This window comes from Aethalodelphis obliquidens, unplaced genomic scaffold (genome assembly GCF_003676395.1).
Source record: "Aethalodelphis obliquidens isolate GAN/ISIS:26980383/991018 unplaced genomic scaffold, ASM367639v1 scaffold1, whole genome shotgun sequence".
NCBI classification, from domain to species: domain Eukaryota; kingdom Metazoa; phylum Chordata; class Mammalia; order Artiodactyla; family Delphinidae; genus Aethalodelphis; species Aethalodelphis obliquidens.
In genome coordinates, this window is record NW_020837945.1 from 93,587,586 (window position 1) to 93,731,764 (window position 144,179).

Genomic DNA, 144,179 nt, shown 5'->3' on the forward strand with positions numbered 1-144,179 from the left:
TAAGAGAGTATAATGTCACAATTGGCAAGATCAAGGATGAGCTTCAAACCATAATCAGTAGAGGGATTATGAAAATTAGGCACATACATTATAAATGTAGTAATTCACAAACTAATTTTCTTCAGCATAGCATGTAGTGGCTTTGACCTTAATCAAATATTTAACACTGAATTTAGATCATATTGATAAGGATGTTGCTGAAAATAATTCTTAGTACATCACAGCACTGAACTCATCATCTTACCCTCAAACCTGCTTTGCATTCAATATTTCTTATGTCAGTTGATGACATTACTCAAACCAGAAACTTTGAAGTCATTTATTAACTCCATCCTATCTCTCCCCTTTCAAGAATCCAGTTAGGAAACTCCATAAATTTAACTTCTGAATGAGTTTCTCTCACTTTCACTATCCATCATTACTCAGTTGTCTAGATCAGACAGTCCCTTTTCTGACCACTTCTTCTTGGCCTCTGTTGTCAACTTGTCCTCTTCCTTCTCCTAATCAGTAAATGTCAAGGCCCTCAGGCCTGCCTTTCTTCCTTGCACTTCCCAAGCTCTTAGCTTCTCTCTCTTCCACTGTCAGGGCTTCAGTTATAGGATGAAGACTCCCACACTTACGTCTCTAGCTTGGACCTCTCCCATGAGCTCCTGACTTGTTTGTCTAGGAGTCTACTCAATATCTCTTCTTGGATGTTCCATAGAAACCTTAAACCCAAATACTCCCCAGTGAATTTGTCATTTTCCCTCAAATCTTTTACTCTTCCACCATTCTTTATCCAGTTGCTTCAACAAGAAATCTGGGAAATCACCTTTTCCCTCCCTCTCCAAGTCCTTCTGATTCTACCTCTTAGATCTCTTCGGACTCTTCAACCCCTTTACCAACACTTCATACAAGTCTGAACTAAAATAGCATCATCTTTCTCGGACACCTTGGAAGCAACACACTGCCAGCAGCTTCCCCTGCTCTCCTCCAGACCGCATACCCTCTCCATTGTCACTAGATCTAACATAAATCATCCAGTGCCTTCCCACTGCCTAGGGGATAATGTTCAGACTCCTTGGCACAACCCACCAGGCCCTGCATCTCATGACCTCTGCCTAACTCTTCAGGTTAATCTCTCCACCTTCCTGCATTTGATGCCCGAGAAGTATCTGAACTGCTTGCAGCTCATACCACATTTCAGGACTTTTGTGTGTGCTCTCCTCTCTGCTTGGGATGATCTTACCTAATATCCACCTGCACACTCCTGTCCAACCTGCCCAATCGCTCAGTCATCACCTTTCTTGTAGGTCTTCTTACTCCTCACTCTTCTAGAACAGATCTACTCATGATTTCCTCCTCTCTATAGCTCTGGAATTTGTATATTTCAAATAATAAAAAGTTTATCTGACTTTCTCTCTGACTAGAGTGGACATTGTTTTGTGGGAAAGGGACCATTTTTATCACGACAGCACCTACCACAGTGCTTTGTAGACAGCGGAACTCAGTAAGTGTTTGCTGAACTAAAGTTCTGCTTGTCCTTAGATGAAGAAGCCCACTTCACATGGCGTAGTATATGGCATTTTGGGTAAATTATTTCAAGTAATAAAAGTAAAAATTCTGTTAAGCGATGATATTACTATATCATATAATTAGGAGATCTTAATAAAAATGAATTTAAGATATTCTATATAAATAGAAACATCAATTGCCTAAACATCAAATCACACATTATTTCCTTAGAAGCAGAGCATTTTATTGACTCTTCTCCTTTTATCACCCTTCACAATCTGTGAGTATGTCCTGTCTCCCCTATCTTTAAAATGTATTCTAAATCTGCCCCTTCTCTCTGTCCCACTGTTAGCTCTGCCCATCCAGGCCACCATCATCTCTGATCTGGATGACTGAAAAAGCCTCCTGTTCTCTACACTGCAGCTGGAGTGCTTCTTTTCAAATACAGATCAAATTCTCTTGCTCCCCTGCTGCAAGGTCTTCAATGGCTTCCCATGCCACCTCCTTATCATGACCCACACAGTCCTAGACGATCCACCCTTCTGCATCCATGCTACTTCTCTGACTGTGCCTGCTCTACTGTCCCTTGCACATGACCCCTACCTCTCCAGCACTCTCTCTGTTCCCTGACCTCGTAACACCTCAGGGCCTCTGCACTTGTTCCCCACCCTCTAGATTTCTGCATGGCTGTCTCCTTAGTCATTCAGCTGTCAGCTCAAATGGCATCTCCTTAAAGAAGTCCCCTTCATCACCCAGTTTAAAGCAGCAACCAGCCACAAGGTATCACACTACCCTGTTCTATTTTCTTCCCAATTCTAACCACTCGGCAGCAGAGTTGAGCAGTAAAGCACATGAGCACAAGGGCCAGATTCCATGGGCTCAAATCCCAGCTATACTTCCCACTACCTAGATGACTTGGGGCAAGCACTTCATCTTTCAGTGCCTCTGTTTTCAGAATAAGAAGAGCACATACTTCATAGGAATTGTTGTGAAGACTAAATGAGTTAATGCATTCAAAGTGTTAACCACAGAACCTGGCTTGTGGTTAGCATTCCATGCCTGTTAATTGTTATCATTTATCTATTGTTTGGCTCTCCTTTCTCTACTTTCCTTACTCTCACCCCACAACTATCATCACTACCAAGCACGCAAAATCAAAAAGAGCAGAGACCTTACTGCCTTGCCCCCACTCCTTTATTTCCTAGTGTGGACCAGGTATATTTGTGGAATGAATGAAGTATTAGAAACAAGTGATGAAGCTGTTTAAATTTATCTCAGATTGGTTTCATTTTATAAAGACTCTCAGATCTACAGAAGAAGCACTGAGAATCATAGTGGTTTCTTTGTTTTTTCTTGGTTTCTATCTCTTAGTGCACTGCTGAAGGGAAGCTACAGAGCACTGAGAGGCAGGAGTTAATGCATTCAAAGTGTTAACCACAGAACCTGGTTTGTAAGTTCTATCACTTACAAACTAGAAGACTATGAACAAGCTGCTCTGGGCCTCAAAAGACTCATCTATAAACCAAGCGTGTAACTACTGGCTGAAGATGGAAGGATGGGTCAGGTGTGAGGTTGTTGTTTGTTTGTTTTGTCATCAGCTCTAAGATCTATGATTTTATGAATATAATCAAAATCCAGGAAGAAAATATTAAAGTCTACAAGGTAAAACTTTGAATTATTTTACAGATTACCTGAAAGAAAATTATGTGAATCAATCCAGTTGTCAATTCGGTTGGTAGCTCTGGGATTGTTTGTAATCACCCGTAGAGATTAGCTTCTAACTTTATGCATATACATTCACTCACAAACTTATACATCTCTTTCTGTGTAGACTTATATGCTTAACTAGTAACTGCAAAGAAAGATAAAATGATGATCTCAAACTTGAATGCTTGAAACATCATTGAAGTGTACCCTTCATATAAATGTTTTATTCCAAACTTTGAATAGGAAGCCAACTTTCTCCCAAGAATCTCATTTTCAGTCCCAAATTTATGATTATTTCATTGCTTTGGATTAGGTTAAATTTAAATTACTATATTAAGTTGCAAAAGTATATGTACCAGGTGTTTTAAGGCCTCGATCAATAAGTTTGGAGTTATTCTCTAACCACCTCCTTAAAACAGTTCTTCCAATTTTTTTCTTCTGGATCTCTGGTTGTAATTCTGCTAGTGAAGTTTCTCTCTCTCTCTCTCTCTCTCATTCTATATCCCCTCCCCTCTCCCCATCTTTAATAGGAAATCTGGATTCAAATGCTTTTTCTGCTACCAGCAACCCACTTGAAAGAATTTTTTTCACGTGGTGTTTCCCTGTTTATTTATATTGGTATAGACTCCTAGATATTTATTTTATTCAATGGTTTGTAATCCATTATTATTTATTTTGATGCTAAAATTATTCCAGCTTTAGCCATGGGAGACCCTTCAAGCTGCCACCTGTGTCCTTTTGACCAGTTCCCATCATTTTTTAGCACTTCCTTATCTTACAGAACAACAGGTTCATCCTATACTTTACCTGTCCCAGCCCTATAATCAGGCTTTTCTCCACGGTGCCATGGCAAAGGGTCATGGTTCCTTTTATTGGAGAATGAGATCTGGAAACCAAGATTTGGGTGCTAGATGTACTACTGGCTTAGCACTGCTTGAGCTATAAGAATTTGTTACTTTCTCTTACCACATAACAGCTAGAATTTACATTCCATTGCAAATCTGGCTGAAGACAGTGGATTTTTATCATTATCATCTTGTTATCTTTCTCACATCGGACTCCATTTTGAGTCAGACTGGCCCACGTAGTTTGGACAGACAGAAACTCATCACACCGAAACTATTCCGGGCGTGTTTTCGTTTGGGAACCTTCAGGAGGGAGCCTTTGGTCACAAAGGTGCAATACACACCTGTGTCCTCCGGAGTGCGCTGTTCTGCGCCCAGCACAGCCCCAGAGCTTTCTCAGACCTGAAGCTTCTGCAACACTTTGCAAGGACACAGTGGAGGGGGCACGTCAGCGCTCCGACTTCCTCCTGACGCCGCCTCTGATTGGCTCCTGGACATGTAAGAAACCGGTGAATGAGCTGCTGGCCCTTGCAGAAACTTGCTTGAGGTCTTTGGTGGCATTATCCTTTCCTCCTCGTCAACCCGGCAGGCCAGCCGATCCGGGGGAGGATGAGGTCGTCGTGTGTCCTGCTTACCGCCGTGGTGGCGCTGGCCGCCTATTACATCTACATCCCCCTGCCAAGCTCCGTGTCCGACCCCTGGAAGCTGATGCTGCTGGACGCCACTTTCCGGAGCGCACAGCAAGTGGTGAGACGTAGCCCAGTGCCGATTCTCTCTCCCTTCTCTTAAGCAATGTTTAAAGAGGGAAACAGAATTTCCGGACCTTGTCCCACGAGAATACAAATTTTTCTAACGCAATGATGCGATCGCTTTTTAAGGTGGTTCAGACTGACATTTTCAGGGTGTCGCATTCTCCTCTTTGCTAGCAGAGGGTTAGGTCTATGTGTGTCTCTTCTTCTGTGTTGGTAATGGAGAAGGTGAAGTTCTTGAATAGAATTTGACGACTGTTTAATCCTTCGTCTTTCCTAAATGTCCCCCTCTTTCTTGGTTGGCAGCGCCAGAAACGGATCTTCCAGCCTTTTATAAACCACCCCTCCTCCATTTTTGTTCTCCTATAGAGGGCGGCAGAGAGTGAGTTAAATGTTTTAGGAAGGCTCTGGGAAAAACGGGTTCTGGTTCCTGGGAGTGCAGCCACCTTAAAAGCAGACTCGGGCGCGGGTGACCTCCCAATGTCCCCGACAGTGGAGCCCCCCATTCCCGGGGGCAGCAGGCTGGGCTCCTCCAAGTACTTGGGGAACAGCACAGATCTCGCATTTCATGGGTGGCACTCATCAGCTCAGCCAAGAAAAGAGGCCAGGAGACCTGGCTGGCTGGAGAGGCAGTGGCAGCCGGTGTGTGCATGATGCATTTCTCTCCGGCCTGCCCTGCAGAATTTAGTTTGTCTTTAACTGTCGCGGAGGTAACCTTTGCCTGAGCCAGGATACCCTGGCTTACCCTGGCAGGGTGACAGTTCTCTCTACTGTGTCACGGGTGTGTATTTCTTTAACCCCGTAGACAGGAAAATGTAACTTTCTGGTTTATTCTATGTAAGAGGCATTATTTTCAGTGCCAGACAATCTAAAATCTAAGCTACAATCTGTAGTCAAGGCTGAGCCCTATGACTGAACAGTATTTCTAAGCATCCTGCTCTATCTAAACTCCTAACCCTCCTCCAAAACCGAGTCTCCTCCCTTCCCCCAACCTTGAGCTTTAATCTCGGGTTATTCTGGTAAACTCCTTTCAAGAATGACAACTAGAGGGAAAAAAAAAAAACCCATGATTTTCCTAGAGGGTCGATGTTCCTTTTCCCTGTCCATTCTAATTGTGTGTAGGATTACATAGTCTCTGAAGCTTTGTCCTATCAAAAAGTCTCTTGGGCTTCCCTGGTGGCGCAGTGGTTGAGAGTCCGCCTGACGATGCAGGGGACGCGGGTTCGTGCCCCGGTCCGGGAAGATCCCACATGCCGCGGAGCGCCTGGGCCCGTGAGCCATGGCCGCTGAGCCTGCGCGTCCAGAGCCTGTGCTCTGCAACGGGAGAGGCCACAGCAGTGAGAGACCCGCGTACCGCAAAAAAAAAAAAAAAAGAGTCCCTTAACTAGGGTATTGTAGCACATTCCTACGACTTTGCTTTTCTTGAATCCAGCATCGTTCTCCACCCCTAAGTCCCCTACTGTCTCTTAGGTATGATCCATTGAGGCTATAGAGCCTCTTCCTTCCCTCCTGCTTACTACAGTGTTGACGTGGTGCAAGAATTACCTTTCCCTTCTCTAGCATTGGCTCCAAGAAAGGCAATTTTTGTACAGGAAGCCCCACAATCACTCTCTTCCTCCAGAAATTATGTAGCTGGGGAGCAAAACCCTTCAAAGATTCTCGGGTACAATGGTATTTACCTGGGTGGCTTAAATGACCCTCTACAATAAAAAGAATAATGACTAATAATAATAAGAAAAACAGGAAAAAAAAAAAAGTCAAACTACTATGGTGGCCACAGAAATTATTCTTCCTTTTCTGGTCACCAAGGAAATCTTCCCTATCATAAGTAATTTGGGAAAAGCCAGGTTTGGAAAAAAGCTTTTCTTCCCCAACGAAGCAGCCAACCCATTAAGGCCTTTGGATCATACAGTCCTCTGCAGAGTATGCTCTCAGCTGGTGTTTGGGAATGATAATGTTTGTAATGCCAGGTCACAGAGATAGATAAGGTAACAGAGTGTCCTTACTTGACACTGTGGCCGGAGGTGGGTTAGCACAGAAGTGGCTCTCATCACTTGTCTTCTGAATTGTAAAGTATCAGAAAGATCATTCAGACCACAAGGAAGCATATTCTACCCAGGAAAGCAATTTACCAATATCACTTCAAATTGTCCTGGGGAAAAGGAAACATGGCTTGACACTTGGTAGTAAATAGAATATGACTGTTAAAGTTAAGAGTCCTGCTTCCCTGAATCCCACCTCAGCCAGGCCACTTGCTGGCTTGAGGCCAGCCCATTTACTAACCTTCTCTGACCCTCAGCTTTCCTTGTAAAATAGGGCTAATAGCTACTTTGTAAGAGTGCTCTAATGTATTTAAATGGCTAGAACTGGTTGTAGTTATTCTTCTAAGAGTTGTCCCAAAGGGCCACTATGGGTTGTGGGGAAAATCTGTGGTACTGCCCAACTTTGTTGAAACAATAAAGCAAATGCAACCTGGAAGCAGTTTACCTCCTGGAATGAAACCTGGAATGCTGTCACTAAATCGCATGGCATAACATTTGTTACCCAAATCATTTTAGTCTGAGTTGATTAGCTTAACTACAAAGTCTATCAATACTTCAAAGATGAGGCTTGGCCTACTTCCTAACACAGCAGGCACCTGCCTAGCCTCAAGAAATGTGACTGCTCAGGACTTCCCTGGTGGTCCAGTGGTTAAGACTCTGCCCTTCCACTGCAGGGGGTGCGGGTTCGGTCCCTGGTCTGGGAACTAAGATGCCACGCGGCCAAGAAAGTGAATGCTACTCTTATCCTGTTGTCATTGGCAAATGATTCACCCCTAGCTGCCCCTTCTAATCTCCTTTATCTTCTGCAGATGAGTCAGATTATTGAGATTATGTTCCTTGTACTTTTTCTTCCTTGGCATCCTCCAGTATTACGTAAGAAAAAACTACTTAGGATCTTTCTTAAGTCATCTCAAACACAGATGCTACATTAGAGTCACCTAGGGAGACTTCAGAAATCCTAAAGCCCAAGTCACACAGTATACCAAATTTATTCAGAATCTTTGGGAGATGAGTCCCAGGCAGCAGTATTTTTAACAGTTCCCAAGGTGATTTCAACGTGCAGCAAAATTGAGAACCACTGCCCTGTAAGTTAAATAAATGCATTGCTGATGTAGATAATATATTTTTGTTAAACTGCTCGAGTTATATTTCACACATGTGGCTGGAAATGAGCCCCTTAACATTAGCATGGATTAGTTTATCAGATTTGTTGGTTGATACTTTGGCTCTAAGAGGCTAAGGGGATAAAATACTAGCTAGGCAACTTTCAGTGTTATAGCAAAGCCATTGTAAGACTTGAGCAGTGGAAAAGCACAAACAAAAATAGATCTGGAAAGGACAGTGGAGAGAGGTTTAGATGAAGATCGGGCAGCAGGAGACTAGAAGAACAAAAGAAGGGAGTTTGGGGGAGGTTCTGAAGACATTTCAAAATGCTGTGCAAGCAAAGATTTTTTTAAAAATGGTAATCCCAGTACAGGTAGAGATATTGAGAAGTATACACTGCTGGAGAAAATGTAAATTTTAACAACTGTTTTGAGGGCAGTTTGGCAATATCCATCAGAAACTGTAGAAGCATTTATTCTTTGACCCAGAAATCCCTCTGGATGAATTTATTTTAAGTAATTATGCATATAGTCAAAGCTGTAGCTATAAAGATAGAAACATTTCACAGGTGGTAAAAAAATCTTTTTAAACTAGTCCAAAAGCACTGCCACTTATGAGAAATATGAGGGAGCATTTAGCAACCTTTCTCTTCTTTTTTCTGCAGTTATTTAAAAGAATTTAAGAACAATAAGAGATTAAGTAAATATGGTAAACCCATATTTTGGAAACTATGCAGTAAAAAAATTTAAGTTGTAAAAATAAAGTTTAATGGTCTACAAATGATTTGTACTGGGTGTTAAGTGGGAAAATGCTACAAAACAGCATATATGCTGTAATCCCATTTAAAATACCTATTTATCAAAACATACAGTTTTATATATCTATATATAGATGTATAGAAAGAGCTAAAGGATATAATTTATAATATAGTGTTTTTTTTCTGGGCCATAAGATTATATCTTCAGTTTTCCTATCTGTATAGTCTAGTTTTTCTACAATGAACATGGAATAAGAAATTAATTTAAAACTTTTTTATAGGAGGTTTTCTACTTCTAAAGCAGAATTGATGTGCAATGCATATCAATGTGATTAATATTTTAGTAATTGTTCTATGAAGAAAATAGATTTCTTTCTTTCTTTTTTTTTTTGGCTGTGCTGCATGGCTTGTGGGATCTTAGTTCCCTGACCAGGAACTGAACCCCGGCCAAGGCAGTGAAAGCACCGAGTCCTAACCACTGGACTGCCAAGGAATTCCCAAAAATATTGGGGAAAAGTTCCTTTGGTTTTTACGTAAAAATAAAAGACACATTTTTCATTTTCACCAAGAACTTTATTGAACAATGTATTCACTATTTTGTTCCACTACCTTCTGTCATTTTTCAGGCAACTTCATAATTCCATCTTCCCAAAACTTTTTATTTTTTTTGAGCAAAGAACTGTTCCAGGTGCCTTTTACAGTCTTCCAGGGAATTTTCCATTAAGAGAATTTTGGGGCTTCCCTGGTTGGGCAGTGGTTAAAATCCGCCTGTCAATGCAGGGGACACAGGTACGAGCCCTGGTCCGGGAAGATCCCACATGCTGCAGAGCAACTTAGCCCGTGAGCCACAGCTACTGAGCCTGCATGCCACAACTACTGAAGCCCGAGCACCTAGAGCCCATGCTTCGCAACAAGAGAAGCCACCGCAATGAGAAGCCCACACACCACAATGAAGAATAGCCCCTGCTTGCCACAACTAGAGAAAGCCTGCACGCAGCAACGAAGACCCAATGCAGTCAAAAATAAATAAATAAAAGATAAATTTATTAAAAAAAAAGAATTGTGTAAAGACCAAAAGAAATGAAAATCCGAAGGTATAATGTCTGGTGAATATGGGGGATGAATCTGAACTTCCCAGCCAAGCTGTAACAGTTTTTGCCTGGTCATCAAAGAAACATACAGTCTTGCTTTATCCTGATGGAAGATTATGTGTTTTCTGTTGACTAATTCTGGATGCTTTTCGTCCAGTGCTGCTTTCAGTTGGTCTAATTGGGAGCAGTACTTGTTGGAATTAATTGTTTGGTTTTCTGGAAGGAGCTCATAATAGAGGACTCCCTTCCAATCCCACCATATACACAACATCACCTTCTTTGGATGAAGACCAGCCTTTGATGTGGTTGGAGGTGGTTCATTTCGCTTGCCCCACGATCTCTTCCATCCCACATTATTGTACAGTATCCACTTTTCATCGCCCGTCACAATTTGTTTTAAAAATGAAACGTTTTCGTTAGGTTTAAGCAGAGAATTGCACGCAGAAATATGGTCAAGAAGGTTCTTTTTCACTTAACTTATGTGGAACCCAAACATCAAAGCAATTAACAAAACCAAGCTGGTGCAAATAATTTTCAGTGCTTGATTTGGATATTTTGAGTATGTCGGCTGTCTCCCATGTGGTATAACATTGATTGTTTTCAATTAATGTCTCGACTTGATTGTTATCGACTTCAACTGGTCTACCTAACCGTGGAGCATCATCCAGTGAGAAATCTCCACCACGAAACTTTGAAAACCACTTTTGACATGTTTGATCAGTCACAGCACCTTCTCCATACACTGCACAGATCTTTTTTTGTGTTTCAGTTGCATATTTACCTTTCTTGAAATAATAAAGCATAATATGCTGAAAGTGTAGCTTTTCTTCTTCCATCTTCAATATTAAAATGAAAATTCACCAATTTTGATAAGTTTTTTAAAAATGCACGCTGATATGACAGCTGTCACAATACAATCTAACAAAATTGTTTCGAGTGAAGTTAAAGACAACTTAGCGCTACTAGAGCCATCTTATGGAAAAACTGAACTAAAGAACCTTTTGGCCAACCCTATATATACATTGCTTTAAAAAACACATCCTGGATCCTTTGACAGCTATCACGATAGCAGGCTTCACGCTCAGTCACTTGGATGTAACACAGATTGAAAGCTTACTGTTTGAGTCTGACTTACAAGAAATTGCAGTCTAGTACGATGAGAAGCCATGTTAATATACAGCTATTAAAAAGGCAAGGGACTTCCCTAGTAGTCCAGTGGTTAATAGCCCACCTTCCAATGCAGGGGACTCGGGTTTGATCCCTGGTTGGGGATCTAAGATCCCACATGCTGTGGGGCAACTAAGCTCGTGTGCTGCAACTACTGAGCCCACCCCTCAACTAGAGAGCCTGTGTGCCACAAGCTACAGAGCCCATGCGCTCTGGAGCCCTTGCACCACAACTAGAGAGAAGTCTGCGTGCTGCAACGAAAGATCCTGCGTGTTGCAATGAAGATCCCGTGAACCGCAACTAAGACTCAACACAACCAAAATAAATAAATAAATAAAATAAAATGTAAAAAAAGCAAGAGCTGACAAGTTTTTCAGAAGCTCATAGGAGGGAGTGGTTATGTACAGTTCAGAGGGGTGATAAAGATGGTGACTAAAGGTAATAATGGTATCTCAAAAGAATTCAGAGCCAGAGTGTGGCTTGTCTTACCTCGATCATTTCCTAGCTTTCTAGTTCTTACCCTACGTATCTTTTTGATGACATAATATAAAAGAGAGATTATTGAACCTGGTGTTTCTGCTGACTTTATTTATTTCTTATAAATGGCAGTGCTTTTGGACTAGTTGAGCAAGGTTTTTCATCCCGTAAAATATCTCCAAACTTGTTGAAATCTAATGTGACCTCACCTGAATTCTCTGTGCATGTGCCTTTGGACTGTGTGGGTATGGTTTAAATGACAGCTCAGCTGGATGCCATGCAGAATTCCAACTTGGTAACCTTTTTCATAACCATTCATGAACTGGAATGTTTACTACTGTCACGTAAATTTAACTTTAAATTAGAGATTTCACTAAGCACAATTTTTAGCTGATTTAATGGGATTTTCTTTAAACACCTGGCAGCAGAATGGCTTTAAGAATAGCTTAAGGGCACAGTATTTAATCAGCATTAGTTCTGACAGGTGCTCAATGTGAGTTGTTCTCGGTAGACAGTACCTGCCAGTGAATCCAATCAAATATCAAGGTCAGATTGAATCAGCTACAAGTGTGTAAGACAATACCTAATTTATAATTCTCCTTTTTATTTTTCCCAGAACTCTACAAATATGGCCCTGAGCACAGAAATGCCATCATTATTACTTTATTTTAATGGGACATCCTATTTCTAACATGTGGCTTGAGCTTGATATGAAAACATTTCTCTGAGGTGTGAAAGTGTAATAATTGTTCTTAAACATTCTATTAATGTACAGTTACTTCTTTTAAATTAGTGAGCATATTTTTACTTTTACTGCCAAGTGAAACTATATGGGAACTATCACTTATTTTCTTCTTCATTTATATTTATAAAGAATTAAGACATATAATTAAATTTCCAAGTGGCAAACCTAGCTATATTCCCTACCTAATCTGTCTTATTATGAAATTTTAACAATCTATCTTTCAGTGTTTCCAAAATGAAATTTAAATCCTACTTTAATATCCTATCCTTAACAAAATTAAAATTCAGAAGTCATCATTAATTCAATGAATATTAACTGAACCCTAATGCTAGGAGTTGGTGAAACAGAATAAGACACACACCTAATCTGGAGAAGTTTACAGTCTAGTGACGGGAGACAAACCTACTGACAGTTACAGATTGTGCACTTGACTGATAGAGGAAGAGTTATGATGGAGGCATTTGGGGGTTGCTATAGGAGCCTTAAAAAGGACAGCTAATATTAACCTGGGCATTAGGAACAGATGTCTCCCTTTCACATTGATTTCTACTGTGAATTATCAAGGTTGAGCATTTATGGTAAAAATAACATCTATTAAGGATATAACTCAGCATTTACTCTGTGCCGGATACTGTGCTATGTGCTTTACATGCAATTCATTTAATCCATGCTATAATTCTATGAGATGGATGTTCTTATTTTCCTTATCTTACAAGGGAGGAAACTGAACTGTAAAGAAAAGTAACTTGCTCATGATAACAAAGCTTTAAGAGGTGGAGTCACGATATAACTCAAGCCTGTCTTACTGTGAGTTCAAGAGTTCAACCATTGTTGACTTTCCGTAAGAGCTAGCTGAGTGGAAGAGTTGGGGAAGAGAAGAGGGAGAGAAAGGAGAGTGAAAAAGGCATTCCAGCCAAAGCGATTGTTCCAATGGGAGAGGATGGTACAAGCTAAGTCTCTAAAAGTGGTTCAGAGTGGCTGGAGCATAAAACTCCGAAGTCAGAGAGATAAGGTAGGAAGGAAGCACAGGCCAGGTAATGAAGGGCTCTGTGGGCCAAGAAAGGAGCCACTGAAAAAGATTTTTAGTAGGGAAATCACATGCTCAGATCTGTGTTTGAGAACAGTCTTTCTCAGTGGCAGTATAGACACTAGAGTTTAAGAAACCAAATGAGGGCAAAAGACCACTTGGAAGCAATTATCCAGGTAAGAGGGGAGGACATGAACTAATAAAATGGGACTGGTTTGGAGTGAGGCTGACCAGAGTTGCTGATGGAGGGGGCGTGGGAGGCTAATATGGAGTGAAGGAGAGAAAGGAGTCAAAGATGACTCTTGGGACAGACTCTGGAGTAAATGGGTGAATGGTGATGATGACCCTGATTAGGAAAAGGAGCATATCTAAGGGTGAAGGTAATAGAGTTTGGCACCTTGCTTTGAAGTGTCCATGGGACTGGTTTAAGGATAGCTGTTCATAAATAGTTTGCATATACAAGACCAGAGCTTGGGAGTGAGAGGGAGAGAGACAGCTGGGCTAGAGACATGGATTTGGCAGAGGGCAGTGAAGGGGTGGTGGTGGGAGTGGTGGGAATGAATGTGTGTGGGGTGAGAGGAGGATTGGTGATCCTACCAAGGAAACCCTAGAGGCTCACCAGTAAGAGGAGGAGGGGGCTAACCCTATTAGAAATGAGACCCTAAAGAACATAATTGGGCTTCCCTGGTGGCGCAGTGGTTGGGAGTCTGCCTGCCGATGCAGGGGACACGGGTTCGTGCCCCGGTCCGGGAAGATCCCACATGCCGCGGGGCGGCTGGGCCCGTGAGCCATGGCCGCTGAGCCTGCGCGTCTGGAGCCTGTGCTTCGCAACGGGAGAGGCCACAGCAGGGAGAGGCCCGCGTACCGCAAAAACAAAAAAACAACAACAAAAAAACCCCATAATTTTTTGTTATACCTTATATGTATATAGCACTCCAGGTTTTACAAAGGGTTTCCCTTACATTATCTCATTTTATTTTTACAGTGAATAACTGGCTGGCATTAGTTATTTCCATTTGTCAAGTGAGGAAACAGGTTCAGGAAGGGTCGATGATATCCCCAAGGTCACATGATTAGTTATAGTGGCAAAACAGAACTAGAATAAAAATTCCTAGACTCTTAATTTCACGTTCTCACTGCTGGGCCTGGGTGACCTGAAAACAAAGTCCTCCATGATGGATTTGCCCATTTTTGTCCCTGGTGCTTGCTCTCTGACAGGCCCCTCATGGCTGTGGCCATGCACTTGGGAACGCTCATGATAACTTTATCACAACTACACTGTATCTTGACTATTTTTTGAGCTCCTACCATTAAATTAATCTACACTGGTGTTTCCCAGTCTTTTTTCATGTCAGAGACTTGATGACTTTTGTATGCCAGGAAAAAGTGGAGGAAATACCAGGGGAATCTATAAGGGCTTGAATGACAGAATTCACAAGATTCAGAAAGCAAATTATACAAATGGCTCTCAAAGAGAATACCAACTCTGATAAATTTTGAATAGTTATAAAAAATGGTTTTAAGTTTTTACCTCTGTAAAACACCTAACCATCAATCTCTTATAGCCCATCTGTAACCCGTTAGCAGCCTACCTGTTGGGAAGCTCTCTTCCTTACAGTTTGTAACTATTTAAATACACGTTTATTATTACTGCTATTAAACACAAAGATATAGTCCCCGAGTTACATATACCTAGGTAGCCACATAATTTATTGTCCAAACCATGACATTTTTGAGAGTGATAGGGGCTGCTGTTAGTAATCATGCCAAGACAACCGTCTTAAACCAGAACTATTCCCAGACAAATCTGGACATATGCTCAGCCTGCATTTATGTGACTTGCATTGATCAGCATAATCAACGCAAAGTTATGGAGTGATTCCTGTGCTCCCTGTTCTGCCCAGATTTGACTGTTAACCCTCCAGGGAACCAGCTCCCATCCATCACCCCCAGGCGGAATTCCTGTTCCCTAGGATAATGGCCAAATAAAAGTACTAAGTTCCTTAGCTGGCACTTAGGGTCTGCTCCAACCTGGTACCACGCTGCTGAATTTAGCCTCACAGTGTTCCCATGATAATCCTGGCAGTTTTCCTCCTGTTGTCACCTCTGCCTCACATGCCCTCCCACCCTCTTACTTTAGCCAACATCCCACGTGTCTTTCAACACCTACTCAAAAATCATTTCTTTTGGAAACTTCCTCTTTTTCCCCAATCAACCCTAATTGTCTCTCCATTATACTCTCTTAGCATTTCATTTTTCTTTTATGGCCCTTGTATGTTTCTTTCCTAATGTTGGTATTTCTTTATGTACAAGCTTCCCACCAAATCATAAGCTTTCTCACCTATCATAGACATAACTTTTCTCTTACTATTTTAGGGCTTTTGTTTTTTGGGTTTTTGAGAGGGGAGGCTTGAAGATCATTCATGATAGAGGAAATAGGAATTCATAGTTCTGCTTTCTTTCAATCCTCTGTGTTACTCCATTCGCCCCAAAGGGCAGACCTGGTGCTTTCTTGTGCTTCTGACTCTGAATTTATCCCCAAATGGCTTTTTGTTGTCCTTTGCAACTTTTTTTTTTTTGCGAGCCTTGCTGTTTTCTGGGTTTCTAACTTCCTCATAATGTTTTTGTAGATTTATGGTTGTTTTTGAATTTGTAATGAATCATGTGTTTCTAGCTAAACATTAGTTATCATTACAGGCCATCTCCTTAAAAGATCACTAGCAAATTCCCACATTCATTTGGTATCATTCTACTTTTCTCTTTTCCTCCAGAATGGATAATTGATGAATGCCCCCTGAGAAATTAATTTGACCAACACTCTTCTGTGCTTCCTGTACCATAATATTTTCTCTGCCCTAGGTACCTTTTCCTTGACCATTCTAAAGTCTACTTTTCTAAAATGCAAGCTGTTTATTTCACTATTCCTACTTTATGCCATTTTGTGGCATAGTTCTTCCCTGTTAGAAGCAAGTCCAGAGCAGCAATAATCCCTGCTTCCTTGACTTTCTTAGCAAGACAAATCAATTTTGCTTTTAAAAGATGATCTGCTTTTAATAGAATAAGATTACTGGCAGATATCTGCATAATAATGGATCCATTTATTGAATAATAAACACAGCCACCTTGTGAAATAGCAGTTAATGCCCTCACTTAACGAGAAGGGAAACAGAAGCTCAGTAAGGTTGGGTAACTGGTTCACAAACACATGACTGCCTGGGAGGCTGGCCGTGAACCAGGCCTGCTGGACTCCACAGCCCTTTCAACTGTATTCCACAGCTTCCTGTTATGACTGTTCAGTCTCCCTTCCTCTCCTTGTCACTTGCCCACTCCATTCTAAAATCTTTTGTGTAATCCACATTGAACAAGCATCACGAAGGCAAGGAGTGTGTTATGTAATACTTACAAATTTTAGTCCTGGAGGGTTTTAATATATGTTACACATTGAAAAGTGTTCCATGATTAAATAAGACTAGGAAATGCTAAGTTAAAGAAATCAGGATTTCTTTTTTAACTGTGAAACATTTCAGAATTCCTACCATACTAACATGTATTTTGAATTTTAAAGACAGAATATTTAGTGAGTCCCATATTTAATTGACTATAGATCCTTATTTGAACCTCATGATACTGATGGTATATTTGCTAAATTTGGGGGTCCAGTTTCATAGTGTTTAAGAGCATGGATTTTGGGGTTAAGAAGACCTGTGCTCAAATCCAGGCTTGAGCTATACTAGCTGTGTGACCTTGAAGAGTTTATTTAACCTATGCGTGTTTCCTGATCTAGTAAGTGGTCATGATACTTAGCCCATAAAGTTATGGTGAAGATTGCATGTGATAATGTGTACAGAGCTTTATCGTTTGTCATCATCATCACACAGTAGTTAATACGTAAAACACTTGGAACAGTACCTGTCACATAAGAAATATATTTGGTCCAAGTCTGATTTTTGGCAATTGTCTACAGTATACTCCAATAGTAATATGCAGTTTTTTTATTTTTAACTTTCACCATCATTCTTGCTCTCAGGTTTGTGGATTTCTATACAGCTGTAGATCTTTTGCACCTGGACTGCTGTTGGCTATGGCTACTGGGCTTAAATCGTGACTTTAGCACTTACTAGTCGTGAGACTAATTGGGCAAGTTACTTAAACTCTCTAAGCTTTAGTTTCCTTATCTATAAAAGTGGGATAATGACAGTGTCTCCCTCAAGGCTTGTTATGTGGATTAAATGTGATTGTGTATATAAAATTCTTAGCACAGTGACTGGTATACAGCAAGAACTAAAAACCTCTTCCTGCAGTTAAAATTTTGGAGTCCATGGGCTTAGTTTGCTGATGTTCTAACTGGATATATGAGTCATCGTCATCATAGCTAACTCATACGGTCTAACCATTTCACATATATATTAATTCAATCTTTATAACAGCCCTGTGAGGTAAGTACTATTATTCCTATATTAGAAATGAAGAAACTGAGGCACAGAGGGGTTAAGTAACTTGCCCAGATCATACTCCCGGAGCCAGAACGCTAATTCAAGCAGTCTGGCTTTGAAGTTAGTGCTCTAAAAGCTGAAGAAATTGAATGTCTTTTAGACTGTCATTGTCTTATGTCAAAGATCTTCATCAGACTCTGCCAAGGTATCAATTCATTTTAGAATAATATGTGTCACCTGAAAAGAGTTCTTTAGACTTTAGGTACCTAAGGTACAGTTGGTGACATGACATTTTGTTATATAAATTAAAGTGCTTTACTTGAATTCTGCCCTGATGGTGAGCTGTGTGCCACAATGTGAAGGTAGTAAAGAAGCACTTTACTTAAGGGTTGATGCTTTCCTAAACAAAGGGCTTTGGATTTGCTCAAATGATTGCCATCTGTTGGGCCCAGAGATCTGGCCTATAACCTTGGAAAATATGACATTTACCTCTAAGGACACTAAAGGCAGGTGTCTTCAGCTGACCACCATAATAGAAGAAATTCACCATGGCCTCTATCACCTGTTTAATTGAGCAATCATTAATTGCTGGGCAGTGAGGTTATAGCAATTCACAAAACAAGTAGCACTTGGCCTTCCTAGAGCTACAACACTGAGCCAAAAATATGTGGCAAATAATTATATAATGGAAAATCCAGGAAATATGGCGAAATTTGTTGGCAGGTCACTGGTAACTGAAATCCCCTAAAGACATGAAAGTCCCCTAAGGAAGCAGTGTTGAATAAGAGAATAGTTTTAGAGTTGAGGAGAAGAGGCGGAGCCAGCAGAGGAGATAGAGCAATCAGAGAACAAAGGAAAACTGGGGAAACAAGAGTGTCAAACAGGGCTTCCCTGGTGGCGCAGTGGTTGAGAAGCTGCCTGCTAATGCAAGGGGACACGGGTTCGAGCCCTGGTCTGGGAGGATCCCACATGCCGCGGAGCAACTAGGCCTGTGAGCCACAACTACTGAGCCTGCGCGTCTGGAGCTTGTGCTCTGCAACAAGAGAGGCCGCGATAGTGGGAGGCCCACGCACCACGATAAAGAGTGGCCCCCACTTGCCACAACTAGAGAAAGCCCGCTCACAGAAACGAAGACCCAACACAGCAAAAATAAATAAATTAATTAATAAACTCCTACCCCCAACATCTTCTTAAAGAAAAAAAAAAGAGTGTCAAAGAAACCAAAAACGACCGAAGAGCTCCACTAGGAGGAGTGGTCATCTGTGTCGAATTCTCCTGAGAAGTGAGGAATCTGAGGATGGAATCAAGCCCATCAGCTCTGCATCCTGACCTCTCAGTGGAAGAGGCACAAGATGTGCTTCCAGGCAACAGTGGCTTTTACATTTCAGTGTCTCAACCTGTAGCCTCTTCATTGGAATGGTTTCAAGGATGTCTGTCAAAACTAATGTTTGACTTTGGCAATGTTGTTATTGAGCTATCACTTATGACAGGAGATAGCCAGAATATCCTTTATAACTTGTGATTAAAAAACCTGAGATGGAAGTTACCGATGGATATTACTGAGGTACTAAATTGGTTTATCTATAAATATACATGATAATTATATAACTACTTAGTACATTAAAGAAGTAAATATATATTTAAAAATAAAAATGTATATTTAAAAAATAAAAAACAAGGGGAAAGAAAAAGTCAGAAACACCCCTTCCCTAAATAACTATGTCTAAATTTGTGTTGGTTGGTTCATCTATGTGGAAACATATTTTAAAATCTAGACTCTTACAGGCTAAGTAGCTTTTCCTGTCTGCTTCCCAATGAGGTTCACATCAGATGAATATTAAACTTGCTTCCTTGCAGGTTGATGCCTATTAATCCTATAGTTAGCAGTGTACCATTTAAATGCATGTGCTATACTTTTGTCAAGGATAGTGGGCCAGTATTTTACAGGACGCACAGTGTGCCAGATTCAGGGCTTACTGGCCCCCTACTGACCCAAACCACTAACTTCTCAGCCTTATTGCCTCACATAGCTAATCCAAATGGCACCGTCCTGCAACTTAAATGAAGATATATCTTGGATGAAAAGAAGAACATTGTTAGGGGTTATGTCTACAGAAGGAACCTGTTTGGAAGAGATTTTCAGTTACTCTAAAAACAGTAACATGATTTCCTGACTCCATAAAAGCGTATTTTGGGGCAAATCATAGAATTTAAACTGCTTAAAAAGTTGGACTTTCATTTAGGTGTTGTCAGTGATTAAATGTCTTCTGCTCTTATGTCCCCCACCCTCCTTTTTTGTTTTTGTTTTGTTTCATTTCCATTTTCAGATTTCAGAGAGTGGCAAGCAACCATGGGTAGCATTTTTAAAGTTCTATACACCTGTGATCCTTAAAGTTGCTGCACTACAGATTGGTTCCTGTGGTTTTTAGTGCATGTGGGAGAGCCAGGTTTCCTTAGGGTCTTTTTGTAATTATTGAGATTATGCTTAACGTATAGTGTTATGCTGTTTCACCTCTTTCTCTTTCTGTTCATGGAGGAAAATGGTGCATTGTTCATTCTCTAAAGTGCCGACATACTTTCAGCAATTTATTGAAAGGTGTCAGACACTGCAGAGACATTGAGGTGCTCACACTCTATTGTGTTTGGAAAAGCCAAGGAGACACTTCCAACAAAACCTACTAAGTGCTGTGGTTCGTGGTACGTAGTGGGTGCTGTGGGAACCCAGCAGAAGAAGCTTCTGTGTGTCTGGGGAACTCAGGCAGAGGATCCCAGAGGAAGTGCTGGCTCAGCTGAGTCTGGAAGGATGAGAAGAAAGACATCACACAGGTGTTGAAGGAAGGGCATTGCAGGAAGAGAACAGCAGGTGCATATCCCTGAGGTGGGACAGCATGACACATACAGGGAGTTATTTCTATTGCATTTCTGAAAGGTATAAAATGTTTGAAGGAGATCTTTGCATAACTGGGCCATGGGTGGAACTAGTCTCAGTCTTGTGTTGTTAAGCTTAATACATTTCACTGTTTTAATTATGGTAACTTTAAGTAAGCTAATATGATTATGAAAACACACAACCAATATATGATTCTTCAAGAATAAGTACTACTTGGTAAAATAAGCTTGAATCTACTTATTAAAAATATTCTCTGTTATAAACCAGTAGAATAGCATTAAATTCTGGTGCCCAAATACATTTTTTAAAAATTAATTTATTTTTGGCTGTGTTGGGTCTTTGTTGCTGTGCACGAGCTTTCTTTAGTTGCAGCGAGCGGGGGCCACTCTTGGTTGCGGTCCGAGGGCTTCTCATTGTAGTGGCTTCTCTTGTTGCAGAGCAAGGGTTCTAGGTGCACGGGCTTCAGTAGTTGTGGCACTTGGGCTCAGTAGTTGTGGCTTGTGGGCTCTAGAGCTCAGGCTCAGTAGTTGTGGCGCTTAGTTGCTCTGTGGCATGTGGGATCTTCCCAGGCCAGGGCTCGAACCCGTGTCCCTTGCATTGGCAGGCAGATTCTTAACCACTGCACCACCAGGGAGCCCCCAAATACATAATTTGATTGGAAATAAATTATCTTTCTACTGTTGTTTGGTTTTAGTAGCTTTTTGTCTTAGACTGACTTAACAAAATTGTTTTTCTTGTTGTGTTTCTACTGTGCTGCTTCAGAAAGTCTTTCTTTGTTTAAAGTTTGAAACAGACATTGCAATTGTTGGCAGCTGTGGTGCCTTAAGTGAGACAAAAACTTCTTGCCTGTTCATCAGAGGAGTTAGGTGTCTGGTTAGAGACCTCTTGTTTTAACCACCCAGTCTAGTTTCTGTCTCACCCCTATTTTCCTCTCTCACTCTACCCTGACTTTTCCCTCCATGGAACAAACTGCTATTGGTGATTGTTTCTTTAATTACTCCTAAGTAATTTGTCTCTCTAAGTAATCCTGTCTCCCCTGCTAGGTTGGAAGCTCTGTGAGGGGAAGGAGCAGGTCTGTGGGCTTCGCTCCTCCTAAAAGTACCTGGCAGAAAGTAAACGCTCGCATAATTGCGGAGTGAATCGATGATGAGTGATTCAACATCCCTGGACAGCTTCCACAATAACGAGGGTTGGTGATAACAACCGGCCATAAAGCTTTCCCTGTACATCCTACTTCTCAAATAAGGCATCATCATCAGTAGGACCAAACAGCAAAACGTATTTGCTTTTACCCTGGATTCCTGTTTCCTTTCCTTGAAGAGCCCAAGTAGGAAATGATAAGGGGTAAGCTGCCTGCTTTTTCTCAGAAAGCAGGAACTTAGAAGCAACAGTGAAAGAAAGCATAGTCAACAATATAAGCCATTCATTCAGCAATTATACTGAGCACTAATTATGTACCAGGCAGTGTGATAGACCAAGCAGAACAAAGGTGAAGGAGATAGCTCTAGAAATTCATAATGACAACACAGCAAGTATCAAAAATAGGAACTTGAACCAAGTCCTAGAGAGCACTGAGGCAGGAGCAACCGTCTGAGGAGTGAGTTGGACAGGGTGTCACAGAGGAGGGTGCATTTGAGATGGACACTGAAGGAGGAACTGAATTTGGTCAAGCGGGAGAAATTCCATTAGCAAATGGAGCCCTGCAGTGCAGCCTTCTGTTATCTTTGAGGAAAGTAAGTACTTCATGGGCAAGACAGACAAGGTTTATAGGCAAAGGTGTGTACAGGGAAGTAGTGTGTAGGAGTATGAATAGGTATAGGGTGTGTTTGAGCAGTAGGTGGATGTCAGACAGTGGAGAGTGTTCTTTAAGTTCTATAATCTCTGGCTATCACAGCCACTTAAAATTTTTTCCCATAGAAGCATATTTCCTTTAGTAAATTAGAGGACTGGATTATTTTATATACTATAACAGGTACATAATTATGCTATAGAAAATTTAGAAAATAGAAAAATTCACCTACTCTAACTGTAACACAGCCACCATTTGCTTTTTGTTATATTTCCTTTCAGTCTCTCTTTTTGTGTATATGTTGTCTTTTGGTAGATGCTGTCATATTATACAACTTTATGCACAACTTAATTTACTTGTCATTATACCAGAAGGATATACCACATTATTACTGCATAGCATTCCTTTCTCTTTGTAATGGACATATCAAAGAGCAGGTACCATTTTTAACATAACTATTTCCCTATTACCAGAAACTTAGACTGTTTAGTTTCTTGCTATTATAAGTAATGTTATAGTGAACATATTTGTGTCTATAATCTTTTTTGCTTTTAGGATTTTTCCTCAAGAGATTCCCCCAAGTTAGAACTACTAGATCAAAGAGTATAAATATTTTTGCAGGTCCTCCTTCTTATTTCCAAGTTATTTTCCTATTTATATGATTAATAGCAATGTGAGAAAATGCCAGTTGTGCCATATTCTTTCCAGTGTGAACTGCTGTAATTGATTTTTTAAAAAACTTGTTAATTTAATAGCTTGCATGGATACCTTCTTTAATTGTAATTTCTTTGAAAACAGTTGACATTAGAATTTTTGTTCATTCCTTCAATGACTATTTATTGCATATGTATTTTGTATTAGCTCTACTCTAGGGAAAAAGTGGTAAACAAGTGTAATTCCTGCTCTCACACTATATATTCTTACATTTAAAGAAAGTTTCATTTAAAAAAAAAATACTTGAGAGGTAAAATATTTTTTAAAAACTCATACAGCTGGTAAGCGACTAAGAAGGAATTTTAACCTAGTCTCTTATTTCAATCCCTTGGTCTTTCCAATCTGCTACGCTACCCTTCAAAGGGAAATATAGTGACTTGTTAGTAGAGTGCCTGTTCCTCCAGGTATCTTCCTCTAAGCTTTAATCTAATGATGATGCCATCGCTAATACTCAGAACTTGTCTAAAATATATATTTTTTAAATTTTATTTTTATTTATTTATTTTTGGCTGCGTTGGGTCTTTGTTGCTGCATGTGGGCTTTCTCTAGTTGCAGCAAGTGGGGGCTACTCTTCGTTGCAGTGCGGGGGCTTCTCATTGCGGTGGCTTCTCTTGTGGAGCATGGGCTCTGGGCGTGCGGGCTCTAGAGTGCAGACTCAGTAGTTGTGGCACATGGGCTTAGTTGCTCTGCGACATGTGGAATCATCCCGGACCAGGGCTCGAACCCATGTCCCCTGCATTGGCAGGTGGATTGTCAACCACTGTGCCACCAGGGAAGCCCTAAAATGTTTTTTAAGAAATTTCATTCCAAGCCATTTCTTGTGGTGCATGTCAACGTCATTCTCATTACTTTATAATCTCATCTTCTTTATGAACGAAATGTGATCCTCAGCTTCATCACACACCTTGTTATCTAGAGGAACTTTGGCTTTTCCAGAAATCAAATCCAACTTCAGGGAAAGAGGATTTGTCCCCATTAAGGGTATACAGAGGAGTGAACCAAGGTCTCTGAAAGCAGTTATAAAAAAATACTTTAGTCAGTATTCTTAGTCAGTTGGATCACACATGTGAACTCCCTACTTCTTTGCAAGGGTTAACATTTACATGCTATGGAAGCTGCTTTCGTGTTTGGTTTGTGTGAGGACTGTCAGCTTCCACTCCTGCTGGAGTTATAGGGCCCTGCATGTCCAGAGCACCTGTGGGTTATTACCAAGTGTTTAACACGTCTGTCAACTTCAAGGAAAAGGGCCAGTGACCCTTAGCACAGTACTGGGCACCTATCATTGTAACACCCAGTTTTAAATAGCCCACTTCCTGGTATCCTTGGGGTGGAGGGGAGAAGAAGGACGTAGCATTTAGGCAGCTTGGACCTTCTTTCATACTCATATCATATGTCATATCATATTATAGTCTCTTTAACATATTTTCCTTTTATCTTCTTACTCTAACCCAGCTAATTGTCTCAGAAGAATTAGTCTTTACCCCCCATTTCTTTTGTGATCTCTCAAGAATGACCATAATTACCTCTAACAAGACTATAGTCAAATCAAGGAAAAGGAAATCTGTGTGGTTTTAAAGGAAAATAATTTTTTTTTATTAAAGTATAGTTGATTTACAACACTGTATTAGTTTCAGGTATACAACAAAGTGATTCAGTTATATATCTACTATATATTTTTTTCAGATTATTTTCCATTATAAGTTATTACAAGAAATTGAATATAGTTCCTTGTGTTATATAGTAAATCCTTGTTGCTTATCTATTTTACATATAGTAGTTTGTATCTGTTAATCCCATATTCCTATTTTATCCTTCCCCCCGCCCTTTCCCCTTTGGTAACCGTAAGTTTGTTTGCTATGTCTGTGAGTCTGTTTCTGTTTTGTATATACCTTCATTTGTGTTATTTTTTAGATTCCATATATAAGTGATATCATATATTTGTCTGACTTACTTCACTTAGTATGATAATCTCTACGTCCCTCCATGTTGCTGCAAATGGCAATATTTCATTCTTTTTTATGGCTGAGTAATATTCCATTGTACGTATGTATTACATCTTCTTAAACCAATCATCTGTTGATGGGCACTTGGGTTGTCTCCATGTCTTAGCTATTATAAACAGTGCTGCTATGAACATTGGGGTGCATGTATCTTTTTGAATTAGAGTTTTTGTCTTTTCTGGATATATGCCCAGGAGTGGGACTAGTGGGATCTCAATTCCCTGACTGGGGATTGAACCTGGGGTACGGCAGTGAAAGCCCAGAATCCTAACTGCTAGGCCACTAGGGAACTCCCTATTTTTAGTTTTTTAAGGAACCTCCATACTGTTGTCCATAGTGGCTGCACCAATTTACATTCCCACCAACAGTGTAAGAGGATTCCCTTTTCTCCACACCCTCTCCAGCATTTATTATTTGTAGACATTTTGGTGATAGCCATTCTGACTTGTGTGAGGTGATACCTCATTGTGGTTTTGATTTACATTTCTCTAATAATTAATGACATTGAGCATCTTTTCATGTGCCTGTTGGCAATCTGTATGTCTTCTCTGGAGAAATGTCTATTCAGTTCTTCTGCCCATTTTTTTGATTGGGTTGGGTTTTTTTTGATATTGAGTTGTATAAATGCTTTGTATATTTTAGATATTAACCCCTTGTTGGTTGCATCATTTGCAAATAATTTCTCCCATTCTGTAGGTTGTCTTATTGATGGTTTCCTCTGTTGTGCAAAAGCGTGTAAGTTTGATTAGGTCCCATTTGTTTCTTGTTTGCTTTTATTTCTTTTTCCTTGGGAGACTCATCTAAGAAAATATTGCTATGATTTATGTCTGAGAATATTTTGTCTATGTTCTCTTCTAGGAGTTTTATGGTGTCATGCCTTATATTCTTGCCTTCTTTGTCATAGATTAACTGACTGTAGGTGTGTGGGTTTATTTCTGGGCTCTCTATTCTGTTCCATTGATCTATATGTCTGTTTTTGTGCCAATATCATGCTGGTTTTTGTTTTTTGTTTTTTTTGTGGTACGTGGGCCTCTCACTGTTGTGACCTCTCCCGTTGTGGAGCACAGGCTCCAGACGCGCAAGCTCAGCAGCCATGGCTCACGGGCCCAGCCACTCCGTGGCATGTGCAATCTTCCCAGACCGGGGCATGAACCCATGTCCCCTGCATTGGCAGGCGGACTCTCAACCACTGCGCCACCAGGGAAACCCCACCATGCTGTTTTGATTACTGTAGCTTTGTAATATTGTCTGAAGTCTGGGAGGGTTGTGCCTCCAGCTTCATTCTTTTACCTCAGGATTGCTTTGGCAATTCTGGGTCTTTTGTGGTTCCATATAAATTTTAGGATTATTTGTTCTAGTTCTGTGAAAAATGTCATGGGTATTTTGATAAGGATCACACTTAATCTGTAGGTTGCTTTGGATAGTATGGACATTTTAACAACTTTAATTCTTCCAACGTAAGAGCATGAGATACCTTTAAGGGAAAATCATTTTTAAAAAGAAACAAGTGCATCAACCTGTGCAGTCCTTGGGAGGACCCATAACTCCCATTCAGAGTCTCTATAATCCCCATTGCCATCACCTTCTAATTAAACTGCTTCTATGCATCACTGTAATTTACAATGTAAGATGAAAACAAAAAAAGCCAAATATTTCTAATTTTATGCCTTAGTTTTGTTATTATTGTCCAGGTTTGGGGATAGAGCACTGTCAATTACACACATTGTCTGTCTAAAAAAGTGATCTGACTTTCTCAAACAGCAAGCGTGAGAGCTACAGATTGACATGCAGATATTATTTTTGGTCCACACTGCTTATTAAACATTTAAAAATTCATTGCCAACATCTAAAATTCAAAATATCTCACACAATAATCTGGACTTCCTATTTTTTGAAAAATCAGATCATCTGACAGCACTGGGCCAGACTTTCCACATCACAGAATCACCTGGGGAGCCCCACAGCTTCTTCCTTATTCAGGGCATTGTTTTTCCAGTTTGCTGCAAGCCTCCCCACTCCCTGATGTTTACACCTGTTTTACTCATTTGCATGAACAGCCCTGGCCCCTGAAGGCATGAGTTTATGACCTATGTTCTACAATTAACACTCATTTAATGTTTCATATAATTAACAAGTATGTTTCATTTTGCACAAGTGTTCCAAAAGGTTCCTATGCTTGAATGGTTCAGAATCTATTTGGGGAAACACGACATAATTGCATAGCCAATAAAGTCATAACAAGAGCATAAACCTAGAGATATCAGGACTCAGTAAATACATGGGTAATTTTCAAATGGGCAGTGGAGTTAACAAGGGCTGTAAACTCCAAGATTGACTGGAATGACCTTGGGAGGGTTAAGATCAAAGCTGTACCTTAAAGAGTGGGTCAGAATAGCATTGCAGGGAGGCTAGGGGAAGGGGATGGGGGGAAGAAAAGAATAAAATATGTACAAAAGCAAGTTGATAAGAATGAGCATTTGGGGGAACTATAAGCAGGCCTGTGAGTTTAGTTGGATAAAGGAGCTGTTTAGCAGAGTATGGGCTGCCCCTCATCAGTGAATACTATCTGGCATCCATCCTTTAATTCTTCCCATCGTTATCTATTCACTTTACAGTTGTTCTGGAAATGCCCACACCAAAGGCAGCAAGCAATTTGTGCAAACACTTGGCCCACCACTGGGCCATGCAAAGCATGTTATCCACTCTCTTAAAACTCCTTCTTTGTGTTACTGCTTCCTAGCTCTCCCTCCCTCAAGAAAATATGGAGAGGAGACCTTGATTCCTGGCCTAGTAAGGTCTCTAGAATCAACTAGGAAAACTTGGAGAAAATGAAAAGGAAGCACAGAGAGGAAGGAAGGGCAGTTTGACATGCACCAGCAAATTTTTGGAGAGGCCCACGTTCACCTAACTCTTACCTAGAGACTAAGGCCCCCATCTGGAGAGTCTTACCCTCAAATTGCCTCCATGACATTTTGCTCAGGACTTGTACCTCTAATTCCCTAGAAACCCCAGAGAAAGATCCTTACGATGGCTTTGCGTGCCTGTGTCCCAGTGTTTAGTGTTGCACAAAAGTTGTATAACTGAGTAAACCCAGCCCAGTCCTATGTTGAATGGATGTAGGATCAAGCTGAAATAATATGATCAAGCATCCACCCTTCTCATCTCCCCTCACAGGCATACACTACATGAACATTTGTAGTCCATCCCGGGACAAAGGGTTGGATCTTGAGTGTGCTGAAGACCAGAAAGAATTGGATCCAGCAGAGGGGAAATAATACTTAAAGAGTAGGCCCTGGCCTGAGACTCAGAGCTGGATTGGAACCCTGGCTCTGGCCCCAAAATAGAGTAGGACCCTGGTCAGTCATTCAAATGCAGATTCAGTTTTGATTGTAAAACAAGGGGGGTGGACTAGGCAAGGCCTTCCCCAATCAGTTTTAAGGGAATTTAATAGGTGGAAAAGATGAATGACTCAGCAGAGTTAAATAAATTTCTCGTTTTCTTTTGGGATTGTCAGTGTCTTTAAAAACCTGATGTGCACTGTGAATCTCTGAGATAAGAATTGATATGCAGCATATCCTAAGCTTAGTTGATCACACGATCACAGAACCCTTCACTCTTTGTCCTCTGTGAAATCATCACCTCAGAACTGCTGCTCCATAGAACTCAGTTTGGGAAAATGTGCTCTGTAGTTTTCCTTTCCGATCTCACATGCTAATATTCTAAGTATGTAAAGAGGCAACAAAGGCCTAGAAAGCCAGAGGTATCAAAGAGAGCTGAAGAATCATGTCTTTGGACAGTTCTGTAAAGATTGCAGATGGTGAGGATTTAGGAGGATGCTGTTGAAACAGGGATGCTCTAGCTGTAGTTCTGGGAGGCAGATGGAATGGTAAAGTGGGAGGGTGGAATTAAAACAACAAAAATAAGTGTAGAGTTAAGCAATTTTGCTAAGAAGGGGAAGCAAAAAAAAAGGTTAGGGTCTCAGAAACTTTGAGGTAAATTGAAACTTTTTTCCGTAGAGATGTAGTCAAAGAACCTGGGACTAGGACTCTGTTGACCTGAGTTGTGGTCCAAACACGTCAGTAACTGGATGATTTGGAACTTGTCACCCCACCTCTCTGTGCATCAGTTTCCTCAGTTTTCAAAGAAGACAGTCTATATGCATAGGCCCTTAATATGTTAAAATTATATGACTTTATTGGCATCTAGTTTAAGTTAGTAAGGATTGAGTCCTTCAGAAAGGGATTTGGCGAGAAAGATGTATGAGTAAATGAGAGCAGAGACCTAGATTAGAGAGAATTAGGTCAACAGAGGCCCTTTACAAGTTCCACAGGGATGAATCTTTAATGGTACTCTGTGAAACAGTGTGTTCCAAGTCCTGGCACTTCTCTGCAGCATTGCACATAGACTAGATGGTATCTGTTCAGTTGGCTTTTTAATGTTAATGTGGTTTAATTTCCCAGCTAAACCCACCAGACATTTGAACTAGATGAGTTGTCATTAACTCTGCTGAAGAATTGATTTACTTGATTAACTTTCACCCTGATTTATTGAGTTGGCCAAAAAGTTCGTTCGGGGTTTTCCGTAAGTTACGGAAAACCCCGAACGAACTTTTTGGCCAACCCAATATGTTTTTTCTGTTAGTAGAGTTTCTGGATAATGACAGTTTAGTGAGCCATTGCCAATTTTCATTGTTTGTAGTCTTGTGACGTTTTCTACATTTGATTTTCTTGGGTATTTGCTAAGGTAAATTTAGTTTTAGTAATTTCATAATTATGAGACATGATAATGTATATCTTGGTAAATAGTTTAGGTATATGAGAAGTACCACTGTATTTCTTTTTCAAGCATTAAACACATACTTCTAAGTGTGGTTATGGACACCCATTTGTTCCACAAGTGTTTGTTGCACGTGTACTGAATGCCACGCAATGTACTAGAGATGAAGCAGTGCACAAATGCATTGTTATTATCCTTACAACCTGTGTTGACAGGTATCTAGCTTCAAAGAACTGTTGCCTATGCAAACATTCACTCCCTAATTCATTTTTATTTAATGATTCTATTCATTTTGTGTTATAAAAGAATGATAAAGTGGCAACTTTCAGGGAAGCATTGACGGAAAGAAAATATGCTTAGTCACCTTATTTATCCAATACTCAGTAAGACAGGAAGAACATGTTTGACAATACTAGGTTTTATTAATACCACAGTGGTAAATAACCTTATGTTTATTTAAAATAAATTTCTGAGTCACTCGCAATTCAAAACCCACAAAGAAGCTGAGTCTTTTTTTTTTTTTTTTTTTGCGGTACGTGGGCCTCTCACTGCTGTGGCCTCTCCCGTAGCGGAGCACAGGCTCCGGACGCGCAGGCTCAGCGGCCATGGCTCACGGGCGCAGCCGCTCCGCGGCATGTGGGATCTTCCCGAACCGGGGCATCGGCAGGCGGACTCTCAGCCGCTGCGCCACCAGGGAAGCCCAGAAGCTGAGTCTTTAAGTTAAATGCACTCTTCCTGAGAATTCTTAGCTGCTGTGTCTATCCTTGAACAGTAACGTTTTATTATTTACCATTCAGTATCTACACAGCAAAATAATGAAGGTGCAGCTAATGCAAGCAAACTTAAATCTTTTCTGCTTCTGAGCTGGGGGCGTGGCCACACACTTGGATTGGTGGTTTCCCTGGACTCGTTAACAATAATGTCTTGATCTCCATCCAACACAACCTTCTTCGAATCCATCACTCTCTTCTGAAGTGTAAAGCTGATGATCTCTGGGTTACAAAAGACAACATTTTTCTTGGGTTCTGCTTTTTCTGCACTAGGAAATTTCAGGGCTGCAGGCGGTGAAGAATTAAGCATCAAAAACATGTTCAGTTTTGGCTTGGTGTTCCACGGGTAGCATGCTGTTATGATGAATGGGTTTCAAAATGAAAATCTTTACCTTGTACCTACTTGACAACCTTTATAAGCCTCAATTTCCAGTCCTCCCAGAAGAGATCACGAAAAGGTCATCTCAAGAGTAAATTCTCTCCCACAGCTTTGGATATATTTATTGTGTTCAAATGAAAGTCAAATTTAAAACTAAGGGGCTGGCCAGGATCTGACTGCTTCCATTTCATGTATTTTAGGAATGTCTGACTGGGTTCACGTATTTTAATGAAAAACCTGGGCGTTTCTTAAGTTCACCAATACTTAAAATGCTTTAGTGTTTGTTTGTTTTTTTTTTCCCCTTAGTTTTCTTTCTCCTCTTCAAGCTCTGCCCTTTCTTACTTCTCTGGGTCATCAGACACTTCAGAGTGGGGATCCTGACCATTAAATACACCTCGTTATCATCTTCTTCATCTTCCTCCTCCCACCTCTTTGACCCCTTTAGGGGTTCATCCCTGTCCCTCCATTTCGCCTGTGGGCTCGTGGATCTTGGCAAATGAGACCTTAGAGATGTCATTGTACTTGTTTCCCAGGGACTGAAATTCCTTCAAATATGGCTTCTATCTGATCTTGTTGCTTCTGCAACTTTTGGAGGGCAAGGACTGGGCTGTTCACAGAGCGCATCAAGCTCTCACGGAAGCCGTTTTTAGGCCTGGTACGTTCTCCTCCGGGGCCTGGGGCTCCTCTTGCAGGTGACCAGTGCACCCTGAGTCCCCACTGTGCTCCGGCTGTTGTGCCACCGCCTCTTCCACCGTCTGGCTCGGCTCTGGGGGTCCTTTGTTCCCTGAGTCAGGGGTGTTAGAGAAGTGGCAAAGGGGAGGGGTGGCATTTGTGAGGGCCCAGCTGCAGGGAGAGAAACTGGGCCATGCCTGGGAGGGGCTGGAGGAGGTGGGAGGGGGCAGGCCTGTGACCGGAGCTCCTGTACAAAAGGAGGCTGGGGAGTAGAAGCCTCCCCTGTCCGGCAGCTTTGAGGCACATCTAACTCCCCCTCTGTATCCATTCATCTCTGAGCACCAGCTGCTTGGATATGCAGATTTCTTCAAATGGGTTCCTACTCTCAAAGAGTTGATGGGAGAGCAGGACACAAACCAACCCTCACACTGAGAAAGGAGAGGTGCAGCAATGGAGATACGTTCAAGCCACATCTTGACACACAGACTGTGACACACAGAACACAGAGAGATCATTTCTGTGCCGAGGAGGGTACAGTCAGGGGGTCCTTTACAGAGGAGGTGTCTTGAAGGATAAGGGGGAGTTCAGAGGAGGGATCATTCAAGCCTGAAGGAAGCCAGTGTGGTCCTTCAGACGTTCCACTGTGGCTTGTCATCGCAAGCCCCGCCCTTAGCAGCATTGTCCCAGGACTTTGACCCATTGCTGTTGCAAAGAAAATCAGTCACAACAAAAACTGCCTAATGAGAGACTGTCTCACACTTTGAAGAGTATAGGCCAGTGTTTCTCAACTCTAATGTGCAAAAGAACCACCTGGAGAGATTCCTGGCTCCCACTCCCAGACATTCTAATTCAGTAGGCAGAGGTAGGGCACAAGAATTTGTACTCAGATGCTGCCAGTCTGAAGAACACCCTTTGAATAATCTTGGACTGGACAACTTGCCTGATTGTGTAATGGTGATAATAGAAATAAGAGACAAAAGAACTAGTTCTCAATGACCTTCTCTTAAAAACAGGTGAATTTTTAAACCGAATAACTTACTAACCTATTGTTTTGCCAAACTCCTTTAGTGTCTTCATTTGGGATTTATATCTTTTAGTGGAACCAGACTTTTGCTTCCCTAGGATTGAAAGGGAGGGGTGCATGGAGAGGAAGAATAGATGTTCTTAAAAAGTACCATGAAGAGAGATGATTCAAAGTCATATCATAGATATGGACTATTTTCCTTATGATGGTATATCTAACCTATAAGTTCACCTTAGGACAGCAATACAGTCAGTCCTCGGTTTCCACCGTTCCTCACCTGGATGGATATTCTATGCTTCAAGCCCTGGATGTAGAGAGCCTACTGCATTACGCCACTTTATATAAGGGGCTTGAGCATCCACGGATTTTTGTATATGCTGGGGGTGGTGGTGCTGGAATCAATCCCCCACTGGTAACAAGGGACCACTATAGAGTTATCTCATCTGTTATACAGATATTTTGACTTAGACTTAATATGTTATACATTAAACACATTAGATTGTTGTGGATCATGATTAAATGTTTGTGAGGAGTAAATTGTTTCAATTTCCTGAATCTGTTAAATCGAGAAGCCTCTCCTGGGGTAAAAGTTAAACCTCCATCATTGGGGACTCCAGATTCTATCCCAACAGCCCTGCCTTCTGCTTTCCTTCTTGAGCCTGGCGGTCCAGCCTGTCTCCTAATGCCTCAGGCCAAGGAGTGACTGAGCTGTATTAACTTGACACTGCTGGCTGTAGAAATTCTAATTGCTGTCAACACTGGCTTTTGCACTGATGCCAATTTTCTTAGTCACTGTTTACATTGGCAAACTGGTCCTGCTAGCCAGCTCAGCAGATCTCCTGGCAAAGAGAGTATGTAGCTGGTAGGGTAGAGTTTGGGATACATTTCATGACCTTCTTCCCCTCTCTACCCTGATTTTACACTTTTTACTCCTAAGTGTTCAAAACCTGTGTGATGGGAGAAACTCAGCTTTAAACAGTAGTTTGATTGTTGATTTTCTTCTGAGCTCCGAGTAATAACATTCAGAGTGATGGGGCAGCCAGTTGGGCTTTTGGGTACCCGTACTCACTTTGTAACTTGGAGCTTTACGATCCTGGGCAAGGCATTTAACTTCTCTAAGCCTCAAATGAGCAAAAAATGAGTGTAATACCTGTTCTTCCTATTTCACAGGTCCTTGTGAAATTCAAACAAGTGAAAGCTCAAATGGTCATAAACTGTAAAGCATTATACAAAAGAGTAATTATTATAAATATTGTAATTTATTATGTATTTTATAGAGTATGTATTAATTTATTATAATCACATTCTGAATGTGCCAAAGGGGTCTTAATTTATTATAATTATCATCTGAATGTGTCTCTTCAGACATGAGTAGATATCTATAAAAATCACTTGCCTTTTATCTTTTGGGTTTATATACCATTTAATAAACATTTTTTCAAAGAGACATCTAATTTGCTGCTTTCTCCACTTTACATAGAGCAGAAGATTAACTCAACTCCTGGAGTATCCTGTGTAACACACTTGTGAAGTCAGGCAGAGGGCATGAGTGGGCAAGCTCTGAACTGCCGAAAGCAGAAGGGAGTTTAGGAGGTTTTGTTTAGAAGTTTAATTCTTTTGTGCTGCCTTGATTCAGCTGCTATTTGGAACACTCAGATGAAGACAAATGCTGCTTGTCCTGACAGTGGAGGCTTTTTGCAGCTTGAGTAGCCTCATGAAGGACATTTGTTTATGACCATGTACATGGGACACTGGAGAAAACTTTGATCTCCAAGCCTCAGACCTTGCCCCAAGGAGCTCACAATCTAGTTATTGCTATTGTAGGTAACAGAGATGTGAGTACAAAAGAACTCTAATTTTTTTCATCAGCTGTCATGTGCGTGTCTATGGAAGGTAAAGGGGAGTAAGATAGGAACAAGACTGAGACAAGTGTTAGCAGAGAAGGCTTGAGAGAGAAATGTGCTGGTGAGGAAGAGCTGGAGGACAGGGGCAGAGGGGAGTGCCTTCTCAGCCCAGAGTGGTCAAGGCTAAGCTGCTGTTCCTGGGAGAGTCATGTGCCCTTCTGGGCCTCAGTTTCCCTTTGTGTAATATGGGAGACTAAAGGGTCATTCCAGACGTAAAAATCTTCCAGTTTTCTGAAGTAGGTTTGAGAATCAATTGACTAGTGAATGGCTATAGAGGATGATGGCTGAAGGTTCTGGAGCCAGAGGGGGTTCAAATCCAGCCCACCACTTTATGCCTATGTGACGTTGGGTGATTCACTGGAGCACTCTTGGTCTGAGGCTCCAGACTAAGAACAGTGACTGGCAGAGAGCAAATGTCAGTACATGTGAGCTCTTATCCCCCTTGAACATAGGAGGCTTTTGGAGCTAAGCAAGTACATTGGCAATACAGAAACCATCGTCTGTGTGATAGTAAAAAAATAAACAAAAAAGTTTAGGGACTGCAAAGGGACAAGCTTCTCCTTTTTGTGTTCCCCCAGGTTGAATTGCAGTGAGAGAACACACTGAAGGCTTTAGGGTGAAGGCGTTAGGGTGTCAGATCCCTTTGAGAGCTCTTGCCTTTCTCTCTTCTAGATTACCTTATTAGTGAGTGGTGGTGAGGTTCTCCTCAGGTTTGCTTTGTAACTTATAATAAAATCTTCCATAGAGGACTAAACAAGTATGAAATTGTAATAGAGCAATCTCGTCAGAGAACCCTACTGTTACATAATCATATTTGTGCTTCACAGGTTGGCTTCATAATTCCCTCCAGTGCTTTGCTCTATGGAGAGAGTGCCCTGCACAGAACTCTTTTGGTCCCTGACTATTCTCAGAGTGTGAGCCAAAAGGTTTACTTTATAAAAATAATGCTGACTAAAGGAAATAAGGGAGAAAGGTCAACTATAAGAAGGGTCCTTAACTGGATGGGGATCTACCAAAGGGCTGAGCAAGAATCCTGCCAATTCTGGGCCTCTGGAGAGAGGGGACAACAATAGATAACGTGGATTTACTCTTCACGTGCACTCTTTTTTACTCCTTTATCTGGGAAACTTGGGCCCAGACAACTGGGGAAGCTTGCCCAGGTCACGTAGCTAATAAATGATGGAGCCAGGACTTGGCCTTGGGCTCTGTCCAAATTCTGTGCTCTTGTCTCTCTATCATATTTTGTTAAGCCTTTCTGCCCTTGCTCAAAGAATCTCAAGGCAGGATAATGAAAAGTGATTCTTCACAACCTTTTCTTCTGAGGAAGCCTTGAAGATGGGGTTTACGTCACTTAAAGGGCTCTGCTACCCAGAAGTCCTTATATAGCTCTCAGTTTAGGAACATGCAGCTGATGATTCAGCCTGGCTCCAAGCTACTGTGAGACTTACTTTGTGAGTTACCAGAGCTGAACTAAGGTAGCAGGACTTCATTACAGGACAGACTGAAGTGCTACGAAGCCCTGACATAAGCAAATAAAAAGAGGTAACATTATGAGAACTTACGTACTAAGTTCTATGCCAGGTCTCCTTTACAAATCACTATAAAATATAGGTATTATGATCACCCCAGTTTTACAGATGAAGAAACTGAGGCATAGAGAAGTTTGTGACTTGCCCAGAACTACCCAACTAGCAAGTATCAGAGCCAGGATTGAGCCTTGGCTGACTGCCTTTATCATCCACACCCTAAAATGCTATGCTATGCTCTGGATGAGTTGGGGATGGGGAAGGATGCAGTAGAGGCAGTGGAGTGCTCTCTGGGGGTGCGGCGTGGGGAAACGCTGATTTGGAGCTATTGCTGATTTCCATGATATAAATACCCACCCTACCCCCATGGTCACTTTCAAGCTACTGACCTGATGTCAACTGACTTGTACATTTAATGGTTGGTTTTCGTGACATGGCAAGAGCTGGCTCCAGCACAGAACTGAAGGGTATTGCCAAAGAGAATAGCAGGTACTGAAAAAAATTGAATTATGCAAGTTATGCCTGGGTACGTTTGACTCTAGAGAACTAGAAAGCACAAGGGGTGGGGTAGTGAGAAATAGAGCTGAAATGTAGAGAGGGACCAGACTGCAATGTGAAGTTCAGATTTTTTTTTTTTCTGTAGGAAAATGGAAGTCAGTGAAAGTTTTTAAGCAGCCAGGTATTGTGATCAGTCTTTTAGGATAAGAACTCTGACAGCAGTATGGAGCAGGTTATAGAGAAAGAAAGTGCTATCTAGAATTCAAGTTAGTAGGCAAATGATGGAAATAATGAGCATCTAATCAAGGCAGCTATGGGAGTTGGGGTAGAGTCTTAGGGTAGAACTAGATTCAGAAAATGTTGGCAGGTAGGGTTGACATGAATTGATGATTGATTAGATATCATGTGAGAGAAGGAAGGAGCTGAAGAAAATATTAAGATTTCTAGCTTGGAAGCTAGATTTACGGTCAGCTCATTAATTGAGAATTTAATGGAGTGAGTTGCTGAGTCAGGAGTGGAGAAGCAAGTGTAGAACATGTTCATCTTGAAGACCATATAGGCTATAATCCTGGAGATGGTTGGAAAAGTGAACCCAGAGCTTAAGAAAGACAGATCATGGATGGGAGATGTGGAAGTCATCAGCCTATGGAGAGAGCTCATAGCCATTTAATTTATCAGGCTGCTAGTAAGCACTTCCTATTTGCCACGCATTATGGCATGGTGGCACATTGGTCTGCTCAGGGAAAGCAGGAATTATGTAGCTGAATAAAATAAAAAATGGAACCTTGGGGAAAACCATCATTTACAGGGCCAAGGGACAGGAAAGGAAGAAACAATCAATTAAAAACCCAAAAGAAAAAAAGGAGGAATTAATTATTAGCATGGCAAGAGACTACAGAAGTTCAGGAGGAAGAGAGCTTCAAGAAAGAGCAAGTTGGGCTTCCCTGGTGGCGCAGTGGTTGAGAGTCCGCCTGCCGATGCAGGGGACGCGGGTTCGTGCCCCAGTCCGGGAGGATCCTGCATGCCGCGGAGCGGCTGGGCCCGTGAGCCATGGCCACTGAGCCTGCGCGTCCAGAGCCTGTGCTCCGCAATGGGAGCCCATGGCATTTAAAAAAAATAAATTTATTAATTTATTTATTTTGGCTGCATTGGGTCTTCGTTGCTGTGCACGGGCTTTCTCTAGTTGCGGCGAGCGGGGTGGGCTACTCTTTGTTTTGGTGTGTGGGCTTCTCATTGCGGGGGCTTCTCTTGTTACAGAGCACGGCCTCTAGGTGCATGGGCTTTAGTAGTTGCAGCACGCAGGCTCAGTAGTTGCGGTCAGCAGGCTCTAGAGTTCAGGCTCAGTAATTGTGGTGCACGGGCTTTGTTGCTCTGCGGCATGTGGGATCTTCCTGGACCAAGGCTTGAACCCATGTCCCCTGCATTGGCAGGTGGATTCTTAACCACTGTGCCACCAGGGATGTCCCTCTGCTGGCATTTAACAGCTTGCTCTTTCTTGAAACTCTCTGCCCTGCTGAACTTCTCCAATCTTTGTTTTTTCTTGCCATGATGATAATTACTTCCTCCTCTTTTGGGGGTGGAGGAGGGATCTTTTAATGATCGATTCTTCTCTCCTGCCTGCTATCCCTCTAAAGGATGGTGTTCCCTAAGGTTTCATTTTTATTTTATTCAACTTTAGGATTCCTCCTTTCCCTGAGCAAATTGACTTTCCCTCTTTGGTGCAATTTACCATGTGGCCTAAAGCCTGCCAGCAGAGCCCCATCCTTTCATCAGAGTTGAGTTAGAGATCCAACCCCCAGCAAATAAAGGGGTGTTTTTATCCTTGTAATCTGGGTGGGACTAGGAAAGAGGACTTTGATGCCTTCTTATCCTTACTGGAGGAGGGTGATGCTGAACACTTGCAAAGCAAAGATTGACGGGCAGAAGACTGAAGTGTAGCCCACATGTCCCACAACCACAGACATCTGTGTGCCTTTCCCCACCCTCCTCTCCTTCACCAGCCTACTGATCACTCATTAAACTCATTTCAGTCAGCTGCTACTATCTCCAGGCAACCAGATGAGGCCGACTCTGTCCTCTCCTAAGCTGGTTATACTGATACATACCTTTGTACTTTAAGGTACATATCTCTACTTTTTAAGTTTCTACATCATATCATAATCATCTATTATGTCTAGGATGTTCCCACATTTATATGTTCCTCAAAAATAGGCCATTGTGCTTTGTTCATCCTTGTACCCCCAATGCGTAGAACAGTCATGACCAAATAGGTACTTAAATGTTGGTCGAATGAATTTGTTGATTTACATAGTGATTCTCAACTTTGCTAGGTATGCAAGGAATTCCTCTAGGAATTTACCTAGAGAGCTGAAAACAATACCTATGCCTTAGGTCACATTCCCAGACATCATTATATAATAGGTGTGGAATGGGACTCAGGCATTGGTAATTTTTAAAAGTTTCCAGGTGATTCTAATATGCTTCCAGCTTTGAGAACCACTGGCTTAAAGGAGTAAAATAAGATACACCAATGCCTGCTATGTGCCAGATGTTTTAATTACATTCGCACAATAACCAAATGAAAGGGGATGAGGTTTGATTTTGTTAACACACGGGAAAAAACTGAGGCTCGGAATGACATAATAACTTTGCATAAACCACAAAGTTGCTAAGAGGCAGGGCTAGGACCTGATTCTGTTACCTTGCATTACCTTTCCAGCTTCCCAGGCAGCTTCCCTCCAGTGGTGAGGAATCCATTCAATCTCTTATCAATTCTCTCAGAGGTGGAGCATTGGCCAGCTGGCTGAATTGTGTAACATTAGAAGAAATGTGTGATTAGCTCTATTCGACCTCCAAAAGTGAGGTTGGATTGGAATCAGCCCATGTAAGAACTTGTCTGTGTCACAACTTCGTGTCTTTCACATTTGTAGGATAGTTATGCCTTTTTTGCCTTTTTTCCCTGGGCTGGGCACTCAATCTCTCCTCTGGGTCTCTTTCTCTGAAGGATGGCCATTCCAGTAGCTTCTTGGTCAACCCTTTACAAACCCCCTCTTACCCCTTCCATCTCTGAAATGAGCCTATAAATCTAATTTTTCTTTCCAGGTCACTTGCAATTTCTTCAAGGTTTTGATGCTAACAGTGTTTCTCCTTCTACAAGTTCTATATGATATATATTTATTACAAAGAGAATTAAAAAAATCACTTAGAGTTTTTGGAGAACTTTATAATATCTCAAATTCATTAGAAGATATGCTGGGATCTTACAAGTTAACCATAAATTACAAGTTCACATAAAAGTTACTGATAGCCAAAAGCAAGTCAAGTTGTTCTAAACATTTAATTTGTAAATTTTAATAAATTAAGCAAACATTCTCTAAATACTCTAGTTAGTCTTAATTAACAGTAAGTTAGACCTAAATATTGTCAAGTTTGTTCTGTGGGATAAAAACTAAGTAACACTTTCACAATATTAATTATGAGTTGGTAATCATCATAATTAATAGTTACGTAGTGTTTGCTATGTGGCAGGCACTGTTCTAAGTGCTTTCTACATGTTAACTCATTTAATCTTCAGAAAAACTCTGTGAGTTAAGTACTATTATTCCCATTTTATTTTTTATTCCCATTTTTTTTTTCATTTTAACATCTTTATTGGAGTATACTTGCTTTACAATGGTATGTTAGTTTCAGCTTCACAACAAAATGTATTCCCATTTGATAGATGAGGAAATTAAGGCATAGGAACATTAACTAAGACATACAACCAGTATGTAGTAGAAATAAGATTCAAACCTAGGCAGTCAAGCTTCCTAGTCTTTGCTCCTAACCAGTTTTCTAGATTTGCCTAACAAAGCTTGGAAATTAGACCAGTTTTGCACATGAGTGAGGAAGACTGATATGGTGCTGTAATTTCTGAGTATCACTTAGCCTGGACTGACACTTTTACCACTTGTCTTAAGCAACCATGAACACAGGAATTCTCTGCAGGTTGGAATGGGAGGCATGAGAAGATCTTGACAAAGCCAAAAGGTTGGTACAGCCATTAAATCTTTAAGGGAGCAATAGTCGGAATGCAGAGCTAGCAATGACGAGGCTGTTGAAATAATTAGATTATGCCTCCGCAATGTGCCTAAAACTTCTCCTGGCTAGTAGTGATGACTTCCTAATTATGTTAATGGCCATTTTTTTAGTCCTTAGCTCCCTCAAATTGCCAAATAATCAGTCTTTTTAAAAAATTCTTCCAAATTTGACTTTTACTTTCTGATTCACTCTCAGTTTTCCTCTTGCCAATCTCTGGATTTCTCCCTCTAGATTCTTCTTTTCAGCCTGTCAAAGAATGTTTTCCTCCCTGGTCTATTTCTTTGTCACTGTGTTCTGTCTCTTCACTAAATCTCCTGAGTCTTACTACTGTCTGAGTTGTTAACAGTTACCTCTGAGCTCTTCCTCCAGGCCTGACCTCCTTGAATCTCTGACCCTGCATTTGCTATCTGTCTTTTGGACCTATCTACCTAGATGTCCCATTGGCTTTAAATGGAATAATTTTAAAATGGAACTTTTCTTACTTTCCCTGACTGTTCTGCCTGTTTTCTCTGTTTCTCATACTCCAAGTGAGGACCCTCCAGGATCTTTCAATCCTTTCTCTGTGTCCTACCAACCTGATCCCATATACTACTATGTGAGCAGTTACCAAGGCCTATCAACTCCGTCTCAGTGATCTCTCTTGAATATATTCCCTCCTCTATATTCTCCTGGGGCAGACCTTCATTTCTCTCCTGTGGACAATTGCCAAACTATTACAGCTGTTGCCCTCTAGTCTCTTCTCCCACCAATCTACTGTGTACACCTCAGCTGTATAATTTTTCCCAAAGTATAGTCTCATTAAAGAGTGTCCACTGTATAGCACAGGGAATTCTGCTCAGTATTCTGTAACAACCTAACTGAAAAAAGAATTTGAAAAAGAATAAATACATTTATATGTATAACTGAATCACTTTGTTGTACATCTGAAACTAACACAACATTGTTAATCAACTATACTCCAATATAAAATAAAAAGTTAAAAAGAATGTCCAAAATCTTTGTTGTTTAACCATTAACAACTAAGAGCATTTCATCTGCCACCACCTTTCCAGCTGCACCTGCAGTAAGACTGGATCATCCTCTATATCAGAAGTTGCAGCTTGTGGCCCTTAGTCCAGATTTGGCCTGCAGGCAAGTTTTGTTTGGTCTGTAACCTAAAAAAAATTTCATCTGAATCAATGCTTTCAAACTAGAGGATTTCCCTTAAAAGTTAAAGTCTTAGAGAAAGTTTAGAGAACTGTGAAAACTTAAGGACAGATGGAAATTTGCGGGAGTCAGGCAAGATTTAAATTCTTAGCTACTTAAGTTCTCAGTCCATCTTTCACCCATCTTTGTATCCTTGTAACATGTAGCAGAATCTTTACATACAGTAGGTGCCTAATTAACACTTGTTGAATTATAGTTACTTGACTTTTGATAGTTCCTTGGCGCAAACATTGAGGTTGTTTGTAGAACAAAAGCGCTGCATTAGTGAATCACAGGTGATCTGTACAGTGGTCTTAAGTGAAGGTCATATAATTTGTGCACCAATAGAAAAAAAATAAATCTGCATTTTAAAGTATACTCAAACTTTACAATGTTTAAAAAAATGTGACCATAAATTTTCATACAGGTAAGTGTTCTATGAAATTGTTTTCCTGTAATAGGCAGGAATAGAGCAGAATCTGGAGGGGAGAATTTAAAAGCTGCTTGACAGAATGAAATGGCCATCACTGGAAAAGTTGGGAAACCACTGGCATGGAATACAAAACTTTGAATGTGAGAAACGAAGCAGGTAGTGAGTTATAATAGATGCTCTAATTATTTAATGTGGTTGGTTCATGTTGAAATTTGACCACATGCTAAGTTGTTGATGTGTATGGAATATCAGAGTACTATGGCTTTTCCCCACCTCTCCCTCCCACTTTGACATGAGCACACAGATGAACTTTTTAGAAAGAAATATTTGACATCTTTTTCACCTGTAGTAATTTCAGAACTTGGTGATCATTGGGGTCCTAGTAACAAATGTACACAATGGGAGAAAATGATCGTCTCAGCTTCCCTGGAAACATTGAGCTCTCTGTCCCTGGGCTCACATTTCTTCATGCAGTGATCTTCCAGATCAGAGGTGTGACAGTAACGATAACCAACTCATAGAAGGCTTGGTATGTGCCAGGCACTGTTCTAGGGGTTTTTACTTTTTTAAGCTTCACAACAGTATTTTGAACCAGTTAGCATGTCATTTCTGTTTTACAGATGAGAAATTGAGGCGCAGAGAGGGTGAAGAACGTGCCCAAGACCCCACTGCTGGAAAGCGGGGGAGCTGGGCTTTTAACCAGGTATTCAGTCTGCAGTCTGTGCTGCTGACTTTGGCTTCCTACCTGCCTCCTAGACTGAGCCTTTTATTGCCGGCTCCCCCTGCCTACACTTGCCTTACTTAGCTTTTCTTCCCATAGGCATTTGAATTATAACACTTGCCCGACACTTTGGCATCTTGGATTCCTATCCTTTTCCTTGCTACTCGCACTTCGTCTTCTATTAAGGCACGATTCAGAATAGATGCCGTATCGGATTTCATCCCAGAACGAAGAGACACAAGTAATTCCTTCCTTCTCTGGGCTTGTGCAACCCTTTATCTAGGCTTCTCTTACTAAGCTTGTATTGCTTAACTAACGTCAGCTATTCATTTACAAGTCTTGGCTCTCCTCTGTTTCCCTCAGCTCCAGAAGATGGTCTTTTTCTCCCCCTTAAGTTTCCCTGCCGGTTGAATAGATTTTCTAATTTGTATGGTGAATGAATTAGCAGAGAACAACCCCATTTATAAACTAACAACGAACATATTTTAATAAGCAGAGTATAGATTCTGCTTGGCTGCCTTTGATTTTTGCTTGTCCTCTGACCTTTGGTCATCAGACCTGGGTAGGGAGCCAGTGGCCACCTATTTTGCTGTATCTGGTTCTACTGAAGTGTAATGAGTACCCTTCATCCCTTCCACCTCCTCAGGCAGAATTCCCTTCTAGAGCCTGAAATGGTTATGGGGCAAGTTTTAAGACCTCTAGTACTGCCCTGGAGTACTTCATCTAGCCAAAACTGGGTCAGTTCGCAACCTGTGAAATTCTTAACACTTGGCTTGCTTCTTTGTGCTACTGGAGTTTTCCAGCTACTTCTAAATAGGTTTCAGGAAACTTTGTTAACTAGAGAATGTTTCTTGGGTGGATCTGAATCTCATTTCACAAACTCAAGGATGCAAGAAATATAACTTGATCTATATTTTGAGCCTTCATTCTTTAGGTAGAACTTAATTCCAGTGAATTTAGGTATTCCCCCATCACTGTTTTCTTTTAGGTTTTGAAGTGTCTCATGTGATGTTGATGCATAATGCATGGGGGGAGCCATCTGGGTACTCATCCTTAGCCCACATTCATATTCCACCTGGTCCATGGTGTTTGGTTCCTACAAGTTGCCCTGGGATATCCTTTGTTCTTATTTATAAGAGCCCTTCAGGTCCATTAGTGCTCTCTCCTATTCCTGTTAGACCCTTGAGAACATGTAGTGGGCCACGGATAACGGAGAAGTTGTCTCAGACCCATCTGCAAGACATTCATGCAGCCTTCCTGTTTTTATGCCTTTCTGGACACATGGAGTCATTCTGCTGCTCCTGCACAAGCTGGAGCCTGAGGGGGGCTCTCTGAGGCCATTTGAGGCACCACCTTCCTAAACATACCTTGCGGTCACTCTTCCCTAGAGTCTTGCCTTTTTCCACGGTTCTGTCTGGGCATGGGGTACATGTCTGTTGCTCTCAGGTTACATAGACATATCTGAGGGTTGCTGTGTCCCAAGGTTCTTTTTTCATTGGATCTCAGATATCAATCCGTTCATTCCTCATTTCATCTCTAATAATTTCTCCTCCCCTCTTCCACCACCTAGCTCGGAGAATCACTTCCTATTCTAGGAGACTTCTTACTCATCATGTAATCTCCTAAATCAATGTCTTTTTTAATTCTCCAAAGGATATAGGCTTTTGAAAATCAAAAGCAGGAGGACATTTCTGTTTCTTTGCTATTTGTTCTCATATCCCTTCCCTGAAATAACAACTGCATAAAGGCTTGGCTACTGATTTTACCTGTTGGACAGTAGGGATGGGAGGGGAGTAGTAAGAGGAGCTAACGGAAATGGATATTAGGGAAAAAAGTTAGATACCATTCACAGTTTTATCATGCCACATGACAGCACATACATATATGAATGTCATCCTATCCTGGATAGGACTCAGAGCAGCTTCCTGGGCCCACACTGTTCTCAACCAGCATCTCTAGGGTAATTCTATATGTCCTGCAGCCCTCTCATAGTTCCAGGAATCCAGCTTCTATACTGGTTACTTAGTCTCTAAACTTCTCTTCTCTCTTCTTCACAAGGAGGAAAATAACAGAATTGTAGCCAGAATTCAACAACCTCTCCTCATACTGTAGGCACTCAGGCAGTGATAACTATTATTATTGATAATAGTAACGATAAATTGGTTAATGACAGATTACTGCTTGTTTCTCTTCATTTTCAAATTTTGAAACAAAGTCATTATTGTCTGCAGGATAATGATTTTTCATTCTCTAATTTATCAATACAATTCCAAACCTTAGCACAATTTTATATTAATACCTTTCTGGATTCTTCTTTTCCCACCCATCCAGCCTTTCTTACACCCATCTGCTTATTTTTTTCTCCTTCATAAACAAACTGTCCCTTCTCCAATCAGCACTTCTGCTCCCACACCACCCTGTCAATGTTGTGAACAATGCAGATAGTTGTTCAGAAATTCTATTAATGCAAGTGCTCATAAGCTAATACAGCAGAGGTGCTTCTGGAAAGGTATGGGCAGATTGAGGCAAGTCTGCATGCACTCAGAGCATGCAGTACACATAAAGGAAACCCGGGGTGGATTCTATGAAAATGAATACTCTTCTCTAATCTGCCTTGTAAAGACAACTCACTTGTTTTACAGCTTTCCTTTAGTTGAAGAAACTCATATGATTTGTCTTATACATTCAATGAAGTCTTCATTTAACTAAAAACAAAAAATGTAGTTCAAAAAGTAACAGAGCCACGCCTGCCATGTCTTTGTTCATAGTTTATCATTTGATGCCTATCAAGCTACTTGACCTGTGAGAAATGGAATGGATCTTGCGTGTTCTCTGTTAATTGACAAGGGTTTATTGTGTGAACTCTAGAAATCTTAGTGAATACATTCTCGGCCATGCCCTGGCAGATCTCCATATTCCCCAAGTTAGACTGACGTGTTACCACAAAACTTAAGTGATGATTGCTTTTTCCCGATTTGCCAAAGACCTTAAACCCTTAAACTTGTGGTTAGGGTGCGCGCACACACTCACATTTGTTTGTTTCGTATCGAGAACGTTAACAGTTGTTTTAACTTTTTCAATAAATTGGTCAATTGTACATATAGAAATTGAATTATTTTCTTAATATTCATTTGCTTTCCTGTTGCTTATATTTCCAGCAAATGAATATTAATAGAATTATTGGAAAAGCTGTTCATGGTTAGATAAATTGCCTCTTGTTCTTGTTTTTCATGAACACTTGCTAATGGTTTTATAATGCAGTCTTTCCAACTCTTCACAGCAGGGCATATGTATACAATTTTATATGGGACACTGGGGTAAACAACTCAGGAACTTGGCTGCCCAGGGGCTGAGGGGATCAGTGTCGCAGCACATCTGTATCCTCTTCAAGGCCTACCAGTGTGCCCCATGTACATGCTGGGAAGCTGTATTATGGTGTATTGCAGACTGCATACAGTTCTCATTTCTATTAGGAACATTGTTTTCTTGATCTTATGAGGGCATTAAATATTTCACTAATCATCAGCATTCTGTTTCATATTCTACAGAAGGGCACTGTTACTCTCCAGCTGCTCCCCTTCAAGGTTTGAGAGCCACTAGGCGATACAGTATCTGAGTTCACGCGCCTGTGCCGGGAAGGTTTCTAACCACTCTGTGACACTTCTGGGCCTCTCTACCTTAACTAGTCACGGGCTTCCAGATGGCTTCTAATTCTCTGACTTTGAAACATGGCCGGCCAGTAGGTCTTGCAGGGAGGTCAGTTTTATAAGTGTACTCAATAGGAAGAGCTTGTATAAGAAGTAGAAAGAGGGAATACACTCCACAGGGTCTTTGCTGGGTGGATGGCCTGGGTCTCCTCTCCAACCAGATAACTTCCTGTGAACACTTAATGCAGAGCTCAATGCCCTCAGGGCTCAGAAGGGAAGAGACAACAGGCTGCATGTTTTTTGTACATTTCTGGAAAGCTCCTGGTTGTGTCTGAGCTGGTCTGCCAGGACTGCAGTTGACTCTGCTCCTTCCCTCTCACACACTCATTCCTTTCTCTTACTCTCAAAACAACCAGACACACTTCAATATATAAGCTTAAAAACACTTTAAAAATACTTATAGTAAATATAAAACTCTCCTCTCTTCTATTTGTATTCAAATAAAGTATTCTTCCTCCGTTCCTAGTATGTTATTGGAACTGTGATGTGCTGATTTAGGGTGGGCAGGGGTCGGAGGAAGGGACTGAATCCTGGAATTCACAGTTCCTAGGTTTGAGTCGCAGAACTGCCATTTATCCAGCGAAATGGGCAAGTTCAGCTAATTTCTAAACCTTCTTGATAAAATGAGACTGATGACAGATTTCCCTCTCAGAGACCATCTGAAGATCAAAGGAGATTTACTCTGATATTTTCAGATGAAAATACTCTCGAAGTTCTGAAAACGAAAGGTAAATATGATTTGTTATTGTATTAAAAGTAGCCAGTGAGTCCTCAAGGGCAGCGGCAATTGCTTGTAAGAATTCGCATACTGAAGGGTTGGCGAGTGTGGCTCAGGTGATAACTTAGCTGACACACACTCTCCCTCATTCCCCCCTCATCCTGCAGAGTAACCTGATACACTACTTGGGCCTCAGCCATCATCTGCTCGTGCTGAACTTCATCATCATTTCTTTTGGCAAGAAAAGTGCATGGTCGTCTGCTCAGGTGAAAGTAACAGACACTGACTTTGACGGTGTGGAAGTCAGAGTGTTTGAAGGCTCTGCAAAGCCAGAAGAGCCGCTGAAACGCAGCGTTGTTTACATTCACGGAGGAGGCTGGGCCTTGGCAAGTGCAAGTATGTCCTGGTCACATTCAGGTTGTTTGGGGTTGTAGCTGGCCCACAGAGATGTGTGATTGAAATGACTTTCTTACTGGGTAAGGAGAAGGGAGCCATTGGACTTGGTTCCCCTGGCAGTCCCAGTTATCCCTATTGTCTCAGCAAAATTATTCATAGTGCCCCCCCTTCCCATTCTTGAAAGGGTCCTGGTTTGGATGATTGATTATATAGCTACCCTATATGATTATATAGCTACCCTACATCAAGGGTTTTGCCTGTTTGTTTGTTGATTCAGGCAGACTGTTTTGAAAATATTTCCTGTAACCTAAATCCTAGACTAACGTATTGTGAAGTACTGAAGTTGCTTTCTGCACCAAAACAAGGTAAAGTTTCCCTGGGCCAGAATATGAGGCCATTATCTGTAGCTCTATGCCAACTTGTGTTTTGAAGACACCTTTCTATGAAATAGAACAAGTATTTCTGAATACACGTTAACTCATCAACATTTCATCTGCTTGTGAACACAAAGATGAAAATATAAAACATACACCACAGTTAAAAGGAAACGACCTTGCAAAGTTCAAGAACATTCTCTTTGGTATTGGAAAACTTTCATGAACAGATCACACATTAAAAATGTCAGGCAAAAAAAAAAAAAAAAAAAGTCAGGCAGCCAAGGGGAGCAGCCTAGTGAAAAGCATACTAAGGAGGAAATAAGGGCCTTATCTCTGCTTGTAGTTATTATGGCGCTACTTTCTCATCTTCAGCCCAGAGCTTTTGGCATCCCCTAAGTTTAAAGGCGATGGCAACTTGTTCTAGTTTGTCATTTTTTTTTTTTAATGCAGCAAAGGCCAAAAAGTATAACTTTTTCTAGTAATCTCATTTCATTTAACTCCATATTCATCATTTATTCTTTTATTCATTGATTTGTTCACATTTCCATAAGATGATTACTGAATATGTAGGTTTGCCCAGGACTGAGTAGTTTCCCAGGGTGTAGGACTTTCAGTACAAAAACTCAAAGAGTTGTATGCAAACCTGGACCTCTGGTCACCCTAATGTGTGCTTGGTGATGGGGATACAAAACTGAGTAAGACAGAGTCTCTGCCCTAGAAAAGGTTGCATCTGTAGCACTGGACACTTGCCAGGTGAGATAGTATCAATACGTCAGAGGCCAGGAAGTATAAGTGCCAGGAATGGTATGGATTATGAGTCAGCCTGGCCTTTTCCACATAATTTTGGCTGATCACTTCGGCCAGAGGAAGAGCTGGAGGTAGGTGTGCAGGTGTTTATGTAGTTATTGAACTTCTGGTTCTTAGACTGCCTTGGAAAACCTATAAATAAGGTAGTATCTGTCTTTCTGTTGAGGCAATCCAGCTCTTAATATATTATAAAAACATTAATATATTAAAAGAACAGCCTAAGGGATTAAATTTTTACATATTAAAATTGCTTCTGTCACTGCAAACCTGTGGATTCTCTTTCTAAGAAATGCTAAGATTTCCTAAAATTCTATTTGTTCTGTGTTGGTTTAAACGGAATACCATATTCTTCAGATTGGTGACTTTTCTGAATCACAGCAAATGATGGTGTTAAAAGAGAAAAATTTTTTGGTTCTAAGGAGGAAACTGCTTATTTTCTGTGATTTCTGGAAAGGCATACATTTGAAGAACTACAAAATCAGAATGAATCTGATGCACTTCATATCGTCCATTATGAAATAAATTTTTAGTCAGTTAAAAACACATTCAAAGGTAATCTAATATGGATTTCCTGTTATTTTATAGTAATTGCATTTTATGAGAAACCAGATTAATTTTTTACATTTGTACATGTAGCTCTGTTAATGAGGTATATGTTCATATTTACTTTTTATTGTTTTTATTATTAATAACTTAAGTCCAAGTCCAGAAACAATCCACAGTTAGCAGAATTTAAGAACGGACAGTATTAAATAAACTGCTTTATAGTGAGTGTTTGCTCCTTTGTCTCTTTCAGAAATCAGGTATTATGATGAACTGTGTAAAGCAATGGCTGAGGAATTGAATGCTGTCATTGTCTCCATTGAGTAAGTAATTAATAATAGTCATAGAAAAACATTTAAGAAGGAATCCTCGATAACCATCTAGTTATTTTATTTTACAAGTGCTAGAGTGTAAAATGAAAGTCCAGAGAGGTGAAGTCATTTTCCCAAAGTCACAGAAAATGATTTCTGTTGTAACTTAGAATTTCTTGAACTAGCTTTATAATGCCTCAAACTATCATTTTATTTTAGTTTTGGAACCTTCTGGAAACGGAATTAGCTGAAATTAAGAGAAATATATAATCAGTTATTTATAGTATATAGTTTGATTACTGCCTTTTTTTTTTTACTTTAGTATAGCTCTGTATTATTAGACTACTGAAGTGTAAGAAAGCCATGCAATGCCTTTCAAGAGGAATTAAAGTATAGCTAACTAACTTTACTAAGTTATAGTTGAATCATTAACCTTGTGAACTGCAAGGTCAGACAGTGCTCATGGAATTTCAGGAGAAAAACCCTAAAGGGAAAGATTATTTTGTTATGCTGTTATGTGGAAATAAACTATGATAAAAGCATAAGAGAGAAGGGATTTTTTCCATCAGGTTTTTTCTTAGACAGCCAAGTAAAAGCATATTCTAAAAATTACCACTATAAATTTCAACTGATGTTGAAGTTAAAAAAATTCCTGTATAGTGTGACTGTTTTCTGTGTTAATTCTCTCACTTTACCTTCACAAGTGCTGAGAAAGCAAAGGAAGTATGGACATACCAGATAATTCCTACTATTCCATCAGATCCACTCATTTAAAATTAAGTGGAAATACTGTTAAGTCCCCTAAGTTCCGAGAGCACATTCCTAAGTCCAATTTGTTCGTAAGTCCAACAAACACAATCGTTATCACTTGGTGCTTCTTAGCAGTGTACCAGCTACTTCACCGCTGCTTTTACACTTGCTTCCGGACACCCTGGGCTTGAAATAAAGATACTGTACTACTGTACTCCAGACAGTACTATACATGATTACTGCCTTTTTAAATCTAAAAACCAGTCAGCATTTTAAGAGAATCTCTCCTACACCAAGAGTTGGAGAAGTTATCCTCCTGGAGTTAGGTTCTGTAATTCAGACCTTGTAAATAATAGTGTGTTCAACCAATCTTAGTTAATGTAGGTATTATTATCACTATTAGTATTAATATTAATATCAGTGTTTTGAGTTGTTTCTACCAGTTCTATATTAGCTATTTTTGTGGGACACTAAGAAGAAAGTGAATAATAATTATAATGATTGCGGTGATGGTAATACAAAAATCACGGCACCAATTCCATGGCAGGCATTGTGCAGGTGCTATGTATATATTGTTTCTCCTCCTTCAGATCTTTGTTCAAGTATCATCCTTTCAGCAAGGCCTTCCTTGACACCCCTAAAATTGCAGTCCACTTTTCTTCTGCTTTATTTTTCTCCAAAATTATCATCAACATCTGACAGACCATATATATAACTTCTTATGTATTTATTGTATTGAATATAAATAGACAATGTAAGTTTTATGAAGGCAGATTTTAGGGATTTTTGTCTGTTTTGTTCATTGCTGATCATTTGTGTCTGGAAACGTCCCTGGCAGATAGTGGAAATTTATGATATTGTGATTTGTAAGAAATATATATTTGGTCATTCAGATGACCAAAGTGTATTTTTCACATGTACTTGATCTTTGTCCAAAGTTCCTGGCTCACAGCTCCCCAAATCCTTCAAATTTCCTAAGTGTTCAGAGAGTTAAAGGAGTCTTTTGTGGGACTTTCCTGGTAGTCCAGTGCTTAAGACTTCACCCTTCCACTGCAGGGGGCAAGGGTTCAATCCCTGGTCAGGGAACTATCCTGCCCCTGCCCCCCTTGCATGGCCAAAAAAAAAAGGTGTCTTTTGTTATGTGAATGAGGTGACTTTTGGAAGCACCTAAGGATGGGGGCTGGTTGCCAGGAGAACCAACCATGTGATTAGAGGGTTGGGACTTTCCCACCCTGCTGGCCTCTGGGGAGGAGAGATGGGCTGGAGGTTTTATCAATCACCATTGGCCAATGATTTAATCAATCATAACTAGGTAATGAAGCCTCCATAAAAACCCAAAGGACAGAGTTCAGAAAGCTTCCAGTTGGTGAACACATGAAGATTTGGGGAGAGTAGTGCACCTCCAGAAGGCATGGAAGCTCTGCACCCCTTCCCACCTACCCTGACTTTCGTATCTCTTCCATCTGGCTGTTCCTGAGTTGTATTCTTTTTATAATAAATCAGTAATCTAGTAAGTAAAATATTTCTCTGAGTTCTTTGAGCCACTCTAGCAAATTAATTGAACCAGAGGAGGAGGTTTTGGGAACCTCTGATTTATAGCCAGGTGGTCAGAAGTACAGTAACAACCATTGGCATCCTGAGTTGGAGGGGATTGTTGGAACCTCCAATCTATAGCTTGGGGAAAAGCATAGGTGACAACCTGGGTTTGTGTCTGGTGTCTGAGGTTGGGGGTGATCCTACAGTTTTGCAGGACTGAACCCTTAATCTGTGGAATCTGCTGCTATCTCCAGGTAGATATTGTCAGAATTGAGTTGAACTATAGGACACCCAGCTGGTGTCCAGAGCATTGCTTGTTGGAGGTGTGGGGCACCTCCCCCATCACACACACATGTTGAAAATTAGTCACAGAACACCAAAAGAGCATTTAATACGTATTTATGGAATGAATGCATAAAGAGTCTTGCTTAACTTTCGTATAAGTCATCTGAAGTAAGTATTTTGATATTTTCCTCATAGATGAGGAAATTGAGGTCCAAAAAGTTAAGTAACCTGCAAGAGGTCACATAGCTACTTAGTCACATATGTGGAGTGGGGAATTGAGCCAGGTGGAATCACTCCCCAGGCTCCTATGCTTCTTTGGCCCAGTATCAAACTAATATATATATATATATATATATATATATATATATATATATATTTTTTTTTTTTTTTTGCGGTACTCGGGCCTCTCACTGTTGTGGCCTCTCCTGTTGCGGAGCACAGGCTCCAGACTTGCAGGCTCAGCGGCCATGGCTCACGGGCCCAGCCGCTCCGCGGCATGTGGGATCCTCCCGGACCGGGGCACGAACCCGTGTCCCTGCATCGGCAGGCAGACTCTCAACCACTGCGCCACCAGGGAAGCCCTCAAACTAATATTGAAGGAAGCTGATGATGCTGAGTGACAAGGTTATGGCAACATCAGCCACTTTCCATACCCTGAGCTTATGTAGCTCTCCCCTTCCCTCTGCCTCTCTCTGCCAGCTGCACTCCCATTCATAACTCATCTCCTTCTTGCCCCTACTCCAGATCGCAGACCTAAGAGAATCCTTGCTTCTCCAGTTCCTTGGAAGGGTTGGTCTCCTAAGTCATTTAGGCAGCTCTGACCCTGTGAATGGGAGCCTTAGAATCAGAGTGATGCTGTGGCTTCCTCCTCTGCAAATGTGGCACTGGACAACTCTGGACAGCTCCCCGGCCTCCCTGGAGCCTCAGCTGGGCCTCCCAGATCACTCATGGGCCCTTGATGCAGTTTTATAATGCAGGAACCTTCAAGTAAACGATTGTATCACCTGGCCTGGGTAGCTGGCCAGAGGAAGGCAGGGCTGTTTAAGCAGCTGAACTCCATTATGGAGCAAGGCCCTGCAGCTTGGTGCTGGTGAGCTGGTCTCAGGGCCTCTTCAGTGGTTTCCTGTGTAGCTCCAGCTCCTCAAAGGCCTGAGAAAAGGAGAGAAGGTGGACTTGTTTTACTTGGTACCATAAGGATTCTCCACACAAGCCTTATCCTCCAGGGCTAATGTAAGCAACTGGCAACATGACTAAGCTCTTCCTACATGCCCTTCTCCACCTGTTAGCATCTGTCTCCAGTGAAACAGGTGTTCTTTTAAGTCTGTGCTTATCATAAAACAAAGAAGGATCGATAGGGTGCTTTTTTTTTAATAAATTTATCTATTTTATTTATTTATTTTTGGCTGCATTGGGTCTTTGTTGTGGCACGCGGGCTTTTCATTGTGGTGGCTTCTCTTGTTGTAGAGCACGGGCTCTAGGCACACGGGCTTCAGTAGTTGTGGCTCATGGGCTCTAGAGCGTAGGCTCAGTAGTTGTGGCGCATGGGCTTAGTTGCTCTGCGGCATGTGGGATCTTCCCGGACCAGGGCTTGAACCTGTGTCCCCTGCATTGGCAGGCAGATTCTTAACCACTGCTCCACTGGATAGGGTGTTTTTAAGAAGATTTTTTTTTAAAAAAGAACTAAAATATAGAGGGGCCGTGCTTTCATCTTCACTTTCCACTGCGCCAAATCTGTCAATGTAGCATCCGGTTTATCAGCAGATAAGCAGCACAGCAGTGGGCAATTACTATTACTCAAGGCTGTGTAATCTCAGGCAAGTCACTTAACCTCACGTGCAAAATGGGGTTAGGAATCTTTCCTGTGTATGTCAACGTGAGCTACTGGGAACAAGAATCATGTCCTCTTTTCTTTGGGCCCACCGCACCCAGTATATGGCTTAAACATGTATGCTAATAAGTAGATACACTTTGAGTTAGGTTAATGATTTCAGAGAGTTGTTATGAGAATCAGTTTGGACATTTGAGATAAAAGGGCTTCTGATATTCTAAATCACTAGACAAGACTGAAGGGTTATTGCTCTAGCCCATAGGACAGAAAGGTCATAGGACAGAAAGGTCCAACTTAACTAATTTATTTATCAACATGTTTGGAACTCACAGCACTTTTCTTTGCAGAAATAATGAGCTAAGGTGATTAGGATCCATCCAGGCGAGCCAGCCCACAAGGAGCCACATAACCTATGCTCTAGTTGAGGTATAGCCAGCATCATATGACCGTGATGTTTCTCTTGGAAAGTATGTTCAGAGGTCTAACTTGGGACCTCTTCTCACTGCTCACCTCTTTCTTTTATTCCATAAACACCTATTGAATTCCTGTTATGTGCCAGCTACTGTGTTAAATTCTGGTGGCATAACAGTGTGAGTAAGAGAGGCATAATTTCTGTCCTCATGGAGTTTACAATCTAGATGAGAAATCAAACCTTGAACAAGTAATATTAAATGTGATAAGTGATGTGAAGTAGTAATGGAGGCATCAAGTAGGTAAGATCTTACCTAGTTTGAAGGGTTTGAATCGAGCTCCTAGGGATGAGCAGAACCTAGTTAGACAGAATGAATTGGTCATGGAAGTCCAAAGTGGTGTAATGAGAGGGCTTGGGAGGATGGGAGGAGGCAGAGAGCATTAAGGGAATGAAATATGAGAGAAGACAGATGAGGGGACCTATGCTTCTGGCAATGACTAAGGAAAATAAGAAATAAGGGTGGATAATCCTGAGAGCCTTCACAAGGATGGTGGACTCTTGGTTCTCTTGGAATTCCTTCTCCTAGCAGGGAGGTTGTCTGGAGACAGCTTCTCCTTATCCTTGAGGCCAACAGGAGTGGGTAGTGGTGTCATGGCTTTACTTCATGTAGGGAGTGGCCTTGTGGAAGGTTAGATATAATCTGAGGAAGCTGGTAGGCAAGGGTTGGGGGCAGCCCTGGTGATGGAATCACTTCACATGAAGCAACACCAGGAGCTGGAACTTCTGAGTTTACATCACTGCTATTGGCTCAAGATTCTGGGAACAGATCCAACAACTGAGGTAGACAAAGATCTCAAGGTATGAAAATAGGCCATGACTTCTATTTAGTAGCTTCTACAACACTATGCTATTTTTACACATAATTGCACAGTATTTATGAAATAAATGGAAGAGTTCATCTTATCATACCCAAGATACATGGATGTATCCCATTTACATAATCTGGGAAGGAAGTTTATATTCATAAGTTTATTTTCATAAACTTCATTGCAGTTTAACTATAATATGGTACCTTTTAACCTGTAGTTTATATAATAAAACACAATACTAGAACCATAAGACATCAGGAAAAAGGAAGGTTTAATTTCTTTCTTCTTTTTTTTAAAATTAATTAATTTATTTTTATTTTTTTGGCTGTGCCGGGTCTTAGTTGCAGCATGCCAGGTCTTCGTTGAGGCATGCAGGATCTTTTGTTGCGGCGTGAGGGCTCTTCGTTGTGGCGCGCAGGTTTTCTCTTCTCTAGTTGTGGCATGTGGGCTCCAGAACGTGTGGGCTCTGTAGTTTGCCGCCCGTGGCCTCTCTAGTTGAGGCGTGTGGGCAAAGTAGTTGTGGCGTGCAGGCTTAGTTGCCCCGCAGCATGTGGGATCTTAGTTCCCCAACCAGGGATCGAACCCATGTCCCCTGCATTGGAAGGCTGATTCTTTACCACTGGACCACCAGAGAAGTCCCTAATTTCTTTTTTTTTAAATTTATTTATTTTATTTATTTATTTTTGGCTGTGTTGGGTCTTCGTTGCTGCGCGTGGGCTTTCTCTAGTTGAGGCGAGCGGGGACTACTCTTTGTTGCGGTGCTCGGGCTTCTTATTGCGGTGGCTTCTCTTGTTTTGGAGCACGGGCTCTAGGTGCGCAGGCTTCAGTAGTTGTGTCACATGGGCTCAGTAGTTGTGGCTCGCGGGCTCTAGAGCGCAGGCTCAGTAGCTATGGCGCACAGGCTTAGTTGCTCCATGGCATGTGGGATCTTCCTGAAGCAGGGCTTGAACCCATGTCCCCTGCATTGGCAGGCGAATTCTTAACCACTGCGCCAGCAGGGAAGCCCCCTAATTTCTTTTTTTTAAAGATAAAATGCTAATGTACAGCATGGGGAGTATAGTCAGTAATATTGTATTAACTATGTATGGTGACAAATGGTAACGACTTATTGTGGCAATCATGTCATAATGTAACATAGTGCCATAGATCATGGCACTATGTTGTGCCCCTGAAACTAATATAATATTGTATGGCAATTATACTTCAATTACAAAAAGATAAAATGTGAGATAATAACAAAGTAGGCATGTCAGATATTATTAAATTGTACAAGGCATTTACATTGCTGTTTTTGGTTGTCAAAAACGGTTTCAAGTTGTGTTTTGCTTTTAACTAAGTCTGTACAACACTAAAACTCTATTTTGTGTCAGTGGAGACCTATTCCCATCCACCAAATATCAGGCGGCACTATGCACAGAGAACTTAAAACTTGACAGAGCTGTAAAGAAGAACGTTGCTCACATAGACAGAATAGAAGCTGGACCACATATCTTAGTCTGCTGCTTAAGCAATGGGACTTTTATGACTCTGTCCTGCTCATCCATAAAATTAGATGAGTACAAGCTGACAAAATCACAGAGCTTCTAGAGGCACAATACAACACACATCTCGATAAATAGTTGTTCAAACAAGATACTCTGGAAGACACGAGCCACGGTGACCTAGCTGTGACTCTCCCTCTGCTCCTTTTCCTTCTCTTCTTCCCAGACCAGCACGCAGAAATCCTCATGCCTCACCCCAACCTGGGCAGCCCTGGGAGATGGGCAGACTGAATTCCTCAGGGTTCCCCTCCAAGAAAGGGAAAATTTGTCCAAAACTTTCCTCTTACTCAGTCCAGGCTACCTTATTAGCAAACCCAAAGGCCAGTGTTACAAATAATTTATTAATGCTACAGAAAGATAATATTGAGGCTTCTTTTAAGAAGTAGGTTTTTTCAGTTCCTTCACTATCGTTAACTAATGAATCTCCTTTTTAGACATATTAAGCTAATATCTTCTTGGCTCTGTTTTCTACTAACATTAAAAAAAAATCTACTGGTTTCTCTCTTGTGGTTTAGGTCTTTTAGAATTTGGGGGGAGGGGGGCTTGGAGCTGTACAGAAAGCCTGTGCTGCACACTGCAGCGAGGTTGGGAAGCCTAGTTCTGCCCACACCTGAGCCCAGAGCTCTGTTCAGCTTCTGAAATCACACAGAGAAAGGAGGTCCGACGGACATGGACCCAAGCCTGCTTGGGATTCTGTAGCCACTGAGGGAATGTTTGGCTCTCTATTTATTCCCCCTTGAGCTTAAAGGCGAGGTTTATATCTGAATTGGGGGTGGGGGAGGCCTGGGGAGTTCCCTGCCGTGTCCATAGAGACGTCTCAGGAAGTCTTAACTCGTAAACAGCGTCAGAGCGTCATATCATTTACACGGATCACAATTCTAGGTTCAATCAGTCCTAGGATTTTGGTGACACATCCTGACATCTGTCAGTTCTTCTGAATGTACTTATTATCCATTCAGCCAAGCCTTTGTTAAGCTGGGCTCTGCCTTGCTGAATGACTGGTAGTCAAAGCTATTTCGAGAGCCAATTTAGAGAGTAGAAACAGAAAGGAAGACCTTTCCTCAATCTTTATGCCTAAACCTCATTGCACAAATGGAAAGAGAAACAATTATCCATTCACAGTCTTTCCACTTTTATGTAATTTTATTATATATTCTTTTAATAGAAAGGAAGCTTCTACCTATTAGAGGAATAAATAGATTCTTCCCCTGGAGTTGTCCCTCTCAAATAACACAATGTGACTGTAATTGTTGATTTGTTTCAGATAACCCCTACTAATATGGGTTCTTTAAGACTGAGGAGAATGTTAACCTTTTTATGTTCTCAAGATGAATCTACTGAGCTCTTCTTGGGAGACAGTGAAAAAGGAAAAGAAAAACGAAAGAAGGCCAAAATGGAATGTGATTTTATCTCACTCCTGAATCAAATAGGAGTATAATTTCATTCCGGAATATCACATGTACCTTTCACCTAACTGGCACTACGTGAAGAGAACTCAGTGTCCTTGCCCGCTGCAGAAGACTGTCTCAGTGTTTCCAGGCTAGGTTATTTTGAGGGAGAATGCACTTTACAGCACTCTTAGAACACTAGTATTATTCAGGGCTTCCACATCCATAGTCTTGGAAGCAGCTCACATTTTCCTTCAACTCTGGGCTGTGTATCTGCCTTTGACTTAAGGAAGAATTTGTCAGTCTTTCTGAGCATTGCTCCATCTCCCTGGTCACTAACAAAGTAGATAATAAAGTAATAGGTTGTAGAAATGGTGCTGCTTATTTCAGGTGGGTATACATCGAACTCTAGTACATAGCTGTGTGACTTTCCGTCTACTCCTAGAGGAAGTTGACATGTCTGTTATGACCTATTGTAAGAGAGACTTTGAGGGCTTCAAGAAAGGAGAGTTACTTTTGGCTGGGCTCTTAGAAGATTTCATGGAGGAAGTGGCATTTGAGATGAGACTTAAAGAATGGCAACATTTGATGAGGAATTGCTGGGGGAAGGGCATAGGGGATGGAGAGAAGGACCAATGCATTGGGAACAGGAACAGGGAGTTGTGTTCAGAGGAGAGTGACAGTATGGTTGGATTCAGTAATATTTCTAAACCCTGGCTGCACATTAGAATTACTTGGGGGAATTTTTCTTCAAATATAGTTATGCTGGGCCCCACCTCAGATCAAATAAATTGGAATGTTTTGTAGAGGAGCTCAAACCTCAGTGTTTTATTATAAAGTTCCCAAGATTATCCTATGGTGCATTTAGAGTTGAGAAACTCTCAGCTATGCAGAGCATACAGGCAGGCAGTCCTTGGAGATGTGCCCAAAGAGTAGGTGGGTTAGGAACAATTTCTTTTTTTAAATGTTTTTTAAAGGCATATAGCTTATTACTTTTCCCACCATAAGAGTATGTAATAAAATATGACATATTTTATATGTAAAAAGTATAAAATAAATCTCTAAAATTTTGTTTGGGACAAATAAAAATATCTTATTAAAGATGTACCATGTGCCAGGTACTCTGCCAGGTGGTTTGTTTTGAGAATATTGCAAAAACATTGAAATCATGAGAGAAGTTATGGGATGTCAGAAATCTACAGTTTTGAGAACTTACTGCTTTGGTGAGGTAATGAAAACACACACACATACATTTAAAGGCTGTGGGTTTGGAAGAATGAGAATATTTTAAAAGGGGGCGGCATGTGGATTTTGAAGTCAGTTGTGAATTCAGATCACAGCTTTGCCACTTACTAGCTGTTGTAGACTAGTTATGCATCCCCCTTGAGCCTCATGTTTTCATCCTTAAACCCACAGGTTTGCTCTGAGATTTGAGTACCTGGTGAATACCTGGTGAGGTACCTCACCTAGCAGGAAAAAGATAATTTTTATAGAGTGTACATATTTATTAAATTGAGTAAACCTCATTCCTGAATTTACACCAAATTTTGTTCTTCTAGTGGGAGGCACCTGCACTAATAGGTAGGTAGAAGCTGACACTGCAGAGTCATGTATCCTGCACTGAGCTGGGCAAATTGAGACTGTATGTGCCACAAATTCATCAGGTGCTTTCACTCAAGATCTACAATTTAAAAAAAAAAGGCAGAATCCTCTTTCAGTACTTCGCAGGGACACAGCCTTGAACAAAAGCATCAGATAAATGTATTTGTGCATGCTTTCTTTGACTACACCACTCATGAATCACCTCCTGACTCTCAGTTTTCTGTGTCTATAATGATATTACAGAACCTTCGTGATACTTCTCAGGTCAATTTCAAGCTCCTTTGAAGGCTCATCTTAAAAATATCTAGGGCTTCCCTGGTGGCGCAGTGGTTGAGAGTCCGCCTGCGGATGCAGGGGACATGGGTTCGTGCCCGGTCTGGGAAGATCCCACATGCCACGGAGCGGCTGGGCCCGTGAACCATGGCCGCTGAGCCTGCGCGTCCGGAGCCTGTGCTCCGCAACGGGAGAAGCCACAACAGTGAGAGGCCCACGTACCGTAAAAAAAAAAAAAAAAAAAAAAAATCTAGTTTCACTACATCCTTCAGTCCATGAAAATAGTATCCCTTCTTAATGTATAAAACTAGAGAATGTTTCCAGAATGAACAAAGATAAGGGGAGGAGGGCTTAGGAGATAGATCTTCAAGGGCACCAGAAGGACTAGGATATTTACTGTTATCTGAGCCAGTTATTAATCAACTCATAAGATTTGAAGTAGTAGCATATTTTTTAGATTACCAGTTCCTCTTTTTTTTTTTTTTTTTTTGCAGTACACGGGCCTCTCACTGTTGTGGCCTCTCCCGTTGCGGAGTTCCTCTTGATTCAAAGTCATTAAGACCTTTTGTGAAACAACATCTGAAAATTTGATTCACATATGTGTTCTAGCAAAATATGTTCTGACCTCTTGGGCCACTAGGAAGATAGTCTATCATGCTATCTGGAATCTTCCTGAGACAAAATAGCCTTTATTTTCACACCTTGAGTCATAAAGTGCATTTGTTCTTATTTCATTGAAAGAATTAAGAATTCAGCTTGGTAATATTGAAAGTAACAAATTGAGACCTCATCCCAGAACTGAGGGTAAATAGAATCATATGAGATGACTCCACCTATTGGACAAAATGGTGTACTCCTACTCCTTTTACCCATTATTAATGAATGAAATAAAGTAGCAGCAGCTTCACTAAGACATTGTGAAAGTCAGCTGGAGAAAAAATATTTCAGATGATTACTTGATCATCACAGATGGAAAAAAAAAAAGAAATTAGAAAACTTATTTTATCTGTTATAGGGCAACCACTAAGGGAATTTCTTATTGCATTTTGTGTTTTAAAAATGTAGTCATTCCTGAAAGAGCAGATCTACATTCACTACTTATCAAAGTATTTCACAAATATTTGTCGATTTGATTGTATCTGCACAGAATGTCAGGGTTTTTTTTCGGCTGCGCTGTGCCGCTTTTGGGATCTTAGTTCCCTAACCAGAGATCAAACCCGTGCCGCCTGCAGTGGAAGCACGGCGTCCTAACCACCGGACCACCAGGGAATTCCCAGAATGTGAAGATATTTAATTAACTATTTGGAATTTAGATGGGGGAAATGAATGACCTTATATAGAGTAGTATAGAAAAAAACTAGTTTCTGAGAATAAATATGCTCATTACAAATTGGAAATCAAAAGACTTGAGTACTAGCTGACTATTATTAGGTTTTAATTAATTAGTTCCTGTCCTACCTTGTTTTGATTTGTGTTTGGCTTATTTTACAAATCAAGTAGTTTTTCTATGCCTCAGTTTCTTCACTTGCAAAATGAAGGTATGTTAATACTCAGAAAAGTTTTACTAGATGCATGATTATGTGCTCAGCACATTGATAGATATACACTGGAAACCATAGTCCCTGATATCGGAGAACACACTCTTAAGAGGAAATACGGAAAGAAATCATGTTACTATGAGGCAATATGAACAATATACCCCAGCACATAGAAGTATCAAGGAATGGTAGCCAGCTGAGCCCCAGAAGCAAGTGGAGTTGTAGTCAAGGAGAGCTTCCTGGAGAAGGCAAACCCTCAAGGAAAGCTTAAAGGATGAGTGAGAAGTAAGGAGTGTGGAGGATGAGAGGGCACCTCAAGCCGAGACTACCAATGGATTTGTAAGGTGATATTATATATAGGTGGGGCGTTTGACAAAACTGGGGCTCTTGGGGCTCTTAAGGGAATCTGAATCCTACTAAGTGTACAGAGCAGGATCCCAGAGGGACTCTAATCTTGCAAAGTGGGGCAGTAGGAGAAGCCCCAGAAGTGTCCCAGCAGGCCTGCCATGGGCCATCTGGAAACTTGGTTTCCCTTTTGCTGGTTGACAGCTGACGTTTTAGTTCCAGCCTTCCAGAGAGCAGATACATTGCTTGGGTTTAATGTCGGGCTGGCATGACCTCTTCGATGGAGTACAGTTTTACTATATTTATCAAGTAAATTATGAAGAATACCATATGCACTCATTAAACTGGAGACCAATGAAGTGGTTAGTGCTGCCTAGTCACCTTCTAACCCAGAGGTGGTGTGAACGGAACACTGACTTCCAGAAATAAAATTCCAGAATCTTTTGTGGGTCTATCTATATTTTAATAATCAACATCTGCCTTTTACTTCAAAGTTTTGTTTTTGCCTTGGTGGTGGTTGTAGGTTTTTGTTTTTGTTTATTTTGTTTGGTGGCCCACAGTAAAAATTACTATGACAAAATCATGACTTTTTAAAAGTATTTGAATTGCAAGAAAATGGTTTATTTTTATATTTATTATAATTCCTTACCTGTTTGTTTCTGGCTTCAAAAGAACCAGTTTCCCCTTAAACTTTAAATGGCCTCTGAAGACTTGGTGAAGTCCTTAAATGAATACAACTTTTGTCTTCACAGATACAGGCTAGTTCCAAAGGTTTATTTTCCTGAGCAAATTCATGATGTTATACGTGCCACAAAGTACTTCCTGCAGCCAGAAGTCTTACACAAGTATTCAGTTGACCCAGGCAGAATCGGCGTTTCTGGTGACAGTGCTGGTGGGAATTTGGCGGCTGCCCTGGGCCAACAGGTAACAGAGAGCCCTGAGGTGCTGGTGGCAGGAGAGCATGTGATAATGTTCAACAGATCGTCCACTAGGCATGGCAAAGGCCTAGCTGGGTGGGCTGGTCACTTGGGGGCCAAGTAATTCAGATGACTGTACTTGGCAAGCTCTCAGAGATCTTTTGAAGTAGGAAGAGGGGTCATTGAAAGAACTGTAATCTCTGAGTCCTTGGAAGGGCCCTGATTACAATTAAGGTGAGGAATGTGAGAGGAGGGCTAACATTTTAGAGGGCTCCCTTGCTCCTCAGGGATATGCATGGAAATTAAGTATCTTCTGCTCCTTTTCTATGTTGGACTTACAAAACAAGATAATTTTGCTTAAATTCCAATTGCTAAGGTTGTTTCCTTAAACTTTGAGCCAAATTAAAAAATTTAAAAGTGTTTCCCAAAGGCTTTTTTTTTAATATAAAAGAAAGAGTTAAATGGTTCATCCACTTTAAATGTTACAATACAAGTTAGTCTGAGCTTTAGCTGGTTAAATTCTTTGAAAACTGTCTAGCTCTAGTAGCATCTCCAATTTTGGACAGCTGTGTAGACTCAAAGATAAGTACATTTTCTTCCTTTTCTGAGTTAAATAATTTAAGAATAGCATCTCTGTCTTCTTACCTCCAAATTTCTTTTGGCATTCTGAGATAGCATCTGCCTTTTCATTTGTGTCATGTCCTGATTTCTTCTCTTTTGCTATAAATAAAGAACTTTGTCCTCCACTTGGCATTGGTGGGTTTGCTATCCACACATCCAAAGCGGTAAGAAGAAAGTCCTGGTACAGTGGGGAGAGCCTCATGGGCTTTAAAACTGGCCACAACCAGGATGGAATCCTGGCCCCGCTGTGAGAGCTGTGGGGCTTTGGCAAGTCCTCTCACCTCTCTGAGCCTCAGGAAAATGAGGCTCATGCCATTTGATTGCAGGGCTGTTGCCAGGATTTAGTGATATGAGGTATATACAGTTCTTGGCACACATTAATAATACTATTAACTGATCATTTCCTCCTGCTTTTACAGAGCAGTTGCATCTTCCCTCGGGATGGGTTCTAAAGTGCGGTGTGAAACAAAATTGTATGGCTAACGTTACCTTGAAGATTGTTTAGCTGCTCGTGAAACACAGTGACCTAGTTAGCTGCCTTTTAGATGGGGGTTAAAGGACCTAAGAGATCATGTACCTTTGAAGTGTTCACTCAGAACTATGAGTTTCAAACATCACACCTTTCTCAGTAAATACCCAGCAGCTTGAAGGGTGCTGGTAGTGGTGGCGATGGGGAAGTATTTATTTTTTAAACTACATTCCTTAATACCATGCCTGGTAGAAATGTAACACTTATACCCCTTTGATTGAGTCAAGGTAAAGCACTGGGCTACTTTAAAAGGTATGGTTTCTGTAAAAGAAGCCATTCAAAATGAAATAATGTGTTCGCTTTTTCTTCTCCAGTTTAATCAAGATGCCAACCTAAAAAACAAGCTCAAAGTGCAAGCTTTAATTTATCCAGTTCTTCAAGCTTTAGATTTTAACACACCCTCTTATCAGCAAAATGTGAACACCCCCATCCTGCCCCGTTATGTCATGGTGAAGTACTGGGTGGACTACTTCCACGGCAACTATGACTTTGTCCAGGCAATGATAGTTAACAATCACACTTCACTTGATGTGGAAGAGGCTGCCGCCCTCAGGGCCCATCTAAACTGGACATCCCTCTTGCCCGCATCCATCACAAAGAACTACAAGCCTGTCATGCAGACCACCGGCAACACCAGGATCGTCCAGGAGATCCCTCAGCTGCTGGATGCCCGCTCAGCCCCACTCATCGCAGACCAGAAGGTCCTGCGGCACCTCCCAAAGACCTATATTCTAACCTGTGAGCACGACGTCCTAAGAGACGATGGAATCATGTATGCAAAGCGTTTGGAGAGTGCAGGTGTGGAGGTGACCCTTGATCACTTTGAGGATGGCTTCCACGGATGCATGATTTTCACCAGCTGGCCTACCAACTTCTCAGTGGGAATTCGGACTAGGAATAGTTACATCAAGTGGTTGGATCAAAACCTGTAAAGGCGTGAAATTTCTAAAAGGCTTGAGCCCCTCTTGATCTCCTGCACCTGCTCTGGAAAGACATTCACTCTTTAGGTGACTAATTTCCCCTCGTTACTTGAGTTATGGAATCTCTATTCCCTGCAGACTTTATGTTAATTTAATTTTAAAAAATGCTTTTGAGTAACATAAGTGCAAAAACATCTGAATCTGGTTCTCTAAGTGAGCCAGTCTCTCTGTTCTTGTTTTAACCAAATTTCTACTAACACCCACAGCTGCAGAAAGCAGGGCTAGGAGCTGGAAATAGCTTTGGGTCTTGCCTCCGTCAAGAAGTTCTTTGTGAAGAAATTCTACCAGCTGCGGATGACCTTTAATGAGTAAAAAGAAAATGTGGGCTCTTCAACTTGCTAGAGTTTACTTTGAATTAAGAACAGTGTTAAATGTGTTCACTTCAAGGTCAGTGCTGGCTACCAAGTGCCCTCTGTTCTTTATGGATGGATGGCTTTGTTTCCTGTGGGAATTTTGGCAGAGCTGTTCTAGCAAGGACAAGTTTCTCAAATGACTTTCCTCCTTTAGAGTGTTAATTTTATGTGATAGCTGTCTCTAAGTCCAGTTGGATTATGATAATACTTGAAAGTTACTTTCTACCACTATTATTAGAAAATATGAGGTTGCATGCACTGGATTCCTGTACATCATTAAGTTTTTTGGTTATGCTATCTCCCTGGTGGAGATCTTTTGGGAGCAGATTAATTTAGATTTAGAATAAATTTTCCTTTACAGAACAAGTAAAAACAGACAAATGAACCAACCTATTGTTTTCATAATGAATACTTCTCACATAAATTACCAAGAGTGGTGTGTATATATTTGGCATAGTCAGAAAAGAAGATACATTTAATATTAAAATTATGAAAAATACCTTTAGAGGGTCTAGTTTATTCTTGAAAACTCAACTTTTTCACTTACATGGCTTTAAAATGGGACTATTTTGGTATATATAATGTACTGTATTGTTTATTTTTTTAAGTTATTTAATGTTAATATATATAGCTAGACAAGATTTTTCAGAATAAAGTCAGTAATGAATATTAAAAATAATGATTTTTTTTAAAAACTACCTTAGGGTTTAAAAAAACAACTTTAGAATTATATCCACATGTAATTTTATGGAAAGAGGTAAAATACCTATTAATATTACTATATATAAGGCCTAAATATTTTGATGTTTATATGCATATACAAATCACAATAATTAGAAACTATGACTACACCTAGTAAAGTCATCTAAGTTTATAGTTCAATAGCTTAGACAAGACACACATTGGTCATTTCTGCTCTCTGTGGTCGGAGGAAATACTTCCTACTCTTCTGGGTGACACCCTTCATTATCGCCTTCCAAGTAGGTCTAAAGTTACAATAGACCAGGCTTAATTTCATGTGAAGCCTTCACTGCCTGTGGGACATCTTTGGCATACAAGGAAACTCCAATTCTGATTTGACTTGTGTACCTTCGCCCTCCTTCCTGCCACTCTTCGTACTGCTGCAATCTGTGCTACTTTCAGGGACTGCAGAGAGCAACTACACAGCCAAGTCATGATACAGTAAATTTATCAGTGGAAAGAAAGTAGAGCCTTTTCACTCATTTGAAAGATGGGTATTTCCTACTTATGAGGATGAAATAACAAATGAATATATATGTGAAAGTGACTTGCACTATATCCCACCTCAGACCTTTCTTGAAGGTCTTCCTTGAAATTTTCCTTGGTGTAATAATTGGGAATCATGATACACAAAAACCACTAGATACAAGAGAGGCTAAACCAACCAAAAATCTGAGTGCTAAGAATTCCTTTGGGAAGCGTACAGAGTTTATATTGAAGATATTTTGGCCTGGAATCCGTTTATTTTGTTTTAATTTTTGTTCTTATAAAAAATCTTTATGCTCTGCAGATTGATTTTTTTTAAGTGTTATGGCTTTGTTTTGTTTTCCTATTTTAAGAAAAAATGGATAGTCTTTTTACAATATCGTTGTTGTTTGTGAAATGTGACCATAAATATATGAAGAAAAAATCTTGAAGTGCTACAAAATCTAGTGAAGTGTAAATTAGTTACTGTTTTATCATTGATTTGTGAGGAAGTTAAGACTGTTGCATATCTTGGTGGATATAATATTTTATGCATGACCTTTTAACCTTTGACTTTTTGCTTATTTCTCACTGCAAAGGGCAAGGCAGATTTTATGAAGGATTTTGGTAGCCAGTCTATTTTGTAAGATGAAAATCCACTGTGGAGGTAGGAAAGTATAAATCTGTTTTGATTCATGTTTGTAAATAAAATGTCTCCATCTGGAAATGTGCCTCTTTCACTTCCCCTCATCTCATTTTCTGGTTCCCCCCTCTCTTTCTCTTGGTATCCTACATCCCTAGCCACAATTCAGCCCAAATCTTCTGCCCCCTGGAGTCCTCCAGCTGCCTTTCAATTACTGAGAGGTGACTCAGTGGCCTCTCTGATGACATCCATTTCATGTCTGGATACAGTATGTGCTGCTCGTACTGGAAACCTGCCTTGGACTGGCTAGAATATTCATAAAAGTTAGGCAGTTAGGCAGGCCATGAGACAATTTGGGGACTTTCCATACACATATTAGGAAGGGTTGATCTCAGTGCAAATGAATTTGGATTTGAACTAGTTCAGGCAAAGAAGTACTGATACCACTGAAGGCAAGTTTTCACATTGACTCTGTCATTACAAGCAAAGCTAATAATTTCACGCTTGAGTTCATTATACTTAGTTCACTTCAATATCATAGGAATTTGCAAAACTTTTTTTTCCAAAGTAAATTGTTTGTGTTGGTTCTAAATGGTCACATATGTGTGGGTAAATTAGATTTTCCTATTCAATTAGAGTTATTTTCATCTTCTCCAGCAAAACCTCTGGTGCGTGGCTATATTTTGCTGAAGGGATCCACTAATGGTTCCAACAATTCTCCTTTAGGGCATTTAAAATGTACTCTATGTGTTTTAATATTGTTTTTTCTTGTGATTTTCATTCTTTTTTAATCCCCCATTTTTTTTAAAAAAACTAACATCTCATATCTTCCAGTGGATCCCCTATTTAAACATCTAGAAGATACTGATATTAGCATCATATTCGCCAAATTTGAGATTGAAAATGTAAATATGATTTCCAGTAGGCATACATGTATTGTTCAGCCCTGTCACTCAGCATTTTGTGTCATTAGAGAGAGAGGCTGGTGACATTTTGTGTCTTGTTAGAAATGTCCCTACCAGATTTTCTCACCACTGGTATTTCAGATTGAGAGCTCCATCTTCTCACATAGGCTGCCTACCCAGACTAGCTATTTGTTACTGTTTTTCTGTCGTAAGTGTAGAGTGGAGTTTTCCAGCTGCTACTTGACATGTGGTGTTGTAGCAGGTGGGCTGTAGAGGCAGATATGAGAATCCAGATGGCTCCTGTTAAGCCAGACATTAAGGAGTTGCAAACACGTAAAACAATGCCACACTTCTCACTCGTTTGTGTTTGGAAAATTTAGTGATTTTTTTCCACCATAGAATATAGCTTAAGGTAACATGTAATTAAGTACATGAATAACTGTGTTTACAGTTTCTCAGTTTTAATTCCTAATACAGTAAACATCAATAAAGTTCATATGAACAGAAGCTATTTGGGGTCCTCAATAATTTTTCAGAATGTAAGGTCCTGAGACCAAAACAGTCAAGAAGTGCTGTTGTACATCATCTATGGCAAGCCCTGTATTCTGTGCTAGGCTATATAGCCAGCCAACGCTGACCTTATCATCATGGGAGACACATGCCATATTTCTCTTACCTAATACTCTTCCCTCTACCCCGATGGCCTTTCTTTGCCCTTCCTTGTCTTCCTTTGCCAGCCTGCTCCAGGAAGCCCTTCCTAACTCCTCCCTCAGGATATTTTGGTGTCCCTCCTCTGGTCCCACATTGCACTCAACACATGGCACGTAATTGGCTATTAGTGGGTCTGACTCCCTCACAAGACGGTGGGATCCTTGATGTGGGGTCATGTCAGCATCACTTTTGTGACCCCAGTGCCTAACACAGTGCTTCTCACAGAATAATCACTCAATAAATCTTTGCTGAACAAATGTTCTTATGTTGTTGCAATTAAAGCATAGTGTCCTTTTCAATGGCATGTAAAACTATGCCTGGTGCTATTGTATATATTTGCTTATTTATATTCTTAAGACACAAATCTCTGTTTGTTTTGATTGTTTTCCCCCAGCAGATGTTTTCTTTCTACTCATGCATTAAAGACATTTGGTCAACAAATGAAATCCCGGAGCCCACAGAGTATTTTTAAAATTCAAGGCAACTGCCAGCAGAGGGCACTCTTGAAAGTAGAAGGCGTTAGACATCCTCCACGCTGCTGCTTATGTTTCACCTGGAATTTAAAAAGATTTCCCAACAGCTTATAAAAGGTAAATAAAAAGACATGCTATATTTAATCACAGAATAAATTAAACTGAGTATTTTTTTAAAAATAGACTTTAAAATCCTCATAAGTACCTAGAGAAAAAAAGACTGCATTTTCAAAACAAAGAAAAACAAACCTAAAAAGCACTCACATTGATTCTTTGTTAAAGCATGACTCACCTCTCTGCCCACCAAAGTGCTTTGTCTTTTTTTTTACATGTTTTTATTCAAGGTAGGTATTTGCCATCCATTTGGAAAAAGGCTGACAGAAAAATGGTGTTCTACATTTTTGAAGGACCATTTAGTACAGTGGGAAATATAGGACCTTCATCTTTTGTTGTGCGCACTGGCCAAACCCAGCACCCAGCACCAGATGAATCCTTAGTTGGGAAGAAACTACCTTTGAAAACAATAAGTAAGGTAGAGCTAGATGGCCTTCAAAAGCTAAAGCACATTTCCAATTCAAACAACATTCAGCAGTGACATTTTCAGTATTGCTATACATTTTTTTTTAATATTTAAAATTTATTTATTTCTTTATACAGCAGGTTCTTATTAGTTATCCATTTTATACGTATTAGTGTATATATGTCAATCCCAATCTAGTATTGCCATACTTTTAAAAACAGATATAATATGTTCCATGGTTAAGGGAAAAAACCTTGCCACTCAGCTCACGTGGAACAGAGGAAATGGAATGAACTAGAATTTAGGAAACCACAATTCCAGTTCCAGCTCTGCCAGAAATTTCTCAGTGAATTTAGGTAAGTCTTTATTGGTACCTTGGTTTCCCCATTTTAAATTTATATTTATCTAAACTTTTTTTTTTTAACTTCTTTATTGGAGTATAATTGCTTTACAATGTTGTGTTAGTTTCTGCTGTATAACAAAGTGAATCAGCTATACGTATACATATATCCCATATCCCCTCCCTCTTGCATCTTCCTCCCACCCTCCCTATCCCACCCCTCTAGGTGGTCACACAGCACCGAGCTGATCTCCCTGTGCTATGTGGCTGCTTCCCACTAGCTATCTATTTTACATTTGGTATCTAAACTTTCTCACTCCATGAAAATACTTGAAGCAGCTTATAGTGTAAAAATACAATGAAATAGGAGCTTATAGCCAAGGAAAAGAACAAAAATATGCCAAATAGAAAAATCAGTTGTGGTTAACTTCTGGTTTGGCTGAGTCTCCTGGCAGTTGAGGAAAAAAGTAAAAAACATGATTAGTGATTTGGCATTTCTGTCAGTGTTTCTGAGGCATTCCAGTTTCTTAGGGTTGATGGTCTTTCCCTAAGACTGAATTCTAAACGAAAATCCCTCCATGTGACTTAATGGAAAATCTCCTCAATTATTTTAAAGCAAATACAATAGGAACTCTTACATAGCTATTTATTTAGTCAATTTCAATGAAAACTGAGGACATGATTTTAAACCTCAGTGTATCCATATGTTCACTCAATGAAAGTTAATAGTGCTTACCTTACTGCCTGCCTCAAAGGACTATTTAAAAAATAAAGCTAAAGAAGGAGATTTTTTTTTAAGTCATGAGTTTGTTAACCTGAAACAAATAGGCTGCCAGATATTTCTCCAGCAATGATGGGTTTATTCGGGATCAGCAGAGAATTGCAATTCAGGGTCTGCGGCTATGGTGATCCACATGCAAGTCCCAGTATGGCAGGGAAAGGAGAATACTTTTACAGAGAGGAAAAGGAAACTTGGAGGACTATTTAGTAAACAACGAGTCCAGTGGCTTTTCCACTGGTTGAGTCCTTGTGGGGAAGAAAAGGAGGCTGTCTTCTTTTTGGGCTCTACTATTGCCACAGGGCACAAGAGCGCCCCCTTCTGGTCTCCCAACTCTTTGATTGAGGTTTCTGTTCATTCATTTTTTACAAGTTAAATGTTAGATATTATTAAATGTATCCCTCTAGGTATAGTAATAATAAGATGATCAGCTTTCTGTTCTTTTATTGATGCCAAGAGGGAAAATATCAGGGGGCATTATAGGTAAGGTACATAGGAAAATGATTAAAGGTTATACAAGACACTTAACTGGTTACCTCTGGGGAGTGAAGATAAGGGTCCTAGGGAAAGATCTTTTTCTCTACCTTGCTTCCCTCTGAAATTTTTGAATTTTTTATAATGACTATGCATTATTTAATATTTAAAAAGCATAAAAGAAAAGGCAATCTGCTCATAAATAATATCTATACAATCTAGGGTATGCAAAATAATGCCAAATATCTATTTATATTTCCTTTTAGTGGTGATTTAGTTCATCTCTTTGCAAGTCATCTCTTGCAAGAAACAGATACTCATTCAAGATAGCTTAAGTAAAAAAGGGAGGTTTATTATAAGGATACAATCAGAAATCTTCTGTACATCCAAGATAAAAAAATGAAAGAAAGCCTGCTCTCATGGAGCTTGGTACAGAAAATTCAAGGAGCCAGTCTTCCTCTGTCTCTCAGTGGATCTAATTTCTTCTTCTTTCTTCTTATCTTTCTAAATAACTAACTTCTCTCAGCAGATAGGCTTTCTTGGCTTGCTTTATGAATCCATCATAACTTTGTATGATCAAAAGTGACCATCAATTCTGGATGGTCCAGAAGCACCCACTACTGACTTTCTAAAATGTTTATGCCTCTTAAGCCAGCACTTGTCAAATGTTAATCTGCATTGGAATCACCTGAGGATCTTGTTACAACACAGATCCTAATTCAGTAGATCTATGTGGGTCCTGAGAACCCTAGGTGATCCCCTGATGCTGCTGGTAGGCAGACCACACTCTGAGTAGCAAGGCCTACTAAAAATAGCAAGTGCACATTTCTGAGAGAAGGAATCTGATTGGTGGCTAGCCAGCCAATGCTTTGGGTTGGATGCAATCATCTGGCCTGGGGTAACTATATGACATGCCCGCTTAGCATGAGCTATCGATGGAAGTAGAGCCTCGGAGAAAGTGGGGAGGCACCTCAAAACACAGACATTTTACTCTTGTCTGCATCTAAAGTTGCCACAAACATGACCCAGCTACATACAATAGAAAAGCCCTCTCTCCCTGTTCCCAGTAGGTAGCAATCTAAATAAAGTCAGGTCCAAAGGTAACTCTGGTTTCTTCAGAGCTCACAACTTCATGATGAACATTCTTCCTTCAGGTTTGTTGCTGTCGGTTCCAGCTGTGGTTTCTCACCGTTTTGAACTGATGGCATGATCAGTGGTTCCCAAGCTTGAGATTCTGATTCAGTGAATCCGATGTGGGACCTGGGCATCGGGATTTTGAACAAGCTTCACGGGTCATTCTGATGCATCATCGCACTCTGGTCTGAGACCACTAAACTGAGAAAAAAAAAGTCCTTTCCAGTGGAGTGGAGGGTGGGGGAGTGGAGGATAGTGTCCCTAACATTAAAACGCATGGGTCACCATATGTTACATCAGTGGTTTTCAAACTTTAGCATGTATTAGAATCCTTTGGAAGGCTTGTTAAAACACAGACTCTTGCCCAGATTGCTGGCTCCCAAATTTCTGATTCAGTAGGTCTGGGACTAAGCCCAATAATTTATATTTTTACAGGGTCCCAGGTGACACTGTTGCTGCTGAGGCTGCACACATTGTGAGGGCCTCTGTGTTATATGACACCACTACTGATGATCACCTACCTCACAATCCTATGAGTATAGGACTGGTGGCAAGAGTGCATGTAAAAATTTACGGAATAACTTAGAGCTATAAAAATGTCCCTTAGTTGTCAGTGAATAACAGAGGAATGGATAGAAGATGGTTTCCATTCAGCTACTGGCTAATTTTTAAGGACCTAAGATAGAAAGGCCAAAACTCACAGATGCATTGTATTCTCTCTGCACACGAGGTGTATCAGAGTCCTGGCACGTGAGAGATAGCACACTTAAATTGGTTCATTTGAGAAGCATTTAACAAAGTGACTCTATGCAAAGATGTGGGTAGGGTTTAAGGAAACCAACAAGAGACAGGGCAGTACTCTGGGGCTGGTAGCAACAGGGAGCTGTTATCTAGCCCTAGAAACACAAAGGAAGGAAGTAATCCCCCATTCTAAGAGAGGGTGGCTGTGTGAAGAAAGCCTGGCATCCACTGTGTCTTTTTTTGTGTGTGTGTGGTACGTGGGCCTCTCACTGTTGTGGTCTCTCCCGTTGCGGAGCACAGGCTCCGGACGCGCGGGCTCAGCGGCCATGGCTCACAGGCCTAGCCGCTCTGCGGCATGTGGGATCTTCCCGGACCGGAGCACGAACCTGCGCCCCCTACATCGGCAGGCGGACTCTCAACCACTGCGCCACCAGGGAAGCCCTCCCCTGTGTCTTTCGGTGGACCATCAGAGAAGGAACCAGGGGAGTAAATTCCCAAAACGTCTTTCTTCTTCGGCCCTCCGTTCTCCTGCCCGTGCCTTCCCTGTTCTAAACTGGAAGTGAGGGAGCCCATTCACGCAGTCCATATCAGTCAGATTCTGTGGGCCCCCAGCAGGATAGAGAAGGGTAGAGAATGGATCTGCAAATAGAAGACACCCAACACACAGGTTCTGTAGACTGAACCCCGCATCTAGTGCTTTTGTAGCCCAGGGTTTAGTAGCAGAGATAAAAAGGAGAGGTAGATGTTTTCCATGTCAGTTTCACACAGGCAGATTTTAGCTCTTTATGCTCTCTGAAGTAATTATACTTAAAAAAATAGTAGAAGTGATATTTAATTTAGGATGGCACTTAGCAGAAGTAATAGGTGTAGCTGTATTATGACACCTAGCCCTAGTGGTTACCCTGGCTCAAAATTTGTAAGCACAGTAACTAACAAAAAATACACTACTAGCCTTTCCTTTTAAGTATGAGTTTTAGGATCAAATGATTTTTCCTGCCTACTTCAGAGAAATAGCTTTGGCTTGTAGTAGGCAACAAAAGGACCTCATAAACTGTAATTCCAACATTCATAGGGGTGAAGACTTCACTTAAACTGTCAGTTTACTGATCAGTCAAGAAAGAGAATTGTGCTTCTCTTCTATGGCCAATGAGGACTGTTCAGGCACAGAAGGGACACAAGGATGGTACATTCAGCAAAATATTGGGTCTTAAAATACCCTCTTCTCCCGTGGTCTCTCATTGATTCATTCATTCATTTAATAACTGCTGTTTCATCTCTCCTAAATGCCTGGCCCTGTTCCAATCTCTAGGGATCACTGGTAAACAAAGCACCTCCAGGCTCTCGAGGAACTTGCAATCCTGTGATGGAAATGCAAAAGTTAATGATATTCATCTAATTGTGAAAATAACTAAACATGTTCATAATAATCCATGGTTTACCAGAGCAGTTTTTTTACAGATGTTATCTTACTTAATCCTCATTCAACTTGGGAAGTAATTTTAATTGTCCTGATTTTACAGGTAAATAACTGAGACTCTGAAAAGATGGGTACTGACCAGCGATTGGCAGAGATGGAACTGAATCCCAAGTCGTAGGACATACACCTCTGTGCTGGGCATTGCTCTGTAATTGCCATCTTTGTTTAAAAGCCAAATACACAGGAAGGGTAAAGTATCAAGACAATTCCAAAATATAAGTCAACTTTAAGCGTGACAGGAATAGAGCACCTTGAGAGAACACAGAAAAGAAATAAGTATGTAATGAAAGTTGGCCTGGAAAAGAGGAAAACAGCATAAAAATAGAAGATGAAGGTCACCAACAGGCAACAGTCTCTGCATTATAACTTCACTCAGCTCTGGCCCTGTTACCTACACAGTCTCCATGACTGCTGCCCCCAAGATTCATTTCCAGGCTTGAGTCTATAACCAGGTCAATTATAATTAAGCTGAATTACTTGTCTAGCTTTGCTGAGAGGGAGTGGGATACCAGCTTAATGTGATAAACAATGTTCTATCTGTCCTTGTGGTCAGCATTTGTTCTTTTCCTTGGGGCCATAATGAATTTGTGCCCCAAACAGCACATGAAGTTCTATGTAGCCAATTAAAATGCCCTGTAAGTAGTCCCAACAGCATGTTTTGTTTTGTTTTTTTTCCAGTTTCCAAATTGGCATGGCCTAAAAGGGAGAGTTTTGAAAACAAGTGGGAACACTTTGTTGTCCATCAATGGAGACGTGCTCTATTTCCTCCATGGCTTACCTTACCAAGTTTGGTACATCAGACACCCAGTGAAGATTCAGGATGTATCAAAATCAAAGCACATGATAGAGGAACATGGAACATACTAAGTATTAACATCATGGTCTGGTTTGATTTTTAAGACTTTACTAAAAGTTGTGGATACATTTTGGTGATTTTAAAAGAACACTGAACATACCTTAAAAAATACTACATTCAAGCTACTCTGATTCATCGTCCATCTACAAACTATTTTCTATTTTACCTAAAGTACCAAGTGCAGAATAATTATTTTTTGGAACAATGCTATATAAACCTGAGGGAAACACTAATAATAGATATGATGCGCTGAATGCTTACGTATGTGATAAACACATTGCAATATTTTTCCCGAACAATCTGCAATATCTTGTGCTTTGGGGATGAGGAAATTGAGAGGTTAATTAGCTTATCCAAGATCACATAGCTACAAAGTGGCTGAGATCAGGGATTTGAATCCAGATCAATTTAACTCTAAATCTGTGCTCTTTCATCACATCACTCTATCCCAAGGAGGTGAGTTTTCTTTTCCTCTTTTTTTTTTTTTTTTTGTGGTACGCGGGCCTCTCACTGTTGTGGCCTCTCCCTTTGTGGAGCACAGGCTCCAGACGCGCAGGCTCAGCGGCCATGGCTCACGGGCCCAGCTGCTCCGTGGCATGTGGGATCTTCCCGGACTGGGGCACAAACCCGCGTCCCCTGCATCGGCAGGCAGACTCTCAACCACTGCGCCACCAGGGAAGCCCTGGGAGGTGAGTTTTCTGATCCCAAGTTCTGACTTTAAAGTCTTAAGAGCTGCATTGATTGTTTTGGAAAGTGGGGGAGATCCTGTTAGAACAACTCGTGATGGTTAATTTTATGTGTCAACTTGACTGGGCCACGAGGTGCCCAGATATTTGGTCCAACATTACTCTGAGTGTGTTTGTGAGGGTGTTCTTGGATGATATTAACATTTGAATTGGGAGATTGAGTAAAGCAGATTGCCCTCCCTAATGCGGGTAGGCCTCATCTAAACAATTGAAGGCCTGAATAGAACCAAAAGGCTGACTGCCTGTGAATAAAAAGGAACTTCTGTCTGCCTGACTGTCTTTGGGCTGGAACATTGGTCTTCTCTGCTTTTGAACTTGGACTTGGACTAGAACTTACTCCATTGGCTTTCCTGGTTCTCAGGCCTTTGAAATTGAACTAGAAATATACCACCAGCTCTCCTGGGTCTCAGCTTGCAGACTGCAGATCTTGGGAGGCCTCAGCATCCATAATGACATAAGCCCATTCCTTATTATAAATATTTGAATATATATATATATATATATATATATATAAACATATACATATATATACATATATACATATATATGTATGTATATATTCAGTTGACTCTTGAACAACACAAATTTGGACTGTGCAGGTCCACTTATAAGATACGTGGATTTTTTTCAATAAATATAGTGCCTGTATTTTCATTTTACAGATCTTTACATTAACAAAGTATGGAGGAAAATTTGTGTTCGATTAGAACAATATGTGGAATCAACAGAACTAAGGTTTGAGTCCTGATTTTATTCAAATTGTTTCAGCTTCCTGTCCTTGGGTGTCACTGATCAATTCCTTGTTTTTGAGGAAGAGATAGCAGTACACAGATTTTTGATCGGGGGCGGGGGGGCGGGGGTTGGCACTCCTAATTGCCCTGCATTGTTCAAGGGTCAGCTGCATATATGTGTTTGTGTGTGTGTGTGTGTGTGTGTGTGTGTGCGTGCGTGCATATATGCATATATATCTCCTATCTCCTATTGATTTTGTTTCTCTGGAGGACTCAGACTAATACACAGCTCTTCTCATCATATATTCTGAGGCCAGCCAGTTGGCCAGCTGTTATTTAAGTTTCATTTGGCCCATCTCCAAGCCTCTGACACATTCATCTCTGGTAATATTCTGGAAATTCCCACTACACTTCCCTGATGACAAAATCCACACCCACCTACCCTTGATGTTACTGAGATTTTCAGGAGATAAAAGTGACTCACCATCCAAAAAGAACTAAAACCTTCTATCTTTTAAATTAAATTTGTAAACATAAAATTTATTTTTTAAAAGGTCAATTTCTTTGGTTCAAATTAGAAATTTATTTTATATTGAAGTTTGCATATTCAGTTCAACATTCTTTTTTCTTTGGCTGCATTGGGTCTTTGTTGCTGTGTGCGGGCTTTCTCTAGTTGTGGTGAGCGGGGGCTACTCTTCATTGCGGTGCACGGACTTCCCACTGCAGTGGCTTCTCTTGTCGCGGAGCTTGCGCTCTAGGCACACAGGCTTCAGTAGTTGTGGCACGCGGGCTCAGTAGTTGTGGCTTGCAGGCTCTAGAGCGCAGGCTCAGTGGCCATGGCTCACGGGCTTAGTTGCTCCACTGCATGTGGGATCTTCCTGGACCAGGGCTTGAACCCATGTCCCCTGTACTGGCAGGTGGATTCTCAACCACAGTTCCACCAGGGAAAGCCCCTCAACATTCTTAATTGATAAAATATACTGCCTAAACTACTTCAAGTATATCTCAAGCCATATGAAACTCATCTTTGGGTCAGAAAGGGGGACATTAAAAACTTGAAATGCATAAAAATCAAAATGGATAATTCACCCAATTTCTAAGACCACATTTTGAATTAGATAGTATAATCAACTGTGCCATACCTAAGAGGGTTTTCCAACCAGTCGCCTAAATTGTATTGAGGAGTCTGTGAAACAAACCAGTTGAATAGGATGTTGCCCTGGGCAGGAGCATCCTGACCCACCTGGGAAAATGTTGGCTGCCTATCTGCCACCAACGGGCCCTGGCCTCGGCTCTCTGACCTATTGGACATTCAGGGGATTTTCTGTGACTGCCTTATCTCTGTGGCTGTAAGAGTAAATGTGCACACAAAGGAGAGCAAATTCATTTCCAGGATATTAATGGGATCAGACCCAAGGACAAGTGAGAAAGAATCCTATTTTTAAAAGCTCAAAAAATTGTTCACGAGTGAAATGCAAGCTGAATCTGCAAGTCACTGGCTACATTCAAATATCCCCAAAAGGGGAGGTGTTTCTGTGCATTATGATGTATTCCCCCAAGCTCATTTTGTAAATATATATTAAAAATGTGTACCTATTTGCCTGCCACATCATTAACTCATTTATTTATTATTCATTTATTCAATACACATCCATTAGGTATCTTCCATTTTTGAGCCATTATGCTGGGTACTATAAGAGGTTTTAAGATAAATAATAGAAGCGTAGGGGGAAGACAATTAGCCAAATAACTGAAATGCAAAACAGCTTTATATGTATAGGCGTATGAGGGAGAACAAATGGCTATCAGGATTCAAAACAGGCTAAAATTTAAATAGCGTACTGCATGAAGTAAATTAAGATATACTAAATGAAAGATGAAGAATGTGATTTTAGCATTGAAGGTTGGCAGACACTTCAGCAAAGGGCCACTATGAGCACACATGTGTAAGTGGGACAGTTCACTGACCAGCACAGTTGGTTGATGGGAAAAGCATGGACGATTGGAATGGGATGATGGACCCAGCCCTGATCAAAGGAGAAACCAGAGAAGCATATAGGAATTAAAGGTTAAACTCGACCAGAAAGAAATTGCCCTGTGCATACTATGGCCAGTATGACACGGTGGAGCAGGGGCTGCCAGGTCTGTGAGTCAGAAAATCTCAACTCTGGGCTCTTCCTTGTCTTCTGGGGGCTCCTTTCCCCTCTTTGGGTCTCAGTGTCAATATATGTGAAATGGGAGTACTAATCTGCCTACTTCACAGAGTCCTTATGAGGATTAGACAATGCAGATGATTACTGATCTCCAGTGTAGAGTGGAAGATCAGTTGGTTAGCACTATGCTATTCAATTTTTGAGAGCTCAGAACACTAATTCATTTTTAATGTAAAAACATCCCTCAAAATTCTGCTTGGGGGCTTCCCTGGTGGCACAGTGGTTGAGAATCTGCCTGCCAATGGAGGGGACATGGGTTTGAGCCCTGGTCTGGGAAGATCCCACAGGCCGTAGAGCAGCTAGGCCTGTGAGCCACAACTACTGAGCCTGCGCGTCTGGAGCCTGTGCTCCGCAACAAGAGAGGCCGCGACAGTGAGAGGCCCGCGCACCATGATGAAGAGTGGCCCCCGCTTGCCACAACTAGAGAAAGCCCTTGCACAGAAACGAAGACCCAACACAGCAAAAATTAATTAATTAATTAATAAACTCCTACCCCCAACATCTTCTTTAAAAAAAAAAATTCTGCTTAAACAATATAACTACTAGATGTAGAGCAAAAACAATCTAATCATATTATAGCAATGATGATAAAATTTACTTTGATTTTTTAAATAACCCTCTTGATATGGATATTATTATCACCCCTAATTCAGAGGAAACTGAAAATTAAAGGGAGTAAATCAGTTGCCTACAGTCAGTGGACTAGAAAATGGCAGAGTTGAGTCTACAAACTCAAGCAGTCAGTCATGAGCCCACACCAAGCTACACTACTTTCACATAAAGCAAGAAAGATACAACCTTGCACATGGTTTTAATAAAAGAAAAAGTATATAACTTCAGTGTCTATTGTCCAAAGGAGTATTAGCCCAAAGAGACCTAATATTCAATTCTCTCCTTTATTAAAAAAAGTACACAAAAGAACCTTATTTAATGTTAATACTATAGCTCAATGAATTGGAATTAAATGAGATACTACTTTAGTTAACATAGCAGATTCTTTAAAAATCATTTGCATATATTTTTCTGATTTTAAATTGACAGGCTCATCAAAGAAAATTGAAAAAATATTGAAAAGTATAAAGAAGACCATAAAAATAACACACAATCCCATTATTAACATTTTCTTTTGTTTTTTGTTTTTTTTGGCCATGCCACACGGCTTGTGGGATCTTAGTTCCCCAACCAGTGATTGAACCTGAGCTCTCTGCAGCAAAAGCACGGAGTCCTACCCACTGGACTGTCAGGGAATTCCCTAACATTTTGTTAAATGTCTTTTCAGCCTTTTTTAAATCCAAAGATAATATTTTTAGGCTTTTCTGTCCCTAGTGAAATATAGATACTTTGTTAAAATTTAAAAATATTTGCATCTGAAGGTCTAGGTTCCTTAGCAACAAAATTTTCACTCACTGCTAGCTTTCCTTTATTATATATAGTTATATGTATATGTAAAATATAACATGTATAACATATAAATTACACCTATATGTTTAATTTACACACAAAGTGTACACATCTTAAGAGTCTAGATCAGTTAATTTTTACATACACCCATGTAACCACCACCCATGTCAAAATATAAAACATTTCCAACATTCCAGGAGGCTCACTTTTGTCACCTCCCTGTCAATTCTGTCCCCCAACCTGGGATAACTATTGTTCTCATCTCTCAACCTTCCCAGCTTGGCTTGAATGACTATCCTTGATCAACCAATCAAAATTTTACAGTCTGTCTCTTACTTATTATATAACATCTTATAAATATCTGACAATGCAAAGCAACTAGGTGGCAAAATGAAATTGCAATTCTTGCAAAAGCAGAATTTCATGACATTGATAAAAGTGAAGTTGGAGAACTGTTCCAATCTCATGTATATTCACGTATCAAGAGACTAGGTAAAAACTGAAGAATAAAAGAAGAGAAAATGGGTAAGGATAATGACACAATAAATGATTCCAAAAGGTACTGGCTTAAATACCAAAGAATTTTTAAAAATCTCTTTGGAAGATTGATTAAAACCCTTGATTTTAAAAAATTCTTAATTTTAAATTATTTTGTAAAAATGATCCCCTTTGATACTGTTGCACAGGGTAACACGAACTAAAGGATATTGCATTGTGCCATTCTACAATTTTGTCCAAGTAAATGTGTCTTCTCTCTCCATGCCAAATCAGCTCCCTAACATTCTTTGGACTAAGAATTTGTGCATTGTTGCAATTAATCATAAATTCTGTTAACTTTAAGATAATTATTTTTATTATATACTTTGAAATTTGCTCCTTATTATAAGAAAGTTAATTCACTTTGACCCCTTTGCTGCTACCATTTATCCTTGGATGACAAGTGTTTCTTGTAACTCTGGTCTCTGTGATGAAGTTTAGAGATGTAATTTATTTATTGCATCCACACTGTCCTCACTTGGCCAACAGAATAGAAGCATAGAGCAGATAAGTGATCTGCAAGGGCCACAGTGATGGTGTTTCCATCCATGTCTGTCTGTCTCTTTAGGTCAGAATTCCTCCCAGGACCTCAAAACTGGAGGCAGCCAGAAACCCAGGGTGATTCCTTTTACTTTCCAATCCTCAGTCCTTTGAATGAGAAAATGATGTCTGTATTCTTACTCTTATTACTAATACCCATGCTTTATGACTGCAAGGGCAAACCACCTCCACACACATCTCATTTGGTCCTTACTACCACCCAAGAGGTAGAGGAGAAACAGGCGAGCAGGAAGCTGAATGACTCCCCCTAGGACCCCCAGCTCACAAGCAGCAGTGCTGTAACTGGAATGAACACCTTTAGACTTAGAGAAGAGCAGTACTCTTTTCTCTTTACAACTGTCTCCTGGCATGAAAAGAGGTCTGGGGAAGCTAGTAAAGAAGTTCACTGACGAAGTTAACATCTAAGCAACATCTCTACCTAATACATGGCCTTCTATTGTGACATTTTCCAGGTGAACAACCATGCTGTCTCCCCTTAAGGGCAGTGCCTGCAACCCCAGCAAGAGGGAGGCTTTGAAGTCACAATTCTCACCTTGGAGGCTCAAGAAGTTTCTAGTATTTGAATTCTGTACCAGTAAGAAAACCAACAAAAGGACCCCTCAGGGTCTCTGTCCCACCAAGTGCACTATCCAGGGGAGCCGACAGAGGGCAGTGACCCAACACAGATCCTGTGAAAATCAACCCTCGAGTCGTTTTCTTTCAAACAGCTTTAACAGTTTTACTTTCTATTTCTTGAACTAACTTCTCAATTTCCACTCTTGTCAGGGAAAGGCTGAAGACCACAGCAGCAACACACCAGGATTTATAAATCCTGTTTAGCCCTTTTTTCCCATAGAACTCTCAGCTCTTCAGACCTATAAGATTTATTCTAAAAAGCCTTGATCAACGTACACTCCCGCCCCTCTGGATATAACTGGTAATAACATAAAAAGCAACAGGGTCAAATTTGGGGACCCAACATTGCAGGGCGGGGAAAAAGCATAAAACCAACCGTTTGGTACTGCACAGCCTATGAGAGGAAGCAGCAGCTTGAAATAGAAACAAACACATTTTGAAATAAAAACAAAAACATACACATTCTGAGCTCATCTACATCTAAAGCTAGTTTTAAAAAGTTATTATTCCTTTTTCCTTCTCTGTCATGTTTATCAGGATTTTCTCTCTATCTAGGGAAAGATAGGGAAAGGTTTTTTTTTCTTCTTTTTTATATTAGTAAAGCTTTTGCTCAGTTTTCCAGTCGAAAAAGAACATGAACTTTCATATCATCTTGGAGTTCTTATCTAAGAACTCCACCCAGTCCTTGGCAAATTCCAGATTAACTTCCGCTAGTTCTAGTTAATCAGTTAAGCAGTGTGTTAGCTACTCAGGGGAGCAGTTTCTAGTTGATTGAAACTGCTTAGCTGAATTCAAATGTCTTGATGTCCGTTGAACTGGCACACACATTCTCTACCTGAGGAATAAAGTGTAAGGGTCAAAGTGAATTAACTCTCTTATAATAAGGAGCAAATTTCAAAGTATATAATAAAAATAATTATCTTAAAGTTAACAGAATTTATGATTAATTGCAACAATGCACAAATTCTTAGTCCAAAGAATGTTAGGGAGCTGATTTGGCATGGAGAGAGAAGACACATTTTCTTGGACAAAATTGTAGAATGGCACAATGCAATATCCTTTAGTTCGTGTTACTCTGTGCAACATTATCAAAGGGGATCATTTCTCCAAAATAATTTAAAATTAAGAATTTTTAAAAATCAAGGGTTTTAATCAGTCTTCCAAAGATATTTTTTTAATTCTTTGGTATTTAAGCCAGTACCTTTGGGAATCATTTATTGTGTCATTATCCTTACCACAAGATAGACAAGACATTTCAACAGCTTTCAGAATATATATGTGCAAACTATATATATTCATTTGATATATATGAATATAGACAATATGCAACATCTATCTGTCTATCTATCTATCTATCTATCTATCGTCTATATTGGTAGCTAGTTGTTAAAGTAATAATAATTCTTTACCTCTGGAGAACTCAAAGTGTAATTACAGCTATTATTCTCCTGTCTGCATTGTCTTTGGGAGGGAGGGAGGGAAGGCAGGAACGTGAGAGGAAAGAGGGAGGGAGAAATCAAAACTGAGATTCCCCCTCAGAACACCAATGCGTCCTGAGGACCAGCCCGGCACACCAGCCGGCCTCGGTGTACCCAGCCCGGGAAAGGACAGTTACGCATGGAGCCGCCCTCTGACTGGCTCCCAAGACCAAGGCAGGAGCCTGAGGCCGAGGGCGGCTCCCGCTGTGGTCGGATGCCCAGGACTCAGGGCAGTTGTATCCCCTTAACCACATTTAAAACATGATACTACAAAAAAAAAAAAGTTGAGCAGCTCTGGAGAAGGGACCCTAGGGAGGCGGTATATGGTTCTCTGGCTCCTTCCTCCAGGGCTTCTCTAGGCTTTGGTGGCTGCCACGTCCCCACCCACATAGTTGGGTTCCCCGCCGTCCTCGTGTGGGCTTCCTACAGGGGAGGAAGGTGCCTCCCTCGGGACTGGCTCCACGACTCTCACTGTTGGATGTAAGCTGAGTTCCGATAATCCTCAGAGCCCTCGTTCCCTTGGGGAATTTCGCCTAGTTTGAACAAACAGGAACACCTGCCTGTTAGACTTCGACGCTTGTGGGAAAACTTCCAAAGCACATACACACTGGTCTGATTGCCTTAAGTGGCTTAGAGTGGATTTGCCTGGGTTGAGTTCTGGAGTCTTCAGAATTTTAAGGAGAAACGATAAATTATTTCTTGGTCTTTGCTGTGTTTACAACAAAGCCAGCATGACACTCACATCCTCAGGGACATGTGGAGGAAGCTTTTTTAGGACTCTGAAGCTCTGCTTCTACCCCAGCACACATCACCATACACACATTATGGCTCAGAACTGTGTCTTCAAGGGGCCTAAAATTGCTGGGCAGGAAAGGGAACAAAACAGCCTATCTCTGGCCTCTGGACCTCTGCCCATCTTTCTACCTGCCACCCTAAACTAGGAGAGGCAAAAGCTTTAAGGAAAGTTCACCAGTGGAGATCCCAGTGTTAAAGAAAATCCACTGGGATATTTTGGACTGAACTGACGTTTCCTTTCCTTTCATACAATTGTATGGCTGGAAGTCCAAGAGTCTCAGAGAAGCCTTACCAAAGGTGAGTGAGAGAGAGGCAGCTGGACCCAGGAAAGGTATTGACTAACTCTTCCCTCATCCTATCCTAGCAAATGCAAAAAAACAAATGAAATCTTCTTTTAACTGAATGCCTCACCTGTCAAGATTTAGCTTATCCTACTTTTAGAAAGAAAAAAAAGTCACAATAATAAGGATCTGGCATCGGGCTCTGTGTAAAAGCTGATGTTCTTAAACCCCAAGGGTCTCTCCAAAGAATTATCATTATTGCAAAGAAAAAAAATGCATTGGGGAAAATAAACATATATACTTGTATATTTAATTTGTAAGAAGAATACGTTTTCCTCCTCTTTTCTTTAGGAAATGACTCCACTGATTCTTTATAATGTTTCTTCTTACAGTAAACACATTAAAGGATATTTTTCTTATGCTCAGACCTAAATCCTTTTCCTGTGTTTTCTTTTTTTCTCTCTTCTTCCTTTCTCCACTCTCCTTTTCTGATCTCTACTCTCTTTGATTTTCTTCTGTTTCTGAAGATAAAATCAGGAAAAGAGAAGAAGGAAAAAATTTAGGTGTGCATTTACCACACTGGCAAGACTTCCATACGTATTTGTACTGGAGTAAACAAAGAGATGAGCCTGAGTATACCTAGATTAGCTGGCAAAATTTGCCTTAAATGTTCTCAGTTTAGTCTGAGAAGGACCAGTGTACTATAGTTCCATATCCCAGAAGTAAATAAATGACTGTAACACTGTCTCATGAATCCACTCACACGTTTTTTGAGCTTAAATAAAATTAGGTGCTTTCATGAGATACTTTTTTCATAGCTTGTGTCTGGGTGTTCATGTGGAAGAGTGACTGTAGGTATGTGTTTGAATGTGTAGGTGTTTATTCATGTCAAGTGTTCTTGCCAGATTTTGAGCTGATGCCTTATTTCCTGGAGTTAGCCCATTTATAAACATGTTTCTTTTTGCTTAGCTTTCCCTTTTGCTTACGCTTACCTCAGATGAACTGTAGAGGCTTTCGGTTTCTTAGAAATTGGAGTTTCTCTTCTATTAGCCTCTGCTGATTTACATTTGTTCAGTTCCACAGATCTTGATGAATTACGGTTCTGGAATCAAGAGCTAAATCTGAGGCATTCTGTCATACAGCAACAGTTTCTAGAGCTTTATCCATTCTGTAAGTTTTCAGCATTTAACCTGGCAGTGGAAAACTATAGCCCTGTAGCCTGGTTGGAGAAGAACAATTCCCCTTCCCCTTACCCCACGTTCCACGTCATGGAATGGTTTTTACAGTGGGGGTAATTGTCATCTTTGTCAATAAAAAGAACCCAAAAAGATGTGTTAGGAGCTGAAGAATCAGACTTCTCCAGGTCTCCATCTTATGTCCAACCACATCTCCCTTTATTTGCTTTCCCTGACTTTAGTTTGGTGCAAAGAATCCAGCTTTTTAACTCTGCAAAGCTCAAGTCTATCCATCATTCAACCATATTGGATTTATGGTCATAGGCAAAATGTATCTTTCTTAGAAAAGCTGTATTTCCTTCTTCTCTGCCTTTCAGGGAGGCCACACTTGATAGAAGCTTCTCACTTGTATGATTTTACTAAAGTTTTCAGGATGTAGTCAACACATCCTAACATCCTGATATTGTCCCATCAAGCCCCCCAAAATCAAGGCTTGGTACCAGGCTGTGCTATGATTTTATTTTTAAAAAACAGGTGGGGAGAAAATATTTGCAAAAGGTATATCTGATAAAAGATTGTTATCCAAATTTTATAAAGAACTCTTAAAACCCAACATAAGAAAACAAACAACCTGTTTGGAAAATGGGCAAAGGACCTGAACAGACACCTCATCAAAGAAGATATATGGATAGCAAATAAGCATATGAAAAGATGTTTAATGTCACGTCATTAGGAAATTGAAAATTAAAATAACAATGAGATACCACTACACACTTATTAGAATGACCAAAATCCAAAATACTGAAAGCACCACACGTTGAGGAGGATGTGGAGCAACAGGAACTCTCATTCATTGCTGGCGGGAATACAAAGCGGTGCAGCCATTTTGGAAGTCAGCTTGGCAATTCCTCACAATGCTAAACATACTCTTACCATGTGATCCAGCAATTCCACTACTTGTTATTTACCCAAGTGAACTGAAAATGTATGTCCACAAAAATCCTGCACACAGCTGTTCATAGCAGCTTTATTCATAATTGCCAAAAGTTGAAAGCCACCAAGGTGTCCTTCAGTAGGTGAACGAATAAACTGTGGTATATCCAGACAATGGAATATTTCAGCACTAAAAAGAATGAGATATCAAGCCATGAAAAAACATAGAGGAAACTTAAATGCATATAACTAAGTGAAAGAAGTCAATCTGAAAAGGCTACATACTGTATGATTCCAAATATTATGACATTCTGGAAGAGGCAAAGCTACAGAGACAGTTCAGTGGTTGCCAAGGGTTAGAGAGGAGGGAGGGATGAATAGGCAGAGCACAGAGGATTTTTAGGGCAGTGAAAGTACTTCGTTTGATGCTACAATGGTGGGCACACATCATTATACATTTGTCAAAACCCACACAATGTCCAACACCAAGTTTACATATACCCTAATGTAAACTGTGGACTTTGGGTGATAAGGATGTGTCAATGTAGGTTTGTCAATTGTAGCAAATGTACCATTATGGTGTGGGATATTGATAGTGGTGGAATTTGTGTATGTATGGGAGTAGGGGGTATATGGGAACTCTTTCCACTTTCTTTTTCTGGCCTTTGAGTTGTACAGAAACCCAACTTAAACTGGCTTATTCAAAAATGAGAATGTATCAACTATATAACTGAAAAGTGCAGGGATGAGACTGGATTCAGGTTTAACTAAATCCAAGTGGTTAAAAGATACAGTCAGATTCCCCTCACCTCCCCCCCTGCCACCCAGTCCAGTGAGGGCTGGCTCTCTCCATGTGGTGGCCATATGGATACCGGCACCTCTGGACTCATGTTACACTGGTTAATCCATAGTTAGAAGAAACAATGCTCCTTTCTCAGTAAAATTTAAGCTGCTGTCTCATTGGAAAGCTACTTGCTGAAACAACTTTAGTCCACTCTTTCCAAAAGTGTGTATGCATGTCACTAGTGCTCTATGAGATGATTCAGTGGTAAGCAATCATCTTTCTTAACTTCAAGAATTACATTAATTTTCATGTATATAAAAAATAACTAGTACAACAAAATTTCTTTTATGCTCTGGGTGAAGCTGAAATATTATAGAAAGGAAGGTAGTAAGCCACTTTTCATGGCTAGGATGAGTGTCAAGTAAGATGTTCAGGCATGTTCATGAACATTTCAAACCGTTGGTAATCTGAATCACTCACCAAGTCTTCATCTTTTCCATGAAGGCAAAGTGCTGCACAGGCAGAAAAATCTAGGCACCTTGTATATTGAGGGGAAAAGTTTAGGATAATTTAAGTCAAGGATTCTGGAAAGATCCTTGTGATCCATGCAATTATTCATCAGACAACTTTTGAAATGAAGTCAATAGGCCACAAATATTTAGTATTTGATGGTGTCACATTCCATATTACAGTTGATAAATGAAAGATTTACTTCTGTGGAATGTCATAATATCATGTATGACCTAGGGGAGTTTGAATTAATGAGGTATGTCGGCCCATAAGTGTACCTTTGAAAAGTTTTACCCCACTTGAGAATAGTGTCGTTTTAGTGTAAAGCAAAATTAATTACGTGATTGACTCACCCACAGTTAAGTTACATAACTGATTTTTGTTCCTTCTGATTTCTTTTCATGCAGTTTGATTTCCGAGATAAAGCAAGCTTCCTTCTTAAGTTTAATTTGGATTCTATTCCAGGAACAAACACAAGCTGTTTCTTTTTACATTTTCTTTTAAGGTATCACTTTTGTTTCTCTGTTGTTTCACTATGAGAAATAACCCAAGGAGGAAGAAGGCTGTTATAATATGTTCGTATTTCTATACGTGAGTGAGTTCTTAAAAATTCCTTCAGGTAAGTAGAGTATGTAGTTAAAATGTAATTTCATGAATTTACAATAATAAAAATTTATAAGGATTCATCCACCACAAAAATACAAAATAAGCTTTCATTGCTCTATATAAATGATTATTCTACATGATGACCAATATACCAAACCTAAATTGTCTATATCCTTCCTATGGTCATTGTTTCTTTTTATTCATTTTGTCACGAAAGAACTCATTGAACCCATACCCACAATCAGGGCAAAACAAAACTGAGGATACATCTAAGCAATGGTCAAAACAGAAACAGGAAAGAAGTGAAAATTAAAAAGAAGCACTTGTAAACTAAGGAATGGAAGGAAATAGATATTTACTAAGCACTTTATTACACATGTTATTTATATAGTACTCACATGTGGAATATTATTTCTGTATATATACACATATATATATACATATTTTTTAAGAGGTTAAATAATTTTCTCCAGTTCATCTGGCTTGTAAGTGGTATTTTGTTTGACTCCAAAGACGTTGCTTTACCATTCAGCCTCAGGAGGAAAATCTCACAGGCAAAATTAATGTAACTTATTTAAAACTCTTTGGAATTTCTTTTGTGCATTCTAATATTTCCTGCCACATTAGAAGGTGATTTCTCTAATAAAATAGATTGGAGGCCAGAAAAAACACTATTTGGCTAACCTGCTTCTTGAGCACAGCAAGGGTGAAAGGTCTTGCTCAATAGTAGGAGAGGCAGACACCTGAGAACCCATAAGGATCACTCAAAGCATGGGGAAAGCAGCTCAGGAAACTGTAAAGGCCTTGCAAATACCATTATCCATGTACAATTTGCTCTTGCCCAAGTACCCTCTAAGCAACAAGTAGTGAAATCCCACGTTTCCCGTGTGGGGGAGGGGAGGGGACATTCTGAAGCCTTCTGTCTTAAGTGGAGGGTAAAAAGCAACTACCAGTTGAAATTCTACAGTGAAGCCAGGCCCACACGGACAGGCCATAGTAACAAGGAGTAGCCAGTGAACCAGGAAACAAAGAGGGACTGTTTAAAACGTAGGTGTGGCCTTATTGCCAGTCATAGGAGCCACACAGATCTACCACGCTCTGCTATTGTGATAATAACAGTAATAGTAATATATATTTTTAAAATGTACTTATTTTATTTTTGGCTGCATTGGGTCTACGTTGCTCCGCATGGACTTTCTCTAGTTGTGGGGAGCGGCGGCTACTCTTTGTTGTGTGTGCGGGCTTCTCATTGCGATGGCTTCCCTTGTTGCGGAGCACGGGCTCTAGGCGTGTGGGCTTCAGTAGTGGTGGCACACGGGCTTAGTTGCTCCATGGCACGTGGGATCTTCCCGGACCAGGGCTCAGACCCGTGTCCCCTGCATTGGCAGGCGGATTCTTAACCACTGCGCCACCACAGAAGTCCCAACAGTAACAGTAATATTAATAATACTTTATCATAGGTGCTATAGATATATTATTTCTTATTCTCAAAACAGCACTGCAAGGTTGGCATTAGCATTTTGCTGTGAGGTACAATAAAGTTCAGAAATGCAAACCCACCCAGCAAGGGTGGAGCTGGAGCCCTCCCAGGTCCTGGGCTACTTGATTTCTCCAAGTTCCTGCTTGTTACACAGTCATACCAAGCAGAACACATGTGTTAAATGTGTAGCCTTTCACTTAGTACATGCTAGGGCACTCAATAAACTTTAGCTCTCTTCTTCTTGCCTGTGACTTGCCTGTTGGAAAGAAACTTCTGATCTTGTTTCATCTTTGGGTCTGATTGTTGGCTGTCTTTATTAAGCATCCTATTGCTGCTACAAATTTAATGTCTTTAAACAACACAAATTTATTATCTTATATTTCTGGAGGTCAGAAGTTCAAAATCAATCTCACTGGCCTAAAATCAAGACGCTGGCAGGACCGGTTCTTTCTTGAGGCTACAGCAGGGAATATGTTGCCTTTTCCAACAGCCAGAGGCTACCTGCATTCCTTGACTTGTGGCCTCTTATCACATCTCCTTTTCCTCTCTGTGCCTGTCATCACATCTTCACAACTCTCACCCTTTTGCCTCTCTCTTGTTAAACCTGTGATTACAGTGGACCCACCTGTATAATCCAGGAGTGTCTCCTTAACTCAAGATCCTTAATTTAACCCCAGAGCAAAGTCCCTTTTACCGTGTAAAGTAACATAGTCACAGTTTCTGGGGATTAGGGCGTGAACATCTTTGAGGGGCCATTATTCAGGCTATCACACCATGTGGGTGACCACTGGGTGGTCAGGCTGTGCTACAGGATGGAGTGTAACATGAGTGGGGCCCAGGCTAAAGGGCAGGCATGTCACCCAGGGAAGAAACAAATACATGATTTGAGGTCACTGAGAACAAACAACGCACACACCAAGCTCAAGTGGCACAGCATTTATTCATAGCAAGAGGAGAGAAAGCGTGCATAAGATCCAGCTCCTTGCAGAGGTTGGGCCCCGAGTGCCAGCTGATCCACTTAACTACCAATTCAGGTAGCTTGGTTGCACGTACTCTGTTTTGTGCTGCAAACGACCCAGACTCCAACCCCACACCTGCGGGCTCTGACTTACAGAAAGCTGGGAGTGTGCCTGAGGGCACTGACACAGGCACACAGTCCGGTCATATGCACGCACACGGTCGTGCACAGTCTTAAGCAAAACAAAGGAGCACACTGTGAGTCTGAAACAGGGAAAGCTATTCCCACACAAGGCGATAAACCCAGCACAGGTGTGTGGGCTCTAGGGCAAGCCCATTCTTTTTTCACTGTCGCGGCCTCTCCCGCCGCGGAGCACAGGCTCCAGACGCGCAGGCTCAGCGGCCATGGCTCACGGGCCCAGCCGCTCCGCCGTATGTGGGATCTTCCCGGACCGGGGCACGAACCCGCGTCCCCTGCATCGGCAGGTGGACCCCCAACCACTGCGCCACCAGGTAAGCCCGGAAAGCCCATTCTTATGTGGCTGAAAAACTGCATGCTTGAGACTGCCTTTCCCAACACTTTTTTTTATCCCCTTCACTGGGAGCTGGTTTGGGAACTGCAACCGGGAAGTATAGGAAGAGGGGAGGCCAAGATGGTGGGGTAGGAAGACTCTGAGCTCGCCTGCTCCCACGGGAACACCCAAATCACAACTATTTACAGAGCAACTATGGATAAGAATGACCTGAAGACTAGCAGAAAAGATCTACAACTAAAGATATAAAGAAGGAGCCACAATAAGATGGTAGGAGGAGTAAAGGCACAATGTAGTCAAGACTCACACCCCCAGGTAGGTGACCCGCAAACAGGAGGATAATCACAATTGTAAATGTCCTCCCGAAGGAGCCAGGGGTCCAAGCCCCACATTGGGCTCCCCAGCCCGGGGGTCCTGCACTGGGAAGACGAGCCCGCAGAACACCTGGCTTTGAAGGCCAGGAGGGCGTACTTTCAGGAGGGCCAGAGGGCTGCAGGAAACGGAGACTTCACTCTGAAAAGGAGCTCACACGCTTTGAGACCCAGGGCAGAAGCAGTCATTTAAAAGGAGCCTGGGGCTTCCCTGGTGGCGCAGTGGTTGGGAGTCCCCCTGCCGATGCAGGGGACACAGGTTCGTGCCCCGGTCCGGGAAGATCCCACATGCCGCGGAGCGGCTGGGCCCGTGAGCCATGGCCGCTGAGCCTGCGTGTTCGGAGCCTGTGCTCCGCAACGGGAGAGGCCACAACGGTGAGAGACCCGCGTACCGCAAAAAAAAAAAAAAAAAAAAAAAAAATGGAGCCTGGTCAGACCCACCTGCTGATCTTGGAGAGCCTCCTGGAGATGCAGGGGGCAATTAAAACTCACCCTGGGGACACAGAGGCTGGCAGCAGCCTTTTGCGGAGCTCGGAACTCATTCTACCGTAAGGACACAGGTGCTGGCTGGCACCGTTTTGGAGTCCTTCCTCCAGCTTTTTAGCAGCTGGGACCCATCCCCATCCACCAGCTGGTCTGCACCAGTTCTGGGAAGCCCCCAGGCCAAGCAGCCAGCAGGCTGTCAGCTGCCATAGGTCCCTGTGAGCCTACCTAGGGACCCCACCTTGCCCACCACCGAGCCAACACTAGCCACAGACCAGCCTCACCCACCAGCAGGTGGGCAACAGCTCCAGGACCCACCCGGGGCCCTGCCTACCTGGGGGTACCATTCACAGAGCACACATTGTAGATCTGTATATTTATTACATCAATTTTCCAACAGATAGAAGTAAAGTGTCTTGAGAAAAGATTTCTTTTATTAATCTGCACAATGGTGTAGCGCTGGCAAGCACTGGTCCTGCTCTGTCCTGAGAAGAAGAAAAAGCAACTCTGGGGCTGGGGGGAAGGGGAAAAAAAGGCTTATCACAAAGAAGGTTGGTTCTCATGAAGAGTTCCTTAACCACCTGCTCAAGGAACTCAGCTTAAGGATGTTTAAAAGAACAGTTATCACTTGAAGATACCAAGTAGACTAGCAAGTTAAGTCACCCCCTTATTCTGAAATTTTGACTTGATGGTCTTAATTTTCACAACATTTTACAATTTGTTTTAGTCTTGGGAGATTTGGAGCAATTCCTATGAAAATCCAGCTGAAGTAATTGGCGGATGAGAAACAGTGACAAGGTAAAGTCTTTTTTTTTTAAATAGATTTATTTATTTTATTTTTGGCTGTGTTGGGTCTTTGTTGCTGTGCGCGGGCTTTCTCTAGTTGAGACGAGGGGGTGGCTACTCTTCGTTGCGGCGCACGGGCTTCTCTTTGCGGTGGCTTCTCTTGTTGCAGAGCACGGGCTTTAGGCGCGTGGGCTTCAGTAGTTGTGGCATGCGGGCTCTAGAGCGCAGGCTCAGTAGTTGTGGCGCACGAACTTAGTTGCTCCGTGGCATGTGGGATCTTCCCAGACCAGGGCTCGAACCCGTTTCCCCTGCATTGGCAGGTGGGTTCTTAACCACTGCGCCACCAGGGAAGCCCCAAGGTAAAGTCTTGCTTGTGTTTTTTGCTTCCTTTCCACCCTCCAGGGCTGCCTTAGCTGGGCTCAAATCCTGAACCATATTCAGGAAAAAGTTCTGTTATCTACAGGAGGGAAAAAAATGACTGCCCATCCATTTAACCTCTATATTACTCTGCCTCATGTGTGTTCTGTAAGATCTGTAAAAAGAATGGTGTCCAGCTTGCATCTCTGGAGTAAAACTACTTACTGTGGACATACCCAGTGCACAAATTACACAGGGAACTATAGTCAATATCTTGAAATAACGTATAATGGAAAAGAAGCTGAAAAAGAATACATATGTTCACTTTGTTGTACATTTGAAACTAACACAATTTTGTAAGTTAACTACACTTCAATAAAAAAAAAATTTTTTTAAAGGGAGCCCTACCTATGCTCATCTATGCTGGATGATTATGGTCCCCAATATGTGAAATATTTTAAAGTTTGGTATAGATAAACAGAAATAATCTCAAACTGTAGTTTTCCTTCGATAGATCTTGAAACATCTAAGGAAAATCATGGAATGGAATCATGCCTTTTTTGCCTATATGGATTGATGGTGTGTGTGTGTGTGTGTGTGTGTGTAGTTGGGGGAGATGAAACTTACTACCAAATACCCAAGATCTCATTGAGGACCTCAAGGAAAAAATCTCAGTGGACACCTCCTCAAGTAATTGTAAAATCCTTCTGGAAAATGGCCCCCAAGACTGTCCTCTGGTCTCCACCCCACCCTACACTTGACAGGAGTAAAAGTCTGCTCACTTAGGCTTCTCTCTTCCTCTGCTCCCCAGGTCCCCTAGACCCTCTCTGTGCTGAATCCTCAGGAGCCTCCCAGTAACCCATCCCCTGAGACTCTGTGATCCCATACATCAGGTTGCATCAGAATAAGGTTAAGCCTTCAAGGCATTATCTCTAAAATCTTGAAACAGTTAGGAAGATCCACTCTGGAAATAATGGACTCAGTATCTGGGACATTTGATCTTCATAGCTGGAAACTGGAAAGAGTCAACGTGAAGTAGCTCTATCCTCAGAGTAAGCCTAGATTGCAAAAGGCAGAGGATAGAGCAATGGCTTGTATCAAAGAATCTGAATCTAGCAAGCAGCATTGATCCTGAGATTTGAATAAGTATAACTGGAAGCAACTTGGCCTTTACATGTGAAGTAATTTTGTTTTATGGATTTAAAAAATATTTCCACAGGAGCTTAGATATAGATATAATATTAACATACCTTATAATTATAGGATATTAAAGGCAGAATTGGTTTGCCCAGCAGGGACTCATGCATTTGAATTTTACACATACCATTCATTTAGTCACTGATGATGAACCAAATGGTGGCTTAAATGAAATTTATACACAGAACTTTGGCGATTCAGTGGCTGACTTTTTCCCTCCTATCTGTTAAGGGACTTTTGTTTTCCTCTGAAGTAAAACTTAAAATCTTCTAAAACCTGACAATGGTCACCATAAGAATATGAACAACCTCAAATTGAAAAAGAGCAAACAATCGCACATTAGGTAAGTGTTTCTATAACATGTAGAAATGAAGGATCGTGAATGACTGTAGACCAAAATAAGTTGACAATACATCCATAATGAGATGTATTCTAAGGACAAAAACAAGTGAAAGAAAATTTCGAACTTCATCCTATCATCTTTTAGTTTGTATTAATGGTGTTATTGTTTTGGAGTTATTTTCTTTTTATTGTTAGGTAAAAACTAATCAGCAATAATATTTATTTTGTTAAAAATCAAGATTTTTTTCCAGCATAAAAGAAATGGAGGTACAATTATAGAAAATAATTTAAGTAATAGCACAATAGTGTTAGAACTGAATGAGAAAAATCAATATAAACTCACGCATTAAGAGGAAAAAAATGTGTCTTTACTAGAACTATCCACTAAAATTGTTTTCTAACAATGCCATCCCAGGTGGAATACAATGACTATGTATGTTTAGTATACATATTATGGTTTATAATACCATATTTCCACAAAAACAAACCAGGACTCCTTGGAAAGATAGCCAATTCCATGTCTGGGTCTAGAAAGGTGTAAGGCAGAAGACAGGAAAACTTTCCAAGAACAATCTGCATAGGTGCTTTAAAAAAATTTTTTTTTCATTTTGATAGAATTTCTGTCTTACAGAGAAGTTGCAATGTTATTACAAAGAATTCCTGAATGCTCTTCATTCAGATTTCCCAAATGTTAACATTTTAGTGCATTTGTTTCATTTTTTTCTCCGTCAATATATATTCTGAAATATTTGAAAATAAATTGCAGGCATGCTAGCCATTACCATTAAATACCTTAGTACATTCTTTTATATAACCACACAACAATAATCAAAGTCAGGAAATTAACACTGATATAATTCTTATCTAATATCAGATCTTATTCCAATACAGCAAATTATTCCAATAATGTCTTTTATAACAAATGAAAATCTTGGATCATGCATTGCATTCAATTATCATGTCTTTAAGTCTCCATTAATCTGAAATAGTTCCTCAGATCTCCTGTGTTTTATGACACTAACATTTTTGAAGCACACAGGCCAGCTATTTTGTAGAATGTCTTTCAGTTTGGATTTGTCTGACATTGTCTAACCATTAGGTTAGGATTATTTGTCTTTGTCAGGAATATCACTCAAGTGTTGCTGTGTTCTCACTGCCTCACACCAGGAGATACATGATGTTGATTTGTCCCTTTACTAATGATGTTGACTTTGGCCAGTTGCTTAAAGTGATATGATAAAGGTTCTTTTCTGTATATTTCTTCTATATGTTTCAGTTTGCTTTGTTGGGGGTTATAAAGGAGACCACTAAGTCATATTTGTTAGCAACTAAAAGTAAAAACATCAGAAAGTATTTCAGCAGAGATTATATTTGAGAAACTATTATATCAATATACACTGGGAAAGCACTTAAATGAATATAAAGGATTGTTATTATTTTTAATAATTATTCTACTTTTAACATTTCCTAAGAAAAAAGTTATTTACTATGTGCAAGGGTAAGCCACTCAGCTTTTTTATCTGGATTTTGTCAAGTAAAACAATCACATAAAAGTAGTATCAATCCAAAGTCAAATGCCCTAGAACTCTTGATGAAGGATGACTTCTATGTTTCTCAAAGTCTTATGATATCAGCTCATTCTCCTACACTTGGATAAATTACCTAGAGTCTCCACGTTTTAACTTCTTTTTCTAGAAAAGAGGCGGGGGGAGAGAGAGAAACCCTTAGTTTCCAGAATAGTTGGGAGGAACATATATAAAGTACAAGGCACTTATAGTAATGCATAATGCTTGGCAAGTCACTGTGAAAAAGAAGACATATTATTGTGGAAGTTGTCCCTATCCTTATGCCCTGTGGGTCCCCATGAGATAGGTAGGAAGCATTTGTTATTATCTCCATTTTAGATGTGGTAACTGTCTCCAAGATGACCTAAATCAAACTAGATGTGGGGCTGGTGCCTGCTTTTGGGTTACTATTTTATTGTTGTTTCTTCTACATTATGGCCATGACCTTGTGTTTATGCTTAAAGAATTCGTTTCACATTTAATGCATATACAGTTTTGCTTACACTTTTCATAGATTTCATGCAGATCAAAAAGTGATCATGCAGGGAATTCCCTGGCTGCCCAGTGGTTAGGACTTGGTGCTTTCACTGCTGTGGCCCAGGTTCAATCCCTGGTCAGGGAACTAAAATCCCACAAGCTATGCAGTGCAGGCAAAAAAAAAAAAAAAAAAGATCATGCAAAAGATAATAATAGCCTCTATTTAATATCAATTAAATCATTTTGTTCACTTATCTCTTTTGTTGAAAAGAAAGTTCTCAATAGAATGAAAGGTGACCTGAGTATAACTGCAAAACCAAGTCATATATCAGTGTTGGAGGCAACAGCTGTAAACATTTCTCTAATCTGAATTCAGGGGCATTCTCACCAATCATGCTGGCAGAAAGCAAAGCAACATTGCTTTTACCAAGAGCAACCTTCCATCTGACTAGTAACCATAAAAACATGTGATACATTCTGCTGAAAATATATTACCTTGAAACCTCACCCAGGAAAGACCAATAAGTCTGTTTCTGTGGTATTCAGTTTTCTAATTGCAACTTGGCTTTTATCAAACTGTTTGTCAGATCTAGATCTTTAGCTAATAAATACAGTTGCCAAAATGTGAAGAAAAAATTATTAGTTTTCTTTGGTTGGCCATATTCTTTGGTTTGGTGTTATATAATCCAGAAATGAAAGAGAATCAGAACACTGCTAAATAGTTAAACAACTTCAATTGCTTAATAATTTGAAAAAGGTCCAATTAGTAGGAAAAAATGCTAATAGGAGGCTCCCAAGACAGTGTCTATTCCTGGAACTTTCCCCACCTCAGGGAACCCAGGAGCAGGGTAGCAAATCCACCCAAGCATAACCACCTCATTCCTATCCCCCAGATCATATTCTCCCCCTTACCCACCCACCACCTTTCTCTCTCTCTCTCTCTCTCTCTCTCTCTCTCCCTCTCTCTCTCCCTCTCTCCCTCTCTCTCTCCTTTCTGTTTCCCAACTAATACCTTTTTTGTGAAAACAATCTAACATTAATTTAAAAAGTGAAGACTGGATGCTGACAATCTTAAAACAAATTTTGAGAGAAAACCTCTTTGGTCTTCTTCTTATATGTAAATGCAGATAATATTGTGATGGTTTTGTTCTTCTTTACCAAACTGTAAAATGGGTAAAGTTTTGTTTCATTTCCCCCCTCTCAAAAATATGTTTTCCATTTGACCTTGATGATTATGGGTATTCAGGTTGTGTAGATGTTTTTAGTCAATTGTGAAAGCACTCAGACAAACCCATTCCAGATCCAGGAAGCCTAAAGAGTTCCAAATAAGATGACTAAGACTAATCCAAAGAAATCTACACTGAGACACATTATAATTAAATTGTCAAAAGTTAGAGACAGGGAGAGAATCTTAAAAGCAGCAAGAGAAAGACAGCTCATATGTACAAGGGAATCAAGTTTTTTAGCAGAAAATTTGCAGGCCAGAAGGGAGTGGCACACTATATTCAGAGTGTTGAAAAAAAGAAACTGCCAACCAAGAATACTATAATCAGCAAAATGTTTTTCATGCTTTTTTCAAAAGTGCAGAAGAGATAGACTTTCCCAGATAAACAAAAGCTGAGGAAGTTCATCACCATTAGACCTGCCTTACAAGAAATACTAATGGGAGTTCTTCAAGTTGAAATAAAAAGATGTTAAGGGCTTCCCTGGTGGCGCAGTGGTTGAGAGTCCGCCTGCTGATGCAGGGGACACGGGTTCGTGCCCTGGTCTGGGAAGATCCCACATGCTGCGGTGTGGCTAGGCCCATGAGCCACGGCCGCTGAGCCTGCATGTCTGGAGCCTGTGCTCTGCAACGGGAGAGGCCACAACAGTGAGAGGCCTGTGTACCGCAAAAAAAAAAAAAAAAAAAAAAATAGTGAGGTAATAAATCTCCTAATATTATTGTATTGCTGTCTATTTCTTCTCTAGTTCTGTCAATGTTTTCTTCATATATATAGGTGCTCTGATGTTGAATGGATATATATTTATCATTGTTGTGTCTTCCTGTTGAATTGATCTTTTATCATTATATAACATCCTTCTTTGTCTCTTGTGACAGTTTTTGACTTAGTGTCTATTTTGTCTGATAAAAGTATAGCCACTCATGCTGTTTTCTGGTTACAATTTTCATGGACTATCTTTTTGCAACTCTTCACTTTCAGTCTGTCTGTCTTTTGATCCAAAGTGAGTTCCTTGTTGATAGTACATAGTTGGACCTTGTTTTTTAAATCCATTCAGCCACTCTGTGTCTTTTGATTAGGGAGTTTAATTCACTTACATTTAATGTAATTACTGTTAGAGAAGGATTTAATATCGCCATTTTGCTGTTTTCTGTTTGTATTGTACTTCGTTCATCTCTTTTTTTCTCTTGCTGTCTTCATGTTTCATTTATTTTTTATATTAATATGCTTTGATTTCTTTCTCTTTTTCTCTTGTGTAACTTCTATAGGTATTTTCTTTGTAGTTACCATAGGGCTTACATAAATTTTCCTATAGTTATAAGTCTATTTTAAGCTGATGAGAACTTATTTTCAATCACATATAAAAACTCTACACTTTTACTTCTCCCTCTACCGCCTACCTCGGCAGGCGGACTCCCAACCACTGTGCCACCAGGGAAGCCCATATTAACTCACTTTTAATAATGGCTAGAACAGCTAGACAGAAAATCAACAAAGAAACAGTGGACTTGAAGAACACTACAGAGCAAATAGACTTAACAGATGGATATAGAACATCCCTCCCACCCAACATCAGCAGTATATGCATTCTTCTCAAGTGTTCACAAAACATTCTCAAGAATAAATCCCATATTAGTCACAAAACAAGCAGACAACTTATCTGATTCCACAGGTTCACAGCTGGAGAGGAATTTTGCTTCAGGATGAATCATACCTCGTCTCACGCATACTTGATTTAGATATTTAGATGAGATTTGGAACTTAGAGTTGATGCTTAGAGTCAAGACTTTGGGGCTATTGGGACTGGGGGTGTGTGTGAATGTATTTTGCATGTAAAAGAACATGAATTGAAGGAGACAGGATATTATGAGCTGGATTGTGTGCCCCCCCTCAATTCATATGTTGAAGTCCTAACACCTAACACCTAGTGCCTCAGAATGTAACTGTATATGGAGATAGGGCTTTTAAAGATTAAGTTAAAATGAGGCCATCAGACTGTGCCCTAATTCAATCTGACTGGTGTCCCTATGAGAAGAGAAAATTTAGATGCACAGAGACACCAGAGATGTGTATGCACAGAGGAAAGACCATGTGAGGACACAGCAAAAAGGCGGCCATCTGCAAACCCAGGAGAGAAGACTCAGAAAAAAATCAAACCTGCCAACATCTTGATCTTTGAGTTCTAGTCTCCAGAACTGTGAGGAAATAAATTTCTATTGTTTAAGCCACCCAGTACATGGTGTTTTGTTAAGGTAGCCCTGGTGGACTAATACAGGAGTCCACTGTTGACCACTGTCTCACCAGTTGACCTTAGCAGGACCCTCCTGCTCTCCAGGCTCTGGATTCCACATCTGAAAATGACAGTTCAGATTAGATGGTATATGAAAGTCCCATATGTTTTTATGGTCAACCATTCCAGAATTATCATTGATTTTGATCTGACAGATTTTACTGTGAGAGGATAATCCCTAGAACAGGTGTGCTTTTGTTTTTTAACTTCCCATTGTTCCTCATCTCTAAAAGAGGGGAGGTTATAATTAGGCACAGGTGCCTCAGCATCTGTACTAGTTTGCCAGGGCTGCTACAACAGAGTGTCACAAAGTAGGTAGCAAAAACAACAGAAATTTTTTGTCTCACAGTTCTGGAGGCTGGATGTCTGAGGTGTCAGCAGGGTTGGCTCCTTCTGAGAGCTGTGAGAAAGAATCTGCTGCTGCCTCTCCCCTAGCTTCTGGTGTTTTGCAGGCCACCTTTGGCATTCCTTGGTGTACAGAAGCATCATCCCGATCTCTGGTCTCTGCCTTTGTCTTCATGTCTTCACTCTTCTGTGTGCATGTCTGTGACCAAATGCCCTGAGCACTAGTCATATTGGATTAGGGCCCACCCTAGTGACCTTATATTAACTTAATTACCTCTGTAGAGACCCTGTCTCCAAATAAGGTCACATTCTGAGGTGCTGGGTATTAGGACTCCCCCATAGGAACTTGTGGGGGACACAGTTCAACCCATAAATAACAGCATCCCTAAAGGCTCACCTCCCACCTTCCAAAGAAACGATCACAGCAATCTTCCAGGTCAGCCTCCTGTCATAGTTCGTCTCACACCCACATGCTCATCCTGGGTTCTCTTGTCTGCTGCTTTGTGTCTATTACCTGGTTCTCTCTCTCTGGAAGCTCCAGAGCTGACAACAACTTAGAGAATCTGTTTGATAATCACCTTCACCTTCCATTGGAGGTTACAACAGTGTAGGTGCATATTTTCCCAGCCTCCCTTAGATCCATATTCTCAAGCCCATGACCACGTCCATTTTCAAAAACCCATGCGGGCCAAAAATCCCCACCTGAGTCAAAACCCTAGATCCCATCCCCCAACCCTACAGTCGTCTGAGAGGGGAGTGTGAACAAGAAAACTCACAGATCCTGAGATGGTAGATTAAAAATGATCTCTAAAACAATAAGCAGAAGAAGAAAAAGGGCAATAGGGCAAGGAGTACCACCCCAAATTGTAAAAACATTTATTTTGCCACACCCCATCTCCTTCCTAGCAGACTGCTTTCATGTTCTCAGAACTTTTGCAGGTCAACAGCAGCCTCCCTGCTTTCGTAAACAGTAAGAAGTGAAACCCAGGACCAGGCAAGAAGACCAATTCACATGCTCTCAACCCTTTGGAAACCCTGGTTTAAGAATTAATTCACTCCACTGGGAAAGCACAATTATCATTTGTCACTTAAGGATGTTGGTACGCTGAAGGAGAGTAATTAAATAACATATGTTAAAAAGATGATTCCTTAAAAAAAATTGATCCCTACAGAAATGTTCCTTGAGCCTCGGTGTACAAAACACAATTAGAAATGGCATTTTCCACAGCCAGCACTGAGGTTGCCATGGTAAGAACAATTTTTTAGAGCTACCTAGGAAAAAAAAATCAGAAACATGTACAGTTTGTTATGTTCTAAACACTAGCATAGAGATGTTTTTCTTTTTCTAAAAAGGCAAATTTAATGGAAGATAAAACTTTCTATTCTAGAAACTTTCTATTCAATTCTAGACCATGATTCCCCACAAAGCTTCCTATTTCAAGGAGAACTGTAAACATATTTGAATGCTGCATTGTATGAAATGTCAGTAAGGGAGTGGCTAGGTTCCTTGAGTATGTCCTGAGGTGCTGGAGAAAACACCACCTCCCTGTCAGGGTTGTTCCAGACATGTGCAGTCATCGGCTATCTCCTTTTCCCTTGGCCCTTTTGTCTGTTACGTGTTATCTCTATTTCATGCTGGGCTGAGCTGGTCTCACAGTTTAACGCCTCTCAACTCTTTGAAATTGCTAAAGAGAATTCACTTACACAAAAGTATGTAGACTTTCTGAAAATGTCAAAGGGTAAATGAAGAAGACAGTTTCGCATTGCACAACTCCCCTCTCTTCCCATCCCAATTTTTTAAAAAAAATCTCTATTTGGTACTTTTTTTTCTAATGTTTCTTCTTTGGCTGTTTTAGCGACTAAAAACAGGCTACCTGCACACACTGCTCACTGGCCCAGGCTTACCATCCACACTTTCTGTTTCTCCCAAATCCCTCCTCACCATGTCCCTCCTCCCTTCTATTTTGCTGAAGAATTCAGTCTGTCTTTACTCCTAAATCCAGAGTTGCACAATCCAAACCATTACGAGATTCAGGAAAAGCCCTCTGTTATGTAAGGATAGAAACACCCCATGTTAGGGACTATGTACTCTCCCCAGCCCATGGTAGGCCCTCAAAAGCCTAGGGTTAGTATAACTCTCATCCTGTCCTTGAAATTCAGCCTCTTCTCACTTCTTCAGCTGTTTTCCTACCTTACAACGTTCCCTGCAGCTCCTGGAATGAAAGACTGCTAAAAGCTTAAAGTTGAGAAAGACTTCAGAAGCAAATTTCACGCTCTCATTTGACAGAGAAGATCAGTAAAACCCAGAGAAGGAAGGAGATTTACTTGCCCAGGTCACAGGGGAATGATAGTGACAGAACTGTGATTATAGCCCAGATCTCCAGGTTCCTCACATCTCCCAACACTCTTTCCACAGCATCAGTGACATTCAAAATATTTTTGACCACAACCTGCAGTCACAAATACACTTTACATTAGATCCCTGAATATCCATATGTGTGTAAATATATGATGTAAGATGCTTAGCCATACTACATGTGATACATGTCGATATTTTCTATTTTGTTCTATTGAATCTCACTTTTTACTTTTTTGTCTTTTATTTTTTAACATCGAGTATAATTGCTTTACAATGGTGTGTTAGTTTCTGCTGTATTACAAAGTGAATCAGCTATACATATACATATATCCCCATATCCCCTCCCTCTTGCGTCTCCATCCCACCCTCCCTATCCCACCCCTCTAGGTGGTCACAAAGCACCGAGCTGACCTCCCTGTGCTATGTGGCTGCTTCCCACTAGCTATCTACTTTACATTTGGTAGTGTATATATGTCAATGCTACTCTCTCACTTCGTCCCAGTTTACCCTTCCCCCTCCCCATGTCCTCAAGTCCAATCTCTACGTCTGCATCTTTATTCCTATCCTGCCCCTAGGTTCCTCAGAACCTTTTTTTTTTTTTTAGATTCCATACATATGTGTTAGCATACAGTATTTGTTTTTCTCTTTCTGACTTACTTCACTCTGCATGTCAGACTCTAGGTCCATCCACCTCACTACAAATAACTCGATTTCATTTCTTTTTATGGCCGAGTAATATTCCATTATATATATGTGCCACATCTTCTTTATCCATTCATCCGATGATGGACACTTAGGTTGCTTCCATGTCCTGGCTATTGTAAATAGTGCTGCAATGAACATTGTGGTACATGACCCTTTTGAATTATGCCTTTCTCCAGGTATATGCCCAATAGTGGGATTGCTGGGTCATATGGTAGTTCCATTTGTAGTTTTTTAAGGAACCTCTATACTGTTCTCCATAATGGCTCTATCAATTTACATTCCCACCAACAGTGGAAGAGGGTTCCCTTTTCTCCGCACCCTCTCCAGCAATTATTGTTTGTAGACTTCTTGATGATGGCCATTCTGACTGGTGTGAGGTGATACCTCATTGTAGTTTTGATTTGCATTTCTCTAATGATTAGTGATGTTGAGCATCCTTTCATGTGTTTGTTGGAAATCTGTATATCTTCTTTGGAGAAATGTCTATTTAGGTCTTCTGCCTATTTTGGGGTTGGGTTGTTTGTTTTTTTGATATTGAGCTGCATGAGCTGCTTGTAAATTTTGGAGATTGATCCTTTGTCAGTTGCTTCATTTGCAAGTATTTTCTCCCATTCTGAGTGTTGTCTTTTCATCTTGTTTATGGTTTCCTTATGGTTTCCTTTGCTGTGCAAAAGCTTTGAAGTTTCATTATGTCCCATTTGTTTATTTTTGGTTTTATTTCCCTTTCCCTAGGAGGTGGGTCAAAAAGGATCTTGCTGTGATTTATGTCATAGAGTGTTCTGCCTATGTTTTCCTCTAAGAGTTTTATAGTGTCTGGCCTTACATTTAGGTCTCTAATCCATTTTGAGTTTATTTTTGTGTGTGGTGTTAGGGAGTGTTCTAATTTCATTCTTTTACATGTAGCTGTCCAGTTTTCCCACCACCACTTATTGAAGAGGCTGTCTTTTCTCCATTGTATATTCTTGCCTCCTTTATCAAAAATAAGTTGACCATATGTGCATGGGTTTGTCTCTGGGCTTTCTATCCTGTTCCATTGATCTATATTTCTGTTTTTATGTCAGTACCATACTGTCTTGATTACTGTAGCTTTGTAGTATAGTCTGAAACCAGGGAGCCTGATTCCTCAAGCTCCGTTTTTCTTTCCCAAGATTACTCTGGCTATTCGGGGTCTTTTGTGTTTTCATACAAATTGTGAAATTTTTTGTTCTAGTTCTGTGAAAAATGCCATTGGTAGTTTGATAGAGATTGCATTCAATCTATAGATTGCTTTGGGTAGTAGAGTCATTTTCACAATGTTGATTCTTCCAATCCAAGAACATGGTATATCTCTCCATCTGTTGGTATTACCTTTAGTTTCTTTCATCAGTGTCTTATAGTTTTCTGCATACAGGTCTTTTGTCTGCTTAGGTAGGTTTATTCCTAGGTATTTTATTCTTTTTGTTGCAGTGGTAAATGGGAGTGTTTCCTTAATTTCTCTGTCAGATTCTTCATCATTAGTGTATAGGAATGCAAGAGGTTACTTTGCATTAATTTTGTATCCTGCTACTTTACCAAATTCATTGATTAGCTCTAGTAGTTTTCTGGTAGCATCTTTAGGATTCTCTATGTATAGTGTCATTTCATCTGCAAAGAGTTACAGCTTTCCTTCATCTTTTCTGATTTGGATTCCTTTTGTTTCTTTTTCTTCTCTGATTGCTGTGGCTAAAACTTCCAAAACTACGTTGAATAATAGCGGTGACAGTCAGCAACCTTGTATTTTTCCTGATCTTAGTGGAAATGGTTTCAGTTTTTCACCATTGAGAACGATGTTGGCTGTGGGTTTGTCATATATGGCTTTTATTATGTTAGGGTTAAGTTCCCTCTGTGCCTACTTTCTGGAGGGTTTTTATCATAAATGGGTGTTGAATTTTGTTGAAAGATTTTTCTGGATCTATTGAGATGATCATATGGTTTTTCTCCTTCAGTTTGTTAATATGGTGTATCACATTGAACAATTTGTGCATACTGAAGAATCCTTGCATTCCTGGGATAAACCCCACTTGATCATGGTGTATGATCCGTTTAATGTGCTGTTGGACTCTGTTTGCTAGTACTTTGTTGAGGATTTTTGCATCTATGTTAATCAGTGATATTGGCCTGTAGTTTTCTATTTTTGTGAGATCTTTTTCTGGTTTTGGTATCAGGGTGATGCTGGCCTTGTAGAATGAGTTTGGGAGTGTTCCTCCCTATGCTATATTTTGGAAGAGTTTGAGAAGGATAGGTGTTAGGTCTTCTCTAAATGTTTGATAGAATTTGCCTGTGAAGCCATCTGGTCCTGGGCTTTTGTTTATTGGAAGATTTTTAATCACAATCTCAATTTCAGTGCTTGTGATTGGTCTGTTCATATTTTCTTTTCCTTCCTGGTTCAGTCTCAGAAGATTGTGCTTTTCTAAGAATTTGTCCATTTCTTCCAGGTTGTCCATTTTATTGGCATATAGTTGCTTGTAGTAATCTCTCACGATCTTTTGTATTTCTGCCATGTCAGTTGTTACTTTTTCTTTTTCAGTTCTAATTCTATTGATTTGAGTCTTTTCCTCTTTTTTTCTTGATGAGTCTGGCTAATGGTTTATCAATTTGTTTATCTTCTCCAAGAACCAACTTTTAGTTTTCTTGATCTTTGCTTTCATTTCCTTCATTTCTTTTCATTTATTTCTGATCTGATCTTTATGATTTCTTTCCTTCTGCTAACTTTGGGTGTTTTTTGTTCTTCTTCCTCTAATTGCTTTAGGTGCAAGGTTAGGTTCTTTATTTGAGATTTTTCTTGTTTCTTGAGGTAGGATTGTATTGCTATAAACTTCCCTCTTAGAAATGCTTTTGCTGCATCCCATAGGTTTTGGGTCATCGTGCTTTCATTGTCAGTTGTTTCTAGGTATTTTTTGATTTCCTCCTTGATTTCTTCAGTGATTTCTTGGTTATTTAGAAGCGTATTTTTTAGCCTCCATGTGTTTGTATTTTTTACAGAACTTTTCCTGTAATTGATATCGAGTCTCATAGTGTTGTGGTTGGAAAAAATACTTGATACAATTTCAATTTTCTTAAATTTACCAAGGCTTGATTTGTGACCCAAGATATGATCTATCCTGGAGAATGTTCCATGAGCACTTGAGAAGAAAGTGTATTCTGTTGTTTTTGGATGGAATGTCCAATAAATATCAATTAAGTCCTTCTTGTTTAATGTATCATTTAAAGCTTGTGTTTCCTTATTTATTTCCATTTTGGATGATCTGTCCACTGGTGAAAGTGGGGTGTTAAAGTCCCCTAATATGAATGTGTTGCTGTCGAGTTCCCCTTTTATGGCTGTTAGTATTTGCCTTATGTATTGAGGTGCGCCTATGTTGGGTGCATAGATATTTACAATTGTTATATCTTCTTCTTGGATTGATTCCTTGATCATTATGTAGTGTCCTTCTTTGTCTCTTGTAATAGTCTTTATTTTAAAGTCTATTTTGTCTGATATGAGAATTGCTACTCCAGCTTTCTTTTGATTTCCATGTGCATGGAATATCTTTTTCCAACCCCTCACTTTCAGTCTGTATGTGTCTCTAGGTCTGAAGTGGGTCTCTTGTAGACAGCATATGTATGGGTCTTGTTTTTGTATCCATTCAGCCAGTCTATGTTTTTTGGTTGGAGAATTTAATCCATTTACATTTAAGGTAATTATTGATATGTATGTTCCTATTACCATTTTCTTAATTATTTTGGTTTGTTATTGTAGGTCTTTTCCTTCTCTTGTGTTTCCTGCCCAGAGTAGTTCCTTTAGCATTTGTTGTAGAGCTGGTTTGGTGGTGTGAACTCTCTCAGCTTTTGCTTGTCTGTAAAGGTTTTAATATCTCCATCAAATCTGAATGAGATCCTTGCTGGGTAGAGTAATCTTGGTTGTAGGTTTTTCCCTTTCATCACTTTAATTACGTCCTGCCACTCCCTTCTGGCTTGCAGAGTTTCTGCTGAGAGATCAGCTGTTAACCTTATGGGGATTCCCTTGTGTGTTATTTGTTGCTTTTCCCTTGCTGCTTTTAATATTTTTTCTTTGTATTTAATTTTTGATAGTTTGATTAATATGCGTCCTTGGATTTATCCTATATGGGACTCTCTGCGCTTTCTGGAGTTGACTGACTATTTCCTTTCCTTTGTTAGGGAAGTTTTCAACTATAATCTCTTCAAATATTTTCTCAGTCCCTTTCTTTTTCTCTTCTTCTTCTGGGACTCCTATAATTCGAATGTTGGTGCGTTTAATGTTGTCCCAGAGGTCTCTGAGACTGTCCTCAATTCTTTTCATTCTTCTTTTTTTATTCTTCTCTGTGGTAGTTATTTCCACTATTTTATCTTCCGTGTCACTTATCTATTCTTCTGCCTCAGTTATTCTGCTATTGATTCCTTCTAGAGAATTTTTAATTTCATTTATTTTGTTGTTCATCCTTGTTTGTTTACTCTTTAATTTTTCTCTGTCTTTGTTAAACGTTTCTTGTGTTTTCTCCATTCTGTTTCCAAGATTTTGGATCATCTTTACTATCATTACTCTGAATTCGTTTTCAGTAGACTGCCTACTTCCTCTTCATTTGTTTGGTCTGGTGGGGTTTTACCTTGCTCCTTCATCTGCTGTGTATTTTTCTTTCTTCTTATTTTGCTTAAGTTACTGTGTTTGGTGTCTCCTTTTCACAGGCTGAAGGTTCATTGTTCCCATTGTTTTTGGTGTCTGCCCCCAGTGGGTAAAGTTGGTTGAGTGGGTTGTGTAAGCTTCCTGGTGGAGGAGACTGGTGTCTGTGTTCTGATGGATGAAGCTGGATCTTGTCTTCCTGGGGCAGTTCCGCATCCAGTGGTGTGTTTTGGGGTGTCTGTGACCTTATTATGATTTTAGGCAGCCTTTCTGCTAATGGGTGGGGTTGTGTTCCTGTCTTGCTAGTTGTTTGGCGTGGGGTATCAAGCACTGTAGCTTGCTGGTCAATGAGTGGAGCTGGGTCTTAGTGTTGAGAAAGAGATCTCCAGGAGAGCTCTCGCTGATTGATATTACAAGGTGCCAGGAGGTCTCTGTTGGACCAATGTCCTGAACTCAGCTCTCCCACCTCAGAGGTTCAGGCCTGACACCTAGTCAGAGCACCAAGACCCTGTCAGCCACACAGCAGATGAGTGGTTTTTTACTGAGGATATTAAAGCACAGGAACCAACAGCCAGATGAAGAGATTAATAGCGTGAGGTTGAGAAACTTCAGTCCTCTTGGAGTTTGGAGCCCAGCATGGTGACATGTGGAGGCATTCTGCTTCACCAACCTGGAATCTCTCTGAAATCCCTCCTTTTGGATTTTAATGGTCGAATCTCACTTTTTAAAACGTTGATCCTAACTCTCCAACTTGATTTCAAACTCTAATAGTGGTTGTAACAAAGAGATTGAAAAGTGCTGTACTAAACCCACGATCAATGTCATTTGAAGTGAGGGAAGTTTCCATAGAAAAGTTAAGGCTTGTGTTGGAACTCAATATATGGACTGAATAAGTCGAGATGAGCAGATGAGATAGAACAAGGATGAGGAAATGTGGTGGCTAAATAGACGTATGTAAACATCTCCTTAGATAAAACAATTTGAAGAAATGAAGAGAATAACTTAGGAAGCAGCATGTAGTAAATTCTAGTAACAAGTCTATCAATGACAATTAATAAAAGATGGAGGGAATAGTTCAAAAATAAAACAATTTTATACTATAGAGAAAATCTTATTTGTAAAAACTATGTACAACTGTATACAAATGAGATGAGTTACAACCACAGAATTTCATGTAATTCACAAACTTGTCATAGATTTAAAGCATGGAGCACTGCTTTACTGTCTTCACTGACCTTGCCTGCAAAAGCAGCCTCCATCTTCCTCTTTTCCTCCCTATTCTAGACGAAGCCAAGATTTCTCTCAGCTGCCTATATCTCTTCGGATTAGGGTTCTTTAATGACAAGGTCTCAGGAGGGTCTTTCTTGGTTCAGAACTCTCTCTCTAGACATGTTCATCCCAGCACATGACTGCTGGACACTTCCCACAGAAATGTCCAACCAAGCCTTACTCTTAGCTCTGCACCCTCAGCCTCCAACTCCTCCTCCTGTACAGAGCCTCCAATCTGCAGCTTCTTTCCTTCCCCAGTCTCTAAATATGCTCCTCTTTTGTTCTTTTTTTTTTTTTGCGGTACGTGGGCCTCTCACTGTTGTGGCCTCTCCTGCCATGGAGCACAGGCTCTGGATGCGCAGGCTCAGCGGCCATGGCTCATGGGCCCAGCCGCTCTGCTGCATGTGGGATCTTCCCAGACTGGGGCACGAACCCATGTCCCCTGCATCAGCAGGCGGACTCTCAACCACTGCGCCACCAGGGAAGCCCTCCTCTGTTGTTCTTGATGGTTCCCAATGGGCTGCATACACACCCTACTCCTCTTTTAATCCACTCATTTAACCCCTCTTGACTTTTGAGCTCCCAGAATTCATTAAAGGACTATGTTCCTTCACAGCTCACTACCCCATTCTAGATCCCTTGCATCGACTGCTTAGTTCAGCCTCCATTTTGGCCCATCTTCCTACCCCAGCCCTCATTAGGAGGGCCCTGGAAGGCCCAAAGCTCACATCTACAAGCTCAGATTTAAAACTCATTTGACTGCCTCAACCTGTCTTTGGATATTCCAGCATTAATCCTGCCCTTAAAATGGTAGTAGACACTCTACAACTTAACTCTGCCCAAGACATTTCTCCATCCTGATTAGAATTTAAGCCCCTTATAGAAGCAAGACAGGAGTCCTAAACTAAGGGCTGGGATATGAGGAAGCTCTGGTTTTGATAGCTTTTCTCTTTATTGACAGACAAAGTCCAATCTGGTCTGTTTAGCCAGAGTTTCCTTCCTCCCTCCTTCTCACTATGCTCCAGGTGCATCCTTCCCAGAGCTTTGAGCTCCATGGAGGAAAACCTTCTGACATAGATGAAGGGGAAGTTGCTGCTGGTGGTGGGGTGGGGGGCATGGAGTGGGAACAAGTCAGAGACTTACTGGTGTCCAGGGGGCCCATAGAAGGACCTTTCCATGTCTTTCTGGGGACAGTGGCATAGAGATCCCTGCAGAAGCAAACCTAGGAGTTCTCAGAATGAAAGAATCCTAGAACCAGAATCAGGATAGAGAAAGAGCAGAGGGGACCACAGAACAAAAGCCCTAAGACTCTATAGCAGCCAGGTGGGAAAAATTCTGAACACATCTGTCTTTCCTTCATATGCCTTCCTTCTAATCTCACCCCATCACTCCAGCTGAAATTAATTGTTGCATTTCTGCAACATTGCCTCTGTACTAAACCACTTCTTTCACTTAAATTTTAATTACAGATATTTAGGTTTACATCTCAATGCCTATATATGTCCCTATGGCCATCAGGACCTGGCCCCATGCTATATACATAGCAGGGATGTAATCAGTGACTGTCGAATTGCAGCTATGACCCCATACGCATCCTGGGTTGGTGCTACACTCTACTCAGTGTCTCTGACATAGCCTAACCCACATTTCCCTAGATAATGCTCTTTCCAAGATGAAAGGAACCAAATTTCCCAAATAAGATTGATCAGTGATCTCTTTCTGGACATTTTCCATGATACATAACTCAAGGAATATTCTACCAAACCCAGAAATGTGATCACTCTGCCTTTTAGGAAACTTTACAGCATCATAAGTTTGTTAGGTAATGAGGTGAAAAGAGAATGTCAGATAACTATGATATTAAATGGAATTTATACAGCTACCTAGACCATGCAAATGCTATTTCTAAGTGTACTTGCTTTACGTTCTTCAATAGATAATGCCAATGCATTTGATATACTATTTAGTGCTTACTATTTTTCTTATGAGTTTTTAATTCTCAAGCATATTTATAATTACTATTTGAAAGTCCTTATATATTAATTTAATTTCACTATTATTATTTTTAATTTTAGATTTTTCTCCTCCACATAGCTTATATTTTCCATCTTCACATGTCTAGTAAATCTTTTATTGTATGTTAGATATTGTCAGTAATATTGTTGAGGGGGTCAACTTTGTTTTTCCCTTTAAAGAGTTATTTTGTTCTTGTGAGCACTTAGTATTCCTGCAGATCAGCCTGAATTTTTTGAGATTGTTTTTAAGCTTTGTTATGGATGCTCCTGAGTTGCATTTACTCTAGAGCTCGATTAGCCCTATTCCTAGGGCATCACATTTCTAGGGTCTCCACTGAATGCCCAGAGGGTACAGATGTCCCTTCATTCAGGGTAGTTGGAACAGAGACATTTTCCAGCCCTCTGGAAACTCTAGTAGCTGTTTAGCTCACAGTTCCCTGGTAGTTTTTCTTTCCTCAGTAGTTCTTCTTTGTCTAGCCTCATGAAGTTGCATCCAGGGAATGAGCCGATTAGTAGTAGGCAGAGACCAAGGGACCACTGTGTTGGTTTTTCCATGCAGCTCCCTTCTCCCTGGTACTCAGCTCAGGAAGATGGCCATGCTGTGCTTGGGTTCTCCCTCCTTGTGCCACAGTCTCAAAAGTGCCTCCAGGCAGAAAGCTGGGTGATCACCAAGCTCACCTTGTTTGTTCCCCTTCTTTCAGGGATCACTACAACTGCCTGTTGTTCAACATCTGAAAACAATCATGCATACATACATCCAGTTGTTTAATGGTGGGAAGACTGGTCCATGTCAAGTTACCCCATTGTGGTTGGAATAGAAAGTTATGTTAATTTAAATCTACACTCAATCTGAATTAAGAATACACTCCTGGGATTTATAGTAACATTTAAAAACCTACGACAGTTGGGTGGGATGGGGGCAGGAGAGAGGTCCAAGAGGGAGGCAATGTGTGTATGCGTATGGCTGATTCACTTTGCCGTGAGGCAGAAACTAACACAACGTTGTAAAGCAACTATACTCCTATATATATATATATATATATATATATATATATATATATACACTCAAAAAAACAAAACAAAACAAAAACTTACGACAAGTTCTTCTGCTGTCTCTCTTTTAGATCAAAAAAAAGAGGTCTGGTTAAGTTGCCTAATTAACTTGTAGAAATAAGTTTTTCTTTGGTGGAACAAGTGGTGGTCAAGATGTTCAGGCTCTCTGGGGATTTAGCACCTGCATTTCTGTGCCAGTCTGAACAAGGTCTAAATATTGAGGCCAGTGGTCCACACCCTTTGTAATGGCCCCTTAGGTTTAGGATCCCAGCGTACTCCTTGTTCAGTAGGTTTCCCTAAGGATTATTGTTCATTTGCTCTCACTAGGAAGTTAGGCTGAATTCTGTTGCTAGAATTTATTGCTTTTACCTGAAGTGAGCCTTTTATGAAAGATGTGGGTTGGGCACATGACAGAACAGAGTTTGGACTTCATCAAGCCAACAAGGGCAGGTTCTATGACCATAGCTGATAAGTGTTTGTTTGCATAGTAGAATGCTAACTGACCCTTGACTTCATCGTTACCTGGAAGCCAGGTTATGAGAGAAGAGTTCTAGCTCTTAACTCCTTCTAAATATTGGAGGTTCCCCAAAAGAATCTGATTTCTATAAGCAACCAAATATGCTTAAATCACTGCCATAATAAGCTACCATTACTGATAAGAGCATATTGTATTTCTCACTGTGATGAGAAAAAAAAATTAATGACTAGTGATGTAGAAGACAAAGGAATACTGAGATATTGAGAGCAAACTTTGTTTACTGTGTTCAGTTATTACAGTGCTTTATGTATTGTTCCCCTTTGTTTACTATGTTCAGTTACTACAGTGCTTTATGTATTTCAACTAATTTAGTTTTCACAATAATCCAACAAGGGGGTTATTTATTATTACTACTATCATTTTATAGAGAAACTGAGACACAGAGAGGTTAGGTAACTTGATTAGGTCACACAGCCAATGAATGGCCATGCTGGTATGTAAACCCAGGCAGCCTGGCTCTGAAGTTGGTGCTATTATTAGTTGCTGAGTACAGAAATTAGTAGTTAAAATGATACTCATTTATGTTATAATACCTGCCCACATGAACTACTTAGTAAATCACTTGTGTTTTTCTCTATTCCTTGTTTTATAAAACCGTAGGAAGAAACTTCCTTCATTATCATTGAAATAGGAATTCTGAAATCCTGGGTGGATCCAGCAGTTTATCTGGAGGGCCCTAGCAAAGAACTATCTTGTTTTAGTCTTGCCACATGAAGTAACTTGCCAAATGACAAAGTAACTAAATTTATGCTTTGAGATGTCACATGTATTGAAACAAGTATGGACTTATTCATATTTGTAATCATTTACCCTAATGTTTTGACATGTTTTTACTGTCTCCAGTGAATTATGGAATTTAGTCCAAATAGATTTCTCAATAACTGGATCTGAACATAAGTACTCAGGGGAATACCAAGATCTTTCTCTAATTCACCCCTCATATCCCCAAATGAAGCACTATTAGAGAGTCATTGCTCTTGTTTTTTCTTTAAATTAATTTTATTGGAGTATAGTTGTTTTACAGTGTTGTGTTAGTTTCTACTGTACAGCAAAGTGAATCAGCTATACGTATTCATATATCCCCTCTTTTTTGGATTTCCTTCTCATTTAGGTCACCACAGAGCACTGAGTAGAGTTCCCTGTGCTCTACAGTAGGTTCTCATTAGTTATCTATTTTATACATAGTATCAATAGTGTATATATGTCAATCCCAGTCTCCCAATTCATCCCACCCCCCCTTCCCCCTTGGTATCCATACATTTGTTCTCTACGTCTGTGTCTCTATTTCTGCTTTGCAAATAAGATCATCTGTACCATTTTTCTAGATTCCACATATATGCATTAATATACGATATTCATTTTTCTCTTTCTGACTTCACTCTTCTTCTTTTTATCTTCTTATTTTTCTATTGCTCTTCTGTGATATAGAGTAGGTCTGCAGTGGCACCAACCTATTCTTTTTTTTTTTTTAACACTTTTTAAAAAAAGTTAATTAATTAATTTATTTTTGGTTGTGTTGGGTATTCATTGCTGCACGAGGGCTTTCTCTGGTTGCCGCAAGCAGGGGCTACTCTTCGTTGAGGCACACAGGCTCGGTAGCGTGGCCTGTGGGCTCTAAAGTGCAGGCTCAGTAGTTATGGCGCGCAGGCTTAGCTGCTCCGCGGCATGTGGGATCTTCCCGGACTGGGGCTCAAACCCGTGTCACCTGCATTGGCAGGCAGAGTCTTAACCACTGCACCACCAGGGAAGTCCCAGCACCAACCTATTCTTTCTTCAGCCTTCCCTGCCCTGCCCCATGTACTGCTGTCACATTGGCCTTGACTACTCAGCCATTATGCACCAGCTCCATGCACTTCCCCCAACCTAACGAGAATTTTACATCTCGGAGAAGAAGGCTGTCCTGAAAACTTTTCCTCCGTTAAAGATATTTCAGCCATCTCAGAAGCACAGGGAATGTTTTTTTCTGAAGGCACATCTCCCCTCTCTGAATTAACTGTCTAAACTGAAAGTCAACCTTGATTTAAGGGTAGACAATAAATTGTTTTACATCCATGATGTTCTGCCTAGTTGCAGATGAAAATGGACCGATGACAAGAATTTTGGAAAACTGTGAGGGAAAGCAGAGTGCAGAGCTAAAATGGCATGGAAATATACTGCCATATTTTTTTACTGATGCATATGTTTGTAGTATTTAGTATATGTTTATGATTTCAAAAACAATACATAATTACCACAGCTATTTGGAAAACAAAGTCACAAAGGTGAATGTAAAATAATCCATAGTTCCACAGCCAGAGATAAATACATGTTAATCATGTTAATTCATAGATGTATATCAATCCAGTCACTAAAAGGACATGTCCTGTTCACAGTTTTGTTACGATTTTTTTCTCTAATCAGTATGTTATGATGTTTTTCACATCATTAAGTGTTCTTTTACTACATGATTCTTTATTTATATATCTGGTCTAAAATCAGATCTACCATAGTATCTTTAATATATATTTAAGTTGAAATACATAAAATTGCCATTTTTGTAAGTCATAATAGTTGAATATCATCAACTTTATGTGTTTCAACCGAATATTTTACTCTTCCTGGATTCCTAGGTTATTTCCAATTTTTTATTTAATAAATATTGATGCAATGGATATTTTGCAGATAAATCTTTTGCAAAATTATGACTGTTTTCTTAGGATAAGTTCCTAGTAATGAAATTGCTAGATCAAGATGGATGAACATTTTTTGGCCTTTGATAGGTGTTGCCAACTTTTCCTCTAGATAGTGCTGATTTTGTAATTTCTTTGGCATTCTCACTGCTTTTTTTTTTAAGCTATTTTGTTATTATGTTCAGCTAATCCTCATACTAATACTGTGAAATCATGTGACTATTAGTCACCTTCCCAGCATAGTCTTCTAGTTTAAATTTTAGGAAACAATATTTTTGCGTGTCCAGAACCTTTGTAATTCCTTAGTTAATGTAGGTGTGAGGATAAAGCTTGCTCAAATCCAGTCACTCGGCTGTTTAGTTCATGAGAGCCTAGTTAAAGAACTGGAAAACTGACCTACCTTCCCTTCAAGTCACTTCCTGTAGACTGTATTACTGGGTATGATTCTAAGCACAGTGTCCAATGTTTAATTTATGGTTATCAGGTTAACCTGCACTGGAAGATGCAGAAGCCATACTTTTGGCTTGTTTCTTGGATGTCTTAAATGGAGAGTAATGATACAGTGAAGGAAGGCTGAGTGGGACATGGTGTGAGGACATGTGTGCACATATATATGTGTATGGGAATCCTGAAGTTCATTCTTCTATAGGTAACAATTGATTGGGTATAAAGAAAAGATGTTATTCTCTCTAAAGTACCAAGTTCTAAAAAAATTTTTTTGAAGTGTGAACGCTTGGGTGACGAAACCTGTGTCTAAAAGGTTCTTGCTTTAAAATTTCATGGCAGTTTGGAAATTATAGTAAGAGACTTAAGGGACATGGTTGTACTTGACTTGAAAAATGTTATAAAAAACATTCTTACTGTGTGGACATCCAGACAATTTAGAATCAGCATCTTTGTAAAGAAAGGAAATCAAAAGCAATTTCTTTTCCACATGCTGTCTGGGTTAGTGGTACTTTAGTTGCCACTTGCGGAGATTTCTGAAATCCTTTTCTACACCACTCACATAACTTATCAGCCCCAAACGTCTTATTTTGCCTGTGGACCTTATCTAGTAATTGCAAGTTTTATAGCTTTCAGTTGATTTGCAGGAAATTGCTTTTTGGAGACAAGAAAAACTGTTATGATCTTTAGACTCAAATTAAACTACATAAGTTTGAAAGAGACACTTTACTGCAATAGACACTTTACAACCTGATACAATATTTATCTATATAATCTACTCATACAGAAAATAGACAATATGCACATGGAGTTACCCAGTCACACAAAGGAATTAGTCAACAGAGTCTTTCTCCTTTCCTAGAACAGGCTAACTCACATTAGATATTTTTCTGATAAAGAATATGTTTTTAACATCATCTGTATCTCTCTCCCAAAAAGCTGTGCATTTGTAAATCTGAAATAAAAGATGAGTGACAGCTCTGATCATCAAAGCAGAAACAGAATTTATATCTTAAAGTTGGTTAAACCATCATTGAGATGATAACTATCAAGTCAGTAAAGGTTTTTAAAAACTGCAATATTGAGATTGGATTGGTACTCTTATGCCATGCTGGTGAGACTATGAATTAGTATAACCTTTCTGAAAATAATTTGACAATATGTTTTAATAATTTCACTTAAAATTTTTATATCTCTTAACCTAGCAGTTCTGCTATGAAGCAATTTGGTACAGGGGAAAGATTCATGAGTAAATGAAACATTCGCAATATTATTTTAGTTGCAGTATTTGGAAGCAATCCAAATGTTGTTAGAGAAATGTATAAAAAGTTAAATCATATGATAGAATATTATGTAATGAAAATGATGTCTTCAAATAGCTTTATAAAATGGAAAATAAAAATATTAAGTGGGTAAAACAAAATATGCTATATACATATTATTATATATACATATATTGTATATACATAAATCTTTTCCTACATTGTTAATTCCTTATCACAATTTTGTTACTATAGACTTAAATGAACAGGGAAAATGTCTTGAAGGAAATATACCAAAGAAACAAAAACAAAAGACCTATGGCAAGTACAGTTACTGATTATTGCTTTCTGTTTTACATTTTTTGCCTGTTCTAGTTCCTTTAAAAAGAATATATATTAAATTTCATAAAATAAAGTTTATAAAAGAAAAAAATGAAGAACGAAAGGAAGAAAGGGAGGAAGGGAGGGAGGGATGGAGGGATGGAAGGAGGGAGGAAGGAAATATTGATTTCAGAGTGGTTTGGAAGAAAATATCTTTTTAAAGAAAATTATATTCTGGAAAAGAAGAAAACATGAAAATTTTGGTTGAACTGCTAAATGTGGCAATACAGATATGATTATTTCTCCTTTTCAAACTATTTCACGGTATGAGGAGGAAAGGCACATGAATTTAAATGAAATGAGAACCAATAGATGGACTTTGGTCCCTGGAGTTTACAAACAAAAGATAATGGGGGCAAATATAGTACCAGTGTTTTTTCTTAACTTCAGTAACAAGATATCAGCTACCCTGAACATAGTCAAGTCTCTTCCCTTTAATGAGGCCCTTCCCTACCTGGCCAAGTTATGTGAATGCCTGTCACATGGATTCATCTACTTACACTATCTTGGCTTGGTATTTCTCTTTCTAAATGTCATGGTTTATATCTTTCTGTGTCTGTTACTTAGCACTATCTACCTTACCAGTTGCTTCATTGATGCTAACAAAGGGGTGGATGTTAGTCCTGATTCTTGCAAAACCAGAAACTGATTCTGGATAACTTAATAAGAAAAGGGAATCATTGAAAGAGTCTGGGTTGCTGAGAGCATTGGCGAGAAGACCAAAGATCCAGATCCCAGCAAAACCAAGGGAAGAAGGTACAGCCAAGTCCTTTTCACAGGAACTGCCTCATAGGACATCATCTCTATGGTTGTCGCTGTGGATACACACTGCTGGCCAACTCTGATCTCAGCATTGCTGCTCTTCAGGACTCTTCCACCCCTGGCCTCTGGAATCTAGACTCTGTGGCTATAGCCACAGTGACTGATAGCTGTCTGAGCCTACCTTGAGAGTCAAGAACTGGTAGAGGCATCTGCTCAGCTGCTCTAGCTGCCAGGGCTAGGCTTCTGTAGCCGGAGTTGAAGCCTGAGCTCTCACTATTGTTGACAGCCCCCTCAAATAAGAAGGGTGTTTGGATAGTGGGCAGACAAAATATCGACCATCCATTGTGAACCGTGATGATGATGAACACAGACCATAGCATTTGCTATTGTAAAATAATATTGTCTGACTTAAGATGGTATGAAAAAGATACACAAGGATGTGGTGGTTGGATCATCAGAGTATTAGAAAGAGAGTGGTGGGGGAACATCCTCCTGATGGGCAGGGATCCAGAACCCTTGCTCCTGGTCACAAACGTTGTGTGAAGAGAAAAATGATGTGGATTAAGAATATACACAAGCTGACTGGGAATATCAAATGGCTTAGCTAGTTGTTAGGAACCTGGAAGAAGCAAGAATGTAAAGTCAAGAATAAAGTCCAGAGAAGAAGCACGTGGATGGATCTGTGGGAGGATGAGGACTTTTGTGCCATGGGTTAATGTCCACCAGAGAACATCCACCACAGAGGAAGCACTAAACAAACAAGTGGACGAGATGACTGAGCCAGTGAATGTCAGCCAGCAACTGTCTCAGCCATCCCAGCTGTGCAATGGGCTCATGAAGGGAGTAGCCATGATGGCAGAGAGGGAGTTATGCATGTGCCCAAATGCATGGACTCCCTTTCATCAAACAGACCACTGCTGAATATCCATCCTGTTAACACAGATGAATGCTGAGCCCCTGACCTGGCACCATTCCTTGAAGGGGACCACCAGTCACTTGGTGGCAAGTTGATCACATCACTTTTGCTTATGCTATTTCAATCAGTACCACCACTCAAGGACTAATCTACCAACATGGGATCCCATATAATATCACCTCAGACCAAAGATCTCCGTTATAGCACAGGGGGTGAATTGGGTGACCCTACCACATAATGCTCCGTCTAGAAGATGCTGACCACTAACAGGGTGGTAGGATGGCTTCTTGAGCCACCAACTTGGAGGTGACACCCCCTACAATGATGAGGCACTAAACTTCAAGGTGCAATATATACCCTAAATCAATGGCCAGTATGTGATGCTGAACTCAACAAGAAGAATACACTAGTCTGGGAAACAAGAGGTAGAAGTAGGAAAGGTCCCACTTAGCATCACTTCCAGACTCACTTGGGAAATTTATACTTCCTATTCCTGCAACTTTAGTCTCTGTGGGTCTGAATGTCCTGGTTCCCAAAAGGAGGTCAATTATACCATTCACATAATAAGAGTACCACTAAATTTAAAGCTACAGCTGGGCCCTGGTCGTTTTAGGCTTCTTTCACCAACGGAGCAGCTGGCACAAAAAGAGTTAGCACACTGGCAGGAGTAATTGACTGACACTCCTGAGGAGGCAGAGTTTATACTACATAATGGGAATTTATTTGGCTCTCAGGTGTTCCACTGGGGCATATATTAGCACTCCACGCCCAGTTTCAGCTGTATGTCGCCAAGGTCAGCAACCACATCTTGTTTTGGCCATAGTCACCAGTGGCTCAGATCACCCCAGAGATGATGGTCTGGGACACTTAACCAGACCAGCCTAAGTACTAATAGACACGGATGGTAATCTAAAATCAGTGGGGGAGGAAGGTAATTGAGCATCAGTTACTGCCCCGGGACCAACCACAACAGTGGGTACTATAGTCCATCCTACCAAATCTTTTTGTAAATTTCCCCAGGAATTGTGATCAGTGAGGATCCTGAAGAATCTATGCCTAGACAGAGTGAACTTAATATAAGGATCAAGTGGATTTGACCAGTAAGTGGGGAGGACAGAGTGGGTGCTATTGATGTCTCATTCAGAGCCCCTCTGTGGAGCTGGTGCGCCAGTCATCACCCAGCTGCCTTATTGGCTGCTCAATCTTCAGAGCATTTTCTTTAGCCAATAGGAGCTGCCTCAAGAAGCTATGCCCTCCCACCCCTCCTCTCCATAGGAGCAGTGTGAAACCAGTGGCTGACCAACACACAATACAAAAAGGCAGTCCCCTTGTCTTAGTGTGAGATAAACGGTGTGGTGAAATTCATGTTCCAGAGCTCCTCTTGGGAACAGCTCAAAGCTAGGCCCCTGCTGAGGCCTCATCCTTGCCTAGCTTTCCTCTCCTGTTCTATCCTGCATGGTCAGGACAACCTCCCTGCCCCAACCCTGAGAACACACCCTCAATAAATTCCTTGCCCAAGAATCCCCATCTCAAGCTCTGCTTCTAGAGCTTCCAAACAGTCACCATTAAACATTACTTTAAAAAGACTTTCTTATTACAAAGAATTGGATGTCTCAGGTGGCACTTTAATTGTACTTCTATAAAAAGATGCTTGTCACCAATTAAAACTGGTATATTTGCATCATTTTTTCTCCATTTTAAAATTTTTCCAGGGTGTGCTTCACGGAAAACAAGTTTCTCAGGATAATTTGCCACTGAAGAAAGAAAAAAATTGGTAAAAGATTTTGTATTAAATGGCAGATTTGTGTTCAAATCCTAATTCAGCCACTAATCATTAGTTAGGATCATCACTTAACTTTTCTGATTCCAAGTTTCTTACACATAAAATTGATTAGCACATGACTCATAACTGCATTGCAAGAATTAAATGACAGAATGCATAAAAGTGCCAGGCACAAAGTAATCTTCAATCAGTCATAACAAGTACATAAATAAAAATAAGTGCCTTGGGTTGCAGGGGCAAGAGAGAGGACTGTTTACTATTCTTGACCACAGAAACCTTTTTCTTTTTATATACGACCCAGAGAAAATCCATGAGTTGCATTTTACAAAATGCTGATTTGGTGAAATTGAACCATGCTTACTCATCACCAACTGGAGAGTATTATATAAGGAATTTGAACTGGGTAAACAGTTAAGCAAGATGACTTCGGGCAAATATCCCTATTGACAATCCAGAGATCTCTGCATGAAAAAAAAAAGAGAGAGAGAGTCATTATTTTAATTCTAAGAAAATTAACATCTGCCTTGCTAATATTTTCCAAGTCAACATCAGTTTTCCTCCTTGACCACATGATATTCTGGCAAAAAATACTCTTGACATTTGTTTACTTAATAACATGTTATGTGTTGACTTGAAAAACTGCAGTCCTCCTGCATCTCAGGTCTGGGTGACCCTACTTTTACAGCATCACTTGAACTCCTGAGAGGAATTCCAGAGGGAATGAGGACGTTCCACTCTCAGACGGAAGGGTTTGGCCCAAGATTCAACCTCGGGAAAAGCAGCTAGCCAGAGACAAAAACAGGTCAAGGTGCTTGTGCTTTGTTTAGTAGAGAAGGGAAACCTCAGACAGAATATTTTTACAGAATTAAGACAACAAAACATTTAGAAGAATTATGAGTAATTTTCAAAAAAGGAGATTCAATATATATTGTATTCAGTTCTTAGGGCTGCCATAACAAAACATCCCAGACTGGGTGGCTTAAACAACAGAATTTTATATTTATATGTAAATTTGTATTCTCATAGTTCCGGAGGCTAGACATCTAAGATATTAGCAGGCTTGGTTTCTCCTGAGGCCTCTCTCCTTGGCTTGCAGATGGCTGCCTTCCCATTGTGTCTTCACATGGCCTTTTCTCTGTGTGTGCCCATCCCTGGGGTTTCTTCCTTTTCTTTTAAGGACACCAGGCATATTGGATTAGGGCTCCATTCTTATAAGCTTCATTTAACTTTAATTACCTCCTTAAAGCTCCCATCTCCAAAAATAGTCACTTTCTAAGGTACTGGAGATTAGGTTTCAACATACGATTTTGGTGGGAACACAATTCAGTCCATAACAGGTATTAATTTAGATCAAATGTATTTTTTCACATACTGCCAAAAATTCTATCTCCTGAAAAATATTTATTAACCTTGAACTCAGACTATGAATATTTACTTCTGTGGTGTACTGCAAGGCATGATTTCCCTCTCTGCACTCCACGGAAAATGCTATCTGCATTTGGAATAATCATTTTAAAATCATTTAGGAGAGAGTGCATCTCCTCTCTCACAAAGCCTTCCCCAAAATGCAATACGGATCAGATTTATACTTTTCTATGTGGAGGAAGAGCCAATCTGGAGTCTGGAAATCAGAATTCTAATCATGGTTTTACCTCTATCTAGTTGGATAATCTAGGGAAAATTACCTCGCCTTTTTAGGGCAAGGCAAATTCACCCTGCAGCATTCACTGGGGAAAGAGGTTCCCTTTCAGCCTTTTTTACTTAGGTTCAAAATATGTCAAAGATCATTTGTGCATTACTGTTTTCATGAAATTTCTTTGTAATCATAGCTAACATTTAGATGGCATACAAAGTAGCAAACGGATCACTTTGGCAAGAGTCCAGAGTCCCTCATTAAACAAGATAAACAACTTAATATAGACTCTGATTTCAAGGGAGAGAAGAAGAGAACACAAAGATTTTTTTTTTAATTGGCACAAATGTTGTGGGTTATTTTTCCACTTCCTAACTAAATGTTTCTTTAGAGAAGAGGGTATCTCTTCCAAGTTTTGTTTTGTTTTGTTTTGTTTTGTTTTGTTTCCCTGAACGAGTCACTTTGCAGATTATCTGGGGGCTTTTGTTGTTGTTGGTGGTGGTGGTGGTGGGTTTTTTTTCTTTTGTTTTTTTAATCTTAAACAATGAACATTTATTTCTCACAGTTTTGGAGGCTGGGAAGTCCAAGATCAAGGTCCTGGCTGACTTGGTGTCTGGTGAGGGTGTTCTTCCTGGTTTGCAGATAGACATCCTCTTGCTGTGTCCTCACATAGTACAGAGAAAGAGCATCTTTCTTGTGCCTCTTCCTTTTTTTGGTTGCAGTATAGTTGATTTACAATATTGTGTTTCAGGTGTACAGCAAAGTGATTCATTTATATCAATACATATATATTTTTTCTGATTCTTTTCCATTATATATTATTATAAGATATTGAATATAGTTCCCTGTACTATACAGTTAATCCTTGTTGTATATCTATTTTGTATATAGTGGTGTGCATCTGTTAATCCCATACTCCTAATTTATCCCTCCCCACCTCTTTCCACTTTGGTAACTACAAGTTTGTTTGGTAGAAACATTTGCGAGTCTGTTTCTGTTTTGTATATTCACTTGTAAAATTTTTTAGGTTCCACATATCACACAATATTTGTATTTCTCTGACTTATTTCACTTAGTATGATAATCTCTAGGTCCATCTATGTTGCTGGAAATGGCATTATTTCGTTCTTTTTTAATGGCTGAGTAATATTCCATTGTGTATATGTGCCACATCTTCTTTAACCATTCTTCTGTTGATGGACACTTAGGCTGCTTCCATGTCTTGGCTATTGTGAATAGTGGTGCAGTGAACATTGGCGTGCATGTATCTTTTCAAATTAGAGTGCTCATCTTTTCTGGATATATGCCCAGGGATGAGATTGCTGTATCATATGGTAACTCTTTTTAGTTTTTTAAGGAACCTCCATATTGTTCTCTATAGTGGCTGCACCAATTTACTTTCCCACCAACAATGTAGGAGGGTTCCCTTTTCTCCACACGCTCTCCAGGATTCATTATTTGTAGACTGTTTAATGATGGTCATTCTGACTGGTGTGAGGTGGCACCTCATTGTAGTTTTGATTTGCATTTATCTAATAACTAGCAATGTTGAGCATCTTGTAATATGCCTGTTGGCCATCTGTATGTCTTCTTTGGAGAAATATCTATTTAGCTCTTCTGCCCATTTTTTAATTGGGTTGTTTGGTTTTTTTGACGTTAAGTTGTATGAGCTGTCTGTATATTTTGGAAATTAAGCCCTTGTTGTCTGCATCATTTGCAAATATTTTCTCTCATTCTGTATATTTTCTTTTCATTTTGTTTATGGTTTCCTTTGTTGTTCATTTAAGATTTTTCTTATTTTTTGAGGAAGGCCTGTGTGGCTATGAACACCCCTCTTAGGACTCCTTTTACTGCATCCTATAGATTTTGTATGGTTGTGTTTTCATTGTCATTTGTCTTGAGGTGTCTTCTGATTTCCTCATTGACCCATTGGTTTTTTAGTAGCATGTTGTTTAGTCTCCATGTAATCTTTTTTGTTGTTGTTGTTCATTTTTCCTTCTGTGGTGGATTTCTTGTTTCACACTGTTGTGGTCAGAAAAGGTGCTTGATATAATTTCTATCCTCTCAAATTTGTTGAGGCTTGTTTTGTGTCCTAGTATGTGGTCTATCCTAGAGAATGTTCTGTGTGCTTGAAAAGAATGTGTATTCTGAGTTTTTTGGATGTAGTGTCCTGTAGATATCAATTAACTCCAACTGTTTTATTTTTCATTTAGGGTCTCTGTTGCCTTATTGATTTTCTGTCTGGAAGTTCTTTCCATTGATTTCATCAGGATATTAAAGTCTCCTCCTACTATTATTGTATTCATGTCAATTTCTCCCTTTATGTCTGTTAGTATTTGTTTTATGCAGTTAGGTACTCCTATACTTGGTGCATATATGTTAGCGAGTATAATATCCTCTTCTTATATTGACCCCTTTATCATTATATGCTATCCTTCTTTATCTTTCTTTATGGCCTTTGTTTTAAAGTCTATTTTGTCTGATACAAGTATTGCTACCCCTTCTTTCTTGTCATTTCCATTTGCATGAAACATCTTTTTCCATCCTCTCACTTTCAATCTATGTGTGTCTTTCACCCTAAAGAGGGTCTCTTGTAGGCAGCATAGTGTAGGTTCTTGTTTTAGTATCCAATCTGCCACTCTGTCTTTTGATCAGAGTGTTTAGTCCATTGACATTTCAAGTAATTATTGGTAAGTATGTACTTATTACCATTTGAAACCTTGTTTTCCAGTTGATTTTGTAGTTCTTTGTTCCTTTCTTCTTTGTATTTTTCCTTTTGTAGTTTGATGGTTTTCTTTTGTATTATGCTTGAGTTCCTTTCTCTTTGATTTTTGTGAATCTATTGTATGTTTTTGATTTGTGGTTACCCTGGTTTTCAAGTATGTGAACCCATAACTATATCTACTTGCTTTAGACTGATAGTCGTATAAGTTCAAGCACATTCTCAGAGATCTACATTTTCTCACTCTCTTCCACCACATTTTGTGATTTTGATGTCCTATTTTATATCTGCATGTTTATCATTTTGCTGTTCATTGTAGTTATAATTGCTTTCAGAAAAAAAATTTAATTGTTTTTTAATCTGTGTACTGGCTTATTTAAGTGATCTTCAATCCTTTTGTATATTTGCCTTTCCTATTGTGATTTGCCCTTTCCTATAGATTCTTGCTTCTTTTCCATTTAGAGAGGATCTTTCAATATTTCTTTTAGTTTAGGTTTAATATTGCTGTATTCTTTTAGTTTTTGCTTGTCTGAGAAATTCTTTCTCTCCTAAATGATAATCTTGCTGGGTAAAGTGTCCTAGGTTGCATGTTTTTCCCTTTCAGTACTTTGACTATATATTGCCACTCCCTTCTGGCCTTCAATGTTTCTATAGAGAAATCAGCTGATAGCCTTATGGGAGTTCCCTTGTAATTAACTGTTTTCCTCTTGCTGCCTTTAGCATCCTCTTTATATCTTTAACTTTCGACATCTTAATTATAATATATCTTGGTGTACGTCTGTTTGGGTTCATCTTGTTTGGGACCCTCTGTGCTTCCTGTACCTGGGTATCTGTTTCCTTCTTTAGGTTTGGGAAGTTTTCAGCCATAATTTCTTCAAATACTTTTTTGATCCCCTTTTCTCTTCTCCTTCTGGAATCCCTATTATGTGTAGGTTGGCATGCTTTTTTAAAAATTGAGGCATAGTTGATATATCATATTATATTTATAAGTTTCAGGGGGTTATCTGTGTTTTGACAGCCTTCTTACGTGCAGGGTATAGAGAGAGGTGTTGTATGGCAATTCATCAAATATTAGAACCTAAAAAAGGGCCTTCATTTTTTATAAAGGACAAACACAAAAACCTGATGTCCTGAAAATTTGCTGACCAAATCCAGATATAGTCAAAGATAGTACTAGGTCATTGCCATGTCTCCCCAGCTAAAGTATGTGCTATTTCCCATCAGAGACAGTAATTGAGTGAAAGAAGCAAGTCACAAAAGAACATTTACTATATGATCCCATGTACATAGAATTCAGGCAGTAAAACTATATATTTTTTAAAGCAAGAAACTAAGGATCACAAAAGTCAAGATAGTTCTTTTCTCTGGGAGCAATGAGAGTACACAGGGAGTGTCCAAGTTACTAGACAAGGTAATTTATAGAAAAATGCTTAATACCCAGAAGACTTACTTATATGAGAAATAGTCTCCTACATCTTTCTACAAACTATCTGCACAATGGGAGAAAAGACAACATTTCTGGGAAAACAACCGAGACGGGGAATCCATCCAGTTGTTTAAAACTACCGATCAAATCCAAATTGACAAACACTTTTTTAATAGAAACGATTTTGAAGTTAAAATTTTATATTAAATGGAATCATAAACTAAAGGTATTTTGGGGAGAAATGCAAATGAGAAAAATTATTAATACCAAGTTGCTGTTTTTTCCTAACACGCTTCAACAATGTTGCTGTCTCTCTCTCATTGCTGAGGGCAAAGCTGACATGGTCTTGGTTCATTCCTTTCCTTTATCCTCCTTCGTTTCTTATTTGGTCAACATACAAGATTACATTCAGTAAGTTTGGAAAGGACCTGTGTAACGCCACCAATAACACTTGTCTTTGAAGAATGGAGAAACAAGCTGATTAGCTCAGTTATAAATACACTTTCCAACAAAAACAAATGTGTGTCCCATTTCTTGTTTATCAGGAATTGTTTTTGTTTCATAAAATGTAGTTTTATGACATCCAATTTTTTCCAGCTTTATTGAGAAATAATTGACATACTTCACTGTATAAATTTAAGGCATACAGCATGATGGTTTGATTTACATATACTGTAAAATGACTACCGTAATAGGTTCTGGTAACATACATCTTGTCATCTAGATACAAAGAAAAGAAAAGAAAGGGAAAAAGGAAAGAAGTTTTCTCCTTGTGATGAGAACTCTTAGGATTTACTCTCTTGACAATTTTCCAATTTATCATACAGCAGTATTAGCTGTAGTCATCATGTTGCACATTTCTTCCCTAGTACTTATTTATCCTATAACTGGAAGTTTATACTTTTCAACTACCTTCTCCCAATTCCCCCTCCCCACACCCTCCTCCTCTCGTAACCACAAATCTGATCTCAATTCTCTATGAGCTTTTTTTTTTAAGATTCCACATATATGTGAAATCATACAGTATTTTTCTTTCTATATATGACATTCAATTTTAATTAAAATGGAAATTTATTAAAGTGGACTGATCAGTTCTAAAAATAATGTGGATAAAATATAGACTTTTTATGTTGTTTTTAAAATAAATTAGCATTTATGCATTCATAAGTGAAATAAAATATAGTAATACTGTGGTATGTTTTACTCCTTGATACAGTTTGTATAGAACATGATTTTCTTCCACTAAACATGTAGAGTAAATTGACCATTTCTGTCTATATAAAGGCGAGAATATTGAATAATCTCCTCTGAACTGAGAAGGGACTTTGAGACTGAAATATGAAGCGGGCAACTACATAAAGTGCAATTATGAAGTTTATTGTGGGTAACTTACATACAGGCAGGATCAGGTGGAAGATGGTCTAGAGACATTCCATGCCTCTGAAGGGGATACGGGGGGATTCAAAGGGGCCAAAACTAAAGATAGAATCTAACTACAGTGGGAGTCAGAAGCACCAACATGAAATGGGGGTTTTTCCTCCCACCCTGGGGGGGTCTCATAACCATTAATCATCTGCATCAGCTATAGGTATATTTCCAGTTTTCATATCAGATGAAAGCAAGGGTAAAAGTTGATAGACAACTTCCCTGTGGGCGCATTCCTTGTGACTAGGCTAAAGCTGTCATGCAAAGAGGGAGGGGGTAGGACTTTGGGCCTAACGTGGAGCTAACAAAATGGGGTTGTCACCCGTACATATCCCAGGGAGGTGAAAGGTCTCTGTTTTAACCTATTTCTAGTCTTTTTCCAAAACACCTGATGTTTGTCAAAGATGTTTATCAGTTACACCTCAAAGGAAACTCAAGAGTCAACTGCCCTGCATGGTTCCAACCTAACTGAAAGAGCAGTTCCTATGCAGAGGAAACCTACAAGTCTCCCCAAGGGGCCCTTGCTTCATTATCATGCTAAGATCTCTGACCAAAGTGGGGACTTGTACTTTTCTAGGCACAATGAGTGCTGGGTGCAAGAGATGCTCCCCAGCTGTTCATGGAAACCTCTGCCCTTTTCCTCAGTTTCTGATGAAGCATGTGCCTCTCAACCCTCAGAAGTCCCCCACTTCCCTCCCTTCGGGGAGAAGATGTCTAAGATGTCTTTAGAGCACAAGCTCTCCCTTCTCCATCCTTGATCGATGAATAAATTTTCCACTCCGCTTTGTTGAAGCTGGTCTCATTTAACTGGCATGAGCTACTCCAGGCAAGGGAAGGACTCAGCTGGGGTCCACATGATCCAAGAGGGTCGGTAACAGAGTCAGTGTGGTTCGGCCACATACTGTCTTTCCAGACAGTGCATTCTTCAGTAATGGCATAGTCTTGATATTGCCAAAAGAAATGGATTTTTCCTGTCTTTAGAGCTATTTTACTACTATACCTAGAAACTTTTTGATTTTACAATCACTGTATTATGTGCATGGGTGATATGTTCATCGTATTCCAGCGGTACTGGAAATCAACATACTTCTTTTTAAAGGAAACCATTCATCTATTATTAAAAAAAGATGACTGAAAAGTAATAAAAATCACACTCAGCTATTACAGAAATTTACTCGTTTCTTTCGTTGAGAGATTAACTATTGGTTTGGCCGCAAAGTTCATTCGGTTTTTTCCCATAAGCTGGCTCTAGTAGCGCTTAGCTATCTTTAACTTCATTTGAACCAATTTTGTTAGATTGTATTGTGACAGCTGTCATATCAGAATGCAATTTTTTAAAACTTATCAAAATTGGTGAATTTTCGTGTAGCCATTTTAATATTGAAGATGGAGGAAAAAAGCAACATTTTGGCATATAATGCTTTATTATTTCAGGAAAGATAAAAACGCAACTGAAACACACAAAAAAAGATTTGTGCAGTGTATGGAGAAGGTGCTGTGACTGACCAGATGTGTCAAAAGTGGTTTGCGAAGTTTCATGCTGGAGATTTCTCACTGGAAATCGATGCTCCACAGTCGGGTAGACCAGTTGAAGTTGATAGCGATCAAATTGAGACATTAACTGAGAACTATCAACGTTATAGCACGTGGGAGATAGCTGACATACTCAAAATATTCAAATCAAGCGTTGAAAATCATTTGCACCAGCTTGGTTATGTGAATCGCTTTGGTGTTTGAGTTCCCCATAAGTTAAGCGCAAAAAACCTTCTTGACCATATTTCGACATGCGATTCTCTACTTAAACGTAATGAAAATGTTTCGTTTTTAAAACAAATTGTGACGGGTGATGAGAAGTCGATACTGTACAATAATGTGGCACAGAAGAGATTGTGGGGCAAGCAAAATGAATCACCAACAACCACACCAAACGCTGGTCTTCATCCAAAGAAGGTGATGTTGTGAATACAGTGGGATTGGAAGGGAGTCCTCTATTATGAGCTCCTTCCAGAAAACCAAACAATGAATTCCAACAAGTACTGCTCCCAATTAGACCAACTGAAAGGAGCACTCGATGAAAAGCGTCTAGAATTAGTCAACAGAAAATGCAGAATCTTCCATCAGGATAACGCAAGACTGCATGTTTCTTTGATGACCAGGCAAAAACTGTTACAGCTTGGCTGGGAAGTTCTGATTCATCCACTGTATTCACCAGACATTGCACCTTCAGATTTCCGTTTGTTTTGTCTTTACAAAATTCTCTTAATGGAAAAAATTTCAATTCCCTGGAAGACTGTAGAAGACACCTGGAAAAGTTCTTTGCTCAAAAAGATAAAAAGTTTTGGGAAGATGGAATTATGAAGTTGCCTGAAAAATGGCAGAAGGTAGTGGAACAAAACAGTGAATACATTGTTCAATAAAGTTCTTGGTGAAAATGAAAAATGTGTCTTTTATTTTTACTTGAAAACAGAAGGAACCTTTTTGGCCAACCCAATACACCTCGGTCTGGAAAGGACTCAGTCACAACCTTGCCATTTTGTTTTACCTCTACTTTACTGTGGAGTCTCCTGCTACTATCACAAATATGACTGCTAACTGCCTGATTTGCATTATGACTTTCCTGGGCCCCAGGTACTTTTGCTTTCCCAGACTCCTTATTTTATTAAAAAAAAATTATGGTTTATGACTATATTGGTAAAAAGACAATGATAAGCCAGGTTGGATTCATTATTATTACATTCATATTTTTCCTTCTGATTCTAAAAGATATTAAAGTTAAAACATTTTCCTGGGCCCCTAAAAGTTTTGTGGTCCTTAGGCACTGTGCCTGCTGTGATTGGTAGCTAAGTCAGCCCTCCTAAAAGCAGCCAATCCTTGTAAGTGCAGGTATTGTGTTAACTCAGTTACATGCTTTGTCTTATTTAACCTCCACACAAATCATATGATGTAAATGTTAGTGCTATTCCCACTTTACAGATGAGAAAACCACAGCCTAAAGAAGTCCCAGAGGAAGTACCTACAGTGCCCTGAATCAAATCCAGCTCCTCCTTTTTAGGAAGCCGAAGGCCTTTATCACTACACCAGAGGACCTTCCAGGGATTGGAAGCTCAATAGTTTACTAACCCAGAGAGTGACCTGACTAGACCAATAGTGAGGCACCAAATAGGCTGTTTATTCACTTCTGAGATCAACCTCTATGTCAGCTTCTTCACCAGCTATAAAACCCTGCAATAACAAAACACAGACTGACTACCAGTGATTCAGACACTGGATATGATTCAAGTGCGATCAACCTGGCTTTTCACACACCAGAAGTCTTCCTTGAGAGACAAAGCCTAGAGTTGCTGGATTTTAAAATAATCTTAGAATTGTTACTATCTTACAAATAAATTCTCCTCAGGCATCCTAAATTAAATTCACTTTGGAAAACAAAAGACATTTTCAATGTGTAGTCATCAGATTCCAGATATCCCTCTTCCCATCCCCCCATGGAAGTTCTCTGCCTCATTTTTTGCAAAGTGATCCAGGTCGAGAAGAGAAACAGATCCCTGTGCAGAGCTGTAGAGGTACCTGGCAGGAAACATCAGAGTGGTGTCCAGGAAAAAGAAAAGAAAAGAAACCTATTAGGACATAATAAATTGGCTTCCATAACCCAAAGGAAATGAGACCATGATCCATTTCAGTCAAGGGGCAAGCAAAATAACTCAGCCTGAGTCTCCACAGGTACATCTGACAGAATGATTAACCTTGGTCCCAATCGGACATAGTGACCTCCATTAGTTAGATAATGGAGGTGCAAACAGATCGTGCGCCTTTATTTCCTGGCCAATTACACAGCCCTATTTTCCTCTGTTCAGTAGAAGTGACCTAAAAGCCTTTGAGGCACCAGTCAACAAGGTGTCTGGATACAACAGCCCTTCAAAATGTATTCTATTCTCTGTGGAGAAAATATCCTACAGCCAAAGGCGGCTGTTTTACAGACCGGCAAAGATTGTTTATCTAGACTCTTGAATGCAAAGAGGAAGCCTGTTTCCTTACTGGCATTTGCAGTGGAATTTCCCCTTTCAGACAACAATGGATGTAGCCCACTAGGCAGAATACATTGTGGGTGGGACTCTTTCTACGGTGGACTCTGTATTTTCATTTCCATTGCTTTGTGAGTTTGAAAGTTAAACAGGACTTATAATTTGGTTACTTTTTAAGGTAAAATATTATTTTTTAGTTAAAATTCTATCTGTGAATGTCTGTGAAGACAAGAAAAAATTGGGACAGGGTAGTTCCCCACAGAAGACCAAGTGTTCTTTCCTGGAGAAAGAAGAAAGTTTGCAAAACCCACTGAAACATAGCAAGAGCCTTGGTGAATGTGAAAAACGTTATAAACAGTGCCAGCATTATACTCAGTGCCAGCTTAATGCTGAGATCAGCACCAAAGGTCTCCGCCCTCAAGCGTCTCACAGCCTGTCTGGCAGGTGTTTGAGGCTTGGTTTTGCCTTCCCATGACAGAACAGAAAAGGGGCAGGGACTAACTTATTGAGAAAGCAGGCTAGCCCCAGACCTCCTTTCCCATACATATATGCTTATCGCCTGCTTAAAAACAGACTTCCTGGCCTTAGATTCTCCACCAGCTTTGCCTGGGACACTGCCCAGTTGTGGTATCTGGGACCTGGTGTAGGCTGAACTGTCGCATGGGATACATTATGGAAACTCCTCACCCTCTCCAGAACCATTTGCTTTGCCTGATTGACCTTTTAGTCCTGCTCTCCAGGGCCAGGGCCTGCCAACTAGGCACACCTCCTCCAGGAAGCCCTCTAGGCATCCACACAGGCCCACTTCCTTCCAGCACCAATGCCACAGCATGGGGCTCCTGCCAGTCCCTTTGTCTCTCTCTCTTCCTTTTCATCCCTTCATACAAACATGTACTGCTTACTTACTACGTGCTAAGAACTCATAGCACTGGGAACAAAAGACACTAGGATGGGCCTCTGACTATACAGGAGACAACCTTGTGAGGGAGTCCAACCCATAATAAATTTTAAATGCAATAAAGCATCACAGGTTCCTTGAAAACAAAGGGACAAAGAACAAAGCAAGGAAGTGTATATTCTACAAGTATGGGGAGGAGGAGAGAAAACTGTTCCCCCAGCAGTATGGAGGTTCCTTAAAAAACCAAAAGCGGAGCTACCATATGATCCTGCAATCCCACTCCTGGGCATATATCAGGAGAAAAACATGACCTGAAAGGATACATGCTCCTCAATGTTCATGCAGCTCTGTTTACAATAGCCAAGACATGGAAGCCACCTAAATGTCCCTCGACAGATGAATGGATAAAGACGATGTTGTATATATGTGTGTGTATATACATAAATATATATATAATGGAATATTAACCATTAAAAAGAATGAAATAATGCCATTTACAGCAACATGGATGGACCTACAGATTGTCATACTGAGTGAAGTAAGTCAGGCAGAGAAAGACAAGTATGTACAATGTCATATATGCGGAATCTAGAAAAAAAGATGCAATGAACTTAATTACAAAACAGAAACAGACTCACAGACTTAGAGAACGAACTTATGGTTACGGGGCGGGGGTGGGAGCGGGGAGGGATAGTCAAGGAGTTCGGGTTTGACACGCACAGGCTGCTATATTTAAAATGGATAACCAACAAGGACCTACTGTATAGCACAGGGAACTCTGCTCAATATTATGTAACAACCTAAATGGGAAAAGAATTAGAAAAAAACCAGATACATGTATATGTATAACTGAATCACTTTGCTGTACACCTGAAATTAACACAACACTGCTAATCACCTATACTCCAATGTAAAATAAAGAGTTAAAAAAAAAGAACTGTTCCCCCAGGAGTTTGCACTTGCATTGCCTTCTCCCTCTTCCATCATGTAAACTTCCTGGTCCTTGTTTATCATCCTCTCAGGATTAAACTTACTGACCCTGTCAGTCTTCTGGGCAGCAGGGCTAATGGCAAAAAGCCCGGAGGAAGGAGAAGAAGCCACTCGTATCTCATTTGCATCCTCGGGCCTACCCTGAATACTACACAACTGTTAGAACCCCAGCTTTACAGAGAGAAATTTCAATCAGAGAGGTTAACTGGCCTGCCCAAGAGCACACAGATCTCCTGAAATGCATGACCAAACACACCTCAACAGTCTCACAGGGCTACTTGCTCTTTTCCTACTCTCCAGTCTGTGGCTCTTCTGCTCTGAAATGGGGAAAGAAGACAGCTGCAGCCAGGGCAGCAGGGGCACGGCCAGGTTCAACTTTCCGACAGGAGTGAGAACATAGGGTCTAGGCCTGGGGCCTGCACGCTGTGTGGGTAGGGAAGGTCAAGCACAGAACTACTTCCTCAGGCCCGGGTGGTTTCACTTTCACACAGTTTCTGATTGTATCTCTTTAAACATACATTACTATTTAACAAGAGCTCGTTTCTTTCTTTCTTTTTTTTTTTTTTGCGGTACGCGGGCCTCTCACTGTTGTGGCCTCTCCCGTTGCGGAGCACAGGCTCCGGACGCGCAGGCTCAGCGGCCATGGCTCACGGGCCCAGCCGCTCCGCGGCATGTGAGATCTTCCCAGACCGGGGCACGAACCCACGTCCCCTGCATCGGCAGGCGGACTCTCAACCACTGCGCCACCAGGGAAGCCCCAAGAGCACGTTTCTTTAAAATCAGTGTGAAGGGGCCGCTTCTGCATGCTGTGCTCAGGGAGAGTCACTGTGTTTGCTGCTCCCTGATGCCCTCTCCTATCTGAGTTCAACTCCACTTCTGCTTTTTGCAGAGGAGCTGGAAGTCCTCACATCACCCAGCACAGCTAATGAGGGCTACCTGAAGGACTGAGCCATACCCTAACCCTCTACTGGCAGTAGCCCCCTTCTATCTGAGAAGGCCTTTCCTTCTGTTTGATATTCCAGTTGGTGATGTTCATTTATTATTTCCACTTAAAAAGAAGCCGCCTTATTCATCCACCTACGTACTTAACCAAGATTCATTGCTAGGAAAACTGTAGCTCCCAGGTTGCCCAAAATGGTCCTGGTTTATGCTTCTGGTCCCAGCATAGTTATAAATGGTACCATCTTTTACCACCAAAAACAGCCCAGTTTGTTTGTTGATAAATTATTCGGTCACCCTATGTATTGAGTGTGTAATACGATCACTGTAATAGATCCTAATGATGCAATGACACATAAAACAAGTTTTCTCCCTCCTGGGATCTCACAAACTCAAGAACCTGATCTCTGGCATGTACAGGGACCTCTGAGCGGGTATTGTCATTGATGGCTCACCCCAACATTTCTTTCCTTCTTGGTGTCTCAGCCCCAGTTACTCAGCGTCTCTGTGGTATTCTCTCACCCACTTGGCTGCCAAGCCTTTCTCCCTCAGTGTCCCACAAGAACCCACACACCTTTCAGTGTCTCATGGGGACATTCCTGTGTGGTCCTTCCATGTCCTACATGGGCCTGTGTGCCCGTCCATTACCCACATGGGTGTCATTCTGTGCTCCACTAATGTCTCCTGTGAACAATTCCATGTGCCTCTTCAGTGTCCAACTGGACCAGTGTTTTCCATGTGGTTACCACTTTGTACCCATCCATTATCCCATGTGGATATTCCTGTGGGTCCTTCCAGAGCTGCATGTGGACCTATGAATACCCTTTCAGCAATGAAGACTCTGCTAGTGGTCCCCAACCTGAAGGCTGCAGGTCCTGGAGGGTAACAGAGTAGCAAGGGGTCTACTTGGGTGTATATGTGTGCAGGGGAAATTTTGTGAATGGTTAAAAATGGCTCCTCTTATTTAAAAAGATTCTGCCTCAGAGCCATCTGGTAAATCTGTTTAAAAAAAAAAAAGTAGATTCCTAGAATTCATACTAGACCTACTGAATCTGGATTACTAAAATTGAGACCAGGAATTTTCATTTTAAACATGTTCCCTGGTGCTATGCTCTGAATGTTTGTGTGACTCCCAAATTCATATGTTGAAGCCTAGTACCTAATGTCATGGTATTAGGTGTGCCTTTGAGAGGCCATTAGGTCATGAACGCAGAGTCTTCATGAATGGAATTAGCATTTTTATAAAAGAGGCTCAAAAGAACTCTCTCCCCAAGAGGGGAGGCACACAGAGAGCCCCCTGTTAGGGAAATACTCAGCAGAGTTATGGAAGTAGTGTCACTCCTGCGACCCCAAACAGGTAGAGGCACCATCATTGCAACGGGAGCTTCAGGCACACCACCCAGGCACAGAGATCCCCAGGGGCAGGACCACTCACAGCCATGGGATCAGGGCCACCCAGAGCCTTGGCAGCCCAAGCTCTGCCCCAGTAGAGTCAGAAGATACTGGATTTTAATTGGTATTTTTAAAAGGATGATTTAAAAAAAAAAAAAAAACGATGCTTTTGATGTGCAGTTTGGGTTGAGAACCACCAGTTTGGCCTTCTTGTCTTCTATTACCTCTCCTCTCTATGATATATCTTCTCTTTTTCTTCCTAACAAAATTCTGATTTTGTTCAATTATCTATCCTTATTCTCCATGCTCCATGCACTTCCCTTCCTCAGAAGAGGCTAATCCCGCTCTTGACGGCAGGAGTTATCTCTTGTTGTTAATTAATGCTTTTTGTTATAAGAAATCTCAGAATCTTGAGGAAAGAACATGTGGCCAAAATAATAAATACACACACAAATATATATATGCATACACACACAAAGGTCAGCATAAAAAGATGCTCAACATCATTAGTCACTAGGGAAATACAAAATAAAACCATAATGAGACACCACTTCACATCCACTTGAGGGGCTATAATCATAAAAACTGGCAATATCAAATGTAGGTGAAGATATGGGGCAACTGGAACTCTCATACATTGCTTATTAGAGTGAGAAATGCTACAACCACTGGGAAAACTTCTGACTGTTTCTTAAAAAATTAAACACATATGCTGTGACTGGAAATTATATTCTTAGGCACTTACCCAAGGAAAAGCTTTTGTGCAAAAAGGCTTGTATGAAAAGATTCAAAGGAGCTTTATTCATTATTACCCCAAGCTGAAAACAGTCCTAATGGCCATCAACAGGAGAAAGGATAAGCAAATCATGGAATAGTGCTCATCAATAAAAGGGATCTACTAACACATGCAAAACAGGATAAATCTTAAAAACATTATACTAAGAAAAAAACATACAGAGTGAAGTAAGTCAGAAAGAGAAAGACAAATACCGTATGCTAACACATATATATGGAATCTAAGAAAAAAAAAAAGTCATGAAGAACCTAGGGGTAAGACAGGAATAAAGACACAGACCTACTAGAGCATGGACTTGAGGACAAGGAGAGGGGGAAGGGTAAGCTGTGACAAAGTGAGAGAGTGGCATGGACATATACACACTACCAAACGTAAAATTGATAGCTAGTGGGAAGCATCCGCATAGCACAGGGAGATCAGCTCAGTGGTTTGTGACCACCTAGAGGGGTGGGATAGGGAGGGTGGGAGGGAGGGAGATGCAAGAGGGAAGAGATATGGGAACATATGTATATGTATAACTGATTCACTTTGTTATAAAGCAGAAACTAACACACCATTGCAAAGCAATTATACTCCAATAAAGATGTTAAAAAAAAAAAGAAAAAGAAAGTCTTAAAAAATAAAAAATATAAAGTGATGACAGATGTAAACTGGACTTATTATGGTGATCATTTCACAATGTATAAAAAAAAATACAGTGACTTTAGAAATAGTGCTCCATGTAACTATGAAGATATAGGAGACATTTAGTTAATGAAACGACAGTGATATAGGTGTAGTGGTTCCCTCTGATTTGTCTTTCTTCTTTTAACAGCTAAGGAGTAAGAAATGTGAAAATTAAATTTACCTTCATATAATTACTGAACACTCTTACAAGCCAATTATGGACCTAAATTGCAAATGTGGTGTTATGATCCTGTCTTCTGTGGAGAATTGTTTCCTGAAACTCTTTGAAGTGTTTTCACCTCTACTATGCTCATCCCTAGAAGTACACTCCCCCTCAAAGAAAATATGTTTTCCGTATTAAAGATATTTCAACTTAAAAACAAAAAAACGAAAGAAATAAACCCAGAAAGCAGCTGCCTTGGGTGGGTGGGGTTTAACTGGAAAAGTGTATAAAGGGACTTTCTGGAGCAATGAAAATATTCCATTGTTTGGAGTAGTGGTTACACAGATGTATACAAGTCTTTCAAAACTTACCTAACTGAACATCTGGATCTGTGCGTTTATTTTAATGCTAATTACACCATACACACAAGCACACGTGCACACACACACACACACACACACACACACATTCTGTTCATTTTGCTGTCTAAAACAAGCCAGACACAAGAAGAATACATATTGTATGATTCAATTTATATAAAATTCTAAGCTGGAAATTAATGTGTGGTGATAGAATTCAGAAATAGCTGCTATGGGGGTGGGGTAAAGAGTGACTGGAAAAGGATAAGGATAATTTTCTGGGGCTATCACATTGGTTTATATCGTGATTGGAGTGGTGGTTACAAAATTTCATATGCCAAACTCATTGTCCTTTGTGTGTCAACTTGGCTGGGCCACAGTGCCGAGATATTTGGTCAAACATTATTCTAGATGTTTCTGTCAACGTGTTTTGGGGATGAAATTAACATTTAGATTGGTGGACTTTGAGTAAAGCAGATTGCCCTCCATAATGTGGGTGGGCCTCATCCAATCAGTTGAAGTCCTTAATAGAACAAAGACTGATCTCCCTAAGCAAGAAGGAATTCTGCCAGTTGATGGCCTTCAGACTCAAACTGCAACAACAGCTCTTTCCTGGGTCTCCAGCCTGCCAGCCCACCCTGCAGACTTTGGACTTGCCGGACTTCCTCCATAATCACATGAAAGCCAATTCCTTAAAATAAATATATATACACATCCTTTTGATTCTGTTTCTCCAGAGAACCCTGACTAATACAACTCTTACACTGAAAATCTACACATTTTATTATAATTGTAAAAAGATCAGGGAATATTCAGAGTGTGCAGGAAAAGCATGTCTTTCTCACTTTTAGAGATGAACAAAATAGCATATAGCCTGATGACAAATTGAAATTATAATAGCGTCATCACAGTTCGGGTATACAAAAATGAAGTCTGGTGGCCATTGAGGATCTGGTCTCAGACAGAGCTCTGCAACATTGAAACTTGAACTTTCTCTGAGCTGTCTGACACCCAAGAATGCCACCAGCGATATTCAGAACAACACCTGCCAGTTGCAAACTTCTGGTCTCAAGGTCTCCCCTTGGAACTATGCAACTATTACGGACCCAACCAATCCTTACTTAACAAGCACTCTTACTTTTTGTCAGCTCCGATTATAATTCTTAATAAACAGCTCATGTAACTAACTGCAACCTTGAAGTTTTTGCCTTTATAAGCTTCCCCCATTTTGTAGTCCAGTGGAACACAATTCAGGTGCTTCTTGAATCTATGTCTCCCGGGCTGCAGTCCTAACAAATCCCAAATAAACACCTTCTCATTTCAATCAGTTCTCTGTCTAAAATTTTGGTTAACAAGCTCCAGTTTCTGTGGCATCCATTATATAACTGTCCTAGTCCATTTGGGCTGCTATAACAAAATGCCACACACTGGGTAGCTTGTCCACAACAGAAATTTACTGGTCACAGTTCTGGAGGCAGGGAAGTCCAAGATCAAAACGCCAGCATGGTCATATTTTGGTAAAGACCCTCTTCCTGGTTCAGAGTTGGCAATTTCTCTGTGTCCTCACATGATGGAAGGGGCTAGGGAGCTCTGTGGGGTCTCCTTTATGAGAGCACTAATCCCATTCATGAGGGCTCCATCCTCATGACCTAATCCCCTCCCAAAGACCTTATCTTCAAATACCATCATCTTTGGGGGTTAGGATTTCAACATATAAATTGGACGGTGTGGGGGGGGAAACAAACATTCAGACCATAGGCATAACTTTTGAGGGGAGCAGCCTTAGGGTGAAGCCAGACTATGGAAGAATGTGAGGAGAAAAGAAACTGAGTCTGAATGACACTGTGAATTTCCAGGGCCAAGCATTGCGGAAACCTGCCCTACATCTTAGATGTACTGTTAGATGAGCTGATAACTTCTGTTGTTTGAAGTGGACGTTTATCTTTTACGTTGGCTACCCAGCATGCCACCTCCTCTTTCCTATGTTAGGAGTTTCCCACTTTATGAACAGCTCACCTCTCACCAGAGAAGCTGTAAATATCAGATACTCACCTTGTTATTCTCCCTTGAAGTTAGGGTGTAACATGCACCAAACAGATGCATAAACACACACAAGAATCAGAATCTAATGGTGAATCACGGAGTTGCACGGAGCTAAAGCAGAGGCTGAGCATTTCCGTTCTGTGGGTTTTGGTCAGTGGCCACTGCGTTCAATTTCCAGAAACAGCAGTATCACTGGCATCTGATGTCTAGTGCACGTGGCATCTGTGGTGTATGTATCCTGTAGCACCAGCAGTTACACTGCAACCAGAAGGGCTGTGTGGTTAGATTTTGGTGATCCTGTCTGACATCTCCAGATCCATTTCTGGCTACCCCACCTCCACCAGGAGTCTAGCTATCCAATATCCTTTTAATAAACTGCTTTTTCTATTTCAGCTTGTCTCAATTGGCTTCAGTTGCTTGGTACTAAAACCCCAGCTGAAATTTTGGTGAAGCTCTCGTAAGTCACATTCTCTATTAATTGCGGTTAAAAGTATTCTATTGATAAATGATGCCCAGTCCTATATTCTATTAATTATCTATTGCTACAATGCTCTGTGGCCAACAACCCAGTGGATTAAAACAATTATTTATTCTTGCTCACTTGTCTGTGAGTTGCCTGAGAATCAACTGATCTAGGCTGTGTTCATCTGACCTTAACTCCAAAATGTAGATTGAGCCTAGCTCAGCTCCATACATCTCTTGTTCTCCTTGGACTACCCAGGGCTTGTCGTCTTATGGAAGTGACGGTGGTCAAGATGGCAAGACCAACTGTGCAATTCTAATTCAAGCCTTCTCATGTTAGGTCTACTAATATCCCAATGGCCAAGGTCCACAACCAAGCCCAACATCAATAAAGCAGGGAAGTATAGTCTCTACTGAAATGAACTGCAAAGCACACTGCAAAGGGCATGAATAGAAGGTGGAATAAGGAATTGGGAACAATAATGAAATCTACATCAACCTACACCCCATCCCTACTCCCCGCCCTGCCCCCAAACCAAAGTGTCAGCTAGCGGCTGGTGGTGGTTTAATAGTTTCTGCTTTATAGCTGTGGAAGTCTTGTCAGAAGAGATCTTAGACACACTGCCTTCAGGTAAAGAAATGAATCTCTATTATGTCTGCATGATGAGGCAATGATAGAATCATAAAGTGATCAGGTTGTTAGGGATCTTAAAGGCCCCTGATGACATATTTAAGATCATTTAAAAGTCAGAATGGAGTCACTGTGGTTCAGGCATCTAAAATGGAGCTGGGTGGCCATTGTGGATGTGGTTTCAGACACATTCCTGCATCACTGAGAACTTGAATCTTCTGAACAGTATCAAACTCAAGGACACCACCAGCCATTTTCAAAACAATATCTGCTGGCAGATGCACACAACCACACCCACACACCCCTCTGCCCCACCAGCGCCACTAATCCTTGCTTACCGAGAACGCTTACGTCTTGCCAGCTCTAATCCTAATTCTAGACAAAAAATGTATGTAACCTTGTGGGGTTTTGCCTTTATAAACCTCCCCCATTTTGTAGTCCAGCTGAACACAATTCAAGTGCTTTCTGGGATCTGTGTTTCCAGAGCTGCGGACCTAACAATCCCCAGATAAACACTTTTTCTTTTTTGCCTCAACCGTTTCTCCATTCTTGGAATTCTTGGTTAATGCCCCTTAGTAAATCCTATTGCTTGACTGATAAGGAGACTAAAGGACCAAAGTGTGAGTGACTTGGTCAAGGTTGTACAGATTGAAAATGGCAGAAGAATGAATATAATCAATATATTATAGATATACATCAATATAACAATAGAATGCACATTGATTGACTCCCAGATACATGCCTCTGACCCTTAGCTATTTTACTTACATTATATTGGGGCAGAAAGTTTTCTGTATTCCTCAAATCATTTATTCCTCCCTCCATAACATACCAGATATAAGATTGGATATGTGTTTTTGGACACCTCTGTCCAACTGCCTACACACCAGCACTCAAAGTTGCTGATTCAGGTTAGAAATCTAATAGGTGTCAGGACAGCTGAGGACCCAAACTGATGTGGCAGAATTCTGCCAGGTGAGTCCTCTTGAGCAATACAAGGTGTCTGTGGCCTACTTACAAATACTTGGGGAATTATAGCTCTTATGCAAACTGCTCCCAGGTGAGTCTTCTTAAGCAACACAAGGTGTCTGTGCCCTATTTACAAATGAGTTGAAAATTATAGCTCTTATAATAAAATCCTATGTGAGAGAGAAATTTTAAAAAATCTTTA

At 40.3% G+C, this 144,179-nt stretch overlaps 1 protein-coding gene and 1 long non-coding RNA gene across 3 annotated transcripts; both read left to right on the forward strand.

Annotated features, from left to right (window-relative positions):
- The first annotated feature begins 4,506 nt into the window (after positions 1–4,506).
- On the forward strand, positions 4,507–66,976 carry NCEH1 (neutral cholesterol ester hydrolase 1). The gene is made up of 5 exons (XM_027111711.1): positions 4,507–4,793; positions 47,592–47,820; positions 49,801–49,870; positions 62,978–63,149; positions 64,607–66,976. The coding sequence occupies exons 1-5, from the start codon at positions 4,656–4,658 to the stop codon at positions 65,222–65,224; spliced, it is 1,227 nt and encodes a 408-aa protein (XP_026967512.1). The 5' UTR covers positions 4,507–4,655; the 3' UTR covers positions 65,225–66,976.
- A 25,293-nt stretch (positions 66,977–92,269) lies between these two features.
- On the forward strand, positions 92,270–95,761 carry LOC113622990 (uncharacterized). 2 transcript variants are annotated; one of them, XR_003433730.1, is made up of 3 exons: positions 92,270–92,534; positions 93,801–93,871; positions 95,645–95,761. It is a non-coding gene; the product is annotated as an uncharacterized LOC113622990 (long non-coding RNA). The 2 variants fall into 2 exon arrangements; XR_003433732.1 differs by lacking the exon at positions 95,645–95,761 and adding an exon at positions 94,262–94,935.
- Positions 95,762–144,179: the final 48,418 nt, after the last annotated feature.

Bases quoted from the DNA above. Each gene is read 5' to 3' on its own strand.
- NCEH1 (XM_027111711.1), top strand. From the start codon at position 4,656: ATGAGGTCGTCGTGTGTCCTGCTTACCGCCGTGGTGGCGCTGGCCGCC. The intron at 47,821-49,800 runs GTATGTCCTGGT...TGTCTCTTTCAG, and splicing joins CTGGGCCTTGGCAAGTGCAA to AAATCAGGTATTATGATGAA. The intron at 49,871-62,977 runs GTAAGTAATTAA...TTGTCTTCACAG, and splicing joins GCTGTCATTGTCTCCATTGA to ATACAGGCTAGTTCCAAAGG.